Below are 125115 nucleotides of genomic sequence, written 5' to 3'. Positions count from 1 at the left end.
AGTGCTTGTGTATAAATACACAAACAATACACACATGCTTTCAATTGTGTACTTTAAGTGATCTAGGTAGCTGTGTTTTGTAGTTTGTACGTGCTTTGTCTCTAGGGGCCACCGTAAATATTTATATATAAACATATATAAATAAAACCACTTTTTTTTACATTAGTAATTCCTTTTGTGCGTAATTTTATATTATTGTTAATAATAAACTAATTAAAGCAACAAAACAACCTGAAGAGCCGGTTCGGAGCCGAAAGAGCCGGCTCTCTAAAAAGAGCCGGAAATCCCATCACTAGCACGTACAATTGCCCATAGCATGTAAAAACTGTGGAAGCATGGTAAGAGAAATCTTATCTCTGAAGGTGAAAGTAAAAGGCTTAGTAAGACTTAACAGAAACTACATTCTTGCGAAATAAGCTGACATTGATTTAAAAAAAAAAAAAAAAAAAAAAAAAGTCTCTCACATATAAATCTGTTGTTAATATTTTCTCTTCACAGCAGCCAGAATCTGACCTGTGACACACAAAAAAATGGAGAACTGCTATTTTAACCCACTCCCACTCTTTTCTTAAGCTTGAGCTTTAAGTAGTTCTGCGTTGTGAAATAGAAACCACTGATAGATTGGTGAAGTGTCTCAGGCCAGCCAGTATTTTAATCCGCCCAGGCGTTTGGCAGCCTGTGCCCATCATATCCCTCCTGCTGTTAGGTCATTAATTTGGTGGGTCTTCCAAAACACTCTTAATAGAGGCTGTCTGATTCACACACATGCACATATGCAGAAAAGCAAGCACTGCATGACAACTGAAGACAGAAAATGAAAAAGAGTTACAGTCATATCCTAAAAGGTTAAAGCCAATCCTGCAGCTCCTGCAGATTTATTACACCGCAGCATGGATGCCCCGAAGTCATGGAAGAGACTGATTACTCCTGACACATGTAAATATCAAAGTTAATTGTGCATTCCTAGTCTGTGTGCACAGTGTTTAGAAACGGAGCATTCATTTATATTAAAGATCTATATTTTGTCCAAGATAAAGGTTTAAGTACGTGTGAAGTGAGTCACACCGAAACAAAAGGTGCAAGTTTTTTTTCTCCAGCTCTTTCTTTCAGGAGAGCAGACGGCGCACAGTCTGCTCCTCCAGGGCTTCACGCGTGGCACTTCTATTGTCAGGCATGCCAGGTACAGTTTCACAGTTTCCCGACACCTGACTCACCTGTTTAGCTGCTTGTAGCACAGCAACTCCCTTGTCTGTGGCCCCCCTGACGCAAAAAAACATGCATGCAATGAGTGTGTCAGAGGATGTGGTTTAAAACAGAACAACAGCGCCTATTCCAGTCACAGTTGGTTGAGCATACACAACTGTTCAGCACTCCCCTCTTAATCCTGTGTCTTATGTGCTTTAAGTGGAGGAACTCCATGCCTAAATAAGAATTAATTAACAGTGCAATGTACATGCAGCTGCCAAAGAATAACAGTCATATGACTGCAGGCCTTAATGCCATCTCTGCAGAGGAGGTTGCAGAGGTTGGTTGCTTTTTTTTTTCATGGATATTTTAGTAAATTGGAAGCAGTTTTCCAAGTATATCCCCAGTCTCTCTCTCTCTAGCTGTTTACCTCAGCTCCTCTAGGATCAACACTTAAATGGGGAGAGCATTGGCTTTCCCTGGCCCAAACAATGGCTCCTCTGTTCCTCTAGCTGGACCGCCGGCTGAAAGAGACGCCCATTAGTGAAGCGTCTATCTCTAGGGTCAGGCCCAGTGGTCACACACAAGTACGGCTCTTGTTTATGTCTACAAAGCCAATCAAAACACTCCAGCCTCCGCTGTTAACTCCTGCTTGCCCGGCTCTCTGACTCGACAGACCTAAGAGTAATTTTTTATTTGAGCTAAAGCCACAGCGTGCAGTGAATTCAAACACATCTGTTGTGTTTCACTTCAGTGGCCTGTAACAAGGACAGTAAAATACCTGCATAAGGGAGAACAGCAGATTAGCACTAATGGCACGTGCTCTGTATTATGAGCCACAGATTCAACCCTCAGCCTGAAGCCTGCTATAAATATCTCATCACTACATGGGTAATAACTTAATGGTCACATGTGGGCTTCTTTTACATTGAGTTGTAATTGAATGTGCTGTATGAGTGAGCAGAGAAAATGAAAACAATGGCTAAATTCAAATTACATTAATGAGGTTGCGATTAGCTAGCAAGCTTGGTTATGTTTCTTTGCCCAGTTTTTGTGTCCAGTTGGAAGTGATGGGTAACAGTATCATTTGTCAGTTACTTTTATCTAAAAAAAAAAAAAAAAAAAAGTCATTTGGACAAAAAACAACAGCAGCATGAAATTTTTGCCATATCTCCTGCATGGCGTTGTTAGCCTGTTAGCATCCTAATTGCTGGGAGAATGTTAGCACACCATTAGCATTAGCATTTAGTTCTGACTGTAAACACTCGAGCTTTATTGATGACAGGTGTCTTCTTTCCAGTAAAACTTTACTGGGAAAGTTTCTCTGTATCATAAGAACAACAGAGACGTTATCTAGTACGTCACAGAGAGCCAGCAATAACAGAAAAACTACACCTACGCCTCTTCTTTCAGCTTCTTTCAGTAGTGACCAAAACCAAAACACTACAGGCACACATCTCCACTTCAGATTAGTAAGTGATACTAAGTGATTACTAAGTGATAAGCGAGTGTGCTTTTCTTTCCTTTCTGCTGCATAAATTTGCTTGGTGTCAAATGAAAAACAACATTTTGGATGATCAGCTGACTAAATACGTGTAGTTAGCAAACAGTATAAAGATGTGAATGCTTAAAAATACACATGTAAAGATTATAGAAAAAGACACCAACTCCTCTCAGAAGAAGCAGATCTGTGCCACTGTCTCAGTTTTACTTTTATTTAAACTCTTTCCACTCTTCTCCACCACCCTCCCTCCACCCCTCCCCTCTTTACACACATCTGGTGCTCAGGCAGGCAGTTGTCATGGGAATAAGCAGGCAAGCCAACAGTGTTGCATGTCACTGTGCTGAGAGGGGGGGTTGGGCGGGGGATCAGGGTTCAGCTGGGCATGCTGTGGGCGCAGCAACTCAGCAACCATTCCCGGCCATCCCCAACCCCCCTCTGTCAGCTGTGACTGAACACAGCTGACCTCTTCTGAAAAAAAGAAAGAAAAAGAAAAAAAATCTATCCCCCCCCCACACTCCCCCTGCTCCTCGCTCCCTTCTCGGCTGGGCCACCCTATGAAAACTCAGAGGAGAGCGAGTAAAAAATTGATCTATTGACACTTGGTAGCTGAAAATTAAATAAGCAGTCCCGCTTTTTTTGCCATTGCATTTAGCTCATTTTCTCACTTTTTAAAACTCCTGGCTGTTGTGCCGTTTCCAGCTTCCTCCTTAATCCGCCGTGCTCCGCTGGCTCTTTTCTTTCTTTCTCTGTTGAAGGAGAGGTTGGGCAATCGCTATACAAGGCTACGAGTTCCCTTTGTTTACCAAGAGCAACCCAGCAGAGCGCAGTGCTTTGTTGAGCTGCAGTCACTCCCGGCCTCACAGCTGTGACGCACACACGCACACGCACAGAAATCTCTGACTCACAAACACTAGCAGTATCCTGTGGTCAAGGGGAGGGATTAAAATCCTCAGAGCACAGCTTATGAACCTGCTGAACTTGTCCTCTCCATCCCCTGCTGGCTATTGTCCCCCCACCTCCCCACCCCTCCTCCTCTGCACTTCCAACTTTATCACTTTTTCAAAAATCTTTATACTTCATCCACCGTCATTTGGACCCAATTAAAAGATACACCCCGTAAAGCCTGCGCGCAGTAGGCAGCTGTCTTTTTCTCTCCATGTGTAAAAAAGCATCAACCCATGCAGCATACTGGCATGCAACTTAGAAAGACACAAGCCCAGCCTAATTAAGATTGAGGTCGGGGGGTGGGATGTCACTCAAAACACAGCACATAAATAGGCAGGGTCATTGTTGGGAACTAAATGGCAGGAAAAAAGCTTCCTGTAGCAGTAACTGTGGTTTTTTGCGGCCTGTGCAGCGGCAAACCCTAAGGTGCGACTGTAATGAGAGTAGAGCTCGCCTCAAGCCTCGTTTCCACATGCAGTGCAGGCAGCAAGTGCAAGGGGCAGGATAAAGCCTCGGAGCTACAGAACCGGGCCAGTTCAGTGGGTGCGTGTTGTGTGTTTTTTTCCTTTACCCAGCAGGTTGGCGGGAAACCAGAGACGTCAGGCAGCCAGCTTGTCTTGTTAGCACGCCTTACCTTGATAACAGGAGTGTGGAGAGAAGGATGAGGCCGGGGAAGAAAAACAACCAGAGCACCAGGGGTGGGGCTCCGGGACAATTGTGTGTACGAGCGCAAGTGTGTGTTTTGCAGGCTTCGGTGAGTGCGTGCGTCGGCTCACGCAATGGACCTCCTCCAAACAGTAACAACTGGAAAAACATTGGGTAGAGTTTTAAACTCTGAGCAGTTTTTCCGAGCTCGAGTTTCACAACAGAGCGCCGGGTCCTCCCTCCCTCTTCTCTCTCTCTCTCTCTCTCTTACTTCTTCATTTGCACCCCCACCACCCTCCTCCCACCCCGCTACTCTTTCCCTCCTTTTCTCGTGCAAATGTTATGCACTATCTCTATGTCTATCAGAACCACAAGCACACACACACACAAAACTTAACAACCCCACATCCTCCCTCCCTCCGTCCTATCTCGGCCCCCTCCCTCTCTTGCTGGCTGTTGTTGCTGACTGACAGTGCTGATTTACTCCAGGTTTGGCAGCCTTCCAGCTCATGTGGCATGAGCCACAGGGCCGAGTTTGGACGGCAATAAACAAAGTCAGCAACCGGCTCCTTTCCTTTCACAGTCCAACCCTAATCTATCAGTCAAAAGTTCAGAAGAAAGAAATCTAGCAGTCATTCTATCTCTAGCTCTTTTTTTATATTACTCATCACAAATGTTTTGAGACACTGGGAAACCTTAAAGAGATTCAATATAGTGACTTATAATTTATTTAAATAGCCAATACTAGTGAGCATAGCAAGTCTTTTTTCATTATTGCTATGATATTACCTTTTTGGTGTCTTTTTGTTTCTTTGTTTCCTCTCTATCATTAAGACAGTCCAGACACTGATAAATGAGCTCACTTTGTGTCTTCACACAGAGCTGTCACTGCCATGGCCGTGCCACCAGCTAGCTGACTGCTGATATCCCTGCATGGCGATTGGCTAATGCGATTGCCCAGAGGACTGGGGATAAACTCCTGAACCCGTCCTTCTCAAAGAGAGCCTGAGACATCTGGAATTGAGAACCACCTGGGACTAAACATTCCAGTCATCTTATTTCTGGCCGTTCATCATTAACCTGGTGGTCACCTCCACCGTACCACGGGACGACATGAAAACCGTGTTTAAGATAAACAAAACAACAGACGCGTGGAAGCTCGCTAATAAGTTTGGGGAAATGGGACAGTGGGATGTTTTGTAAAGGGATTATTATAATATCTGTAATGAAGCTGTTTTATATTCCCGTCTTGAAAAACAGCTAACTTTTATTTCTGCTGTTTTGGCTCCTTTAGATGAGATGAGAGTCTGACAGGCAGTCCCAAAAGAGCCGCATCAGGGGAGTGTAGCAAAGAAGAAAAAAACAAAACAAGCCATTCCAAATGAACAGATTTGCTCATAAATAATTCTCTTCCAAGACAGCTGAATGAATTTCAAATGCAGACAGACATGAGGGGTGGGCTGGAAAACAAACTAACAGCATAATTTGCAGTTGTGTGCAACATTTGTCTTTGTCCAACCCAACAGTTAGACTGATTTAAAGTACATCCCTGACAATAAAAATAGATTGCCACGCCTGCGTCACGTCTGATGGGCCCCGCAGTAGTTCACCAACAAACAGTATTAAGGCCACAAGCGGTGACCTTCCCTTCCCTGATCTTTCACTTTGGGCTTCACGCAGAGCAGCGAGTCGTCGCGTACCGACTGCACATGATGTGGCTGAGGTGACCCCGTGATGTTTATGTCGACTTCTATTACAGATAACTTCCCAGAAATGACCTTCATGTTCAGAGAAACTAGTGTGTGGTCTGAAGTTAATCCACATGCCTGACACTACACATGCACTAACAATACAGCAACTGCAGGTTGATGTGAAACTGCTGCAAGCTTGTGAAAGCGCCACCGCGGTGTACTTTCGCGGCGTGCACTATGTGCCACTCTGCACAGTGACACCGAGGAGACACAGCCAGCAGCTCTCCAGACTTGTGAGGGTTTCATGTGACTGCGTGCTGTGTTGTGGTGTGGTGAGGTTTGCTGAGGATGGGCTCTGCCTAACAAACGGCTGCGCCGCTGGAGAGAGACAGTGGTGAGCCTTGTGGTCGCAGCAGACGAAGTGCGGTCGCAGAAATTCACCGCACCAGGCAAAAGCAGGCAGGGGCCCTCAACTGTAGCCTGACCTCTCTGAAAGCCACCAGCACACTGTGTTATTACAACTTGCCGAGCACTATAACGCTGCTTATTGCTTGAGTTTAGCATGCATGTAGCTGCCAGCTTATCACATTCGAAGTTTGAGGATGGGGGCGATGTACGAAAATCGCAAGTCTGCTCTTGCTGTTGGCAAATGTTTATGTAAACCTGGGTTATTTTGGCAGTGAGACTGTCTCGATACTGTTTTTAAAACGTCCTAGAGGAAACAGCAAGCAGGTCAAAGAAGATAGCACAGATGTAAATAACTCCTGTGTGAATGACAACAAAGACCTTAACGCCATTGTTTTTGGCAAAGCCTGACCTATGACATTTATCAGCGTTTGACAAGATCACAGTCAGTACAATAAACCCACAGAAGTTGGCTTATACTCAAAACCACAACGTTTTCTGCAAGTATCTTATCTTCAGGATGTCCCCTAATAGGCTTACAGTGAAAATCAAGCAGATTAACAGCATTAGGGCTTAATAAATCCAGTCATGGACACGATAGAGAAGCAGGAGAGGAATCTAAGTTGTAACTCCCTGCTGGGCTTTAATATGGGAACATTCGGATTCCATTTACCTCAGCGCTGAGTCCGCTTCTTTAAAGGGCATTCCGTTGCGGAACCTGCTATATATTTCCTCAGGTAAAGCCACAGTTCTAACACAAGATAATATGGTGCTAAAGAATATGCTCGTTATTTGGCGCAAAGTCAGGCGCCTGGAAGGATATTATAATTGTTTCTCCCTTCTTACTCCTATTCATGAAAACCCTGACTTCTTACCTGGTCTTCAGGCTGGTTTTGCGGACTGGTCTCAAAAAGGGATTAATACAGTGGGTGATCTTGTTCATGAGAACTCTCTTCTTACTTTTAATCAACTGAAAAGCAAGTTTGGTCTGACCAATAAGGATTTTTTGAAGTACTTTCAGGTAAAGCACTATATTACTTCTAAATTGAAGGATTTGAATGGAGGGTTTGGTCTTTCTCCTATAGAATCACTCATGGTAAAAACTACCCAACTAAAATGTATCACTAAAAAGATTTATAACATTCTCTCTGATCTTAGAATGGATAACTCTAACAAAATCAAGGGCCAATGGGAATCAGACGTAGGCGCTATAGATGCTGAAGCTTGGGATGAGTTGTGTTGTCGTCCTTTTAAAGCCTTGGCATCTAATTCTATTTGGGAAAGGCAGTTTAAACTTATAAATAGGCTTTATATTACACCCGAGAAGAGACACATAATGTATCCAGCTTTGCCTAATCTCTGTAACAAATGTCAGTCTGCTGTTGGTTCCTTTTTTCATTGTCTGTGGAGCTGCCCTGTTATTCTACAGTTTTGGAGATCACTTATAGACAAGCTATGTACTATATTTAATTGCCGACTGCATCTGGGTCCAAGGACTTGCCTGTTAGGACTGAACGATGAGCTACCTGCCGGCTTTCGCAGCAAAGATCTCCTTCACATACTGCTGCACTACGCTCGAAAGTGCATTATGGTACTGTGGATTTCTGATAAGGCCCCATCTGTCAACCAGTGGCTACAGTCTGTGATATGTATCATGCCAATGGAAGCCTTCTCTACAGCACTTAAGGACAAACCTTTCCTTTTCTATCGCATATGGGACCCTTTTTTGGCCCACCTGAACACTCCTTCTGCTCAGAGGTTGAAATCGGGCTTACGGGATTTAGCCTGGCAACAAAGGGACGATTGTTAACCTTTTTCATTGTTTATTAATATTGCTGTTGGCTTTCTCTTTCTGCCTCCCACGTCCTGCTATACATGTAGATGCATCTTTGTCCTGTGTATGTATATGCTGGTGACTGCTGTTTTCCTGCTCTGCAATTAAAAGTTCAAAAAAAAAAAAAAAAAAAAAAAAATATGGGAACATTGCTCTAATCTGGTTACCAGCAGAGGGATTTGGGGCAGGGAAAAATGATTTCACCTCCTACCCTCGTACTGATAAAGGTGAAAAATAGTTGCACTAATGGTGAATATTTATAACATTCATAGTATTTGCAGAGAGAGGTGACAGTGAACTCCAAAGATTGGACTATGGCGACTCTGATGTATATATGAGCATAGATTAGCAACCATAATGTTAGTAACTTTATATTTGAAGCATCACTGTTAGCATTTTGGGCTAGGCCAATCCATATTTGGATGAGAAAGGTGGACTGTCAGCTATTGCTAGCAATCTTAGCTGGAAGGTACATCCATAGATCATAAGTGTGTGTCAAACACATCCAACACTTGGAAAGTAATGCTAACAAGTAAACACAAACAAATGATTAAAATTAGCTTCAGTGACAATTGAGCAAAGACTTTTTGGGTGGTCTGTAATTAACCACATGTTTAGTCACATGATTTGTCAGATCATTGTATGAAAAATGCTCCAAAAGGCACCGACACCACAAACACAGTTAAAAGGCCCAGTTCTTGATTAGAAATGGAGCAAATGAACACTGGCAGACAGGTCAGCTACAGCTGAATGTGTAGGTTTGCTCACTTGCAAACAAATGAACAGTCTCTAATTTGTTTATGATCGTTTCATTTTAACGTAGAGAGACAGATTATCAACCAAAAATCCAGGAAAAACAAATTGTATAAAGTTCTGCACATGGATGAGGCCAAAATGCTACCAGTGAGGCTTCACGTATAAAGTTGCTAACGTACTCCTATAGACATCTGAGTTGCTGTAGTGCACAATGTCAACTCTTTATGCAAACACTATGAATGTTATAAATCAATCAATTAAAATACCGATCTCAATTTATTATGTGTATAAATGAGAACCTCCCTCCCTCAACCAGAACACTGAAGATGGGCCTTCCAGTCTTCCAGCATGACAATGACAAAACATGCCACCAATGCAACAAAGGAGTGTCTAAAGAAGAAGCATGTTAAGGTCATAGAGTGACCTGGCCAGTCTCCAGACCTCAATCCTTCAGAAAGTCTGTGTGTGTGTGTTTTGAATTTTGAGTTGCTAAGCGACAGCCAAGAAACCTAGAGGATTTTCTGTGTTTCTGTGAAGAGGAGCGGACCAAAATCCCTCCTGACACATGTGCAAACATGATGACCAACCACAAGAAACATTTTACTGACTTACTCCACCGGACTAAGCCATGTTTTGCTTGGGGATCAAATACTTATGTGACTCAGTGACATGCAAGTCAATTTAAAACATTTATGTAAAGCTTTGTTTTTGCGTAATATTCTATCTTTCTTCATTGAACTGAAAATGCTATAAATATTAGAGACTGTTCATTTCTTTGTGAGCAAACTTGCAAATTCAGCAACAACTATTTCCCCCACTGTATTTGTAAGTGTGCATTCATTTGTCAGTTAGCAGTCATGCTCTAACGGAGAAAGTCCTAATAAATTTTAAATCCGAGTTATTAAAAAATGTCCTCTAAAGTTGCTATCGAAGAGAAAATTTTATATTTTACACTTCCTCTTAGGCTTTAACTGTCAGCCTCAGGGGCTCTCAGTTGGACTAGAGAAGCTACAAAACTAAACATTTATTAAAGCATGATACTGTCACATTAATGCTAAGCTGACTTTTACTTTTAACAACGTTTAGCAACTTTGTAACTACAGCAGTACAGTAACACAGAGCCATTAATCCTTTTCATTTGAGCTGGCTATGCAAAATTGTCACAAGTTATCATTTCATAAACCTTTCTCACTCGCCTCAAAAACAGATTTCTTGCAGAGTCCATTGCACCTCAGTAAATAGAGGGCACCCAGGGATGAATGGTGGCTGGGCTCCCAGACAAAGCTGACTTCGACAATGCCTTTAGCTGGCACACAGATTTCAGTAATTAGACTGTGACTGTTGCTGGCAGGGGGCCATGCAAGGTCAGAGCTGGAGGAAGGGGGTAGATGCAATGTTCCCTTCAGACACATGAATGCATTTTTATACACCCTGTCTACACACATGCACTTTCCAATCTACCAGTGTATCCCCCTCCTACACACACACACATACACACACATTTTCTCATGTATCTATCTTTATGGCCTGCGTTACGGTCCTGGGGTTTGTTTGGTTTCTTTACCGCTTGGTAGTTTGGTGGTGGTGGGGTAGTGGTGGTGAAGTAATTACAATGATAGGGAAAGCAAACAGGATGGAAAAAAAAACTGGGACTTAGCCATTGTCACATGGGAGCTATTTTTTTCAATATTGGTCCAATGGGAATCTTTGTTTTCTTTGCTTTAGGATGTTTAGGTGGGGAGGTGCAGATAGTCAAGTCAAGTCAAGTCAAGTCAACTTTATTTGTCAATTCTGCCACATGTACAGGACATACACAGAATAGAAATTGCGTTACTCTCAAACCCTAGTGATTAGAAAAATGCAAATAAAATAATTAAAAAGTAAAAATTTAAATAAATACAATACAATTTTACGTATAACAAAAAAAAGCTATGCAATATACAATATACAATATTCAAGTAAGGAGGCATAGTGGTGCAAAATAGGCAAATAGTGCAAATGGGGATTTAGTAGTGTACGGTAAGAGATAGTGTAACAACAGAGTCTTATGAGGTCCAATGCTTAAGCAGTCCAATGCTCCACAAAGTGACTGGAGCAGGCCAGTGAGTGCGTCAGAGAGTGAGTGTGTGTGTGTGTGTGACAGAGTTCAGTGAGACCGTGGTGGAGAAGAGGGGAGAGGGGGGCAGAATCGGGAGGGAGTTTAGCTTCCTGACAGCCTGATGGATGAAGCTGTCCTTCAGTCTGCTGGTCCTGGCCTGGAGACTCCGCAGTCTCCTCCCTGACGGCAGCAGCTTGAAGAAGCTTTGCATTGGGTGCTTGGGATCAGCCGCTATGCAAAGGGCTTTTTTAGTGAGACGGGTGCTGTAAATGTCCTGGAGGGAGGGGAGAGAGACACCAATGATCCTCTCTGCAGCTCTCACTATGCGTTGGAGGGATCTATGGCAGGACGCATTGCAGGCTCCAAACCACACAGTGATGCAGCTCGACAGGATGCTCTCGATGGTGCCTCTGTAGAAAGTGTACATGATGGGGGCTGGAGCTCCTGCTCTTCTTAGTTTGCGGAGAAAGAAGAGACGCTGCTGTGATTTCTTGGCCAGTGCTGTGGTGTTGTACGTCCAGGAGAGATCCTCTGTGATGTGCACACCCAAGAACTTGGTGCTGCTCACTCTCTCCACAGACGCTCCGTCAATGGTCAGAGGAGCATGTTGGGTGTGCATTCTCCTGAAGTCCACAACAATCTCCTTCGTCTTCTCCACATTCAGAGAGAGATTGTTGTCAGCACACCACGTGGCCAGGCGTCTCACCTCACTTCTGTAGTCGGTCTCATCCCTGTTGCTAATGAGACCCACCACCGTTGTGTCGTCCGCAAACTTGATGAAGAGGTTGGAGCTGTGTGATGGAGTGCAGTCATGGGTCAGCAGAGTGAAGAGGAGGGGGCTCAGCACACATCCCTGCGGGGCCCCCGTGTTTAAAATGATGGTGCTGGATGTATTACTGCCGACCCGTACTGCTTGAGGTCTTCCGGTGAGGAAATCCAACAGCCAGTTGCACAGTGAGGTGTTGAGCCCCAGCTGGACCAGTTTTTGAGTGAGCTGTTGGGGGATTATAGTGTTGAATGCTGAACTGAAGTCTATGAACAGCATTCGAACATATGAATCTTTTTTGTCCAGGTGTGTGAGTGCTGAGTGGAGTGCAGTGGAGATGGCATCATCGGTTGAGCGATTGGGCCGATACGCAAACTGGAAGGGGTCCAGGGAGGGGGGCAGGACAGTCTTGATGTGCTGCATAGCCCCTTGTTTGTGTTATATAAGGTGCACCAGTAAATCTGCTGATTCATTAGTGGCCAATAAAAACCGTGGAGTCTTCTTGTCTCGTGATCTAGTTACCGTGAAGTAGTACCACACCAACTTAAAGACAGTCCTCCCCAGATTCCACCAACATGTCTCCTGCCACACCAGAGGAGACAAGACTTTAGACCATGTGTATTCCAACCTGGCTGGAGCCTACAAAGCCACACCCCTCCCCCACATTGGACAATCGGACCATCTCTCCCTGTTCCTCACACCTCGGTATTCACCACTCATCCAACTTGTGAAACCTGCTGTGAGGACAATTAAAGTGTGGCCAGAGGGGACAGACGCAGTGCTCCAGGACAGATTTAAAAACACAGACTGGAATATGTTCACCCACACAGACCTGGACCAGTACGCCTCATCTGTACTGGATTACATCTCCAAAACCACAGACAGTGTCACCACCCAGAAACGGATCACCATGTACCCCAACCAGAAACCTTGGATGACCCGGGATGTTCGTCTCCTCCTGAAGGCCCGCAACACTGCCTTTAGGTCAGGAGATGCACACGCCTACAGTACAGCCAGGGCTAATCTAAAGAAGGGCATCAAAAAAGCCAAACACCATTACAAAAAGAAGGTAGAAGAACACTTCTCCAACTCCAACCCCCGACGCATGTGGCAAGGACTCCAGACCATCACAGACTACAGGACCACCAAACCCTCCCCCGCATCCTCTGATGTCTCCTTCCTCAACGAGCTCAACAACTTTTATGCTCGTTTTGAGCGAGGGAACCCCACAACCACAACCAAAGCAGACGTGACGCCAGACCACCAACCTCTGACTCTCTCCCCCACCGATGTAGGAGCAGTGCTGAGCAGGATCAATGTCCACAAGGCTGCAGGCCCTGATGGCATCCCCGGGCGTGTTCTCAGAGCGTGTTCTGGGGAGCTTGCAGGAGTGCTCACAGACATATTCAACCTGTCCTTGGCCCACGCTGTGGTACCGGCCTGCTTCAAATCCACCTCCACCGTCCCGATACCCAAAAACTCCAACCCATCTTGCCTCAATGACTACCGCCCAGTAGCACTCACCCCCATCATCACTAAGTGCTTAGAGCAGCTGGTCCTAGCACACTTCAAATCCTGTCTCCCCCCCACCCTGGACCCCCACCAATTCGCATACCGCCAGAACAGGAGCACAGAGGATGCAGTCTCCATCGCACTGCACTCTGTCCTCTCACACCTGGACAACAACAACACCTATGTCAGAATGCTGTTTATAGACTTCAGTTCAGCGTTCAATACAATCCACCCCTCACAACTCATCAGGAAACTGACAGACCTGGGCATCAGTTCCCTCATCTGCAAATGGTTACTGGACTTCCTGACCAACCGCCCCCAACATGTCCGGCTGGATAACCACTGCTCATCTACAATCACGATGAACACCGGTGTACCACAAGGCTGTGTGATGAGCCCTTTCCTCTACTCCCTCTTCACCCACGACTGCAGACCTGCTGATGGTTCCAACACCATCATTAAGTTTGCAGATGACACCACGGTGATTGGCCTCATCAGTGACAACGATGAGGCCGCCTACAGGGAGGAGGTGGATCGTCTGGCTGAGTGGTGCGACAGAAACAACCTGCTGCTTAACACCGAGAAGACCAAGGAGCTCATCGTGGACTACAGGAGGAATGCTGACCCACATCCACCCATCCACATTAAGGGGACGGCTGTGGAGCGTGTGAGCAGCTTCAAGTTCCTGGGAGTCCACATCTCCGAGGATCTCACCTGGACGACCAACTGCTCCAAGCTGGTCAAGAAGGCTCACCAGCGCCTCTTCTTCTTGAGGACTCTGAGGAAGAACCACCTGTCCTCAGACATCCTGGTGAACTTCTATCGCTGCACCATCGAGAGCATCCTGACCAACTGTATAACAGTCTGGTACGGGAACTGCTCTGCCTCGGACCGGAAGGCGTTGCAGAGGGTCGTGAAAACTGCCCAGCGCATCGCCGGAGCACCACTTCCTGCCATAAAAGACATCTACAGGAAGCGGTGTCTGAAAAGGGCTGGGAAAATCATCAAAGACCCCAGTCACCCATCACATGGACTCTTCACCCTCCTGTCCGGAGGCGCCACAGGAGCCTCCGGACAGGTACCGGAACAGCTTCTTCCCCACAGCTGTCAGACTCCTGAACTCTGCCTTCTGACATCTGACCCACGTTAAAACATGGACTGAACATACACACACCCACAATGGACAACTGTACCCTCAAACACACAATAATAACATGGACTGAACCACCACTCACAACCACTAGCACTTTATATAGCCTCTGTAGAAACTATATCTCACTTATCTTAACTGCACTACTGTATAGCTCTGTGTAAATAATCATTCTGTACATTCGATAATTTTTAACCCTACAACTGTTTACAACTTGCATAGTTCCCATTTCTGTATAGCTGTATATCTCAGATTCTGTAAAGTTATTTATTTCATATTCTGTATAGTTTTTCATATTATATCCTGTTCATATCCTGTACATAGCTTGTACTCACTACAGCCTGTACATACTTATAGTTATAGAATATTCACAACATACTTCATACCGTGTACATTATAACATACCATAATAGACCCATTTCTGTAATATACTCACATATCTATATTATTGCTAATATATATTGTAATAGGCAGCACGGTGGCACGGTGGTTAGCACTGTTGCCGCACAGCAAGAAGGTCCTGAGTTCAATTCCACCATCAGGCCGGGGTCTTTCTGTGTGGAGTTTGCATGTTCTCCCCGTGTTTGCGTGGGTTCTCTCCGGGTACTCCGGCTTCCTCCCACCGTCCAAAGACATGCAGCTTGTGGGGATAGGTTAATTGGATAATCTAAATTGCCACTAGGTGTGAATGTGCGAGTGAATGTGAGTGTGAATGGTTGTCTGTCCCTGTGTGTTGGCCCTGCGACAGACTGGCGACCTGTCCAGGGTGTACCCCGCCTCTCGCCCTATGACAGCTGGGATAGGCTCCAGCGCCCCCCGCGACCCTGAAAAGGATAAGCGGTAGCGAATGGATGGATGGATGGATGGATGGATATATTGTAATATATCTATATCACTAAAGCACCTCTGGATCAATGCAAACTGCATTTCGTTGCCCTGTACCTGTGCATGTGCAATGACAATAAAGTTGAATTCTATTCTACAGTGTATACTATTCGCTAATTATTTCAATTAAAGAAATCAGATCAATGTGCAGCAGTTGAGTTCGGTGCACTGCAGCTGGCCCTACTTTCTGCTCGCTCGCTATTCCTCTCAGACTCCCGCCATGAACTCAGGCTGAACCATCCCATACTGCCGAGGTTTTATGATGTACATATCATGGTCAGTCACCCCAAACCAGCGCTGGTTGGCAGAGTGGCGTCGAGTGGTTAACAGCACAAGACAAACTATCCAGATACAATCTTGAACTCTTGAACTTATCACAAATACAGAGAGAGAGTGAGCGGGCAATCAGTCTCACTCTGTCTCTTTAAATCTGTCTGTGTCTCTTTATCTCTCTTTCTTGTCTTCGGGCTCACAGCAATTAAACTTGGCAGTGAATTTCCTAGCTAAATCACACAGAAACCTGTATGTCTGTGTTGTTCCAGTGATGTTTCGTTGCAAGCCATTGCTTCGCATGATGGCTTTCTTTTTTTTTTATGAGTTTAAGAGAGCGAGAGTCTGGACAGCATCTTACCAGTTCCAGCCTAGCGTAGCTTGGAGTTTTCCCCAGGGGTGCATTTGGACAATGGGGGAAGGGAAGTTGGCAATCCCCTGCTCTCACAAACCCCTTAGATTAGAACATTAGAAATCACAAATAGGGAACAAGACTGAAATACCCTCATAGCCTAAAACCCCTCCTTCACCCTCAGTGACCCCCTCGGGTCATCTGCTTTGTAATAAACTCTGCTCCCACAGCTCGACACATGGATTGGTTTCTCATGTCAGTGGAGTTGTTTGGAAATGAGGGCAACTGGTGCAGCTTTTTAGGAGAAAATATGAGCAAGGGGGAGAAAAAAAGTAGCTATTAATGAGAAGGTAAATTAAGTTAACGGGAAACACTGGAAGCACTGAGCGAGCTCGGGGCTTCTGGCTTTGTGGGGTTTGATCTAATAAAGGAGTTTGAAAGGCAAGATTTTGTTAAGTTATTATCTCAAGCATTCAACGCAGGTTCATGTTTAAACAAGAGCTCCTTAGAACAATACATGTGAAATTAAGATTTAGTTCATTTTTTTAAAGTAACCCAGGTCAGCTGGAAAAACTTAACTGTCTCGTCACATCTTCCAGCGTTTCTTCCCTGTTTTTCTTTCTCAGCAGACTCGTTTTGCTTGCTTATTTGCGTTGGCAGCCTAAGCAGAGGACTGCAATGTTTGTGGCATAGACCGTCGCGCAGCAGTGTTTACCAGCGGCTCTATCAATTCAGAGTCATGCTGCAGTGTCCGAACAATGAAAGCTTGCGGCAGCTGAGGCTCTGAGAGTAAGAGACAAGAGACCTCGTCTCCCTTTTTCTCTGACTCTCTCTTTCTGTTTTTGTCCTCTCAACAGCTTTCCTCACGTGGTTCTCACACCCCGAAACCTCATGCTTTCAATCACGCCCATGAGGTTTAGGCATGTTACAATGGCTTGCACCAATTCCCCACTGTCTACAGAGCCAAGTCATGCTCATGTTGCTGCATGGGACAAGGAGGTTTGTGTCTGAATTAATGCAATAATCACCACAGAGAATCCACATTAGTATTAGCATAGCCTATGGTTTTTAAAAAGGTTTAACACGTCGTTTTTGTATAACTGAAGATTAAAATATTTAATTTGCTATGCTGCTAAACTTTTGGAGTATGGTTCATAAGCACTCATGGATATTTACATGTGACACACGGATGACTTTATCCACTTTATCCACAGCAGTAAGTCTGTTTATCAAAAGTACATTACTGTTTGGCACAGTGTCAATGCCTGAGGGCCAAACTTGTACCAATTATCAATAAAGGGTTAATGACTTGACCTCTGGGTAAACCATGCTTGGAAATCCCCCTCAAAGTGGCACTTCATCTGGACAGCTTAGATAGATGCCCTTCCCCCGGTCACTTTCAGTCAGCCACGACCAATGTCTATCTGACTCCCCGCAGTCAGCTTCGTTATCAGCTGTGGCGCTAGAAACATCCTTATACTAGAAGGTCCATAACTCAACCGCTATCCCAAAACACCCAGAGGCCTTGTTAGGATGTGTCAGCCAGAGTTCAATTACATGCTTAAGCTGTGATGGCTCACTTATCGAAGTAAGAAGCCAACATGTACCTCCTGTACCGTACGTCGCGTTTCAAAACCAGTTTTTCTAAAAACCAATAGCTCCTTCCAAAACAGTCATTTGCGAGGATTGTTTACACCCACAGTGGTGCAGATTGCTAATTTGTCTGTAATTTGAGACGCCAACAGAGATTTTGTGTGCTTATAAATAGGTTGCATTTCTTTTTATTCGTGTAATTCAAGAAATCAGAAGTGGTATTGGAGCCAGTTTGGCCCTGCCAACCAAACAAGACTTTCCAGTGCAACCCTGCTAACTGTCTGCAAGACCCCTAGGTCGATTGTATTGACAGGATGATGCGCAAGAGTGTTATGACAGCCTTTGTAGTTCAAGCCAACGCTCAGTTTAGAAAGTGCACAAGTCATTCATTAGTACTGCAGCTTTGTTAGATAACGTTACATGGTCTTCAGGAGAGAGAAGAATGTACACGTAGGGATTGAGTCCAAGATCAATTTGAGTCAATTAGCAAAAGATGAAAAACAACCAGCTAGTTCTGCTTAGGTCTTTTTGTAATTTTGATTATCGCTGACAAACATGATACAGATTACACAATGCTGTTTATTTGAATTTGGGTCTCCTCAATGCCCACAGCATGCTGTTTGTCCATACTATACCAAACCCCGATCATTTGAGTGTAGATTCGATTCACTCCTGGTTAACAGGTCAATACTCAGATCGGCAGGGTTTGTGGCACAATAACTGCTTTACCATGAACGCTGACCTTTTGCCTACAGCTTTCTCCTCTATATTTAATCAGAGCACTCGCTTAGTGGGATTACAGTCACCCCTTCCCCTTTCTTTCTCCGCCTGCACTTTATTTCTTCTCTTTTTTTCTCATTTTTATCCTCTGGTGTGTCTCAGCCTGATTTGCAGAGTTAAACTAAACAAGCTGATGTCTTCCTGGCCAGCTATTACTGCTAGAGGAAGCAGTGGAGGCTCCGGTCTGAGGTAATCACGCCACCGGGATAATTGCACTCTGTAAAACACTAACTGGATGTTTATGTCCAGGCCCAGGGGGAAGTCATTAATGCCATCTTAATTAAGGGTAATAAAGCTCTTTTTCTGCCTTTTGGGATGAAACGACCTTGACTTGATCTCTGATGCGATGTTTGGGTCAATTAGGAGACTCTGTCACTTGCCAAGCATGTTTTCACAGCTACACACAGCATTCGTTTTCACCCTCACCTCTCTGTCTTGAATCTCGGCGCTGGGGAAAGAAGACTGTAGATTCTATGCATTTGTTCACAAGTCTACCTCTGCACCGGAACATATGCATGGTTGTGTGTTTTCTTCTGCTAGTTAATCTTTTTCTGCCAAACCATAAAGTCCACCCACCTACTCAGAAAACACACGTGCAGTCAGACATACACAACACGAGTTTTCTTGACTTACTAGTTTCATTCTGACAATGTCTGTAAACACCAAAGCAGAAAGCAACGAAGAAGTCGCCAACAGGCCCTCTGTAACTTTTCAGCCTGCGCAGTTAAAGCTGAAATAATCTCAAGAACAACGCTAGTGGAAAATGATTAAGCTAGACACTATTTCAAATTAGCTGCCCCAGCCACTGCAGTAGGAAAAACAGCTATGCCAGGGTTAGGCCAACCCAGTGATACAGTGACTGTAACACCAGCGGCTTACAAAGAATAACATTGGGTCAGAGAGGGAGTGAAGGCGTGCACGCTGATATGAGTAATGGCAAACAGCTGCACAGTCCGGCCGCTAAAAATACACACACATGTGGCGTGTGACAGGTGTGTGTGTATATCTGTGCATGTGCTTGTAGTAAACTGCAATTTGCTGCAAGCTTGATTTCATAAATGAAAAGATTAAAGCAAACAGATGATAACGCTTACTGAATTAGCACCGCAGTGTTACCGTGCACAATTTTGTGGCTCTATTCTCCAGAGGTGGGAGAAGTTCTTAGAAGTAAAACTTGCACAGTCATAATGTAACCCAAAAAAACCAAGCTCCACTATGAGTGAATGTACTGCTTCAAAAATGTGACTCAAAGGTGTACTGCGAATTTATGCTTATTTCAGTCTTGCTATCCAAAACACATTCCCCTTAAGGTCAAATAATGATGACTTCAGTGGAGACTGATTCATTAACCCCTAACCCTATGGAAACCCATGCCATGAAACTCCCAGCGCACACTTGTTGTGCTGATGTCAATGCCAGAGGAGGTCACGAACTCTGCAGTAACTGAGTGTTTTGCATATACTTTACGTGGTTGTAACTTTACATGGTTGCCTACTTGATGTTTGGTGCTGCTGTGGTTCTAAAGATTTAGACTTACAGTTGATCATGGAATAAGTAGGAGGGAAGCAATTTCACAGCCTTGTCCCATTGGTGGCATCCAATTACAGTCCCACGCTCGAAATGAGTTAGCCCTTTAGAATGACCCATTCTTACACAAAGAGAGAGACTTCATTTTATGCAACTGTGGCAATGGGACTGAAAACACCTGATGTCCGATTAAGTTTAAGAGGTGTGGCCCAGCAATTTCGTCCATATCTTTGAGGTCGAAAAAATGAAGACCCTTCTTATTTTAGAGATCACAAGGTTCAGTTTATACATTATGGTCCCCATTAATGTTAAAATGGCAATACAGCAGAGTTTGCTTAAGGGGAGGACCCCCTCATAAGTCACTACCATGAATGCAAGCATGCAGTTACACAGTTTCTCAGCCTTCGCTGGTTACGTGCAGTGTGAAAACAAAGCAGCAAGGTGGGTGTACAGAATACTCAGGTCACATCAGAGCGGCTGCATCATTTAAATATATACTGTCTTTGTTTAATCCCAGCAGCTAAAAGCAAATGAAGAGGTAAACTTTTAGTGTAAAAATATGTCCAATGTGAGCAATGGGAAGCATCTAAACACTTCACGAGTACTATAAACAACTGATAACTGGAGAAAATAATCACCAGATTATTCTATAATCAAACAATCATTAGTTTACAGCTGATTCAAAATAAGCTTCACTTCAACCAACTGCACCAGAAGAACTCTTCCTTATCTTAAAAATGCACAACAATAAACTACTGATGCAATATATGATAAATTTAAAATAGTTAGCTTTGACTTGCAGCACATTTATTTTTGCAGTGGTTGGACTACTTGGTCAGGGATGCAGTTTCTTTCTGATTCCTTGTTCTGTGTTCAGTTACGGGCAGAAACCCTGTGGAAAGGTCCAGAGTCCTAGTAACAGGATCTGAAGAGGCAGGGTCTGGACCCCAGGCAGCAAAAACAATCATCTGGCTTCTACTGGGAGTTAGGAGCAGGCCCTTCGCCAATGATAACAACTCTCTCATCAGGCGAGGCAAGGGAGAATGAGCGAGACAGAGAGAGAGACAAAGAGAGAGCACCGAGGGGGAGTAAAAGTGTTTACCTCTTGTGTGTTGTGTAGGTGGCTATCAGCGTTTTTGGCGATGCCTCACTTGTGGGATTGAAACATTGTAGGGACTCATGTGCAACCACAAAGTCAGCTCGTGACCTTTTGTTCTGTCACTCTCTGAAGCACACATACGCAAACTGTCAAACAATAAAAGCAGCAACAGGAGGTATTTTTCACTGCCAACATCCTCCATCACACACACACAGACACACACACACACACAACCATATCAACGGAAAACAAACACCCTTTATCAAGGACATAGGTTCTTCTCGTAATAGTTAGCTCAGTTTTGATCCTCACAAGCCATCACACAACACTGCACACACCAGACAGCACTGTGCTTATCTGTCTGCTAATACTATAAAAAAAGGATGATAAGGTCAACACATCAAACAGGCTATAAAAAAGCTATAATTTGACAAATGGCTGCAGTGACATTGCAAGATGTTGGACCCCCAACCTGCTCCCGCATTCTGAAATGCAAAAGTGTTTTGGAAATTCTGAAGTGGAACTGAAAAATAAGGATAACAATGCACACGCAGAAAAACAAACACAGATGTAAGCAAGCAAACAAATTTGGTGATATCCTGTTTTCTTTGCCTAAATATAGTGCATGCGCGTGTGTGTGGGTGCGCGCACGCGCATATGTCTGCATGCATGTGTGTGTGATTTCCATCTAACTAAAGGGATTAGGAAGGCCTGTCTTAAATATTCTGTCTGGTTTCCCCTGAGGCCTTCTGTTGAGGACAGATCCCTGCTGGAGACTGACTCTGTTTGCATGAATCACAGCGTGGTTTTGTGTATGTGATCTTGTGTGTTTATATGTACTGGCCCTTGTTTGTATGCCTGCTTGTATGCCTGGCTGTCCAATTTATTCCTATCCCACAGATTACACCCCCTCCCCTCACCCCCACCTTTTCTTGTCTTTCTGTTCCACCAGACAGCTACCCGCCACACAAAACCTCACCTAGTGGCTGTTATTTACATTTATTATCAAACGGCTAGCTCTTGTCTTTACTCCTGATTGTCTGAGTCACAATCAAACCTGCTGCAAAACACCCCATTAGTGCACACCTGTGACCACACAACAGCCACCCCGTAGCAGTACTTATGTGTCATTTGGCTACTGTTCAGGAAGAATTGTATTCAAAGCAGTTTGGCATGATAAATTTCACCAGTGGCACGTTGTTATTCTCCCTAGAAAAGTGGCAAAAAGACAGCTGTTTGGGATTTTAAACACAACATGATTACCCAGAAATCAGCAAAGTCAACACTGCTTGCTCCTAAGTGTCTGAAAGGGGTGGGTGTAGGAAAAGCAGCCGTGTGAACGAGCCCAATATAGCCTGGATGGGGTCCAGTTTTCTGCCCTGACACTACCAAGCTTTGACTGATTGTTGCAAACTCACCACCATTATCAGTACTGTTAAAGGCAATTAGTTCAAAGTGGCACTTGGAAGTTTACAGTAGGCCAAAGAGAGGGGCAAATTTTTAAATAAACACGCAGCGAACATTAGCTTTGAGTCTCGGGCTTGCGTTTCTTAATGCAGTAAGCCTTTCTTCCCTGTGAATTATAGCGATTGCAGAGCAGCCACAAGTGGGTTTTCTTTCACTTTGTGTCACTTAATCGCCCTCCATTGTGTACAGGTGAGTGTAAAATACAACCTCTAATGGTTCAAGAACAGAAAGACTAAAGAAATTCTCATGCTGCTCCCCATATGGAAAAGTGTGATTACTCATGAAAGTGGCCACTTTCTCATTACTTTCATATGTTGTTTTAGTAAGTATCCAAAACATACAAGTTTCATTATATAATTCTTCAAGGGGTCTTATATCTGTTTTCACTCTTGTATGCTTTTCATACAAGTTTCACACAAGACAGATACAAACTTTATAAGATTTATATATATCTTTTTCATATGGGTCTTGTTGAAAGAAAAAAGGAAAGGTTGTTAAAAGTTCAGCAGCCAGACAGATAGCGGTTGAACAAGGTGGTGCTGCAACAAAAAAAAAAACCTCTGTGGCCAAAAAAGTTGTGACAGCGTTCCTGAATATGCGTGTGTGTGTGTGCAAGCTGCACGCAAAGGCAAAGTGCGACCTAGTTAAACTCGCAGCAGACATCTTTCTTGTGGATCTTCAAGAGAGACGTTTCCCCCTCTGTCATGGATTGAAGTTTTGTGGTTGCGTCTCTCTTTTTTTTGACACCACTGAGGCGCTGACCTGAGGTCGGCTTCCAAGTCTCAATTACGAAGATAACTTGTTTGTTGTGACACTTTGCTCTGTGAATCTATAATGTGAGGGGAAATGGCTGGTGGTTTCTAATCAGCAGTGCTTATCCTGATTCAGCCTGCCTTACCCCCCTTACTTCACAGAAACACCACAGACTTACGATCCAGAAGCAATCATCTTTATTTGCAAGTTTAAGAGGTCCTACAGTGAAAATTTTAAAACAGGAAAGTGTGCTGCAAAATGTTTTGTAGTAGGAGTAGCATAGCAGCCTGGCTGAAAACCAGGAGGTTGTAAAGGCATTTTTGGAGCTTGCTCAGATTTGGAGCGATACAGACCTTTCCTGAACAACACCTGCGGTCTGTTTCTGGTTATTTCATGAGTGTCAGGTCACAGTGTTCCACTCAGGGTCACGATTGCTGAAAGGATTTGTCACCACAGCAGGGATACATCCTGCTGACTGACTGACTCAGGGCTCGGGAGGGAAGTGTAGTATTTGAATTTCACTGTGTCTCTCAATGAAATCTGTACTGTGTCACTCTGTGCCTTTTGAAATAATTGCACGGATTTAATCATTTGCGCGTTTTAGTTAAATAATCGCCCAAAGTTTGACTGAAATGTTGTTCGGATACCTTTAATTTAAACATCACAATCAATGAGACTGGGTATTGGTAAGTTTAATGTGTAAGTCATTTGCTGCAGGAGCTTAGACAACATCCATTTTTGTTTAACCTCCTTTCTTTTCATCATTTTCCAGGCAGGAAAAATCCTGTGTGTAAAATCTGTTTAGAAAGTGTTCATCTGGTTGATTTTTTCTCCTTCCCTTCTTCTCTTCTTCCTCCTCTGGAGCCTGCAGGGTCTGCCCAGGCTGTTTTGATTTCACAGCGGGTGAGTGGCAGCCTCGACCCCACCTGACCCCCCAAACTCAGCTTCTGCTGATGTCAGCATCTTGCAGCAGATTGGAGCGTGCAGTTTTTAAACAAAGCTCCAGTCTCTGCCCTCAGGGGGGCTCATCCACTTTATTTCTTAAAGGGGCCGTGCACCAGTTGAGCTGCTGGTTGTTTGGAGTTTTTTAAGTGAGCTTTTTGGATTTTGCTCTCATTTTCTCACAACTTTGAGACTGTTTTCTGATCGATGTCATCAACCCTGCGCGGCTAACAGTTTTAACCGCTGTAAGTTGTGATTAGGATATTCTGCACAGTTTGTGGCAGCGTATTGCTGGATGCCGTGCCTGGTCAGGATATCCTGCCATGCCCTCTTCTTGTCTGAATGAGCTCTCTGTGGAGGAGGAACAGACAGCATTATGAAACCTACTCATAACTTGTCCTCTTATCACCACTGTCTTTCTTCTCTCCCATCTTAGACACACTTACTCACACTCAGTGCATTCATCAGATTTATTGGCTTTTTATACTTCAAAGCCAGAGTTAGTCAACAACTTCTTGGGTTTTTTTTGTTTTTTTTCCTGCTTTCCTGTCTTGGCCCAAATTCTCACAGTCTCACTCAATAAACGTTTAATCGCAGTGAAGCTTTACCAATTAATTTCAGTTTGACAAAGCCTTCTCTGAATTTCGGTTAATTTTCTGGCCTAAACGACAGGCTCCATGAGGCAGGTTGATGGCACGCTGTGACTGAAATGAAAGCAGTTGCGATTTGCGGCCTTGCACGCGTCGTTTGGCGTCTGTGTTCAGCCTCCAGCTGGAAAAGACGCACTGGTGGCGCTGGTAGAACAGATATCAGTGCATCGGATTTTGCAGTAAAAGGCACAAGAAACAGTCTGCACGGGAGCAGGGCAGGATGAGACGGCGCACAATGAAGGGAGTCGGCTTTGTTAACTCAATGTAAACATCCCATGCAAAACGTTCTATACACTCGCGCGTGCACGCACACACACTCGCACACAGACTGAAGCCATAGTGCTCGCACGCTGCCTGCACCTGACCTAACTTTATTGCCCCTGTGTGCCCTCACCAGCCGACTCCGCTGTGCGAGGAGGTTTTGTGTGAACAGCTGGCTTGAAGACTCCAGGCTCCAGACCCAGATCATCTAATATCTCCTGGCTTGCCCTGAGGTCTCAGCTCCTGAGGCAACAACATCTAAAAAGAACTTCTTATCTAGACTAGGCCCCTTTACATTATCCTGCTTATAAAACACTGCAGAGACTCTATGGCTGTATTCTAAATCCCAGCTGTATTTTAGATAACAACGCCACATCAAAGAGTGAATCATCAGGGGGTTTTGCCGTCTTAATTTGAATTTGTTTGGTTCAGGCTAATAAGAAAGAAAGAATAATATAAAGTCAAATTGCACATGATAAATCAGTTCTGTCACCGGCAAACGTCCTCTTCGATTACCCAGGCAAAACAGCAGGGTCTTCATCGCTTTGGTGGCGTTAGAGTTTCAAGCTTTGGTACGTAGAATGAAACACATCGGTCAAATTAACTTTGACGCACTTTACAACCTTTCAAATCCAATTAGTCACACGGGATGATTTAAGGAGTCACCACTTAAGTGTAATGGTAGTAGTACACAGATCTATGTGAATCACATAAGAAGCCATTATCCCACACTGGCGCCACTGTCTGTGAAAACCACACAACTCTGCTGACCATCTTATCATGCGATTCACATTAGGTTTTGATTAGAGCACTTAAGATTAGGGCACATGTATCGTAAATGAGGAGAGTAAGGCAGCAGCAGTGGCAGAGATTTGAGGGAGGAATTTCGTGGTATCAAAACTCTGTTTGACGATATTTATACATGTTTGATATACTTGAATTCCTTCATCCACGGGCTGTCTACGTTTCTGCAAGTTGTGCTCTCATGCACTGAGAAATGATGAAACCACATGACATGATCGTTAGCTGCTGTCCTTCACTTCACTGGAGAACTCCGAACAGATGTTCTTCTTATGAACAAGGGGTTTCAAGCACCGTCCTTCTGACAAGCCATCAAGTCATTATCACAAGCTGCTCAATAAAGCAACGTTTAGATTTGGAAAAAGAGCAGATCTGTCTTCTTTACTGGACCACCCAAGCCAACCAAAGATCGACAGTGTGTCTAGGCAAGATTCTGACACACCAGTCATAATCGCGGGGGTGGCAGTTTCACATCATCGGCTCCTCAGCCGAGCACATACATCAAATGGCTGAACCTGCTGTTCCTCTTGTACTGAGCAGAGTTTCTATTGCAACAGCACATCATCAGTAGGGTAAAACTAACCCGTCTCACAACGGTCTAAACCCAGCTCACGTTCCCTATTAGTGGGTGAACAATCCAACGCTTGACAGGAAGAGCCGACATGGAAGGATCAAAAAGCGACGTTGCTATGAACTTTTGGCCGCCACAAGCCAGTTACCCCTGTGGCAACTTTTTAAACACCTCCAGCTTAAAACCAAAAAAAGTCAGAAGCTATCATTCTGAAAATATCAAAATCCCAACAGACAACAAATGGAGCTCAGACTGCTAACCGTGCAACCTGCAGACAAGCTACTCTACCCCCTCAGCCCCGTTATCTACTCAAGAGCTGCACAATGTATTGAACAAGATATTGAGCTTATACGTACCATTTTGGGTTTGTTTTTTGGGGGTTTTTTTTTTTTATATATGCTTCTGTGTTAGCATGCCTGAAACAGGGAACTTGCTACTAGCAGAAAGAGATAATATGTCATTTTTGTGGTTGCATTTTGTTTCTGCTGCCCCCAAGTGGCAAAACAGTTATTGCAAGTCACAATAGTGAGATAACCCAATCAATGCAGCCACTGTTTTATTGACCACTAACTTTGGGGCTGATGTGCTTTGCTGTAGTTACAGAGCAAGAGAAGTGACACTTGAACTTGTGGTCACAGCCTTGTTTTCCTAGCCTTCAGGCTACTGCTTCCTCATATACAATACATAACTCTTTCATGTCTAGTCTGCCTTTCTTCCTCCTGGCTTCTCTCCAGTCCCTAAAGCTATCTGAATAGTCACAGGAGATGACTCTGTCATCCAGACTAATCTCTAAGGAGGCTGGACGATTGTTTTATATCCTAATGAGCTAGCTTGTAAAACTTACGCTTCCTGTCTTTTCTTGGCGTGTTTTCCCCATCACAACTCTTTTAAAAGTGAATTCCCCCCGACTCCAAAAACATTCTTTGGGAGTGCTGCTGGAGCGTCAGATGAACAAAGAGACGATGACAGAAGAAGTGAGCTGAGGTAAGGGCAAGTCACCGGGAAAGGGTTGCTGCTTGTGTCAAAAGTTAGAGATACTGGCCTAAAATGTCCATAGTTGGGCAATAAGCCATTTTTGAACAAAGGGCCAGTTAAATATCTTCAAGCTGTGAAAATACAAATGGGTAGAGACACTGTTTAGCCCAACACTTGTGAACACAGACAGCCTTTGCATTTGGATTGACTTTAGAGTATTATTTAGCAGTTATATATAACTGCCATATTTAAGCTCTGGACTACTTTCTCATATTTTTGTCCTGGTATTTATATTGCTGCTGTGATGTTTTATTGTCCCTAAAAGCTTGGCTTAAAACAGCTTGTCACCATTTGAGCACAATTAACATAATAAGCATCTAATATTGAGAACCATTACAAAGGGGGCTATTAAATGACAGAGGTGGTAACCACAAAATGACTCAGCAGACACAGATGGAGTATGCACACACACTGGAGTAATTAAATCTTTCAGTACAGTGAGCAGTAATATAGCTAGAATCATGTCCTGACATGTACCCTGACCTCAGCAGGGAGGGAAGCAGCCTGAGGCATTGATCCAGATTTTAATAAGCTGTAACTGTATTGCGCTGCACTGCCTACAACCTGCTTCTGAGAACCATTATTTTAGTTAGCGAGAAAGATACTCGGAAATCCTTCACTTTTCAAAGGTAGCCACCTATAACGAAGGTACAAACACACACACGTCTCCTCACAGATTGGTGTGTGACTAGCACCCGCTGCATTTGAAATAAGCTGTCTTTTGGACTGCCTCCTCCAGCTCCAGCACAATGTGCAACATAAAAGGCAGCCACTTCAGAGAGCGTGTTGAGCTTTCAACTTCGGCATGCGCCTTCTGAGACCTCCACTCACTGTCAGAGCACTCAGAACAAAGCACAGCATCCACACAGCAGCCGCTGGAAACATTAAGTTTCAATGTGAGTGTGTGTGTGTGTGTGCTCGCACGAGTGTGCAAAAAAGGCAGTGGGGTTGGCACACTGCATAAATGCTGAGAGATATTGTTTCATAAGGCTGCTGGCACTGACTTGGCTTACTCGTATTTGTGTCCAAGTGCCATTAGACACATTGTGTTAGAGCAGCCATACAATGATGAATAACTTTGCAACAATCACATACAGATGTGCTATCTCTATGCTGCAGCGATTCTTCAAGCGCGGCAAAACTGATGAAAGACTGTTCTGTAAAAAATAAATAAATAATAGTACAGCCCCCACGCTGAAATGCTCTTTGTTTCCCTATGGTCAGTTGAAGTACAAAATTGCCATGGCAAAGCCTGAAAGCAAAAATGACTAAGAATACTACAAACACACCTAACTAAACTGCAGTCCATGCTCACTCAATCTAATTTGTCTCTTTTGCTTTTATGTCGTCCTTGGACAGAATGCAAACACTTCTTCAAAGCGAGCATTTGACCCATGTTCTAGCTTTCTCTACCACACACACACACACACACACACACACACACGCACACACGCACGCACGCACGCACGCACACACACACACACACACACACACACACGCACGCACGCACGCACACACACACACACACTCTGTACCCTGAGCCAACACACTCTGCTTTTTAAATCTCCTTGAAGATGGACACATCAAAGACATCCGTTGGCAGCAGTGACCTGGTCTGACCACTATGACTGGAACCTAGTTTCTTTAAACAAGCACTTCTCCAAGCTGTGATTCTGCAGGTCACCTGCTTCATCGCAGCCTGGGGGGAAAGAGAGGATGAAGAGAACGAGGGAAAGGGGTGGGGGCGGGTGTGAGTGCGTTTTTTTCCCCTCTTCTCGCACCTGGAGCGATGCAGTTTCCTTTGCGCTGCTCATGTTTCTCTACTCACATCTTTTTTAGACGCCCCTTCTCCTCTGTTCACCCTCTCTTCGCCTCATCTGGGCAGCATTAGCGGGGCGACTGACTCATGTGACGCTGATAGGCGATCAGCATCAGAAGTGTGCCAATGGAAAATTCTACTCTGAACCCCTTAAACAAGGTTACAGCAATACTGCCACCTGGCCTCATAGCAGTTTCTTGGAGACGGAGGTGGTTGAAGGGATGCCTCGAAGGATAGGGGAAGCTAAAGAAGAGTTAAAGATGCAGCACTTTCTCCAAACACAGTGTTCAGAGAGTGGTGGAGTGAGCAGACACGAGGTGCGTCCTAACTTGTCACTCAGGTTGATGCATTAATCTGTTGACAAGCCCAGCTGCTTCCACAGCTCAAGCCTCCCCCCTCCCCAGTGCAAACGAGCCTTCCTGGCTCAGAGCAAATTAGCCGTCCTCTCCAGTCAGAGCTGCTTGACTCAGATCTATGGGCTTAGCTGTTACCTGAGGCAAGTCAGGCCAAGAGGCCGCCTCCCTCCCAGACTGCTCCCCTAAATTACAGCCTTGCTTGGTTCATAGTGCCTGAGGCCATGTTTGTGTGTACAAATGCAGTGGCCAACTTGTTGCTTTACACATCATAACACACACACAGAAAAACACAGGAAGATACACAGGGCAGATTTTTGTCCACTTATCTTCGAGCAGGCTGTTGCAAGATTAACAGTTTCAGTGGCCTTTGACGTCCTCCGCCTGCAGACAAAACTGTATGCTGTAATTATCCTGTAATATGCCTGCAAACATTAAACGAGCTTAGCTCTGATATATGTTCCTAAAGAAGCCTTAGGCCAAAGCTTCCAAGACTAGACGTGTGTAAGTGCATCACATTGTAAACTGTTTATATTTATCCTCAGTTAGGGGCCTGTAATGTTGGAAATCTGCAGCTTCAGTGGAAAAGAAATTTGATTTTGTGCAGATGTTCTGCCAATTCTGTGTTCAAATGTTAGTTTGTTTTAACAGTTTTCTACAGCGAAGACATAGTGGTTAATTTCTGGCACAGCACTTGTGACAGTTGAGCAAATGGCATGTTTAGTTCCTCTTGAGTCATTCGGCCATTCTAGCTATCACTTGGTGATGATAAATGCTGTCACTATTAGTAAGCCACGTATGAAATGTTTGTGTTTCACTTCAGATAATGCTGTTGTAGTTACCACAGGAGCAGGAGCCACATGGATTTCAGTGCATATCGCATGATTTATTATAGATCACTGATAATCACAGCAAATAACACATCAGCAAATATTTAATGACTCCACCTACTTGATATATCATGTTCACTAGTACTTTGCACCATCAGTATGACACATAATGATACATAATGACTCCAGCAGTATTCTTATCTCTCACTGTACACCAGTGATTAGCATGCAATATAAGACAAATTATGTTATGTTAAACAAGAATCAAACCATATATACTGTAAACTTTGCAATTTCTTCTTCTCTGCTTTTTCCTTGCTGCCATAAGTGTAGGTGTGATGGGTTTTTTTGGGGGGGTGGGGGTGGGGGGGGTTATTTCTATGTCTAAACCACAGTAGGAAATGAAACTTGCATATAGTGCATGACAATTGATTGGAAGGAAAACGTCACATTAGACTCAAAATTGTGAAAGATGACTGTGTCTACTGTGATGTCACTCATTTAGTTTTTTGAATTTCATATTATATAGCAGTGGTGGGGGAACTCCAAGCCTCAAAGGCCGGAGGTCTGCAGGTTTTAGATGTGTCCTTGATCCAACACAGCTGATTTAAATGGCTAAATTTGCTCCTCAACATGTCTTGAAGTTCTCCAGAGGCCTGGTAATGAACTAATCATTTGATTCAGGTGTGTTGACCCAGGGTGAGATCTAAAACCTGCAGGACACCAGCACTTGAGGCCTGGAGTTCCCCACCCCTGTGTTATAGATTTGGCATTTTGGTCATCAGTACCATTTATATAGCTTTTTTAAAAAGTCAGATGTGGTTGTATTTAGAAAAGAAAAGTGATGTATCAGCTAATACTAGCACTGGCTAGCTAGCTTGATTAACAAGGTGTCTGATGGTCAGGCTTTTTTCTTTCTTTAGTCATTCATAAATAATTTATAATCATACAGGAATATGTACATGCATACACACAGAAAGGATCTAAAGTGAAATGAAAAGTAACCACCACAGCACAGCTTAACTAAAAAAAAGCTTTTTCATATTTTGCTTGCTAATGCTGTGTTTAATGCATTCGCACACACACGCGTTGTTGTCTTCTTCCTCTATAATTCTCTGTCTCCCTGAAGATTTCCCCCTTTTCCTCCTTTCACCACTTCTTGCCAGTAACTCTACTCTCCCTCTGTTTGTTGCAATTGTTTTAGTCCCACTCCCAGATGAGTGCTGAGAGATTAATTAATGCAAGCAGAGCTCAGAGAGCTTTTCTCAGGAAAGGCACACTTTGGGGATGTATCCGCTTAGAATAAGAACAAACAAATTTGTCTTCCCTTTGTTGAAAAAAATCATAAAAATGCAGGCAAAGCAGAAATAATAACTCGCTTCTTTGGTTGTGGAGGGCAGCGGGCCCTCCACTGATGGGGCCAACTTGGCTGCTTCATTTAGGCCCAACCACAGTTTCACTGAATGTTTTCTTAGCAACTTTAAAGTTAACCTCAATGTTTTCACCTTCAGTTGGGGGAAGTCCCAATTTGAAGCCTTTTAGATTAATTCTTTTTTTTTAGCCTTGCTATCCTGGCTGCAGAAAGCGCATTTGCTGACAAAGGAAGGATCTAACATTAAACCACATGTGAACAGATATCTTCCGTTCTGACACATAACATGACCAAGTTTTACAAAATAGGCTTCATGTTTTATTCAGTGTGACCCAAAGGGAGTGACTGATCGCATAAACTGAGCAGAAAAGTGTTTACAGAGGTCAAAACAGAAAGCAGTGCTGCCATAGACTTATATAGGACTAGAAGTCTTTTTGCAACCATAGCTACTGCCATCCAGTGGCCTTCAGATAGGTTTATGACACTTTTGCATTGGTTTCATTTTCCCAGCCCACAAGCTACTTCCATGTTTTACACTGTCTACGAGACTGACTCCCATTGCCTGCACAGAAAAGGTCATGGAAATACATACCGGATGACTGTGGCTGACGCTTTCAAAACAGCAAGTACTCCCTATTATTAAAGTTAGCCTCTTGAATAGACCAGCTTATAAAGCCACATAACATCAGGTAAAACTCCACCTGCAGTAGCTGCTATAATGCTAGAAAATTGTTTGACTAAGATGATAATAAATATATAAGATAATGAATATATAACAAGGAACCACGCTAAAAACCATTAAGTCTGTATAGGTCACATGTCATCATTATTTATAGCAATAAACAAAAGTATTAGTCAACACATATATAGTCAGAGCTAATTTGTTTCACGATGACAGTGATTAACCATCCACTCAAAAGCGATTGCCCATGACCCTTAACCAAATACAGTATGTTGACAAGTCCAGCATAGATACGACTTGTTGTTATAGCAACACATTTTGCTATCTCGACTGACTGAGTGACTCACAGTGAGGTCAAAGTTGTCTTAAAGCCTATATTCAAAACAAAATGTCATCACTTGACTTAGTAAGAGCCTCTATATGGTTTACAATGACAGGAAAATAAACCTACAAAAGACACAGCTTCAGCAAAAAGAAAGTGAAATGGCAAAAGAAACCTTGACTTGAAAAAAGAAACCCGTACCAATAGTTTCACTACACTGAAACTCATTTCAGTTTATCTCACTTTCTGTCTTATTTTCCATTCCGCACCTTCATTTGCTTATAGAGGCTGCTGTCAGTGCTGGCACAAAAGTGCCAGATCTTGCAATTTAACTGGAAATGTCAGCAAATTGAAAAAGAAAAGGAGGGGGGTAACAACGATATAAGAAAGAGGGAAAAATGAGACAGATACGAGTAGAAAGATGTCACAAAAAGAGACAGACAGAGTGCATCTGTATAGTCAGTGTTCTTGAGCTCTGGTGTCTTTGATGTCGGCCGAGTAGTGCCCACATGTCCAGCCCCTCTTTGCCAGGAAATTACAACTACGTCCCCCCGGAGCCCTGCTGACTGGCGGGAAAAAAACACTCTGTTTGATGTTCTAAAGAGAGATCTCCAATGCAATTTAGCCTTTCATCTCTTCTCGTCTCTTTTGTCTGTGATTCATCCAGACTTTAAAAGATACCAACATTTTCACAAGTCAGAAGTGATGTTATATTGCTTCATAGAAAACACGTATTTGTGATAAAAAGAGGGAACTGCAACAGTAAACAGAAAAACAGAAGACATGTGGAACCCGCCACAATCATCAGACCGTAAGTGATGATAATTTGAAAAATTATTTCATCTCTATTGAATTATAATGTTTTTGCTGATAAAAAAAATCCTATGAAAGTTTATTTAGCAGTAGTTGTGCAGCTTTGAATCTTGATTCAATATTGGTAAGACTATTTATAAGAGAAAGTGATTTGCTGACTGTACTTCCTCTAAACTCAAGAGCAGGGACAGTTGGAAGAAAAAAATGGACGTAGCTGGCTTGTGAAGTCAAGTTTTGAAACCGTGATTGCAAAAATAGCCGAATGTGATGAGAAGAGGCGGGTCTGACTGTTAAATCACTCACCCATTGGCTAACAACTCCTTGATAATACCTTAGTCGATACCTTGTTATTCAATATGACCTAAAACGAGTGACTGAGCTTAGCAGGAAAGTATTTACAGAGGTTACGACTGGAAGTCTTTTTTGTAACCACAGCTATCGCCACCTGGTGGCCTTCACAGAATGTAAATTTAATAAATAATAATAATGGATTGGATTTATATAGCGCTTTTCAAGGCACCCAAAGCGCTTTACGATACCACTATTCATTCACTCTCACATCCACACACTGGTGGAGGCAGCTACGGTTGTAGCCACAGCTGCCCTGGGGCAGACTGACAGAAGCCAGGCTGCCATATCGCGCCATCGGCCCCTCTGGCCAACACCAGTAGGCGATAGGTGAAGTGTCTTGCCCAAGGACACAACGACCAGGACAGAGAGCCCGGGGATCAAACCGGCGACCTTCTGGTTACAGATGCGATTCCCAACCCCCTGAGCCACGGTCGCCTAATTTAAAGCACTTTCGCATTGGCTTCATGTTTACCAGCCATCTCTATATTTTATAACTGTTCAGTCTATCAGTGCTCATTACCCATAGATGGCTCCTTAGGCAATGTAACATCACCCACTGGTTTTTGGACCACAAAAGCCAAAAGCAAGCTGGCCCTGAGAGGTCAAACATACTGCATCTTAAGAAGATGCCAACAAACAGAAAGGACAAAAAATACAACGGAAACAGAAAAAAGCCACAAAATCTCAGAGAAAACCCTCATAAAACACAACAGTAGTGTTTTTGGGGAGAGAATAACGTGCCAGAGCAGCTCTGACGCGACAAGTACACAGTAACAGTATTATATGAAGTGAATCCTCTCCTTCTTTTAAGCACATTTCAATGCAGTGCAGCACAAAATTCATCATCTAGGACAGTTTCTCAGTTCAGCTGAGCTCAGCGAACCATATTATTTGTCACACAGGCCAAAGTTCACCTCCAATCAACTGCCATGAAGGTGGAAAACAGCCCCAGACTTTTTAAGGGAGAATAAAAATAGAAGAAAAGTATTTGACTTAAACCTGAAAACCAATCAGAAACACAGCTCAAGTAAATGATGACGTTGCTTTTATATCTTTATATTAGTCACAGGAGAAATGGATCTTCATCAGCTGGTGTTTCTCAGGTCAAACTCAAACATTGATATTGACACATGGTGCTAGATTTTTTAAGAGCCACTGAAAATCAGCTGAATCCTGCAGATTTATTGTCAAACTTAAGATTGTATATGCGGCTCTAAATGTTCTGCCTTCACTGTAATGAGCTGACCCTGGTAATTGTGAGACAGCCGTTAAGTTAAAAATACAGCTCTCCTTTTCCCTTCCACCCTTTCAACATGTACAGTTGTTTTTTTCCACAGAGCCTATGTTTGGACCATCACTCAGCTGATCTGCCAGGATACTCAGTATCCAACATCTGTCTTATTTCTGTTGGCACTGGGACTCTGGACAGGGCTTCATTTCAGATTTTATACCCAAACCAAAAACAGAAACTGGCTCCTTGAGATTCATAAGCCATCAAGGATGGATTCAGGCAGGCACAAACAGCTGTTTTGCGTTGCCCTTCATTTGCTCTGACTTTTATTAATCAGCTCTTGGTGATTTATGATACAGTATCAGTCCTGAATGAGAAAGGAATACTTATAGACGGCAGACGCAACCTGATCACTTGGTATTACCACCACATCCCACTGCTCTTTCTCTGCAAATAAAGACTGCTACATTCATTGCAAGACAAGCCAACGTGATAAAAGCAACAGTGAACTTTCATTTATATAGCAACAAGCACTGTTTAACCCTCTTTTCTTTCAGTTTGGTTTGGTTTGGTTTATTTCTTTTTGCAGTCAAGTAAAATAAATAAATGTGACCAAAGCAGATGATCTGATTCTTTTGAAGAAAAGGGAACTTTTCATGACATGACCACAATGTCACCACCACAGCTAACAATGCTTTATTCTGAGACCCAAGTTTTTCTTTTCCCACTGGACCCTGAGCTGGCCTCACAAGAGTTAAGTGAATGTGAGCCAGGCTCTGGTTGACCCTGGAAGGCATTAAACCCATCCCCTCTGACTTTCCAAAGAGGAGCCTAAACAAACCCTAACCATAAAGCAGAATCCATCAACTAATAGTGGCCTTAGAGGTGAGACAGCTGCCTTTGACCTCAGCTGCTAAGAAGTCTCAAAACCCATGCACATATGAAAACAAACAGTACCTGCAAGCCCAAAAAAACCACCTCGAGAGCATAAGCCATGCTGTCACACCAGCATGGGGCTTTTGATGACTGTAAGCTTGACCCACAACACTGCACTCTGAAATTTTAGAGACAGCGACAGTGGTGTCTCAGCCCCTTTGATTTGTGACTTTGACGCCCACGAGCTTACCTAGCATGTTTTGAGAGGGGGTTAGACTAATTAAAATGATGAATTACTTGTCATAAGATGCATTACAGTTGGATAAAGATACAGCTTGTACAACCTGAAAATCTGGGTGGTTTGTTACTCAGAACCTAAGTCATCCTTGGAAACTCTTTGGAAAACCACATCAATGAACCACAGGACAGGCGAAGTGCAGAAGAGCAAAGGCTGAGGAGCCTTAGAAGGAGTTAGTGTAGCTAGCAACTGTAACAGAAGGAATATTTTAATATTGCACTGTTGATCACCAGTTAGTGGCCAATCTGATTATATTGGGCTACTAGAAATAGTAGCTGCCATCTGAGCCTCACTCCTTCACCTGTTGCCGCACGAATCCGGGCCTTTGGTCACCTGACTTCCCTAGCTGTTACAGAGATCACCTATAGATCATTTCCTCTGAAGTCTTCCATCGATTAGCTGCAGAAGCCTCCTATAGAGAATCACATGACGGCGTTTCATCAGAAATCCCGGGCCTGGGTGAGCAGCTGATACCTTTATAGTGTTTTTACGGGCTACATTTACATTTTACTTTGTTTTCTCTGCTTTGTTGTTTTTGCTTTGCTTTACCTGCTGCCCTCTTTGGTTCATTCTTTGGTTTCATTTCACCCATTTCATTTCAGCCGGCTGGGCAGTAATATTAGTTTGAGAGTCGGCACAGCCGTCTTGGATTTTTGCAGTGACCCAGAACGTTTGATCTTTGTGCATTGCTCTGGCTTTTTAAGTTTCCTGTTAATGTTCATTTGATGTATTAAATTATTTTATTAGAGCAGTTTGTGTGTCTGACAACCTCACAGAGCTTTTAGTTATCTGCTCTAAGCTGGAGATTTAATTTGTTTTGTGTTTGTACATTTGGTTTCTGAATGATTGTTTCATCTGTAAATTTTCGTTTTTGCGTTACACCACTGGAAGCTGCAGAACCCCACTGTGTTTCTGCAGCATGGTTAACCACAGAGGGTGTATTTGATATTTGTTTTGCATACATTAATAACTTGTGTTCCTTTGTATTCTAAAGCTGAAAGCCTAAAGTGGAGGTGACTGTGTGCCTTGGTAGTGGGACCTTCCCTGTGCCGTGATTATTTATGCACCCCTGGTTTGAGTGAGTGAGTGTGTAAAGGTGAGTTGCATGTGTGTACAGCAACAGGTGAGCGAGTCAGGGATGGCAGCTACTGTTTATAGCAGCCCAACATAATGTGATCAGTGATTAACAATGCAATATTAAAATATTTTTTATGCTATACTACGCTAACTTGTCAGACAAGACGAAGCATGTGTGAGACACCCATAGCTTCAGCCATTTAGGCCAGGAGTTTATTGAGGAGCTAGATTTAGTGTAAACCAACTGCAGACTGCTTGAAGGTGGACTGAAGATAAAAGTGGATTCCCTTGTAATCTCACAAGAATCCTGTGCCTTGCAAATTTAGCTTGTGTGAGATTTCACAACAAACAAAGTAAATAGCAGGTCTTTGAGAGTACTGATGACTGATGATCAAGCTTACAATATTTGACAAAGTGCATGTATATCATTATTACCTAAGCGGAAAAAACACCAGTCCATCCATAAATGAGTTGTATTTCTTCTAATTGTATATGATAGCACTGTGCGGTCAGGGGATTTGTTTTGACTTAGGCTCAACCTGAAACATATGGAACGCCATAATTTCTTGGCAGGCATAAGCCTGCCAAGAAATTATGCCTGACCTCTTCCTGTGGTTCTTTTGTTCAGAGAGGGCCTGAGAGGTATCAGGGGATTGCTTATCACTCTGACACAGGATGCCAGCAGGGGTTCATGGTTCAAGAGGGGAAGTGACAGTGTGGCACTTGTTTGTTTTCACATGGAATGAGGCGATATTGTGACACTCGGCTGTGCACTTCAGTGAAAACAGGAACAGCAGTGCTGTCCCCAAAGATTGTCAACTGTAATAAGTGGTACAATTGTCTTCTGCATATTTGTTAAGCTAGAACGTTTAGTTAAAGTTAGAGCTTTTTTGTTTCTGCCTTGTCTGCTAAGTACTTAACAGTGGGGAATGGGGGAGACAGGGTGATGTGTTGGTTTTGGGTGTACGAATGTGTATGGTGAGGGGATGTGGTTCTCGGGTCAGGCTTAGACACTTGCACAGGGGGGTTGATAATCTTACTCAGTCACAGGTGCATTTCCCTCGAGTATCTGTGGTTTTACACACAACTCTCACAGCTGTGCATGTTTGCGTTCACTCTGTACGACAAATACGGCAGCTGGCGGGGTTTCAGTAAGAGCAGTTGTGCAGTTATCGTGACCAAACTGATTTCTAGAGTTTGCGTTGAGATGCACAACTGGCTGCACAGAGCTGCTACTGTGCACTGGAGATATGGCCTTGAGTCGAATATTGTTATTCGGTTCTGAATGACCAGAATCAAAAATCTTCTTAACAAAATGTTTAGTGTCAGCATAATGTATCAAACACACTACAAGAAGCTGAAAAGAAGCTAAAAAAATCTATTTGATTTCATTTAGTAATGATTATTAAACTTTACTTATCCATAAAATAATGCAAAATGGATTCATTTAAAAAGCCTTTCAGACTGTCAGCCATTTAAGTGATTCAGTATAGTAGCAGGCACTGCAGGGGTGAGAGTCAACAATAAATACATAACCTACCAATAGCATGAAATGACAATAATCATTGTCATAAATATAAGAGTAAACGAATTAGTCATCCTTGAGGTAGTTTCAGTTCACATGCAGAAAATAAAAAAGGTGGAAGTCAGATCAAAAGCTAACCAAAACTGTCACATTATCTGTAGTAAAAAATTAAAATTAAAAAAGGCCCTTAGCTCATAAATCATAGTTGACTATGTTTGTCTTGTGACTGGTCTATGCAGAAACGAGAACAGAGTTTAAAATCTGGTCAAATGCCTCCACCCCTGTGAACTCTTGACTCTTGCAATCCATGTCCCCTCCAGACGTCAAGACTTGGAGGTCAGCTGTTTGACCTCACCCGCTTTAGGCTCAACGGGTTGATGGCCTGCCAGTGTCTCTGCCTGCTGCAAACTGACAGCTCTATCACGCCGAAGCTCACGAGCCAACAAGCAAGCAGAGGGGTTTCTCTCTGCGTTTCACAAGTCTGGATGAATTCGTGTCACAAAACGCTGACTGCTGTTGTGCCAGAAACATACATGCACACAGAAGCTCATAGTTGAAGACACGTTCACAGAGGGTTTGTGTGTTTGTGTGTGTCAGTGGAAGCATGTAACCCACAGAATATTAAAACAAGGCTGACTCTGGTGGTTCCACGAAAGGCTGTGCAGAAGGAGAATTGTGTGTGTCTGTGTCAAGAGGTCCTGTGATGCTGAACAATGGTTCCTCTTCATCTGGTCATGTGGTGTTTGTGTGCGTGTATGTGTGTGTCTGTGTGTGCACGTGGGATTTTGTATGCAACTGTCTGAAAGTGTGTGTGGTGTATGTGTGTGGAGTGGGACGGGGGGGTGGGTGTTGGGTGGGGGGAGGGGGGGTGTGGTCCTTGCGGTACAGCTTAGTCACATGAAAATAGTGCTAATGAGCAAGTACTGTTCACAGTTGGCACGAGTGGTCAAACCTCTGCACACACACACACACACATTAGAAACTGGCATAAATAATGACAGTGTGCAAGATTTAAATCAGGCCTCATGGAGTAGGTTCATCCTGTTAACGTGACAGAGATTACAACTTTCGTGAAGTTTTCTGCACACAGAGAAATTGAATGTGCAGCAAGTATCTGATCATTTAAAGGTGTAATTAGCAATTATTGTGGAGAACTAGGGCGGTACAGTGGCTAGCACTGTCACCTCTGTGCAAGAAAGGTCCGAGCCTGACGGGCAGCTGGGGCACGTCTAGTGGAGTCTGCATGGTCTGCTTGTGGCAGCGTGGGTACTCTGGCTTCCTCCCACAGTCCAAAAATATGCAACGTCCATACGGCTTTCGCTTTCCCACCCCCCCTGAATGCCTTGGCTCCAATACTGCCTGCCTAATCCTAACCCAAATTTAACAGGAATCTGTAAATCAACTCTATCTCAAGAATTGAGGAAAGTATCATGAGTTATTGACATATATTCATGAGCACACCAACTTAGTGTGGCGCAAGAGGGGGACAAAGTCAACTTAACACCAGTGTTGGGGAATAACTGAATACATGTACCGGCGTTATGTATTTAAAATACAAAATATGAGTAACTGTATTCTGTTACAGTTACCATTTAAAAAGGGGATAATTAGAATACAGTTACTTTGTTGAAATAAACAGATTACACAGCGGTCTTTTCCAGTTTCATATGTTAAGCTATCCCCTCTCTAATTTTGGTAATTCCACACATTGCTGGAAACCCAAACAAAACACGAAATTAGAGGCTCTAATGTAAGCGTCATGTTAATGTTAGTGGCGTCAGTTACACAAAGGACCTGAAGCCATCACAACAGAGCCAGCAGTGCACGAGCAGGAGTGCATTTCTTACTTGGAAATTCCAATACCACTTCACATTCAAAGAAGAAAGGGATGGGAGAAATCTGACCGTCCAATGCAAACTCTGTTTACCAGCAAACAAGCTGCTCTCAGCGTCAAAAGACTCCACCTCCAACCTAAACAAACATCTGGAAGTGAGTTCTTTTTTTAAAACTAACATTAGCCTACTGCTACTACCTTGTTTTAGTTTGGGTAGCTACCTAGGTTATGTGCCACTTAAGTATTTTCAGTATTTAGTGATTTATTACTATTACTGAAGGCTACTTGCCACCGAGCTAACATTGTTAGCTAGTGTTAGCTGAGGTTGGTAAATAGATTGCAGACTGTTAGGCTACGTTGACACTGCAGGCAAAAGCGCATCAAGTCCAACTTTTCTGTCCCTATGCGACTCATATCCGATCATGGTATGACAGTGAGAACAGCACAAATCCGATACATATGAAGCGACCTGGGTCACTTTATCAGCGCCGGAGAAGCGCCTGAGAAGACATCGCGAACGCTTCCTGGCCATCCAGTGTGGATGTTGGGAAGACAACGTTGGAGAAACTTTAACATTTTATTTGTACTGTATAATCTGCAGATTCTGACAGAAATCGGCAACTATCCTTTGAAGCGCCGCTCCTCTAAAACAGCAATAAGGATCATTATTAGGCCATATGTAAATAACTAAATAACTTAAAGCAAAATTGGAAAACGTAAAGTTTGAAACAAGTCTTTATATTAAGGACCATCAGTCAAACAATACTGTTGTTCTGGGTCTAAACAGAGCGCGTTGTGTGTGACGTCTTCTTTTGTGCATGCGGCCACTTTGAGGGTTCACGCTAGAGCGCGTTTGCTGTCGCATTTTATTTGTAGTGTGAACAAGCAGACAAAAAAAATCGGATTTGATCAAAAAATCAGAATTGAGCATTAAGACCTGCAGTGTGAACGTAGCCTTAGACTTGATGGATAGCATTAACAACCTGCTAGCTGCAAATAATGAACTATGAACTAACCTCAGCTAACGCTAGCTAACAATGTTAGCTCGGTGGCAAGTGGCCTTCAGTAATTGTAATAAATGACGTAGCAATAGTACATTCATGAAGTTGCAAAAAGCATGACAATATATTCAGTAATCCAAAGTATTCAGAATACGTTACTCACATTGAGTAACTTAACAGAATATGTTACAAGCCACATTTTGGGCCCTGTATTCTGCAAACTGTAGTCGAATACTTTTTTTAAATAACCTTTGCAACACTGCATAACACACAATGGTGGTGGTGGTGACCAAGAACTTGAAAGCTTTAATGTTAAAAAGGAAAACCCAACAACGGAAAACTGGGAATTGTACTCAGGGAATATTTACTTCAAAACTGTACCAATCACCAAGAAGGCATTCAAGTCTTACTGCTTCACAGAGATGCGGTTCAGATCATTAAGGAGTTGTTTTATTGAAAATGATTAAAAACACCAAATAAAAGAGCTGTTAGTCCATTCACACATATGCTTTTAAACATCAGCTCAGAGCTGTGGCCTACCAGTGAGCGTAGGGGTTGCCAAGAGAAGAGCAGTCCAAAGAACCACCCGATTCACACTTGCATTTCACCTCCTACACACATTCACATTTAGGTGCAGCTCAGACAAGAGTGAATAAATAACCACAGCACACAGAAGTGCAGTGCTGTGAGAAGTATTTTTTCCATCTTGATTTCTTAGTTTTTTTATATTTTTGTTACAGATCAAGGTTTCAGATCATCAAACATGTTTTAATCTTAGTCAATGACAAACAAAGTAAATATAAAATGCAGTTTTTCAATGATTTTGATATTTATTTACTGCCAGACGTGTTGAATCAAGATATCACTTAAAAAGCCTGTCTGACAAAGTGAAGTAGGCTGAATGATCTCAACACATCAGACCACGATCTTAAAAAAAACAGCTGAGAAACAAAATCATTGACATTTAGTCAGTCTGCAAAGGGTTACAACGTCAATTTTAAGACTCTGGGACTCTAGTGAACCCCGCTGAGACCTATTAACCACAAATGGAGAGAACTTGGAACAGTGGCGAACACTTACTCCTTCATAACTCCAAGAGCGTATCAACAACCCACCCAGGAGGTCCCAAAAAACACCAGAACAACATCTAACAAAAACTGAAGGCCTCACTTGCCTCAGTTAAGTTCAGTGTTCATGATTCAAAAATAAGAAAGAGATGGGGCATAAATGGCATCCATGGTTAAGTTACAAGGAGAAAACCACTGCTGACCAAAAAGGCTTGTCTCAAGTTACTCTTACTCAGGTTATCTTTGTCAAACTTTAAAGTTATTTAATGATCTGAAGCATGTAAGTGTGACAAATATGCACCTAAAACCCCAGAAATCAGGAACGGGAACCCACCACCAAAGGTACCCAACCACTTTAGCGTCTCGGCTTCTGAATGAGATAAGACACAAGTTATTAATATGTCCCGAACAAAAGGAAACTCATCAAATACACTTTTTCTGTTGTTAACCCTACTGCTGAAACACACTGGTGATCTGCAGCTGTAAAAAGGAGCCTCCTGTCATGGTCCTGGGTCGTGCGACCCAGTGTTTTGTGTTTTAGCCTATTTTGATGTTTATTCTTTGTTTAGGGTCACTAAGGCAGTCCAGCCATTTGTACATATTACCCGTGTATTAAGTCTCCCTTGCCCTTCGTGTGTTTATGTCTGCGTGTCTTATATTGTCAAGTCCATGCTGTCGGTTATGTCATCTCCCCTGTACTACGTCTCCCCGGTTCATGTGTCTTGTCTAATCTCCATGTTTCCTGTTTTACTTTGAAAGTCTGTATTCACGGTCAGTGTATTCAGTTTCACTCCTTCTGTCCTGTCGTTAAGTTCATGTGTGTCAGCTGTGTTCCCATGTGTGGCCACTTCCCCTGATCATCCCTCATGTGTATTTAGTCTCTGTGTTTCTTACAGTCTGTCTCGCGTCGTCTGTGTTACCACCTCCTGTGTTCTGTACCTCCAGCCATAGTCTTTCCTTAGTTTTGTCCAGTTTAGGTTTTCTGTTGAGTACTACACGTATGCTGCCCTCATTCTGTTTTTGTTCTTTTCATCAGCCATAATAAAAGGCTCGTTTTGGTTGGAATCCACTCCTGCATCCTCGTTTGTGTTCGCACCTGGGTCCACCACACACCTTTCCGCACGGTCTGCCTCCGCAGACCTTGACACCTCCTTCCAGTGGTGTAGGACAAATTAAAAGGCAGTTGCATAAGTCAAAACAACCACTCAAAAACAAAGTACAGGAACTAAATTTGAACTAAATTGGCTTCAGTTTAGAGCAAAACAAACCAAATATTAGCAGTGCGAGATGATTAACCATACACCATTTACTCTAAAGTCAACAACAGTTTAATATGTTGAAATTGAAGCAAACTTTCATGTACAATATGCATACATATGGCCCATATGTAATTCTAAAAGAGGACTCAAAGACCCGACAAATTACACCAAGTCTAAGAAAACATTTAGGGTCACCAATTAAATGGAAGCCCGCTGTGACTGAAGCAAAAAGCTGACTATAAAGCTAGCTGGTGCCCAGACCGTTAGGAAAATGGTAAAGGATTGTTTTCAAGGACACAAACCAAATGATGGGAGATGAACAATAAAATTAACCAACAGCGCAAAAGAACCAGTATGCCAACAATATGTGAATCTGTGGCTTCCAAGAGTATAAAAATCCACAGTGAACTTCTACAAGACCATGAGCAGCAACAATGTAACCACTGTAACCAGCGGATGCATAAACGAGACTCTTACCTGCAACAGCTATGCAAATCAGGTGAGTAGACACCTCAGCATCAGGAGAGCTAGAGAGAGCTAGAAGCTCTAATGGCAGCTGCCATTTATAATGTGACCACACTGGCAACCCATCAAGCAAATCAGCAGTGTAACACTAAACTAAATATTCATTCTTCTCACATTAACAACTTGTTTGCTCATGTAGACCACAGTGTCCTAAGAGTAAGGCTTCAGGCACATAGGCCTTAGAGACCTGCTGACAACCAGCTGAGGGAAAAATGTGTATCCCCCAATCAGCTGCAAGTGGTTGCTGCCAGTTCCTGTGGAGTTGATTGCTAAAGACCCATTCATGCAAGCCAGAGACTGGTCAGTGAACCCCTAGTAATCACTTGCCGACTGGTCATAGTGTATTCTATGACCAGTCAGCAAGATTTTGCTGTCAGTCGGTAGGTGAAATCGGTCACAAAGATGTATAAGGTTGTGCTCCAGAAACCCTGCAATTGCTTTGGTCACTAGCAGATTGAGACACTCATTTGTGGTTTGCATGGAAGATGCAAACTTGTCTGCAAACACTTGCAAATTACTTTCCAAGTTATAATGAAATGTGTGTGTGAAATATGCACAAACAGAAACAGTTTACCTTCAAAGTTAAAATTAAGCCTTTTTTAAATGTGTTGGTTGCAGGATGCTAACAACCAAAGCAATCCCAAGGTTCAGCATCCTCTTTGCACCCGATTTTACCTGTTGGTAGCCAGCAAACTCATGCTGTCACTTGTGAACTGGTTGGGAATACACACAAGTGGAGGTCACCAAGGGTCACCAGTGGGCTTCTAGTGCAGTTTGACCAAGACCTAAAGATAGAACTACCACACCTGACTTGTTCATCATGTTTGTTTTTAGTGACTGGATCATACTGGTTCCAGGTTTTGCGAGATATTTTAATATTCCACAATACATGGATTTCTACAGAAAGCATTTGGGTTTTTATTCATGCATTGGAAGAAATGGCAAACTAATTTCCAACAGGTCTTCAGTAATAAATTTAAATGATTTACTGCTTTTGTAGACATAAGGTCCAAGAAGATTACACAGCTAGAACAAAGTTAGTACTCGAACACTGCAGATAAATCTCTTGACTTGCCTTCTTCCACTGCTTTAAAAACTTTCCTTTCTCATAGGCTTTTTATTGTCTTTTTATTGTTTTTCTGGTGCCATTTTTATTGTTTGACCTTTCTTAGGAAGGTTGCAGATGCATTAAAAAAAACAGAAACAGTCACACACATGCACTTACACAACCACTAATTTGGACATAAAGGTGTTGAGATATATTCACATGTGAATCGCAGTACACTTACACACATACAGAGAGTTGAGGGCCTTTAGTGCCAGCCAGTAATCACAGTCTCATTAGGACTTTTGACAATAAGGAGGTGGTTTAAACTCTTAATCCTCTGTCACAGAGGGGAGCTTTTGCTGGCCACTGCCCAGCATCCAGGTGATGCATTATGAGAGTGCACTGGATGCTATGTGCTGTGCTGTATGACTGTATCTGGCATACAGAGTTTCTCATTGGAAACTAGCCAGCTGAGAGCATTTGGCAGAGCCCGCTGAGTCTTTGTGTGAAAACTTTCCTCAGCTAGAGAACTAAACACACTGTGTAATTGTTGTTCATGTCAGACACAATCTACTACGCTGTACGTTTATTGCAACCAGATGAAGATGGATATCCATGTCTGAGTTTTTTGTTTTTTGGAAAACAAAGCATTTTATTTTGGCTCTTTTTTTTTTCTTTCTTCATTTGCTCTTCTTCTGCCTAATTAGAGAGTTAGATAAAAGCAGCCAGCATGACTCAAGGACCGCCATCTCATCCTGGCTTCTTTTGGTGGAGGGGATCCGCTTCTTTAATTACCGGTCTTCATCCATTCGTGTTTCACTCAAACTGCTCCATGGTCACATGATGGGGATTAGCCGCAACTTGTGGTCACGGTTGGTTGTTTGAAGATTACACAGCTTCTGAAGCACTGATCACACAAACACACCAACTAAAAAAACACTCCCCCCCCCCATCAGCTCTCATCAGCGCGTTCTGTCTGATGCAACACCGTTACATTTAAGAAATCAAGTTCATCAAAGTCTCGCTTTGTTTATGTTATCTATGTTTCAGTTATCAAAGATCATATTTAGGAATCTCACGCTGGTGCAAGATTAAAGAGTGGAAACTGTACCTAAAGCATCTTCCTATCAATATATGTTTCTGATTTTATGTATGCAAACTTAAATGCAGCACTCTGGTCACTACTATAAGAATGATTGGTCTTTGGCAACATTTTTTTGATAATGAAAACCATGCAAATTTCCTACTGCCAGAGGGAGGACGTGCAGTGGAAACAGTAGATGAGCCCGAGGCAGCGAGTGATACATTACTGCCTGACCTTGAAGGACTGCTTCGTTGATATTGGGATAAAAAATAGTGCAATCAGTGCCACATGCTGCGAGGAGGGGAATGCATGCGGAGTGCAAATACATCACATTTCTGTGACACGATTGCCTAGAAGTTATGTTTCCGTTAAGAAATGGCGTGGTGTGGAGTTACTGCGTGTGAACGTACACATGTGCACTGAAACAGAAATGCAAAACAAGTGGATCAAAAACAAGAGTGAGTGAGGAAGGGGTATTAAAACCATATGTTTGGGGCAGTGCCATGTAGCTATTGGTGCCTCGAAGAGAAGGCAGAGTGTTTTTTTTGGGGGGGGGGGGGGTTTGCAAGCCTGTGCGTTGGCTCAAGGTTTCAATTGGGCAGAGCAGTGACAAAGACTTAAAGGAGCAGAGATGCATGGGGGAGGATGGAGGCTTCGCAATCTGTGGGCATGGGGATGTGGAAATAAAAGTTTTACATCCCCAGCTATGTTTATAGCGGCATTTACTAGAGAGCAGGTGCGAGGCTTTTAAAATCTCCCTTCACTAGTAAAGTCGCATCAAAATGAATTGCAAAGTCAGTCTGGAGTTGAAGCGAGGGCAGTAGCAAGGGAAGACGAGGAGCGGGGAGCGGATGAGTAGTCGAGGAAGGGTAAGAGGCGATTGGAAGTAGAGCTGAGTTCACAAACCTGGCTGTTATTCTACAAAAACTCTGGTTGTTTCTTTTTCTTTTTTTTTAATCTGACTTTACTGCACGGAGAACACATGCATGTGTATCTCTTCGCACACAAATCACTGAGGCGCGGAGAGAAAGGCACTCCCTCTCACGCAAAGAGCTGTGATTGTGTCAGTGCATCAGGCATTCTGCCAAAGGGAGGGGAGCCGGGGGTGGGGTGAAAAAAAAGTTTAGTGTGGAGGGGGAGGGGCACACAGGTGCTGAGCCTTAAGCCTGGGGGAGGAGTGGGGAGGGGGAAATTAGGGAGAGGCAAGTGGATGCATTAGGAAAGAGAATAAAAGAAGGAACCTTGTCCTTTGGGCTGTTATTGTCCTCCAAGGACGAGTAAGTTAGGGCAAGCGCACATTTTAACGACCCTATGCCAGACAGTGGCTTCAAACAGGACAAGAAGGAAAAAGAGCATGCAGAGGCCAGTGGCAGAAAAAGCTCAACGAGAATAGCGTGCCATCCGAATGTGTCAACAAAAGGAGCCTAAAAATGGTTTCTAAAGATATCCGAGCCATGCCATGACATATATTGGCTTCCATGAGCTGTTTCATAAAGTGAATCTGAGAGAGAAGCAGGGCTAACTTTTTTTTTCACACTGGTGCTCTCCTTCTTCTCTGTCTCCCACTCAAGAGCGCACAAACTAAATGAGCTTCTTTCAAAAGAGAGAGAAAAAAGAGTGTGTGTGTGGGGGGGGGCATGCTGGTAGGTTGTATTTGCTCAGCAGAATTTAATATGAGCGAGTTGGAGGCGCTTTTCTTCGGGGGCCAATTCCCTGAAGACACATCCATCTCTGGGAGATGGTTGGGAGGACAAAGGAGGGCTGCCCCCAAGGCTCTCTCCCACTCACTCACACACACTCACACACGTACAGAGCGCTGCCACGCACACAGATATCAACAGTTGCAAACGCACACATAGACACGCACATATTCACACAAGTGCAGTCAGACAGAGTCCGCCTTGTCTGACAACAACAGAAGAAGGAGGAGGGAGCTGGGCTGAGGAAGAGTTGAAAGGGACTGAGAGGTATAAGTAAATGGATGGACTAAAAGAGACGGCATTTATCAAAAAAAAAGGTAACATGCTAGATGCTGGAACCTGAAAGCAAAAAAAGAGTTGATTTGGTGCAAATGGGTGAAGCAAAGAATGGAAGAAACCGAGCAGGAGAAAAAACAAAGCCAGGGTGTAGTGTAATGCCCCGTGACAGCCCTGTCAGACTGAGGAAACAGCATGGAGACATGTTTATAAGTTAGAGTTGTGGCAGGCTCTCCAGGCACCTTCTGCTGAATCGGCTTATCCTCAGTAGCTGTCAGTCATCTCTGGCTTATGTCTGACAGCCCAGTTAACATGGTTACGTATTCCCTAAATTAACAGCAAACCTGCTATTTTTAAAAGCAGACTTTGATAATGAGTAAGCGAAAAAGTCCAAACACACGCTCCATCAAATGGACCCGAGAAACCTACCTCGCTCTGCGTCTTAAAGCCAACTGCAACCTATTATATAAATGTAATATGTAGTTTAGGGAATTGGATAATTGTGTTTTGGTTAGTTGGTATAAAAAGTCGCTTAATCACTCTAGTGTGAACCCCCCCCCCCCCCCAGCCCTGTTTAGTTCATTTCCTGTTCCTGGCGAAGGCAATGAGGGATAATAAGCTCTACGCTACGTTGACTGCTCTCGATGATGTTGTCATGCAGTTTCTCTAATTCGCCAAACAGAGGAGAGCCATAGAGAAATGACAAGATACATGGCTGTCTCATGTAATCCCTCCAAGTTGTATGATGGATGAGATGGATGCATAGTTCCTCCAGAGAAAACTAGGAAGAATGTGTTGAAAACATGTCATCAAAACCACAATGTGTGATGCAACCGAAAGGAGATTGCTCATCTTCTTGTCTGAAGTGATGGGTAGAGTGAAACACTAATCTGATGTGGTGTAGTGTAGTAAAAGCAGCAGTCCCCTTGAGGGATACTGGCAAGACAGGCTGTTCTCAGCGGAAACTTAAAAGAATCATATTCCCGGCCAGCGGGGTTTTACGACGGTGTCAGACAATTGGGACTGGTTGTGAAGGGAGATGAGTAGGAGTAAGTGCTGTCAGTCAATAAACCCTATATCCTACCAAGTCACATGTTCTCATTTTTGGTTCTTCATAAACAATGACAACAACCCGTAGCACACAAAGTGCTGCTGAGGTTGTTAAATGTAAAAAAGAAAAACTCCAACAAAGCGTGATTACACAGAAACCAATAAAATGGTGGATGTGAGTGATTCATATTACAGTCGCGCTGCTTGAACCAAACTAAATGCGATTGCTACCGCAACTCTGCTGCGTCCCTCTGCCCTCCCCCCGCACCGCTCCCCTGAAATCATAAACAGATCCTCGGTTATTTCCCAAACTGTGCCGCTGCCTGGGTCACATTTACCCGGTCGCAGATAGCCATGACCAACCATATTACACACTTACCCAATTACCTAGTGAAACTGAGCAGGTGGTGGAGAAGGTGCACAATTCACATATACACATATATGTGACTCTACATGGGGTTAACATGAGGGTACAGGGGTCGTCAAGTGCGCAGAGAGTGCGAATGGATAGCGCACGGATAGCTGTGGCCTCTTCCCAGCTGGCTTTCAGCCATAGTACAGGTGCCTCACTGGATCACTACCCAGTCCTCTTTTACCCTACACACACATTACATATAGCTCTCCAGCTAGTGTAAGCTTCCACAACAGGTGCACTAAGTTAGCCTGCAGGCCCCAACACGCAAGGAAACAGATTGTTATTGTGGACCTTCTTTCCATCAGCTCCACTTTTTTTTTTTTTTGGCTTTGCTTTTTCTCCCTTCTACCTCTTCCCAACATCCCCAGGGAGCAATCGAGAGGTCCAACCTGAATGTGTAACCTAATCCCAACTCTTATGTATTGTGCAAGGATGTTGAAAAGAAGAGTGGCAGGGGAGGAGGGAGGGGGGGGAGAGATGGAGTATATGTTGCACATGCAGAGGATTTGAACAGTGTGTGTGTGTGTGTGTGTGTGTGTGTGTGTGTGTGTGTGTGTGTGTGTGTGTGTGTGTGTGTGTGTGTGTGTGTGTGTGTGTGGTGTATTTTGGAAGCAGTTGACACATAATAAGTCCATGAAATGATTTGTTCCTAACCTGGGGCAGGCCCTGGCACAATCTGTCACAGGATTGGAAACCGTTCTTTCACTCAATAAGGTTGCAAGGTTGCAGTTCCTTCAAATGCCAGAAAAATGCCAATAAATGCCGTCTGTGCATACAGTTTGTATGCATACGCATGTGCGTGGAGTTAAAGCTCTAGTGCCAAGTTTTTAAAAAAAGACCCACACACACTTAACACTGACATTCGCTGACTGCTCTCTCTACTGTTTTGCACAGGAAAACTTTGCAGCCTACTGCATTTCATTATGAGAAACCCAGATGTGCGTTTTGGCTGCCAGTGAATGTCTTCAGCTGTGTATGACACTGTTGTTGGCCTCCCTACACTGAGTGCAGACAGAGAAATTATGCCTCAGGGCAATACTTTCTGCTCTCTCCCTCTCACTCTCTGTGGCTCTCTTTCTCTGCCATTGCTGCCTCTTTAGCTGATCTCTCTCTCCTTTGTCTCCTTCTGTCACCGCTGTCTACTGACTCACATCGTTACCACCCTCTCACCTGGTTCATTTCTTATCTTTTTTTTTTTGTCCTCACCCTTTATCCTCATCTCATTTTTTCCTTCTTCCTTTTTTTGTTGCTCTGTCTCTCTCTGCCACTCTTATCATCATCGCCTGCTTGGAGAGATGAGGTTGGTCTGACCACTGATAGGTAGTCAGAGGGCATGTGGGAGCTGGCTCCAGAAAGTCTGCCCCTATACCTACTTTGACACTGTCTCTCTCTCTCTCTTCCCGTCATTCACACACACACACATATGCACAAACACACACGCTCATTTACAGCTTGCATGGTGAACCATGAAGCATGTCAAATGTCATCTTACAAATTACTCAAAGGAATAACGAGGCTTCAAAGACAGCGAGGTACTGCTAGCATCTGTCAAGTCAAAAGCTTTATCAACTTAGTCACTGTTTTGCATGAGTAACACTTTACAAGCTCTCCAGTGTTGACACACGCAGTTAGAACATGACATGAGTAAGATCAGTACTTCTTGGTGTTTGTGCTGAGACATCACTAAACTGCCCAAAGCATACTCACACAGTTCGATTCGTGGCTGGTGGAGGTGATGGGGGGCAGCTGTTGTAAGCCATTCACTCTCTTTCTCTTAGCCAATGTTTAATGTATCTCAGTGGGTAAGATGCAAAATTAAAAATGACTTCTGTTTTCTTTCTAATGCTCTTACTGATAATGGTAGTTATCAAGTAGTGCCATGAAATGCTCTGCTTGCTTCTTATAGTTCATTGTGACCTTAAAAACCCCTTAAAGTTGGATAGTTGTGTCACTCTGCCCTCTATCGATCAAAGTAAATCATTACGTAATGATTTTAACTTTAAACTTTCACTGATGTATTCTAAGCAAGACTTAAAATACACGGTTTTTGCAGAATAAAACACTCCTGGGCTGCAGCCAAAGGTTGTTTGCCTTTTACATTTATAAATGCTCACATTCACATATCCTCAACAGGTAGGATCATTTTGCACAAGCGCAACATGCAAAGGGTGAAATGCACCCGAATTCACCTAAGCCAAGCAGTGCTCTAGTAGTCTAATTGACCTCACTCAGACAGGTCACTTGTCATAGATCCTTTCGGGCTGCACACTGAATCGGTTTATACGCAGCTGACAGACCATCGTCTAGACAAAGAGCAGAACCCCTTCCTAGTATTGTTTGTTGGTTGTTAGCGGTGGGAGAAAAACAGGAAGAGAGCGTGACTAAGCCAGTGAAAGCCTCTGCCCAGGAGGGATAGAGGCTTCCTGCCTTTAGATGTTTCTTTTCACATGAGCTGACTGGCAGCCAGAGTGATTGTCTTACAGGTTGATGGTTTGTGTGATAAAACTGTGTGAGCTCAGAGCGCTCTCCACATTGTACTGCCGCTATTCAACCACATGGTGGCAGCACTGCTTTAAGAAACTTATATTTTTGCATTCAAGTACTATTTTTCAGTCCTTTCTCTCAAAAATGGTAAATAAATGGTAAATGACCTGTATTTATATAGCGCTTTACTAGTCCCTAAGGACCCCAAAGCGCTTTACATATCCAGTCATCCAGCCATTCACGCACACATTCACACACTGGTGATGGCAGCTACATGTAGCCACAGCTGCCCTGGGGCGCACTGACAGAATGACAGACAAAAATGTTTAATTCCAATAATCACTTCTATACTGTGCACACTGTGGCTGCCCCACCCAGAGCCTGATTCTGCTGGAGGTTTCTTCCTGTTAAAAGGGAGTTTTTCCTCCACACTGTCACCAAGTGCTTGGTCATAAGGGGGTCATGAGAAAGTTTAGGTTTTCTGTCTACTATTGTAGGGTTTTTACCTTATTTTGCACTGTTGTTGTGATTTGGTGCTGTATAAATACAACTGAATTGAACTAAAACTAAACTTAACAAGGAAAAACAATGGCGAGAGCTTTGAAATGATGAGCCACAAGTCTGAAAGTTAGCAACATTTGTACTGACAAAGGAGTCAGTACACTTATTTGTGTTCTTTATGGGAGTTATTATATAGATGCACAGACTGATATGTCCCTGCCTCTTCAGAGTAAAAGGCTTTTGCCTTTCTTTAGCCTGGAAACATGGAAAACCAATTAGCTCCTGACAATCTGCTAACCGGTACCTCTAAAGGTCATTAATTAGCATGCAATAAACTCAATCCAGAAAGGAGTAAGCTTCGGTTTTACCCCATACCTAATGTTCCATCCTGCTTCATATTAGCCTGGTTCATGATGATGAACTGCAGGTAGTCAGCTAGTGAGTTTTCCAGGTGTGCGTGGGTGGATTTTACTGCCTGTGGACAGAGCCAAGGTAGTTGTTTCCCCTTCCTGTGTCATGTTAATTCAAACCATCTGAATGCTGTAGCATCATACTAAAAAAAGCACATGAGAGCAGTTTAGTTTGTTGATTTAAAGTGAGTGAACATATCCAAATGGAATTTCAATGTCCCCAGTCCCAGGATGTTACAGTTAAAACAATTTATACTGCTCACTCATGTTATATTTGTCAAGTATACAAAAAAGTTTATGAATTAACATAAGTATTTATACAGCACATACCTTTCACTCTCCCCTTCATCTGACCTGTGTCTATACTGTTCTTTGGCCCGTGTTGCTTCAGGTTTGCACATGTTGGCTGTGGTAATGATGTCAGTTTGTTGCCTCACCTTCATAAAGGTCAGAGAACTCACATATTTCTCACATTCCTGCTCCTGCTGCCCGTCCTTCCCCTGACAAAGACGGGAGTAAATCTGTGTCCCAGACACGACATTAAGCAGTGATCATCCCCCTCCCCCCCGCAAGGCGGTTGTTTTGCCCCAGTGTTTGAGTTATTGGCACTGTAATTATGATCATTTACAGCTGAAACACAGGTTGTGACATTCCTCTGCCAGCTGGAGGTCTGCCTGTGAAACTGGCACCTTTAGCTGAGGATCCTCCCCCACAGATCGCACAGGAACTGCGCCATGTATAGTAGCAGGTGTATATTTTTTATGTTAGAATGCTTTTAATCAAGCATATGACTCTGTTTTACTTGATGAAACTGTAGATTTATTGTGGATAGTGTGTTAAGATTTAATTGCTGTAGAATACTCATTTCCTTTCATTTATTTATTTTGTGTTTCATATTTATAGTTATCATCACCAGCTAGGTAAAACACTACATGAGGTTTGAAGTTTTAGGAATCTAAAAACAATGTTAATATATTCTCATTCCCGTTCACAGAGTTAAGATTGCCCATTATATGTATAGAAACAGCAGACAAATGTGTAGTCGCTGATATGTACTGAAAACCTGCAAATTACAATGTAATATTCTAACAAGCCAAGCACTCTAAGGTGACTTAGAGTGCTTGGCAGATATGATACATCAGATTTTTAGGGTTTTGGTAGTACCCAAGTTAAATATGGGGGGGAGAAAGAATATTGAGGCTTTCAGGACACACAGCCATTAAAATGTGACCACTAACACAAGTATGACATTATATGGCCAAGTGTTTTGAATGTGGGATAATCATGGTGATAGTGTGGGTTCAAGTGAGTACGACCCCAGTCACACAGGCCTAGAAATTGGTCAGCAACCAACAGGCAACAACTGGTTCTGAGGTCAAAATGTGTGCTCCCTGCACTCCTGGCAAGTGGTTGCTGGAGGTTGGTTGCAGTTGTTGAGAAATCGGTTTCTGGAGCATCAGTTGCACAAAGTTAGAGCCCAGTCAGCAAACTCCTGGCAACCACTGGTCACTAGCAAAATAATGTGTCTTGCCAACCAATCAGGGAATGCATATTTTCCCCTCATAAACAATGGATGTATCATTTTCAATATGGTGGGCACTATTAAGAAATGAGTGACTGATGCCATGTGAGAAACGTCTAGCATCATGTGACCAGAAACCATTGATTCTGCATGTATATAAAGATAGATGTAGCTACCAGGACATCACCCTTTGGTTTCTGAACGCATTTTGTTTTCTATCTGTACACATTTTACAAGAATTGCAACTCCCCCTCGATTATTTGAAAGATTTTAATCATTATTGCGCACAATGTCCTCAAAAAGGTCCTCACCCAAACTGTGCTCTGTGTCGAGGTCACATTTGTCAAGCTAGGTGCCGCTAGGTGAAATCAGTCGTAGGCTTTAAAATGTATTAATAGGTTTTACAGGCAGTCCCCTATGAATTGTTAAGGTTTGTCAGGTGGATAAGGTACTACTGCTCACTGATGTTCGGGTTTAGAGTTCCAACCATCTTTCAATGACAGGATGAAGTGCTCAGTTATCAGCTAACACTAGCACACTTGGTTAGCACACTTGGTTAGCACAGTTGGTTAGCCAGCTGTACCAGTAAACTGTATGGATGAAACACAAAGATGCCAATATCTGTCGATTTCAAAATGCCCTCTCCTTTTTTTTTTTGCTTCACATCTGCTGAATATTTGAATAAGAAACTTTTTGCCAACATTTTTCTTGCAACAACTTTATCATCTAATAATATATTGGTGTCTGTGTACATTTTTTGCTGTGCTTCTGCAGGTGGAGGTGCAATAATGCAACAAAACACAGCAAGACAACTTAAATGGTCTGTAAGAAGCATTTTTACATGCACGTGTACAAGAATACAATCATGCAGCATCAAAGTAGTATATGACTTTGCTTTGCCTTCTACTCATTTGCTGTAACCATAGACCTCTCGAGGCATGCTAGTTCAATTGTCTCAATGATCTCATGTGTAAAAGGGAAGATTACACTGGGCAGGTGTCATGGGTTCTGGACACAAGGGTTCTTTCAGGCTTCAATCCACTGAGGAATTCACCATCATCGCATAGATTTGAAGATTAAAACTTCTGAGAGGTCCACTTAACGTTCCACTGGAGCACAACGGGGGTGAGCAAGTATGCCACTTGTAATTGTCAAACAAGCAAGTGGCCGTCTGCTCTGCAAGGTCACAGGATCTCCTGGTAAAAGGGTTGAAGGGAAAGTGAGAGGCCCAGAGCTGGGCACAGTCTGGAGCCAAAGGATTTGAGCCATGAATGTAGGAAGGGTCTGGGGCTGAGTCATAATGACTCCTGATGCCAATCGAACCCAAAAACCTTATGTGTCATTGCAGCTCTTGCAGAAAGTGTTGATCTAGCTGGTAACAGAAAGGGGCTTTTCAGACTGTGTGTATGTTGTTGGGTTTAGAGATAATCTGTTAGCAATTTAGCAATTATTCTTTGTTATTTAGTCCACAGCTGATATGTGCATTTCTGTGAAACTAAACTTTAGCTTAGAGATGCTTTGAGTTAAGGATCAGTGTGCTAACAGACTAGTGTTTAGCTTTACCATTAAACATGCTTGTTTAGAATATAAGCATGATAAGGCTGGTGGGAATGCCGTCACTGTCATGAATAAAAGTACTGGTTGTAGCAAGGCTTTATAAAAACTTTAACTATATGGAAAAGAGGATCACAAGTTATTAATGTATATTATCTGAGAAAAAAAAGAATTAGTATTGGTAATAGTAAGCTGTCTATTGTAAAGCATAAGATGTAGCGTTTTCTTTGCCGGGAGAGAAAAGGTCAGAGGAAGTCTACTATCCGTAGACCCATCCCAGTAGAAGGGCTGAAAAAGGTTGATTTATCCCAATGATTTAAGTCGGGTAAAGGTTTCATGTCTTTCATTTGTATCTCCTCATGAAAATATGCAAAAATAAGTGAGAAGAAGCTTTTGTCAGTTTACACAACAGTGATTTACATGTCAGTATTTATGATGTACCAGTCATTAGATGATCAAGCATCGGCTAAAATTTATTTCCTCTTAACAGAAAACAGCCATTTCACAGACTACAAACCAAAGTGGCATACCTGAAGCCTCAACTATCCTCGAGGCTATTTGAACCCACTGAACCTTTAAAAAGTTCAAGCAGGACTTTTTAGAGCCAGAAGAAGAAGAAAGAGGAGGAGGAGGGGACTTGCAGTTTTGTGTATCACTATGTTGCCACTCTGCTGGTGGTGTGATGACTCTAGGGGTTTTTTTGCAAGACAGAGACAAGAGGACTGCAGGAGACCCGACAGTGTCAAAACACATTATTGTAGTCCCCACAAGAAAAACAGCAACTGGACCAGACCTCACAGGGAGGGAAAACGGACAGAGGGAGCAGAGAGGTGAAAGAGTAAGAGAAAGCAAGAGAGGAAAATAGAGCACATAGATACTATGGATGAGAGAATATGTTAAATGATGTTAAACTGTTCAGTGTTTTCCTGAACTTGATCTACCACAAGAAAAAGAGCTTCTCTTTTTTTGTGGGACTGGCTGTTTCCAAACTCTGCCTGTCTGGTCCAAGCAAATTAGGAGCCCAAAACAAGAAACAAAAGCACTTGTGAGTCCTTCTGGATGGCAGTAATGGAAAAGAGATGCAATCATAATTGCTGAATATTACCTCAATATGTTGTTTCTTTCTTTTTCCCTTTTTTTCACTTTTGTTTTGGATATGTTAACCTTGTTTCGGTTCATTTTCTAAAAGGTTTTTGTTTGTTAACGCCTCTTTCTCATGTATTGCAAGGTTTTTCTTCCTGCTTGTTTAAAGAAGCAGATGACCTCATCTGTCCTGAGTTGAAAACAGGCCATTCATTGGAATATATGCTGCTTAGCCTCCAGACTAAATGCTCCATTTTTCTGTTATTAGTCGCAGAAATATGGCGCAATGAATTGCTTCAAAACTGTTTAAGCGGTGAGTACACATTGCTATTATGCTCCACATGCCCCACTCCACCCCCACCCAAAGGATGCATGGTCCAGTCTATCACTCTGAGCTCAGAGATAAGTCAAATGAGAGTGATACTCAGCAATGAACAGTGACACTTGGGTAAAAATCTCCCAGCGCTTCCTGGGGACTTGTAATCAGGTGTGCCGCATGCTGTCCACTCGACGTGCATTCAACACTCCATGTCATGCGCTACGTTTAGCCCGGTGTCACCACCAGCCTTTTACTGCTGCCAGCAGTTCACTTCCAAAGCATCATTCACACCCATCTCCTGAAACACCTCCTCACCACCAGCCTGACGCCTCCACAGCAGCAGTATGTAATTCAGTCGTCTGAGCAAGCAAGAAGAGACAGGGGCACTGGAGGCTGGTAGTCATCTAAATCTGTTAAGCCCTCCCCAAGGATGATTAAGTCTCCAGAAAAGGTGCATCGCAGCCTTGTCTTCGAATGAGCGAGGGAATCTTTTTGAACCTCTGTTGTGTTTTCTTGGAGATCCGTGACTCAGAGCATTATTAGTACACACACGCTACAGTTATTCAGCCCCTGCAGCCGCCCTTCACTGCCCCACCTTTTCCTCCCATTTGCTCCATGCAGAGACTCACATACAAAGCTACCAACACTGAGAGTCCTGGAACTACAGAATGAGCTCTGGTTTTAGAGAACACGCTGCTCAACAGAATCTGTATTTACACCAAATCGTGGCTCAGTGGATACAATAGCCAAAGAGATGGATAATCTGAACATGGTGCTCGAGTCCAGACTTAATCATGGGAACATTTTCAATTCAACACATTTATGCAGCATTTAAACCAGGGCACATGCTCACAGTGAGTTTAAATGGGGAGTATTCTAGTTTGGTGCAGTCATTGTACTGTTGATTTTTACCCTTCTTTGATTGCTAAGAGTATGTGGAAATGTAATACAGGAAGTAAAAGAACCTGGAGGCAAAGCTGTGACCATATGAAAACCCCTTACTTGTCCATTATAAGAGAATGAGGGTCCTGTGAGATCTTAAAGGCTGTCACCCAGGCAAATAGGTCAGTGCAACTGGGCCAAAATCTGTGTAAGTGCATGGAAACTGAAGCTCAGTGTGATGGTCTGTGTCATCAGACAGCATGGGTGTCCGGCCAGCGGTCAGTGGGTCTCATTTGAAGAGAGCTCTAAGTGTGGGTGAGGGAGGGTGGAGGGAGAGGCAGAGGACAAGAGCTGAGTTGTGTTGCAAGAGCTGATTATGCGTGCCGCAGGGCTGGTTTCCTGGATGTTGTGTTTGTGTTGGAGTGGGTGGCTCCAGGCAGATGTTGCAAATGAAGGAGGCGCTGTTGTGTGTTGACGTTATGGAGGGAGATCATACCGGAACACACCTGATTGATGTTTTTAGAGGTAAATATTTCCAATGAGAGCAACAAAATCCACTTGCCGCTGAGGCAGTAATATTCACAAGTTGTTACATGATCTGATGACCCCAGTGTGTTTCACCTTTTGGAAAAAATGACTACTTTGTGCCTGCAGCAGATAATAGGAGGGCAACAGATTTGGTTTTCTCTCACAATCATCCTTCCAGCTGTGCTCACTGCCCACACACAAACACACATCCATCTGGCCATGAGCGCAGAAACACTGCTTCAGCAGACATCAAATTACTTTTTTACCTTCCCAAAGCCATCTGCATACACAATCAGACACCTACAGACACAGGTAAGCTTCACACAAACACACAAAGCAAAGCATGGGAATGAAAATGAAAAGATGAAGACAGCTTATTATGAGATAAGAGCCGGCCATCGCCCCCAGCTAGGTTTCAAATATAAATTTAATAAGACTGCCTCATATTATGAAAATGCTCACTCGCTTTTTTTACCCATATAACTTAATATCTTAATTCTTATATTATGATGTAAGATCCAAATGCAAAAAAGCCGCTACCGTTATTTTATATGACAGGACCATTTATTATAACGCTGCTTCCATATGAGAACGCCTGGTTTGTTTGACGATGAGGCTCTAACAGACTTCGGATGTATCATTAAACAGAACCGATAATGCTGCGCTTTATAATAATTAGAAATTCATAAACATTTAGATACTGATTATTAGTTATTAATGACTAGACTCATAGCGCATTACAGAATTAACTACAGCAGGGAGACTGACTCCTTCATGCTGATCTCACTTTGAACACAGACGACTGTTGCTCAGCTAAAGTGTTTTAAGAACCGCTTTTTTAAAAGTAGAAAATGGTACATGAATTCTTTAGATGCGACCACAGTGAAGCAGAAAAAGAAACTCGCACTGAAGACATTCAAACTTGTGTCATTGCGCAACACACAGAGTCGGGTTGTCGAGCAAGCGTAAATCAGTTCAAATCCTCCCTCCTTTCGTTCCTTGTGACTGGTCGCTGCCTGTGTCAGTCAGGGGGAGGGGTACACCGCTAATTTCTATATGCTTGTATGTCAATTTAGGACTCAGACTGCCCTTTTTTCTGTGTGGCTGACAGCAGCAGGAAACCTCAGTGGACCTCCACTACCTCGGTTCTTGGATTTCTGCGTGTGTTTAACCAGATGAGACGCTTGGGACGCGCAACTGCTTGCTTAGATTGAATCATTGTCTCTGGATACTGGTGCCCCTTAAGACGCGTCCGCACACTTCTGTCTCGTGGTGTGTGTGTGTGTGTGTGTGCTTTTGAAGAGAGCTGCTGGGTAATAAATCGCACGCCCGAGGGAAAGCTCGTCACAAAACTTTTAAAGAGGGCTTGACAACTTTGGAGATACGAGTTCATGTGGCTGATCGCCTGACAGAAGCGGACAGTTTCTCTGGAAAACTTATAAACGGGGGGGTTTCTCTTAAAACATGTTCTACAAATGCTCCGTGGTGTTACTGAATGTCCTCTTTCTCGTGCGTGCGCTCTCGGCTCACGAATGCACGGCGTGTAACCTCCGGACTTGTCCCTTTAAACCCCCGCTTGTCTGCGAAGGTGGTCGGACAGTGGCCAAGGATCCGTGCGGATGCTGTGATCAATGCACCCGGCTGGAGTGGGAGCCCTGCGGCAGCCAGGACTGGGCGCACGGCTACTGCGCCCTGGGACTGACCTGCGCCTCTGTAAACAAAACGGGAGCCGCCACTATCCCCGAAACTGGAGTATGTAAAGGTAAGTGGGACTCGGTCGTGTGAAGTCAGTTTAAACAAATGGCATTTTATTCAAGAAGTAACTTAATAGGAAAAGAGAGAAAATCTATTAGTGAGTGTGCAACCTTTCCCTTTTTTTAGGCACTTGAAGCCATCACTTAAAAAAAACGTCATTGAGGGCCCGACTGCAGTGACAGTGTCACTGTTTACTTACTTCTGGCTGCCTGGAGCGCACATGGTGGCTGTTGCCAGACATTCGTGGTTAACGTCACTGAATGTTTTGTTTAGGCGTTTAAAACAAACTATGATCTTTTCCCGAACCTGATTTTTTTTTTTTGTTGCCTAAATTTAACCAAACCCTAACAAAAAACGTCATGTAATAAGAATAAAGCTTTCAGACAGAGAGCTTGAAGGCAACATTCTCCCACCAACACCTGGAGAAACCCCCCAGGTCAGAGTCGCTGTTGATTACATGTAGAGTAGTCCTGTTCAGCTGCTTTTTCTTCCCCCCCAGAGCTTCATTTCACTCTCATCTAAGAACCAACAGTGATTTGGCACTACAATAGAAGAAGGTCCTGCTCGCTTTAGATTGATGAAAGGTGCATTTAGAAGTGATTTAATATACAATAAGAGATGTGACTATGTCCATGTGTGTGAGGGCAAAATTGAGGTTTACTAATGTCTTGACAAGAAATTGATTGTGTTTTAAAACCTGGAGTACATTTGAATGCAATAAATAAGCTGCCATTTTCCTGTCTCTTCTGTTTACACCACTGGCTTCATTGTGTTCCTCAGAGGTTTAATAGATTGACAGCGTGATTGCAAAAGTCCCCAGAAGATTTTCATTTGCAATTCTGTGAATTTCACAGTGCAGCACCGTACTATTCTTTCCAGGCAGAGCTGGACCTGGGTAACAGTGCATGTGCTCGTTTTGCGCACAGTTTGAGCAACAGTCTGAACTTCAAACATATGTATAGGGTATCAAGTTCCCCAGTAAGAACTGAGTTGGTAGCAGTGGCTTTATCCTGAGAAACAAATAACCAGTGGATGGGACCCCCTTTTACCTGCACTGTGTCTAGGATGATTGAAAAGGACTGAAAGGATTGTAGGAGAGAGCAAGCAGCTCTCAGTGGGGGTCTGGATGTCCTGACCCTGCTCTTCCATCATCCCTCTGTGGGGTGGTCCAAGTCAGAGCTCCACAAGAGTTTTAGAGGGGTCTCCCGCCTTACCATTGGGCCTCATGTACAGGTTAGACTGGTGTCTGGAGGGCATTTCCTCTTAAGCTTTGGAATGAGCTGGAGACCTAGTGGCTCCTTCATTTGAGTCATGCCTCAGCTCCAGGGACCTCAGAGCATGCTGCTGACTCCAAATACAGACACATGTACACAGCCTAAATATCCCAAAGGATCTTGGCTGGGCTAAAGCAACACCTCCCAGTGTGTTTTCAGGGGCCACAGTAGGCAGGCTGCTGGAGGCTGATCCCAGATTTCCTTCAACCTGCAGCACTCTTAAAGTGATTAGACCTGCAATCAGGAGTTGGGGGTAAAATGTTTCCGCTTTTCTGATCCCCTGCTTGTCTACTGATAGTCTGGATTTTCTGGGTGGTCAAAATCTGTTGGTGTGGAGACTCAGCAGCATTATATCACAGGTGACATGTTGCATGTTGTGACAGATGGTTACCATGGTTATCAATCAGTTGTTAATGTGTTATATTTGGTGTCCGGTTCCTAAACGAAAGCTGACACAGGCGCTGCACTACTGCTTTCCAGAAGTGGTATTGTTACAGAGACACTGAGATCCAAAAAGAAGTGGAATTTGCTGGTATTACAAATTTAATTTTCTTCAAAGCAGGGGACGTGTTTCATATCATTCTTTGTTGCCAACAAATTTAACAGTTTTTTAAGGTACAATAACCAAAAGTAATTGCATGAACCCAGAAAAGTGTGAAGCTTGCCAAAAACAATAGTAGTTATTACAATAAATTATTCTCATGACAGATTTTGGTATTTAAGCATTGAACCTGGCAGTTAGCACATAAAAGGTTGAACGCTTTGTGGATATACAGGTTCCATTTCTGACAAAACAAAACAACAATCCTCTTGGCCATTCGCCTTGTCCTATCTGCTTCGGTGGTCAGCCAGGTGAAATCAGCCATTCCTACCTAAATGAATTCTGTCAATGTTCTCATTTTATTCCCGTGTCTGTTCTTCCACACCGAGCTTCCTCATCCTTCAGAGACACTTAACATACCATGTAACGGAATGCCGGTCTTACAAGGACGCTATGTCCACTGCACCGCTTCACATACCTTCTACTTCTCCCTTTCTCTGGTATTATCTAACGTTTCAAAGACTTCCTTTATAGCTCGCTATCAGCCACAGGGCCTCTAGATGTCAGCTTTTCTATCCTGGCTCTGGACGCCAAGCCAAGCAGTCTCAGTGACCAAGTCAGGAATCCCCCTGGGATGAAGCCATAGGCTTTGGTTAGAGTCACGCCAGGCCAGATAACAGATGACCAGAACACATTAGTGTTAGGCTAAAGGAAACTGAGGCAGCCTTGCATTAATTGTTTTGAGTAGCTCCTTTTCCACATTTCAGATCTACCATTGCATGCAGACAGGAGCTACTACCATCTTAAATGAAAATACACTTGCAGGTACAGGAAAGCCTCAGGATGGAAAAAATTCTTCGACTCAGGATCGTTTTAGGGTGAAAGGAAGTCAGAGAACGTTTGCTGTATTGAAAAGGCCATTTGTGCTCTGCCAGTTCAGTGGGCATGTGAGAGAGCTATTAACAGTGCTGGCTGGCTCAGGTTGAAGGTGCCTTCACTGCTTCCACTGGCCGAGGTTTACCCTAGCGCTCGAGAGCATCAGCCATTGCCAAGCAGTGATCGGCATAGCCCGCTCTAACACGGGGAAAGCATTTACTAGGATGCTTTCTTCTGCAGCCACATTGATTCACTTCAGCGGTAAATTGTTTTATCACAGTAAGAGATTTTTCTTTTTCCCATTGTGGGATATCTGTTTCACATTAATATGGATCAGCACATGTGTGCTATTATCATCTGCGGCATCTAAAAGCACAGTCGCGGAGTTCGGTTTCTTTCTAGTCACTTTGAGTCATCCTGTTATTGTTTCTCCTACCCCCAACTGAGCGTTACCACGACTCTCATTTACAGGCTTGATTTCAGGTAGGATCACTGCAGTAGTCAGGTAAACTATGAAGTGCTTATGTTTATGTTGGATAGTTGAACCTTTAACACCTTTTCCTCTGGCGCATTGTTCTGGTATGTAGCTGTTTGGAGAAGAAAGCCAGAGTATTTTGATAAGCTCCAGTCACACATCCACACTGCTAATTTGAGGTCTTTCAGTGCAATCTTGGGAAGGGGCCACTCTGTGTTGGAGTTTATCTCTTCCTGTCTTCTGAGCAACCAATTCCTACTGCTTTTAAACTACTATGAGGGGAAGGTATTTTGAGATGTAGATGTGGGTTTTCTGAAAGGAACGCTATGTGTAATGTGTAGATTGGCACTCACTCTCAGTTATAAGTCGCTTTTATAATGGGAGGGCCCCATGCTGTGGAACAAAAGCAAACAAATGGGCTCAGTAGCTGAAGCAGCGTGGCACAATGAGGAGGGAGGAGGGATGGCAGCCCAGCAAACACACTGGTCAGTTCAGTATCTGTGGTGCCCACATAATGTGTCGCAACAGATGCTGCAAGCTGGCTAACCCTTAAGCAGTTCTGGGAAATATGGCTTGGTTTCTGGCACATTTTGGCCTGATAAAGTTTCACCTATAAATCTGTCCAGTATTTATTTATCCATTTTATATGGGACTAAATGGAGTCATAAGCTGATTACCACATGAACTACAGACTTCATCTTGGGAGAATACAAATTTAAGATCGGATATGAGACCTGTATTAATTCTGTGTGAGGGGCCGTTGTGTTGATTTGAGCCAATGTGAAAATAGCCGAGGTAATGGTCTAGCAGATTCATGCATAGTGGGTAGTCACACTTGTACACTCTGGTTAAGCAGCTTCCTAAACCATGCAAAGTATTTCCAGGAGTAAGAAAGCAGCCGAGGCAGACATCTGCTGTAATGACATTTTTCAGAGTTGTGTGAAAACAGCTAATTCAAGTTTTTTCCCTTTGTCTTACTTATATTTTTTTACTGTCACTGTTATTTCCCACAGTACTGCCTGACAATCCAGATGCAGGTCTTGAGGATGAGCGCTGCCCACTGATGACAGGCTGCGACAGAGCAGGAGGTCAATGTGTCTGTGATGCCCGTCACTCCTGCTTGGGCTCTTTTACCTACCCAGACCAAGAAACCTGCATGAAGGCCAGTAAGTCAGGTAAGCCCTCTCTCTTCATCCCTTTCCATGTTAAAAGGCAGATGTGTGTTGCACACGCACGAGCACAGAAACCCTTCAGAGGGGATAATGCTATCTATTGAGAGGAGTTAATCCATAACAGATGTGGCTCTGAGGTGGCTAATGCTACTTGGATGTCATAGTGATGACACACATGCTAAGGCTTTGTGTTGCGGTTCCCCACTCACCCTTGAGTGGTGCCATTGTCTGTGACTCATTGATGAATGCGGTTTATGCGTGTTCACGGCCGGATTTCAGATGGTCGGAGGCACGAGCACCGGGAAAAGCACAGAGAGAAGTATGTGGGACCATCCAACCCAGCCTGTATGTTCTCTGGCTGTAACCTGACCGCCGAGGGCTGCGTGTGTGAGTCTCAGAGCTGCCACCACCACTTCGCCTACGTCAACCGCAGCCAGTGCCAGGAAGCTGCAGGTAACCTTCAGATGACCTGCAAACAGAACCCACAATCACACAGTAGCACTGCTCAGCTCGGGTTACTTGGGGTTTTTTAAATAGCGTCTAAAACAGTCGAGTTACATTTGGATTGCAGTATTTAATAATTATCTATTTTTAATGAACATATTTATAAACTATAGGCTTATTCTGGGTGAAACACAACCGCATCATTCTTCATGTTCCGGCTCGTTATTATGGCTAAAATAATGAACTGTAAACATTCAAAATTCTGTCTTCCAAAGATTAAATGCACTTTCTGTTACAGTATTTGCATATTAGTTACATATTTGGTGTCAGCTTTCATTTCACAGTCTTCTTGTGCAGTTTCAATAGGCACAGCAAAACTCCACTGATTATGAGAGCAGGAAAAGTAGAGGAGGGATGAGGGAATGTATCAGATTAGCCTCAGATGCCGTGGAAAATGATGTGGAGAGTGAAACAAAGAAGGTGCAAATCTGAGAGAAGGAAATACAGGGACTGTTAATAGAAATGTGGTGTGCAGGAGATCCTCAGGTGCAAGGCAGAGTGCATAAAGTGTAAGTGAACTGAGTATGATTGGTTCCCCAGTGCTCTGAGGTGAAGAAAGGGGATCCTAAGAATATACAAAAACGTGCCTCTCTCTGTGATTGACACTTTACTAAGTGGAAAACGTTCTTGGCAGAGTGAGTGCAGTTTTCTCGTTTGGATTGTAAGGTGTGCGGCAGATAGGCAGGCGCTAAGTGTCGGCTGCCTCCTGAGTGACATTTGCAAAACAGGATGAGATCGGCACTCGGGGAACTGTTTGTGTTGGGTAGAACGTGTCCTCCGTAATCTGCTTTTCAAAGACAGAAAGCAAGAAAACATGAATGACACCTGAAGAAAAATAGTCTTGATGGTTAATGGACTGGTACTTTTCTACTCAAAGCACTTTGTTACCGCAATCCTTACTCGCCCATTCATACAAGTGCTTTATTTTCTATGCTGAAGCACTTTTAACTGAACATGTACACAATCAAATTCACATGGATTGATCAGGGGGCAACTTAAGGGTCAGTATATTCCCCAAGAATATTTCAGGGTTGAATCACCAACCTCCCAGTAAGTCAGGGGTGGGGGACCTCCAGGCCTCAAAGGCCGGAGTCCTGCAGGTTTTAGATGTTTTCTTGATCCAACACAGCCGATTTAAATGGCTAAATTACCTCCTCAACATGTCTGTAAGTTCTCCAGAGGCCTGGTAATGAACTAATCATTTGACCCAGGGTGATACCTAAAACCTGCAGGACACCGGCCCTTAAGGCCTGGAGTTCCCTACCACTGCAATAAGTAGACAACTTGCTCTAACAGTTATGGCCTGTGACTGTGTTACGAGTGACTGTGCTTTTTTTATGTTGCTCTGCTCTGGTTCTCACTCAATCTCTTTGCAACTTGCTGATATTTTTGGTGAGGAATGGCTCTTAGGATAGACAGTACCGTGGTTGGCAACACGCCATGCAGACATATTTAAGTTTATTTAGTCTCCGGATAACATTAAGGTTACTGCCGAGCATCTACAGTACAGCTGCGTGGATGTTTGTCTTGAGCTATTTATGCAGCAGATTCCACAGGAAGTGTGTTCACCAAATATCAGATTGTTTAGACGTATCATCAAGTCTAGTGTTTCAATGAAAGACTGGCTGCTGCGCTCCTATGTTTGCAACTCGCTCATCAAAGTATGAGCCCAGCGGATGACGGTTTAAACTCGCACTAGTGAAAACTGTAAACAACATTTTTCAGCAGCTTATGACTTCAGCACCGCAACACACACCCACCCGTCTAATGGCCCCTCATTAAGTAAGCGAGCAGAATACGTGCTTCTACTATGACTTAAAGAATACATGTGCATGTAGAGCGATGCACACACGTCGACGTGTCCTTCAAGCGCACAGTGAGCCTTCGAATGGGAGCAAGTAAGCCTGCGTGCTTGCATCTGTGTTTGCGCATGTGTCTGTGTGTGATAATTATCTTGTTTGTCTAGATGTCGCGGCAGAGATTTTCCTGTGTCTGTCATCAGCAGGAGCTTCCTCTACGACCAGACCGGGACTCTGTGGTTAAGATCCTGTTTGCTTTGTCCCGTTGGGCTCCATGGAGACTGTGTCTATCAACCCCTCGTTGCTTTAGACACAAGCAGCTATTAAGATCTGTGTAAGCATGCCCCTCTGGAGTGTGACAAAAACTGTATTCTGTAAACTTAATCTCAGGGTACAAGAGCACCACTGATCGCTCCAGTCGCCACAGCGCCAACAATAATACTTATGATGGTGCTAAACATAGAATATCCACCTCTAGGGGTCACTGTTGCTATGCAGTAGCAACGCAATGGCCATTCCGAATCCCAAAGTAGTTGCACTTTTGTTTCTGCGTCCGACTTTCTTTCATTTCCGCCACATGTGGAGCGACAGGTGCTCATGTCTGCCTTCGGGATGATCTGCTGGAGAAACTGCATGATCTCGATCCCCGGACCTCCAGTTCTGGGTGCGACTTGATGCCAGGAGTCAGAGGAGAGGACGTCAAAGCAAATGTGCAAAGCGGTGTTTGGTTGAAAACAAACCGCAGCTGCTTGACTTGCATGTTAATCTTGCTCTTCAGTGGTCAAATGCCCAGAGTTTCACTTCTTGTTTTTAATCCTTCAACACAAATGACAAGAAAGAATCACAGATCGTACGGAAGAATAATAAGATCTCTGGGCAGCTCTGCCTTCGCTTCTAGTCACATTGAACGGAGGACAGACTTGATGCTAGAGTACCTCTCTGTCCTATCCTGAGCTGCAAAGTGTTATTGTGTGAGGTTAAAAGGATACATAAATGTCAGGGTTTTTTTAATGTTAACTGTTTTTAAAAGAATATTCTCACACATTCCATCTTTAAAGCAGACCTCATGTCTCAGCACTTAAAGAAACACTCTTTGCCTTTCCTCAGAATTTATGTTCTCGTCTCAGGACCTGTACACTCACACATGGTAATAGTTTGTCCCGTCCTTCTTTTGCTTTCTGCTGCTCTCTGACTCATACTGTGGTCTTGTCTGTGACTCATCATGATCTGTTGAAATTCAACATCTTTCTTGTTGATATTCCATTTCCTAATCGCACCTCTTGTAGATTTGCTCTCCTGCTGGACTACAAAACACTGATGTAATTTGGCTGAATATGATCAATTAGAAGCAACGCGGTGTGTCAGACTTATTTCCCCACGTGGGAGGAAAGACGATGCGACGTGTGATAGAGAGGAAATGCAGACGCAGAATAGGAAGTCACAACTTAGTCCAACTGCTTTTCTGAGATATTTGTGTCCCTGCCCCAAGGATCTTGGTCATGTGATGTTTAGCAAATTTAAACTTTAGGATGGTTTACATAGTTCTTTCACGATAAGGTTCCTGAGTGGTTTTTTTAGAAGAAGAAGCAAGATTCCTCTGCACTTGTTTACTGATAGAAACTAGCACCAGCAATCTCTGCATTCTGTAAGTCAAAAGCCAAAACCAGTCTGTGCTGTAGCAGTCAAGCCATCTAGAGCTGCTTTCACCGACGAATTCCCAACAATTTTTGGAGAACTGTGCAGGGACAGCGACCTTGTCCTTTCTGACAAGCAGCGCTCACTGGAGATAGTTTATATCAGCTGCATTCTTTCTACTGAAAATAGTTTGGCTAAGTTGAGAATACTGCCTGGGAATGGTGCAGAGATGGCGTGACATAGGATGACCACTTGTGAATCACACATGGACTTTGTAGTAGGGAGCTGGCTGCTAAATGATGTCCGATCCAGCTACACTGGGCATTAGTTTTCTCACACAGGCGTTTGTGGGATTGTGAGGAAAAACGAGAATGTGTGTAGTAGTTCACAAGCGGTTAACCAAATTGGCAGCATCCAATCTAATGCCATGGCACAAACTGGCCTCACTCTCGCAAATATGCTTGTCCACCTGTGCCACCTCCATCCTGCCTCTCTCTACACTTGTAGAAAGAATGGTGGTTCTGCTTGGCTGCAGCTTCTTTGTGGCAGGGCTATTACTGGCTGAGCCAGACCGCCATCGGCTGGCAGGGGCCACGAGACGTCTCAGTGCTGAGTGTTTGTGCACCGTCTGCAGAAGCTGTGGCCCGGTTGTACCCTGCAAGCTGCTAGTTTCCCAGCGAGTGCTTATTTCTGTGTGCGGAGACTGATTTCAGAGAGGAAATAAAACTCCTGTGTAGCTGGAGAGACAAAGAACTTCCCTTAAAGGCATGTTGGGATTGCTGTCAACCCACTCACTATTCTTGGTCAGCCACTAACCAAACCAGGCACATTAAGCCAGCATGAAAGCCAAAGCCAAAATACATGCACGCACACAAAGAGCCTTTCTGCATGTCCAGCTCTAAACCTCAACCCATTAATGAAATCAAGGCCTAAAACCTCAGCTTATTGACTCAACCATAACTATTAACAAATCAAACACGCCCCGACCCAAGCCTCAGTCAAATCCTGATGTTCCCAGGCCCGTTTCTTTCATCAACACTATTTTGCTTTTTTCCCCTGAAAGAGAAGATCTCTAAGGCAATAGTCCATAAGTAACCCTCATGTCTCTGTCACAGTTTATTTAACAAATGTGTACAACCCAGATCTCCCACAGACTTCTTTTCAACAAGACTAAGACTGACGGCTAGAACACATAACATGATAACATGATCCTTTCCACTGCTTTATGTTCAGTACCCAGCATAGGCTTTGTACGTACAAACATGCAGTATATGAAAATACAGATGTGCAAACGTTGGACACAGGTGGACATTCTCTTTACCTCACCCAAGCACACTCATTTGAGGTTTTTCATCTGCAAATATTTAGCCAATGATTGAGAGAACAAAGCAAGCAGGCAGCACATGGCGGCTGCGTGCCTATACCCAGCCACCTCAAGCCTCTGATCATGGTGTCAATTTCCTGACCCCGTCTATGTCTTTTGGCTTGGACATCCTCCTAGAGCTGCTCCTCGATCCTTACACATGCACTGACACACACAGCGAACAATGCCGACTTTCTCAGTAACTGCTGGTGGGCACCGGGCCAGGCCCCCACAACTTTACGTGAGAGACGGCCCTGATGTGTCCCTTTGCGGAGCAACTTTATAAAACCTGAGGACAGACCAGAAACCCACGGAGGGCAGCTGGACTGAGACAGCTTTGTTCTCAGCTGACTTGTTTCCAAAGTCAGTCAGCGAACAGAACTCACATTGTGTGCTTTTTTCCATGAGTAAACTCAGGCTGTCAACACAGCCTCCTCTGCCTGCTCGAGCCACTCGGGTTTGGGTAAAGACTGCGCTCCTTGTACCCCGCACTTGAAAGGAAGAGAAAAAAAACAACATTTAGAATGAAAGATTTTTCTTTCTTCAATGAGCTGCACCAGAATGCATTGTTTACAAAAGGCACCCTTCAGTAGTAATGAGGTAATTTCCGCATTTTCTTTTCTAGATCAACATCAGGTGTGGTGTGAGCCTGCATGAAGGTGTGTGTGTGTGCATGAGAGAGTGAGAAAAATCGCATATTGTTGCAGGCTGTTCATATGGGTCAGACATTGTCCAATCTTTGTTATCTTACAGTTGTAAAAGAGCATATGTTACCTAATCTGCAGAGAGAATTTATCAAGCCTACCAAATCAGTGCTTTTGTGTATGTGCAAGCTGGAGTATAGCCACCATTATGATACAAATACTGGTTTTGCGGTCGCTGACTCGCTAATTACAGCCATTTATGCAAAGAGATAGAACACAAACAACGCTGGATAAAATCCATTTACTGCTGACTTTTTCCATCCGCCCTGTCTGTCTATTGTGTTTATAATTGTGCCAGCTAAAAATTGTATTAATTGGACCTGCAAGAGTTGGACCATTTCCACTGATGGATACAATTCCATTCATTTAAATTACAATGGTATGTCTGCCAGCTGCTTTTCCCAGCGCACTCTAACCCCAGCCATTATCACGACCGAAAGAGTAATCACCCTTCTCTGGGGCACATACAATGCATAGAAAGTGTTTTTCAGTGCAGAACTATGTGCAAAATTGTCCCAGTGCATTTTTTTTTTACAGCTTTAAAAAGCTTGAGGCTTTCATATGCAAAACTGGTCTTTAACTGAGCAGCCTGCGTTAGACTTTATTGTAAGTAAAACATTTGCCAATCAGCACTTCCAACTGAAGTTTATTTAACTCCAGTATAGGAATTAAGCCAAAAAACCGTTAAATGGGTTGTAGCCTCCCTTAATTCAGGGGTTTTCCCTCATTTTCTATGACACTATTCAGCTACAAAGTTTATCAATGAGAGCTTTGTGGCACTCCTCACTGTTCCCAGGTTGCTTGAGTAAACACTACAGTACAGATACCTAACACTCCTGCTCTATTTATCCGGAGCCAGAAAAATTCAATGTTCCCCTTATCCTCAATTTCATGTGTCAGTTATGTTACCCCCACACACCAAAATAGAGCTCTCACAGTCTTAGAGGGCCTCTCCTCCATGTTTATTCTTGGTCAGGCAGACATCAAACAGTTACTTAACGGCACTGCTGTCAGAGCATCATGCACGCTTGTTTTCTTGATTTGAGGACCGGCAAAGTCAAACCACTATCAGAGCATGAGCAGACTGGAAAGTAACCAATCAGTTTCCCCATCTGGTGGCAAAACTCAGAGGGAGTTTTCAAATGTCAGTGATGAAGCACATCCTCTCAGAGACTCGTGTTGCGCTTTGGAGTCAGCACCCGTCTGGGAAGACCATCAACAGAACTGTCTCTCTGGAAACATTACCAAACCCCAAGCATTGTTATGCAACCTCAGCCAGTATCATTCCCTCTCCTCAAAAACCAGATGTATGCAAAGATTGCAAAGCATTTCTCATAAATAAATCATAGTCCTTCATTTTAACGTTCTTATAAGGCACTTATTTATTTACACGTTTTCTCCTGCACTTGTTAATACTGCGTTTACACACTTTTCCCCAGGAGATCTGGGAAAATAACTTCTGGGACCCAACATGAGTCTGCTTTTCACAAAATATCTCTTCCACCCTATGTGTAAACATTACAGGGACACTGAGGACCAAAATAAACATATCCATTTGGCCTCAGTCATCCACGTCTTGAAAGGTAGATACTGTTCTCCTAAAATGCAGTATCTGTTAAGAGGGGCACTTTTCTTTTCCTGAACAGGTTCCAGAATACACTCCTCCCCCAGTTTACCAGTAACCCTGCACCTCTTTCCCCTCTAACAAGGGGTATCAAATCTATTACACTGACTCTGGCTGATGAGTTAAAAACTGCATCCTGGTATTCTAAATGAAGGAGAGATTCAAAACTGGAAAAAAAAATCTCTGGTAAAGATTGGCTGCTATTAATAACTGGTTTTAGAATGCAAGGTTCTGTTTGGATTGTAAGCCATTTAAACCAGGCAAGGTGGAATCTGAAGCCCATAGGCAAGATGTGCAGACCCACCAAACATATCCATGTGGGCCCTCCGGAGGTAGTTGTGGGACTGTGTGAACAGGACAAACCCACACATGGTCCATATGGGCCCCAAGTGGGTGGGCTCGTGTAGACTAGTACATGTGAGTAGCCCACTGTCAGCTGCCTGTACAATTCAATTTCAATTCAATTTTATTTATACAGCGCCAAATCACAAAAACAGTCCCCTCAAGGTGCTTTATATTGTAAGGTAGACCCTACAATAATACATACAGAGAAAGATCCAACAACAGTGGATTGGCGACAGTGGGAAGGAAAAACTCCCTTTTAAGAGGAAGAAACCTCCAGCAGAACCAAGCTCAGGGAGGGGCCATCTGCTGTGATTGGTTGGGGTGAGAGAAGGCAGACAGGATAAAAGACATGCTGTGGAAGCATACAAACCAATGTGGTGCCCATAGCAGTTTTGCAGGTAGGTCACTGTAGGTGAGGAAATTCTGTTGGTAGCCCACTGTGGGCTGCCCGTAGCATACCCATGTGGGGGCCACAGCAGTTTTGCCTTTTACCCATTGCTTTGTGGTGTAGTAGTTATAAATTTCCCTGGAAAGAAGATTCCCAGCTCAAACTTGAGTAGGTTATGTCAGGAATGGGGTAAAAATCTAGTGTGAAAATCAGCAAAAGTCAAATATGTGACAGTAACTGCTTTGGCTACTCCTTGTTATTAATGGACGTTTTAGTCCACAACTAAGACCAATTGGTGGCAGCAACGTAGCAAGGGGGACATGTGGGCAGTGCACCCCATGATCACAGAGGACAGCCAACAACTACTGTATGTGCATACTGTGGGTACATTACAAGCCTACACTGTGGGCCTTGTGGATTTGCCTAAAGTGGCGTCAAATGTACCCCAAGGTGGCATGTTTTGGGGAGAGCCTTGTCATGTGTAGAGAGGGGCCTTTGCTTCTCTGACAGGATGCTATAGAGCTGTCGTGGACTAAAGTGGGGCTCTGACTGCACAGTTTATGTTGGATGGCTATGTGAGCTCAGCCATTAGTCTGCCACACTAGCATAGTGGCTCATGTTGGTAGCAATCACACATAATTGCAGCTAAACCTTCCACCTTAGCCTAGCAAAAAAGTGCTGACAGAGTCAAATGGTTGAAGGTGCTAACAATGTTAAACCTGTGTCCATTTCACTGTGTTAACTCATATGCAATAGAGTCACCAGTGTCTAAACATGAATGCGAGTCCATGTTTGTGTGTGTGTTTTTGTTTTTTACAGAAGAGCTGAGGTGTGCTGGGGTGACGTGCCCCAATCTGCAGGTGCCTTCCTGCCCCGAGGGTTCAGTCCTCACCAAGAGCTACAAGCCTCCTGCTGAATGCTGCCCCTCCGTACCACCCCAGTGCACTTGCGACTTCAGTGCCTGCCACAAGCCCCAGTGCCCGAGCGAACAGCACCCCGTTTCACTTGGTCAAGCCAGCGGTCAGCCAGGAGACTGCTGTGATGTCTACGAGTGTCAGAAAGGTAATTTCACTGATGAGCAAGCTACACACTGCTCTTGCTCCAACAATAGCAATTTCACAGTTGATGTGCAAATTATTTTGTTCAATATTTTGCTTTCTTTTTGTTTTTTTGTTGGGTTTTTTTGTAGACGCAGTCATTTCCTCCTCCTCTGTGAGCTAATTTTTTAAGGGAAAATGAAAACTCTTAATTGGATAACTGCTGTCGGGCTGTTTATCAGGCTGGAGCAATGCTTCCAACTGGTTTTCCAAGACATTTTTAGGGGTGTACATACAAAAACGTTTAGTTTAATTCCTAAAGGGTTATTAGATATAACGGCTTCTTCGTCCATTTCCTCACTTGGGTATTAAAAAGAGAGAGTGACGTGGTAGCAGGCGAGCAGATGCTGAATGTGCGTGAGAGTATAACACGTCTCTGTCGTGAGGCAGAGGCAGCCAGGAGCGCTAGGAAGGCAGGGAGGGGACCTGCAGTATTGGTCTGTTTACTCTGCACGCCCAACAAATATTCACTGTTTTACCAACAGAACAAATTCACATTCTGGCCCCTGCACATGTATAAATGAGTGCTGTGTCCCAGAATTAATGGTCTTAACAAGCCCGGTGACCAGAAAAGTGCTTAGGCTATGAATTTGCTCAACAGAAGTGCAGTGTCAAAGGGTTCCTGTCTGGTCACACGTCCAAAGGGAAAAGGTTCATAAGTTCATTGATGGGAATGCTTTTTATGTGCTCCAGTCTGCCAGTGGGGAGGGTAATCGAGTCCGGCAGGCCAGCGGGGGCTGAATGGCAGCCTTGGGGGCCATGGGATCAGTGTTTTGATAACAAGTGTCTGCTGTTCTTTGGGTCAGGGGCTTGATGCCTTTTGTGCTGCTCCTACTGTCCGTTAGGCTTGCATGACTGCATGCCGTGTCAGAAAGCTCCACCGGCAGGGACAAGGACACGCACCAGAGCCCTCGTCAGTTCCACAGTCCTGCATAGGCCTCCGTAGCACTCACTACAAATGCAGAATCTTAAAAAAGTCTTAGGTAATGTCAAGTACAAAGCCTATCGTCTAATGGAACACATTTCAGCATGCCCTTGCAGTGTCTCTGTGTGAGGCTTGGACTGATTATCTTGTTTCCATTGCCCACTTGGCTGAGGACTGATGTTTAGTCAGGGTTAGTGTGTGCAGTGACAATAAGCTCCACCTGTGTGTTTTGGCCTCGTCAGCAACGGACTCTGCTTCTTCATTGGCTACAAAACAGCAAACCTGGCAGTAACATCCTGACCTGATGTCATCTGATATTATAGAGGACCCTGTTTGATCCTGTTTGGCTGTGGTCTGCTGTTTATCAACACTTTGCCTGGCACATATTTTGCATATGTCCCCAGCGGTGGATCCGGAGTAGGTTTAGTGCTGTTGAGATTTCTGGAGATGTTGAGCAATAAGGCTGAGATCACCGCACTAATCGTTCTTTGGAAACTTAGCTTGACTTTGTTGTAAACACACAGCCAAAAGCATCCGTGTCCTCACAGCTTGACAACTGTTTGTGTTGGTGACATGAGATATACTCATATTTCTGCTTTGCAATTTGAGTTTTCAAAGCTGATGACTGTAAAGTTGATTTTAATAACTCCCATAATTGTTTGTTTCTTGGAAGTTGAGTTTTTGCCTTCATATGCCTGTAAACCACAAGAGAATGACAGTCCATTATGAATGATTTAGAAAGGCTTACTAGCCAATGGATTCATCTCTGCATCCAGTCCTCACCTCAATTTAGAAAAGACTGAACATCACCAAGCATGACTGGAATTTAGACTCTCTGTGCCCCAAGTTGTTTTAGGGATTACCATTAACAAACATTGCGGAAATCACATGTGAGCATCTCCTCATGTGACTTCCTATTGCTTCTGTGAGCGTTAAAAACTCGTTGCCTGCCTTTTGATTTTGGGCAGCTAAAAGCCCTTAGTGCATTTTCTTCACTTAGTTCTGCTGCACGCAAAGGAGGACAGCGGGAATACTGAGCGATAGGGGAAGGGGGGCTGAAAAATGGCAAGGAAGAGAATAAAAGTTCACCAAATCCCTGCTCCACTTTCAACTCAGCTGGCACACCTGATTTGTATTAGAGTGCAGTGCTGGTTGTCAGGAGGCATGGGGTCATTGGCACAGACACTTTGACTCAAAGGTATGGCGTACAGATGCTGCCGTAACCTCTGCTCTCATTTATAGAAACCACTGCCCCCACATCTGCTTGCATTTGTCCAATACATTTATTCACATAACTAATCCACCTACTCCTCTATACAGACTTTCTTACATAACCACATTGTTTCACTTCCCTCATGTTGGCTTGTGTTAGATTAAAAGCTTGTGGCTAGATGAGATCTTTGAATGTTGAGTGACCCAAGCGACTGTGATACATATAAATGTGTAATATTACCATTGAGATGTCATACCTCAAAAATTCTTAAATTGAGTATTATTATCTATATTTGCTATTTCTTCAGAATTGTGGTTATTTTTCAGCATTTCTTGTTACATGTTATTTCATAGCAAAAATTGCAGAGATTCCCAGCCATGTTCTGGGTGTACTTCCGCAGTAGCTCAGGTTTATGTCGAACTCTGTTTGGGTAGAAAAGTTAAAATTACTAAAATAATAGCTAAGCAGTTGGAAACACCCAAAAGTGATACAAAATTTTAAACAAAAATGGATAATTAATGGGGGAAATGTTTAAAAAAGTTAGCTAAACCTATGGTTAATAGCTAGCCACTAGCCAGGCTAGTGGCTAAATTTTAAGCTAATATATATAATATTATGAGTCAAAATAGCTAGGTAAAATTATAAACAGCACAAATTCACCTTAACCTAAACATAACAGATGAGCAGTTAAACTGGTCAGTAAGGGTCATGATATAATTAGCTGTTAAATACTAGAGTAGTAGGCTAAAAATATATGCTAAATAGCTGACATATATGGGTCATTGATAATTGTGGGATGAAAGGAGTCTGGATTCAATTTAAAATTACTTCAGTTCAACACATTTGAAGATTAGACATGTTGGTAATGAGAACGTTGCTCTTTCAGGGGAAAAAACACTGAAGACCACTGACCAGTTAGCATGTGAACAGTATTCAGAGCTAGTTGACTGTGCACAGGATCAGAGTGCAGTTTTCCAATGTTGCTGCAACTAAGCTAATTCTTTTCAAGGTTTGGCTAAATCCAGCCAACAGAGTCTAAATGCTTGGATGCTTTGTGGGAATGGCAGGCCAAATCATTGATTCACTCCACCTGCCACCAGCACGCTGCGCCCAGCTTCTGCCAAAACGTCAGACCCACCACTGCTTTCTTTTAGTGTGCATGGCAAGAGTCCAGAGCCATCTCAAGACTGGATAGGTCCCTGTGAAATTCCTCCTCCAGTTTCATTGTCTGATAAATACCATTTTTGCCCCATGGGGCTTATCTCACCCATCAGTCTACCGCAGCACCATTTGGTTCAGATAAATATTACTATCAGTAGTAGACAATGAACAAATGTTTACGAATTTGTAATTAATTGTATAAACTTGTGATAACCTCTCACTAATCAAGCTTGACGTGTCTATTTTTTTTAAAGGCATTGTTCTCTGGTGGATCTGATGAAATTATTCTGGTGTTAATCTTAGCCAAATGTAGGACAGCTGACACAGCGTAGTGCACTCGTTTATTAGAGTGTATTGTCTTACTCAGATGGAGTCCAGCTTAAGGTTGACAGCCTGTGTCTGATTTTTCTTTCCCTTAGTCACTCCCAAGTGTGTCCACAGTGGGAAAGAGTACTCTGAGGGAGAGGTGTACCGCATGGACCCGTGCTGGCTGTGTCAGTGCCGGGGAGGAATCTCCTTCTGCTCCAAGGCAGAGTGTGCTGAGCTTAACTGTGAAAACTTCTACATTCCTGAGGGAGAATGTTGCCCCGTCTGCATAGGTACACACATTTGCTTTATTATTCAGTTAAACTGTGTCACCTTTCGCTGATTATTACACTGTTAAAACTGGTAGCCGTAGACATGGTTGTGCCAGAGGTTTCTTCCTGTTAAGAGGGAGTTTTTCCTTCCCACTGTTGCCAAAGTGCTTGCTCATAGGGGGGTCATATGATTGTTGGGTTTTTCTCTGTATGTATTATTGTAGGATCTACCTTACAATATAAAGCACCTTGAGGCAACTGTTGTGATGATTTGGCGTTGTATAAATAAAATGGAACTGAATTGAATGGTGGCATCGACTAAAACGCCTATATGCCCAAATGATGGGAAGAAAAGATGATTCAGCAGCAGTGAAGGCGATATTAAGACCTACTTTAATGTCTTTCTCACATAACCAGCTTTCAGAGTCGTTAACATACCTGACGAAAAGCGGTGCAACAAAGAGTCATCCCCCAGTCTTTTCCGCTGGGGAGATTTAAAAACACAAAAACCTTTTTTCACTGTGTGCGCCGCAGCCCTGTGAGATCTGGATCGTGGTTAATGTTTAAAAGAAAAATGGCCTCGTATGGCAACCACATTAGTCTGCCAGAAGCCTGTGGATGGAGACGGTAGCCTTTGGCCTCTGACTGCGTGGCTACAGTCGATCAGATGCATAAAAGGAGGAGTGGGGGGGAAGACGAAGAGAACGAGTGCAGAGGAGAAATCATGTTAGGTCAGTGTTAGAGGTACAGCTGGAATGTGCAAGCATTTAGATGGCATGGAATGCTTTCATCTTTTGTTTATGGAAATCTGTACTTTCTTACTGCACTGGATGCAATACTTAATCTAGGTGAAAAGGTAAGATTTTCTGTGTGTGATGATTCTCAATCAATGTTTCTTTATAAACAAAGGATAAAAGGACCCATTTGAAATGGAAAGCTATGCTACATAATGTTTGGTTCTCAAATCTGTTGATATTTAAAGGGAACCGTGACAAAATTATAAAATTGGCTGTGGCGCGAGCACAGGGACTATGTCAGTGGAAAAGGAAAGAAAAAGTCCTGTTCAGGGTAATTACATCCGACCTCAAACACTCAACCTCTCAAACTCAACTGGGACAACAACATTAACGTTTTCATACTTTCACCCCGTTTTAAGGCTAATGGGAATGGATCCCAAATTTCCAAAAGTGCTTTCTTTGCTTTGGAGTGAAATTTACATGATGAAATGATTTCTCAGCTATTGAACGAAGGAATGCTTTTACCCCATTATAATGCACAATCTGGACACTGTGGACTGTCTCTCTGATGTGAACCTAAACCCCTACGCAACGCTTGTCACAACGCCAGGAGCCTTTCTCCATTTATAAATGTAAACGAGTCATTGACATTCATCAGTGTTTTCTTCATATCTCTTGTTTAACTCCTTCATTAAGTATCCAATTTACCACAGTTAGGCTCTCACTTGTTGTTAATACAAACCCAGTACAGGATCTGAGAACCTGAGCTAAAAATGATGTCAGCCTTTCTTTCCTTCGTACCTAAACCCACACTGTAAACATCTCTTTCTTTCCTCTCAGATGTGTCAATGGCTAGCACCGAGGCCAGCTGCTGGGTGAATAATAAGCTGCGAGCCCACGAGGAGCAGTGGAAAGAGGATGACTGCACCTTCTGCCAGTGTGTGGATGGCGAGCCGCACTGCACAGCCATGGCCTGCAAACAGAGTTGCCACAACCCGGTGAAGATCCCCGGAGAGTGCTGTCCCTTCTGTGAAGGTACGGTATGCAGAGTTGTGTTGTCCTTCAAATGAGTTACGCATTAGCACACATACCAAATGCAGGGCACTCCTGCGTCCCTGCAGCTTTTCTACAGAGCCCACTCAACATGGGCTCATTAAAGGGGGAGGCCACAGTTGTCCTGGTTCAATCTCTGTCTGCCTCTGGCTCCTGGGGGGCATTATTGTGGCTTCCCACCCTCATTATCAAGAACATTTGTGACACACGCTCTCTCGCTCTCTCTCACACTCACACTACAAAAACATTTGTTGATTTATGTATCTGTGCATTGTCTAATTTATGTGTTCCTGGGGCTGTATGTTTGTTTTTTTCTTACAGGAGCAACAATGTGCATTTTAAATTTGTAGTCTGTCCTTTTATTTTGTTTCCCACCACCCTCTTGTCCTGAATTTGACATCCTCATAATAAACCACATATAACTGTAATAATAACTGAAACAAACAGAAATAGAACAAATTTTAATTGCAAAAGGTGCCAGAAAGGGCAGGATTTAAAAAAAAAAAAAAGTTCAGCAGCACAGAGCATTTTTCTAGCCATGGGGTTCTTTCTGTTCTTTTTATTACCTTTGCCCACCAAAATGAGACCCACCTGTCTGTGTGTGTGTTTGTGTGTATGACATTACAGCATCCTTTTAACACAGGAGGCTGTATAATTGAGGTAGAGGCTTTTTTTTTTACTTTAAGCATACTTAGTTACAGCTCATTGGGTGCTGTTCCTCCCACCGAACGTGGCAAAAAGCGTGCAATGGGAACAGTGGTGTTACGGGTCCGTGCTCGTCTTGTTCCATCCTCATTTATTGTGGCACCACAGTGGAGTTGGCTCAAAATCAAGGGGCAAAGGATGCTTTTTAGACCCATTCAGCTTATTAATAGGAGACAGTTCAGCACAATAAGACAGAGAGGTACAATCCCCCTTAAGGTGCAACCCACCCTGGTGTAATTGCTCTGCATTTATCCGTAATTACTGTTTATAAGTAGGGCAGCGTAAATAGGTAGCTATTAGACTTGGCACAAAAAGCTCACATGGAGTAGAACAACTAAAGGGATTCAAGCACACAAACATAAAAAAACAGGAATACATTCATAACAGTACCTTAAAAGTTCTCACTCTCTATTATCTCACTTTTTTTTAACAGAGCCTTCTTATGAAACTGTAAGCCCTTTGCTATGTCCTCCCCTGGACAACTGCTCCCTGTCAGTGAATGACTGCCCCTATGGTTTCCAACAAGACAAAAATGGATGTCTTCTTTGCCAATGTCTCAACAGTAAGTCTTGATTTTTTTTTAGCTCACCGTAGAGGGTTAAAGTTACTGGGAATGACTTTTAAACGCGTGACGAGATGATACATTTCTTCTCACGTGCCGCGTCTTGCAGTCCCACATTAAAGCTGTGGACAGTGCTGTGTTTACCCGTTGCAGCCACTTGGTTTTGACAGCAGCGTAGACATGTTGATGTTCATCACAGCTTATTGGTGTTTTACTTTGTGAGCAGGAATGTTGCTGCGAGCGGCTCCATGGCAACTCGTGCCTTTTGCCTTTAATGGATTGCTGTGGTCATGATCAGATGACCTCCTTCTCAACTCTTTCAGATGACTCCTGCCCTGACCTGGGAACGTACTGTTCCCTGCAATGCCCAATGGGTTACGAGAGGGATGATTTTGGATGCGAGGTGTGCGAGTGCAGCGTGCCCGTGCCAAAGTGCCGACCTTTGAGCTGCACTAAGACCTGCCCCTACGGATATGTGTGAGTACACCCACTGATCCGCTGAGTCCAGCTGTATGTTAATTTTTTCATTCGTGTTTTTGAGTCTGATTTAAACACATGTGTCTGTCAGTGCTGCGCTTAAAGTTTCAATGGCTTTGAATCTTTCAAATATTTTAAAATTACGTCAGCGTCTTAATGATCACTTCACAGTCCGTAGCTGCGTTTACTCCAGGAAAAATGGCTTTTAAAGAGTTTTAGTTTTCATAAAAACTACAAATCATTTTCTCCCAGCCATCCCTCCACTGCATATTTGTATGGTTAAATAAGATTTTCAGTACTTAATAATATTAAGTGATGCCCTTCCAAAGAAAGTATACCAGGCAATTGCAACAGTAGTCATCAAAGTGCCTACTTTGGTGGCCAATCCCGGGTCTCTGTGTTAGCTTGTGTGTATATTTGTGTGTGAGTCATTTGCTGTGGGGTCCGCACTAGCCGCTCGGCCCTCTACAACTCCTCTCCTCCTAATCCCATTTAACCCAATCAAACATCTGGAAGTGCTCTGTACTGGGACGCTTGGTCCCCAGGCACCATTCTCATTTCATTAATCATCATCCTGTCTCAAAACAACGATCAAAAACACATCAGGACAAAAGCAGACTTTAGGAAATATATACAGTTGGGATCCTTCTGATATCGCCACCGTTCTTTCTGGAGCCACAGCTCAAGAGGGGCACAACAGGAGAGGAGGATGAGTTGGATCCTGCAGGGAGGAGAAGAGCAGGAGGTCCTGGCTTTATCCTTCATAAGCAGCTGTTTTGGTCTAGCCTTAGAAGTCTGAAATCCTCTGAGAGCTTGCCAGTCTTACAATGCAAATCTTTCTTCTCACACACAACCCTGAATGCAGCCACCGCAGAGAGATGAAAAAGCACAAAGGATCTCTGTGTTTATACTGGGTGTATTGATGACATCCTGTGAGCATTGTAATGTACAGTACGTGTTCAAAAACAAATGGCGCTGGCCTGTGAAGCGAGAGGAATGTAAACCGTGTGTTAAACATTCCTAAATGAAGGACTCTGCGGATACTTCTCATATCTGAAGTTTTTGCTTGTGCCGTCAGGATTGGGTTTTTTTTCCACCTTTCATAGCTCAAACTCACAACTGGGACCACACAGGTTATGAATGGCATTCTTCTGGCCATTAAGGTTGCGGCCTGCTGGAAATGATCCCCCCTGGAGCCCAAAGTGCTGCTTGGCATTCAGCATACTATCTTTAAACAAAGCCTTACTCTAAGAGTGCAGCGCTCTCTGCCTCTGTGTTTGTACAGTGAGGCTGTAGCCAACCCTTCACAGTGTTGTTTCAATAGCTGTTATTGCTGTTTCAGCATAGATGGGGTCCCCTGTTTGCTGAGCCTGAAATCCTGTGTCCTCTTTATGGGACACGGCTCTGCATCACAGGGTCGAAGGCTTCTTTAATTTTTCACCCTGGCAGACGAAGATTAATAGAGTAATTATCCGGGTATAATGAGGCCACCGTGTGAGGTAGGAATCATCACGCACCTGGAGGGTAAGACAGAGAGGAAGTGGCTGGGCGAAGATGGATGAGACAAGGTTAAACAGGACTAGTGTCTAGAAGGAGACAAGTGCAGACACACAGGTTGTACTTTCACTTGGGTTTTTGCCAGTTTATCAGCGTGCAGCTCATTCGTGTTTTATTAGGTGGAATAATTGGATCCAAGTGGTCTATTTCCAGACACTGGAAGCAGATCAGATCAACAAAATGTATGTTTGTGAAGAAGTCCCTGTCTCTTCCTCTAATTATTGGACCATAATGTCCTGGTGGGAGCAGTAATTTGTAAATCAACCAGAAGTTTACAGTGACAAGGACCCAGTTCTTATTTTTTTCCATCTTTTTCGATGAGATCGATAAGATTTTATTATTCACAGTAATGCTAATCTAGCCACTCTTCTTATATGTCTTATACGAGGCTTTCAGAGCAATAAGAAAGGCAGGAAAGTGAATTGTGCTCTTTTTTTCCAGAGGCTTCGGGCTGGTATGATGTGCAAACCACAGGGATCTCACATGTTGGCCCTTTATTTGCTCTTCTTCAAAGCCAGCTAATATAGAGAGGGGAAAAGCAAGTCCAGATGTTGATTATTCATGACTGAAACATCTGCGTTTCGCTCTATCACAACACCATGTTTTCCTCTATGTGAAGCAATTTGAAACCACGTTTGAGCTACACAGGAGTGGCATTGTTTAGTCCTGACACTTTGTTTACTTCCTCACACACTCTTGCAGTAATTAAGGCTTTTTCGTGTGCACTTCATCACGCGTATGTTTGTTCCCCTGCAGCAGGAACAAGCATGGCTGCGAGATGTGTCGCTGCGTCAAGTGTCCTCCCTTCACCTGTGACAAGCACTGCGTCAATGGCTACCGACAGAACAGGAAGGGCTGCTCCATCTGCATGTGTAAAGGTAACCGAGCTCTCTTATTAATCAGGTGTGCGTCGTGATTAAAGGGATGCTTCGCTGGCTGTGTTACTTAAGCAAAAGACACAAAAGAGTCTGTCGTTTCATGCAGAAGTTTGTAACTTTATTTGTCTAAACATTTAGCCAGAAATGAGATGAGACACTAAAAAGCACTAACTGGAAATTCATGTAAAAAATTTTTGAAATGACCTGATGAAGCTTAATCATCCAGGTAAGGTAAGCAAACACTACGTCCAGGTGAACAGGATCAACTGTCTGTGATTTTGTAATGACCTTTAAACAATCGAAGAGCTTTATGAGCCAATATTTATTACTGAATAAACATTTGAAATTAATGATATGATGATAGATTCAAGATGGATACAAGTGGTGACACAAAACTGTGAGATATTACTAATAATTGTACTGTGAAAAAGTCTTGAACCACTCTTTATTTCTTTATATTTTGCTTCTAAGGAGCAAGCCTTCATTGTAATTAAAGTGGTCTTTGGTCAGAGTTTTTCTTTTGGCACTTTCTGCTTTTTCAAACTGGAAGAATTAAGCTAGAGATGCTAGAAGACACAGAGGGAAGATGACTTGATGATCTGACAAGAGACAGGGGAAGACCGAGACAGTATATACACATGAGGGTGATTAGAAGTGGAGACACTTGGGAACACAGTTGGAGCAAACTAGACATAACGAGAGAGGGGAAGGAAAACTAAACGTAACACGCATGGGACAAGAGACTATCACAATAAAACAGGAAACAGACAGACACCAGCCGCAGGAAAACATGGGGAACACAATGAGACTCAGACTGACTACATACAGAAACACAGAACAAGAGAGTGCGAGCGGGGAACAGATAGAGAGAGGGCGAGAAAGAAAGAGTTACACCGGATTTGACATTCATAAGCAGACATGGTAGACTAGCGGTCCCCAACCCCCCGGCCTACCGGTCCGTGAGTCATTCGACGCTCAAGTGTGAAATTTATGGTTTTCGGGTTTTTACCGTTAACTCGGTTTCCCTGGGTCTTTTCCCGTGTTGTAGTTGTGTGTTTGAAAGAAATATTTACACGTTACCATAGCGACCAGAGAGCATTGAGGGGCAGAGAGGAGGATGTTACTCTCAGTGTTGTTGCTGCATTAGTTTCTGATTTTAACCTGAGCTTTGATTTCCTGTGACCTTTTGCTTTACTGCCGTGAGACTGATGCTTTTATGCGTGCTTCTTGTTGATGTTAGCTTTATCCTGGGGATGTGTATGCAACTCTAATTAGATTCCCTCAAATTCCTGCTTTAAAAGTTAGTATGCAGAAGCCACTTTTATGCCTGCAGCTGTGTTTACTTTGCCATTTTAGAACTAGTATAAATATCTCATCCTCAAATATACTTAACCTTTTCTTTGGTTTACGAGGTAATCTGTGCACCTACTGCACAAACACAGTAACACACACACAGAGATGTTCCTACTGCAAATAATCCACTGTTTGCCTGATTTGAAAGTCCTGAAAGACTCTCTTTGTAGACTAATAAAATATTTAGTGGTAAAAACACTTTTTTGGGAAGTCAGTAAAAAAGAAAAGAGATTTGGAAATTTCCTATAGCTCTTAGGCATCCCAGTAATGCCTGCACCTTGTGTCTCCAGAAAGTGGTCACGTCCCGAGCACCACTGCCCCGGCCCCAGTGTCCAGCTATTGCCTCACATCCAATGGACAGAAATATGAGGAAGGTGAGGGCTGGCATGATGGCTGTCGCGACTGCTACTGCCATTCCGGACGGGAGATGTGCGTGCTCATATCCTGCTCAGTGCCCAGCTGTCTTCATCCTGTTGTCAAGCCTGACCAGTGTTGCCCTACCTGTGAGGGTATGTTTCTGTGCTGTTTATAGCAAGTGTTTTCTTATTTTCATAGTTTGGGCTCATCAGTAATAATCTATGACATCAGTGACATTGCTCAGAGGAAGTCTGGTGAGTCAAGAAAAAACAAGCAGACAGATTTAAAACATCCCTTCCACCCACCCTCCTTATTAGTTGCACATATTTGCAAAGCCAAACAAGGGAGAATAGTGCAGTTATTCCCAAAGCTATTCATATAAAACAATTATCCCTATTTACACAAAGACTTTCAAGTCTCTCAATCATGCTGTAGTTGCCCGCATCTAGTTTTCCAGTCCAATAACAGTTTATTACCATCATTATGGGTGCAGCCACGTTCAAGTCTTTTGCTGTCTTGCTAGATCTCAGCATTTACTCCTGGTGTTGTTGTGATCACTAAAATTAATGTACAAAACTAAGAAAATAAGACTAAAGATTGGTTTAAATGAAACACTTTAGAGATCAGAAATAGTTCCAGTGACGTTATATAGTCACACACAGCAGGCAGAGAGCTTTGACTCAGAATCTAGCTCTTAAATCTCGCACTTTCTGGCCCCTTAAACATGCAAACACCGTCTCTGTTTCTCTAAAAATGGAAAGGATGTGTTTTTTTCTTTTTTTGGCCTCGAATCTCCAAGTGTAGGGATATTTATGGAGGAGTGATTCAGTTTGCTCTTCAAATATTTAAAGGGGAATGTCTACAACTTTCAGAAGCTATGCACACTTTAAAGTCAGGGGGACAAAAAGTGTAATATCTTGCAGATGTCTGCTGCTCTGTTGGACAGGAAGATGTTTTCATTAGATCAGTTAGTTGACAGTGGTTAATAGACAACGGTCTCCATAGCATCTTTGTTTTTGCAACTTCTGTTATATATATATATATATATATATATATATATATATATATATATATATATATATATATATATATATATATGGGAACCATGAAGAGGCCGCTAGAAAAGCTGCAACCACCAAGTACCTGCAGAGGGTCAGGCAAGTCCTGAGGAGTCAGCTGAATGGTAAGAACAAGATCCGGGCCATCAACACGTACGCCCTGCCCGTGATCAGGTAGCCTGCTGGGGTAATAGGCTGGCAAAGGAGGAGATAGAAGCCACTGACATAAAGACAAGAAAGCTCCTTACCATGCATGGAGGGTTTCACCCCAAGTCCAGCACCCTGAGGCTGTACGCTAAGCGGAAGGAAGGGGGCCGGGGACTGGTGAGTGTCAGCACCACAGTCCAGGATGAGACAAGGAACATCCAAGAATACATTAGGAAGATGGCCCCAACTGACCGAGTGCTCAGTGAATACCTCAGGCAGCAGAAACCCAAGAAAGAGGAGGGAGACGAGGAACCATCATGGAAGGACAGGCCCCTGCATGGTATGTACCACCGGCAGATAGAGGAGGTGGCTGATATCCAGAAATCCTACCAGTGGCTGGACAAAGCTGGACTGAAAGACAGCACAGAGGCACTAATCATGGCAGCACAAGAACAAGCTCTGAGCACAAGATCCATAGAGGCTGGGGTCTATCACACCAGGCAAGACCCCAGGTGCAGGCTGTGTAAAGATGCCCCAGAGACAATCCAGCACATAACAGCAGGGTGCAAGATGCTAGCAGGCAAGGCATACATGGAACGCCATAACCAAGTGGCCGGCATAGTGTACAGGAACATCTGTGCCGAGTATAACCTGGAAGTCCCGAGGTCAAAATGGGAGATGCCCCCAAGGGTGGTGGAGAATGACCGAGCTAAGATCCTGTGGGACTTCCAGATACAGACGGACAAAATGGTGGTGGCTAACCAACCGGACATAGTGGTGGTAGACAAACAGAAGAAGACGGCCGTAGTGATCGATGTAGCGGTTCCGAATGACAGCAATATCAGGAAGAAGGAACACGAGAAGCTGGAGAAATACCAAGGGCTCAGAGAAGAGCTCGAGAGGATGTGGAGGGTGAAGGTAACGGTGGTCCCCGTGGTAATCGGAGCACTAGGTGCGGTGACTCCCAAGCTAGGCGAGTGGCTCCAGCAGATCCCGGGAACAACATCGGAGATCTCTGTCCAGAAGAGCGCAGTCCTGGGAACAGCTAAGATACTGCGCAGGACCCTCAAGCTCTCAGGCCTCTGGTAGAGGACCCGAGCTTGAAGGATAAACCGCCCGCAGGGGTGTGCTGGGTGTTTTTAAAAAAAAAAAAAAAAAAAAAAAAAAAAAAAAAAAAAAAATATATATATATATATATATATATATATATATATATATATATATATATATATATATATAAATATATATATATATATATATATATATATATATATATATATATATATATATATATATATATATATATATATATATATATATATATATATATATATATATATAAATATATATATATATATATATATATATATATATATACATATATATATATATATATAAGATAATTGTTTCACTGTGTCATGTAGCAGCTGTTGTTGTTGTTAAAGGCCGAATGAATGAATGTTTCGTCTTCTCCTGCTGTAGACGACTCTGGCAGTGGTCAGCCTGAGGGGATGGACATGGTGGTGTGCAGAGCACCTGGGGGAGAGTTTTATGTGGAGGGGGAGACCTGGAACCTGGACGAATGCACGCGCTGCACCTGCAGGAAGGGACGCGTCCTGTGTGACACCGAACTGTGTCCCCCAGCTCTTTGCCAAGCGCCGATCAGGAACAAGGACACCTGCTGCCATGTATGCGCAGGTAATTCAAATTAAATAAGTTCTATATAATTAAAATATTTTAGAATATTTTCAAATGTGTCATCACAGGTTTGGATGGTAGGCAGGGAGCTGTAAAGCTGTTTTCAGTGTTCTACCAGCATGTGGTTTTGGAAGGTCTTGCACGTTGCACTCTGTTGGGCAGTTTTATGTCAGGCACACAGGCTCATAAAGAAACCAGCCAAGACCGGTAGGGTTTACGCAGAGATCCTCGAGGCCAGCGGCAGCACATGTGTTCTGCTTTTTACCCTTCGGCCCACACTGGAGGCGCTTCTAACTCTATTATTGGACGGGCAAGAATGCAACTGATCTCGCCAAATCTATGCTAGCTCTCCGGTCACGAGAACGTCTACAAAATGCATAACCGCACGCATATTTTATTTACAAGTGCACCCAAACAATTCCCTCACAAACTCATAAACAATGTGTCCCGAGCACTCCCCAGCATGAGGCTCACAAATCAGCAATGCATGACTGCAGCCTGAGAGCTGCTCCTTGAGAATGCCGGTCTGCCTTATCACTGCATCTGCCTGCAACAAAAGCAGATTGTCAAGGCCAGGCTTTGATATATGTATGGGTCTGGTCACCAGGAATGTGGGAATAATACAAATCTCACAACAAGCCCTGTGATGTATGTGTACATTAGAGTAGCGCTGTGTGGACAAGCTAACTCAGGATCATGAAAAAGCCATAGATCTCTTTTTCAGCAGGGTTTAGGTTGAACATCTGTTATAGATATTCATATGCACACGTTCTACATCTGAACACAACTCTGAAGACCTAACAACTTGTTGACTGATCTGTTCAATAGCAGGGTTAAATACAGTCGTCATTTAGGAGCAGAGCATATTAGAAACGTGTAGAAGCACGCTGTAACCCGACATTACCAAGTCCAGTTAAGAGAGGAAAGAGCTGTAATGCAGTGTAACTTTCTGCTTTTTCATTAACTTATTCCCCTGTGTGCAGAAGAGACGCCCCTCCTGCCAGTGAACAACAGCCAGCAGGAGTACTGCATAACCAGCGATGGAGACGTGCTGCTAGCTGGAGACTCCTGGAAGGCCAACGTCTGCACCAGCTGCACCTGCAACAACGGCACTATTCAGTGTTTCTCTCAGCACTGTCCAGCTGCCAAATGCAGGGTGCCTGTTTTACGCAAGGGCCAGTGCTGCCCACACTGTCTCGGTGAGTGGTTAGAGCGGTTAGAGTTTTAAAACGTTGGTGCCAAATTTGTCTTTAGACCCAGCTTTGATTGTTTTTTATTATACTACCTAAAACATGAGCTTATATTCTATTCTAAAATTAAAGTTTACATAACACTTCTAGTCAAAGTGAAAAGCTTGTTGATGGGGGAAAAGAGTAATTCATAACCCTGCACGTCAAAAAGGAGGGAGGAACTGAGGGAATGCCAGCGTCTGGACCGTTTGTGTGTTTGTTCATTAGTCGTAGCCACTCTGGCGCTACATAGGCAAACACCGTCACTTGCAAAATATTCCATGTGACACATGCGCACACACACATACTCTGCCTGCTCCGAGCATAAACATTCCTCGAGCATCTGCACATTCACGTTTCCTCTGCAGTGGCACAGGAAGGCAAAGTTCCATGTCAGCTTTTCCTATAGAGGAAACCCTCAGCATAGGCTTCCATTGTTCACCTCCATATTTTACCAGGGCCTTTGTTTTCGTGATATGCCCAGAGGAAAAATGCTCTGTCTTTTTTTTAAAGCAGACACAGCGTATAAACACAGCTGAAACACAAGGGAGTCTATACACTTACTCATGGTTAGACATATTTATGCCTTTTTTATTGCGTTACACCATTCATATTTGTAATGGATCTCATTTCTTGTTCCTGTCTGAAAAGAAATGACGACATCAGTGCCGGTGATAGTGTCGACAAGCCGCCCCAAGGCGAGAGTTACCACGACAGCGGAGAGTGCGGTGTGGCTCACCACTGTCACTGTGCCGCCCATCATTGCTGTTACAGGTACCTGCTTTTACAGACTTCTCCCCCCCACAGCTGTCTCCACTGACGTCCACTCCCCAGTTCCTTTAGTGCACTACAGTAGTAACCATACATGAGTAATTTGGCATATTTGCTATACTCTGCTGCCAATCCCAGTGAGTGTTTATACTAATAGAGTGTGTTAGGAACAACTTGATAAATGAATGAAATATATACTAACTCATGTTGAAGTAAACAGTAATGATGAATGGGCATAAGCAGAACATGATCTCCATGGAACAGGAGTTAATTCTTCAGCGTTAGCGTTTGAGGGGCGATACAATGAAGTCAACAACAACAGAAAAAAAAAGACCTGTTTTCAATTTAGAGTTGGTACATAGTGCTGGCTCCATAACGAGCACGCTGTCATTGGGATAAATATTCAAAATAAATGTTGTCTTTGTTCCACAGATGAGCCACGTTCAGGTGAGAATTACCCCAGCCAAACAGAGATGGCTCTCATCTACCAATCAGCCGCCTGGATCCTGGCAGGTCTCCTCTTAGCCATCGTGATCTTTCTCATCGTGGCGCTACTCATCAATAAGAAGAAGAAGTGGGTGCAGATGTCTTGCTACAGTGCGCCAAAGAAGGTGAGAAGTCTCTTGCTGAGGTCGACACGACTTTAGGATTCTTTCAAATGAAACACGATCAGGTCGTTCATAAAGTCGCTACCATGAAATGTGACTGTGGTAGCTGATTCTACACTGCAAGAAATGAAAACATCAGAACTCAATGGTAAAAAAAAATCATGTTGATATTTGCACTAATATGGACTGGCTAACGTGTTGGGAACAAAAGGATGCCACATTGTTTGGTGGAAATGAAAATTAACAATCTACACTGAGATGAATTCAAAGACACCCAGAAGAAATGATTCACCAGGCTAGTCCACTTTGATGAAATCTCACTGCAGCAACTCCACCAGTTGTGGGACTTGCCAATTCTGGTATTCTATGGCAAGTGCCAGTCAGGGCCGACGCTGTTGGGCAGTGATCCTACTAGAGGATGTCAGACCTGCAAGCCACTCTCATGAAGTCTGTTTCTGATTGTTTAGCCAGAGACCTTCACACCAGTGGTCTGCTGGAGGTCATTTTGTAGCTCTGGCAGTGCTCGTCCCGTTCCTCCTTGCACAAAGGAGCAGATACCGGTCGTGCTAGTGGGTTGAAGGCCTTCTATGGCCTTATCCAGCTCTCCTAGAGTAACTGTCTGTCTCTGAAGCTCTTCCATGTTCATGAGACTGTGCTGGGAGACACAGCAAACCTTCTGGCAATGGCAAGTACTGCTGTCCCATCCTGGAGGAGTTGGAGTACCTGTGCAACCTCTGTAGGGTTCAGGTATCTCCTGCCAGCAGAGACACTGACTCAGCCAAAGTGCAAAACAGGCGAAAAAAGAAAACCGTAGGAAAAGTTGAGGAGGGAAAATGTCGGTGGCATCCAGCCTGTTTGGGGACACTACAGTGCACCTGTTGTGAATTTCATTAACACCAAAGCAGCTGGAAGCAATTAACAACCCCCTCTGCTACATAACTGACCAGATCAATGTCACAGAAGTGGAACTGAGTGTTCCTTTCATTTTTTTCTTTTTAGCAGTGTATTATTTTTAGTGCAAACAGGTGCAACATGGCAACCTGTCACTGCTTATTAGCTATGATCTGAACTACAGCAGTAATCTACCAACCAATGATTTTGGTCCTTTTGCACCACAGACAGTGATCCTGAAGAAGCACGTCAACAAGAATTCAGTGGTCTACATGGAGCCTTCGAAAGACAACAAATTTCACAACGTGAAGAACGACTGCGGCATCATTCACTTCTCTCCAGAAATGAGCTCCCCCTGTACGGAAAAGTTGACCATCCCCAGGGCCAAACTGAGCATGGGCAATGACTGGACGCCATGCTAAAAAACGAACAAAAAAACACCCCTCAGACTCTGCAGATCAGAGCTGTCTGGCACATCCCTCTCGTTTCTGTTGCATCCAAGGTGGTTAATGTAACAGCACACACACCTTGGGCGCTGCCTTCTTCCCACCATTCTCTGTGTGACAGTAAAAACAAGGATGCTCTTCAAGACTAAGCAAGTTACCACTGACTCTTACATTTTATGCCCTCATTCTTCTGTATTTGAACGCTCGGGCGAAGGGACTTTCTGTGAGGTAGATGGACGGGTGGACATATAAAAGCACGGAAGAATGCGGCAACCAGACAGATTTCTCTGTGAAAACCAGACTTTGACTGTGAACACTGTAATATACCTGCTTATTATTGCCTCCTTTGGAACTGGAACTTTGGGGCAATAAGAGGAGCATAAAAAGCTTTAGGACAGGGGTTTGGGCAGTAGTTTAAAGGGAGCATAGGTGCTGCCCTCTTAAGCAGTGCTTCATTGTGGTTGTAATCATTGTCATTAGCAGGGAGGCCAAAGGAACTTTTAATCCAGCTGGATCGAAATTGGTTTCTGCATCCAAATCAAAACAAGTCCGTAGGCTTCATATTGACCTCCAGATCCAAACCCCTGCTTTTCAATGTGTGATTTCCATGTTTTTTTTTTAACTTCTAAAGCCTTTTTACTAGATATTGTGTTTTCCTTGCCCACTCTTTGCTTTTAGAGTGGGTGTCTATGTGTGGCCAGAGTGGAACATTTTAAAAATAGTAGTCTAAACACCCACCTGCCAAAATCAATGACAGGAAGGACACATATCCCAGCATTATTTCTTTCATTCCAGTCAAGTCTGATAACAAACTGCTTTTATGCAAAAAAAAAAAACACCCGGTTTGGGAATTGTGTGAAATGTGTCTAGACTTGTCTTCGTTATATTAGCCAAGAGTCATAATCTTCGGACCCAGCCTCATCTGATTTTGGCTCTTTCCACGGGAATCTGCCACTCCAACTCCCAAATCTCAGAGTGATCTTCATCCAGCTAGAATGTTATTTTATTGATAGCAGGTGAGACAAAAGGGTGCCAGACACTTCATCTGGGCCTGTAAGGAATGTCTTTGATACCATGCCTCACTTCACATCTTCATTCACAGCTGTGTGTGTTTGTGTGTGTGTGTAGGGAGCTACTGTTCTTACTTGCAAGTGATTGTTAGTAGTAATTCTTTTAAAAGCCTTAATTTTATAGCCTTAACTAATTTCTCTGTTGATGTCTTGCAGTTGGTTAACAACCATAAGCCCGTATCAGGAAAAAAAGAAAAATCCCTCATTGTTACTGAGATCGTGTTGTGCCGTTCTCATTAGCTCTTCAAATAAGAGAAAATTACGTGATTTGTAAGAGTAGCTTGCTAGTATCTGTACACAGTGGTACATGTTGCAACATCAGAGCATATTAGAAACGTAGCACTTTCTTTAGAGCCAGTGTTTTAGAAAGCCCACTGCGGGATTCTTGGTGGGATAAAGGCCCTAATCAGGGATTTGATAGGCGTATTAAGGACACAGAGATGTTAAACCACTCAAGCGAACATGCTGTTGCAGCTAGATTCTCCATATCAGTCTGATCGGTATGTGGTCGGACAGTATCTGAGAAGCGTTATGAAATATGTTGGGGTTTCAAAGCAACGTGTTTCGGATCAGAGTCCATTGCCAATATCTCGATACAAAGATATATTTGATGCCAAAATTGGTCGGAGACCAATTCATAATGTGTTTTAGCAACTGAGTAGATCTGTGTATCTGTTTTAATCAAGAGTATGTGCTTTAAAATGAAGCGGTGACTGTAAAAGCTTACGCAATTCTTTGTTCTTCTACGTGTAAAAAAAAAACAAAGTAGCTTAAAAAAAGTAGAGAAGAGTACCTTATTTATTTTTTCACATAGCTTTATTTATTAATACTTAACTCTAGTTTGAGATTTTTTTGGAAAATGAATTTTTAGTAGCCAAAGCTGCTGTACATTGTAGACCATTTACCGTTTCTTTCTACTATATTCTGTACAAGCTTATTTATTTCTGTGTTCAAAATCCTGTAAATATGTTTCTTAGGTGATGAACTGTAACATTTACACTTATTTTGAAAAATAAATGTGTGAACCAAAGTGGCACTGAGAAAAAATTCAACTGCGCTGGAGGAACAATTCTCCAAGGTGCAGTGATGTCATCCGTTAAGTGGTTTCTGCTTCTCTTGCAGGCACGTTTACATCCGCTCCTGGACTTTAAATTGAGTCTTTGGTACGGGTCACAAGCACAAAGCAAAAAGACCCGGGATAATAAAACACCAGAAGACATGCAGGCCAGACCAGAAACTCTGGGACTGTGCTGTTGTTTTGACTCGTCTGATAGAGCTTGCTGATAAACTGCAAGGTGCTGAAGCTTCTCCAGAAAGATTACTTGGAGGAAAAGTCAGAGTCCCATGCCAAAAATATGTCAAACAATGCATCTAACAAGTTGTGTTACTTCACTTAATGTTTTGAGCATTACAAAAATATCTAATCTCTTAGGCATTTTAGTGAGGGTTAGAAATGCAGTCCTGTGCAAAAGCCTTGTGCTATGTGGAAAGGGTTTGATTGGCAATGTATTCTTTTGGCAAAAAAATCAAAATCCTAAAAAGTGCCAGTGCAGGAAAACCATACGTGGGTAGGCCTCCCCAGAGCCTGGACCTCAACGTTATTGAAGCAGTGTGGGATCATCTTGATAAAAAGAGAAGGTAGTCAACATTTAAAGAAGAGCTTTGAATGTCCTTCAAGAAGCCTGGAGAACTATTCCTGTAGACTACTTACAATTACAAGAAAGCTGTGTAAGAGTTCAGGCTGTGCTGAAGAAAAAAAGGCGTCACGTCAAATATCGTCTTTCAACCTTATTGTGTTTTTGCCTTGGATACTGCATTGCCTTGCATATTTCCCTCCATTTTTAAATGAAGCCACATAACTGGGATGTGGCTCAAGAGTTTTGCACAGTATTATACATTTCAAATAATTATTCATCAGCATCCTTTGGCGTTAGATTCCCATCGGGTTGAAATAAACACACACAGGTCACAGCATGTGGGGAAAAATATTTATTCACACTTTGCATCCTGTACCTAAGAAGAAATGTATCTGTACTCGTGACACATTCAGTAAAAAGCCCTTCCTCTTAAATTCTATAGTTCTATTAAGGCAATAAAGTCCAGTGAACCTCTTGTCAACCTTTGTTGAGGACCACGAAACACTGAAGGGTTTTGGGAACGTTGGGAGAGATTGGATCAGATAGCTGGTTTACCATTCACCACAGTAAAGAAGTTCATTTGTATCTTTGGGACTCACACCTTCCAAATGGAAAGCCTCAATGTTCTAAGCAGATTTTGTTGGTCCAAGGATAAAAACTGTCTCTGGGAGTCTGCTGCCGGAAGCAAAGTGGAATATCTCCCAGGCAATCCCTTGGCTTTCACAGAAGAATCTTGTAGTAGTCGTATTTATAGCTGTACAAGATCACCATAGCCACCCTGTAACAGAAGATTTGTTTGCAGATTTCAAAAAACATTAACAGAAGTATGCTTCAGCTAAGTATCCAACCAACCAAACATGAAATATGCTCCCAGGCTTCCATCCCTTCTGGTCCCAGGTTATGGTGTTCAATAACGGCCTTTGACCTTTTCTGGATGAAATCCCATAAACATTTTGTGAAATGTCAGAATTGGCATCTGAATTCGACAGTTATGGTCAAAAACAGTCCTCGACCATCGAATCAGGTCACCTGTTAGTCACTGTGAATGTTTGTACCAAATTTAAAGCAATGCCCATAAGGACATAAGGTCACTGGAAACTTGACCTTTGACCATTAAATTCTAATCAGCACATCCTTTAACGTACATGTTAGTATGTAATTTTAAGTAATTCCCTTAAGGCCTACAGGTAGCATGGACATCGTCACTCTTGACCACGGCTGTTTTGGGTTTGGAAGAAATTTGAACTGGAATGTCTCCAAATCCAGACAACGTGATTCACCCAGGATGTTTTCTAGAAACGTCCAAATTTATCCCACTCCTTTGAATTCATCAGTGCACTCCATACAGACTCAAATTACCTGTACTGTAAAGCCACTAGAGGGCGACTGTGATGTTTTAGGCTTCATATTTGTAAGGCTGTCAAGCTATCCATGCAGTAGTGTTGAAGTGTATGGAGTCCATGGCAGGAGAAATGTTTCTGAATATATTTCAAACATGAAAAAGTTCCAGTCTCGAAGAGCCTTAAGCGGAGAGTTGAGGCAGAAAACCGCAGCTTTAATGAACAGTAGACAGGTATGTATTAAGTGGCTCATTTGCAACAATTCATTTGCTCTGAAAGCTCAACACTCCCAGGCTATTCCTGAATTCAGTAATATTCTGGAGGCCAAATGGAAACCTCTGGCAGGCCGGATGTGGCCCTCGGGTTGACATCCACTGATGTGCATGCTTCCTCTATGTCAAATCTTTCATTGATACAAGGCTTATCAGACCAGGAACAAGACTGAGACTGTCCTATTAGGAAACGAAGACACGCAGTGTTAAGGTGAGAGGGCTACATCACTAATTCTCAGTTCCCCGACTGGCTTCCAGTAAAATCTAGAATTGAACTGAAAGTATTACTTATAGTTTTCAAGTTAATAAATGGTTTGGGGCTATAACATATGTAAGAGAAGCCTGATAAAGTCTTCTTCTAGATCTAGAACTCCAGATCCTCCAGAAGTATTTAGAGTGACTGTGGCTTTAAAAGAAATGAAGCTGCCATTCAGCTCGCTCTTGGGATAACACTACCAAAAGATCGACTCGGCTTTGAGATGAGGGAATGGCCTCAAAAACCTGAGTCGAACTTGACACAAGCTATCACAAGGACTAAAGACAGACCCATAATGATGAAGTTCAGTGCATCTATTTGGTTTATTGAAATATACCTGAAGCAGACTCAGCTGCGCTTTGTGTTTAACAATAATTAGCCGATGTTGGCATTTTAAAAGCCTCAGATGGGGAACAGGGTAAAAATACACAGTGGTGGGAAAAAGCTTTGTTTGATCTCCATCTAACTCACAAATATATACAAACACAACGAGACTAAACTAGTAAACTGTAAGTAGATGAATGTCTCATGTTGCTTAAAGTGCTGATTAAAAAAAAGTAAGTGAGCGTCTAACCTCAAGATTTCTCTGGATTCAGTTGAATAAAGAAGGAATAACTAATAATAAGGTGTAACTTCAGGTCCTGCTACAGCTACGTAGCTGCTGCATGAGCCCTTCATCCTACTCATCTTGACTTGGTTGCATGTGCCCCACATTCAATGAAAACCACTAGACAAAAGAATAAAAACACATGCCGACTCCATCCATTGCTGCCTCTGCGACGCTCATTTATCAGGAAAGCCTTTTCCCCCCCTTAATGGCAACTCACACAGCACAGACAGGAAATTAAAACCAACTGTTCTGGAGAGATGAAGAGGAAGCCAGAATGAGAGGTTTTGATTTTTCTTGCTGCCATCTCATTCATGAAAGAGAAAATCTGCTGGATCCCATCACAGGCTTTGGGCACTCACAACACTAGAAGCTCAAACACAGGATTTACCCTGGAACTTGGGCGGGACATTACGTTTGGGAGTATGGGAATTTAAACTTTTCCATCTACACTAGAGAAATGGATGGAGCTGACTCGCCCCTTGTCAGTCTATTGGGGTGCCAAGAGCCAGACGTAAGACCAAATATAGCAAATCCTTCTCCAAATTCTATGTCAGGAAATGGGATCAGCTGAGGATTTAACGTTCTTCTAGGCGGTAGTTATCTGTCTGAAGACTCCTTTTGTTGTACTGGCAGGCACTGATACACCTGGAGTGTGTGGGCTTGGTTGAACTATTGCAAAGCAGCTTCCCGAAAACGTGTTTCACTGTCTGCATCAGGTTTCAGTTAAGAAAAATGGCTGGACTAAAAATAACTAGCAAGAGGTTTTAGTTAGGAGAGACTTTAAAAAACTCAGAGAGCTACTGAGTAAAGCCTGGATTATGCTCCTGTGAGGGCACGGACACATGGAGACCTGACGGCAGAAAACTTATTCAGGTTATACTTCTTTGAAGTTCGCTGCCTGGGGCACATACGCAGGATGGTGCATTGTACTATAAATTTTCAACAGACAAAAGAAGGGAAAGCACGCTCATGCTAACCGTGCGATGATAAAAATTTAAGTCACTCGCACCATGGCGGACTAGAAGAGGCGCAAATACAGTGCCGACTTAAGGAAGTGAAACAAATGTCTATTATTCATGAATTATATCAACAAAACCAGAGAAGCGATGTCGATGACTGCCAACCTTTGAGGCTACAATGTATGGGCATCCAGTACTGCCACCAGAGTGGATGCAGCTTAATGTCAAAAGGTTTTAAATCCCAGTTTATATCACATGTGATATAAACTGGGATTTGTTAACACGATATGGCATGGAAAAAAGTGATCTGTGAACTGGCCTCTGTATGTCTACATAGACTGTATATGAAGGATGGACATGGCCAAAGAGACTTCACTCCGACTGTCAAGTCTTGAGCTGAGTCACATCTCGGCGTTTTAAAACCAGACGTAACAAGTAATGGGCTGGATCTGGCAAACCAGGGAACACTGCGTGCTCATATGGTAGCAATAAAACTAAATACAGCATTCGATAAAACCTAAAACATGAGAACGTAACCTCATGAGGAAAGTGTGTTAACTCAGGCCACACAGGAGGAACTGAAGGATCATTTCCCTACAATGAACAAACACAGGAGCCAAACCCTGTCAGCAGGGCTGCTTCCATCTTTTATATACAGTCTAGACTTAAGAATCACAAATAAAGGATTTTGTCGTGTTTCTGATCAATTCAATGTTACATTATATTGATCAAATGTGCTTTTCTTTAAACAACAAGCACATTTCAAAGTGAGCCCAAATGTCTGAGCAAGAGTTTAGCAAGCTGTGAATGCTAACACACTCAACCAATATGATGCACAATTTAACACCACTGCACCTTTTTGTAATCTTGAAGTGGTGGATCTCATCACAGATGGCCTTCAGGTAGCGCTGCTTGGGCAGACGAGACAGCAACGTCTTCACGCTGTTGTTGAACTGCTCTTCGCTATCAAACTGGACGGAAAGGAAAAAAAATGTTTCATTCAAGCAAACAAAACCATCAACAGATGAGATTTAATATCCGAAGCTTTAAACAAAGACCAGCCAAATGGCTCACAGGCCTCATGTCTGTTAACAGACTTCCGAGTCAAAAAACAGACAGCATATCAGAGGAATCAAAGGCTTTATTTTTCCTCTTTCCCCATCTTCAGTGTTGAAGAACATACCTGCTTGTCAAGTGTTTGGTTTCTTGTGTGCCTTGAGGCAATTTCACCTGTTTAAAACAGGCCCTTTCTGCCAGCGTGGCTGTTACATACTATGCATTGTTTTATAAGTTTTATAAACTCAATGCGCTGTCAGTGACACATGTGTGCTGCAAAAGGACAACTACATAGGTGGCCCGTTCATTTATGGAGTGGAGGCTTTAGCATTTTCCAGCTTTCTTCACAATATAATTAGTCTTTTTTTCACTTTCCTTAAAGGGAAGCTGGGATTTTATAGCAAGGTCTTGGTAAGAAGTTTGGAATGTGAATATTAACACCACCTCAGAGTGCGTTTTGGTACGTCTGTCACATGTGTGAGCCTCGTAAAAGGCCTGCCAAGTTCGAGTCTCACAGGTCTCCCCTGCTTTGGAAAACTGTAGCGTTCCTCATCAGACTGTAAGGAAGGCAACGGGATCCTGTCTTCCTGTCTAGGAACTTGACCTTTATTGGCCGTTCTTTCCACTCCCCCCACCCTTTCAGTGCGATGTTGCCTTTTATTAACTCGGCCGTGCTCTTGATGAAGCTATAGTAGGGAACCAACCTCCAGAGACAGGAAGTTGATCAGCGTTTCCTTCTGAAGGTCCACCTGCGGGATACAAAAACAAGTACGGTTACACAATAAAGCCTTGCCTCACAGTCGAAAAATTCTACACCACAGCTTTTTACACATTTTTAAGCAATTTTGTAGCAAAACACAGAACTGTTGCACATTTCGTCCAGAACGTTATGTAATTCCCTTCCCCCAACATCAGCAGTCCAGTCAGCACTAACATCATAAAATTACATTTTCACAGTGATATCAGCAGAAATGAAAGCACCACAGTTTCTAGTTTACAGCAGGAGGCTAATCACTCTCCAGGTTCATCTGTAGCATCAGCTTTGCATATCAGTCTGAGTGACAGAAAAGCAGGCTGCTGACACGCAACACCCGAGACTCACAGGCCTGTGTAACTGCTTACTGGCATCGAGATGATTGTTGTTACGTTTCAGTGACACTGCAGTGTTTATAGAGTCCAGATTCCAACAAGGATGATAAATACATTTGGACCATGCAGCGAGATGGTAAATAAGACAAGAGGGGTGAGTGCACTTTGAGAACGTGGCCACAAATGGACAGCGCAACTGGAAACAAACACCAGCGACCATTTATGTCCCCTAGAAATGCCACGTTAGCTGCTTTCTGTTTAGCGTTTGTTGTTCGATAGGCAACTGGAATTTATTCGCAGTGATCTTACTTCCAGCAGGGGATCTAAAAAGCAGCTATAAAAGGGCAGATCCTTAGATGTTTGTTGTTTTAGCTATCAAAACTATTTCCTTCCCCTACGATTTCACACATGAATTCAACAGATAAGGTGGGACGGGGGGGCAAGTAGGTTAGAAATAGGGGATGGAGGGACATAAACACACAAATGACTTACAGCAAGAACCTCAATGTCATTGCTCTTGTTCTGCAAATTGCTACCCAGGTTCTGTAATCTGGTTTGGATCTGAAATGAGAGGAGACGGAGAGAGACCCGTTTAAAAATGACATGGTTACAAATATAAATCATCTTCACAAGCGAAAACTTGTCTTGGTGTCACGTTACAAACAGCATATTCTTCAGGATAACCACAGGAACGTTTAAGGCAGATGGATACAAGAAAAATAGGAAACAGAAACAGCAGCAAATTTCCTGGAAACCCATTTTAGAGGTTTGAAGTTACTAATACTGAGAAACGCAGCTCTGGAGAAAAGCCGGAGACGCGGTTACAAAGATCGCAAACCTGAGTCTCGTAGCGTCGTCTGGCGCTGGCAGAAACTTTCTCCGGGCTGATGAGGCTCACATTCATGTTTATGGAGGTGCTGCTTCCATGCTGCTCTGAAGACCCTGGAATCAGAGGACAGTAAACGGGACAAATGAATCGTTTTATCCGACTGTAAATGTTTTTAAATGTCCAAAATCGAGTGTTTAATCGCACACATACAAAAAAAGCTCTGGTTTCAACTGCTGCTCAGTTTAATTAGAGCGTGTTTGTGCCAGAAGGGTGTGAATCTTAATAACTGAGCTCTGATGCACAATTTCACACTTTGTGTAAATCAGGGAAATAGCAAAAAGGAAATCCAACATCATAAGAAATACTTTGAAATTATGTCTAAATTACACGTTTTTACCACAGGAAAGCGATTTGTTAGAGTCAAATCAGTGTGTGAAACACGAGTGTGATGCTTTCATGCCGTGTGATGTTACAGCCTATGAGAGGATCATCAGAATAAGCTGAGCGTGGTACCTGTGCTGGTGAGCAGTGATCCTTTGGGGTTCTGTAGAGTCGTGCTTTCAGAGATTTCTCTGCTGAGGAACAAGGAAGACATTTTTTAACCCCTTCTGCATCCTTCACACACATCTGAGCGACTCGTTAAACCAAAACCTTTTTTTTTTTTTACCTGATGTTTCTCTCATCGAGGAATTTGTACCGACATTTCTGAATGACGTGATCCACCAAGTCAGACTCAAGAATCCGTTTCTCCAACTGTCTGTCTTTCTCAAAGCATTTTACCTGGAGGACAGAAAAAGCGACAATCTGCAATGCTACCGGCAGGTTTCTACAGCATTTCATTTCACTCAAATCCTGAGTGTGTTGCTGGGAAGTGGATGTGCTTGGATGGTGCACAGATGGTGCTTACCTTCACATAGGATCCCTCTTTGTCAGAGACGAGGGCCATGCATGTGATGCCGCCTAGCTTGCAGTGTTCCAGCAGTGTGTCCTGAGACTACAAACACACAGAGAGGCAATAATCATCATTCTCAACACACAAGCTGAAATTTAAATGCATAGCTAAGCTATACTCCATTAAACCTTTATGATGATAATGGTCAAACATAATCAAACACATATGTTGACCAATGAAGTAGCATGCTGAAGATGTTGGCTTGTTTGAGGCCAAATTCTCTGAGAACAAGCTTTTCTTTCATTAATTACTTAAGAATCACAAATTAGGCTTGGAAACATACAGTAATTACATAATTACAGCGTCACGGTTGCCAATTTCAACCCTGACTGATCTAGTTTCTGAAACAAAGGGAGAAAAGCATGCTTGAGTTACCGCTGAACACCAAGCTGAGGCTTTAAAATTCTCCTATTGTGGCACTGGTTCATTTGAGTTTCACTTAGAACTAGAAGAGTGGCCATGAGCTTTGATGTACATCCAGGTAATCCATTCAACCGTAACAGTGAACATGTATGTTTGCGATTCGTGTCGGCCTAATTCATTCTGATTAACTTTAGTTTTGGCTAAACGAACTGTTGGCGGTGCGGAACAAAGCCCCAGCACAGCAAGTGTATGTTTATGCGCGTCACTTTTCCTTGTCATCACACGAGCGTTTACACTTCCATTTTTCTTACAACTTTCACACCGACAGATCAAATCATGTCAAAGGTAAGTTATTGGCTGGAGCCAGATGGGCAGCTCCACTACTTGGCTGCCTGCCTGCGGAAGGGGTTTGCCATATTTGTCTAATAAAAACTAAAAGAGTTGAACCGTCTCCAGGGGATGAATTAAGGGCTGTTAAGAGGCCGGCATGGGAACAGTGCTAACAAAAGCCTAGTGAGCGGCAATGACAGCCGAGCGGGTTTGGACGAGGTCTCCTCTGGTAAAAACCTGCGTGCTGTGCTCAAGTCTAAGCCACGTCTAACTCTTTATACTGGTGCAGTGATTAATTAAAGCATACATGGAAATACGACATATAAAAAGGTAAAAACAGAGTTTGTACAATTCTGATGAGCTAGAAAGTTATAATATTTGGTGTGAGCACCTTTATTCATCGACACAGCCTGAACTCTCTTAGAAAAGTTTCTCATCATTTCTTTAAGTAGTCTTCAAAAATACTTCTCCAGGCTTCTTGAAGGACATTCAAAGCTCTTCTTTGAAAGTCGGCTGCCTTTTACAGTGGGGCAAAAAAGTATTTAGTCAGCCACCGATTGTGCAAGTTCCCCCACCTAAAATGATGACAGAGGTCAGTAATTTCCACCAGAGGTACACTTCAACTGTGAGAGACAGAATGTGGAAAAAAAAAATCCATGAATCCACATGGTAGGATTTGTAAAGAATTTATTCGTAAATCAGGGTGGAAAATAAGTATTTGGTCACCTCAAACAAGGAAAATCTCTGGCTCTCACAGACCTGTAACGTCTTGTGTAAGAAGCTTTTCTGTCCCCCACTCGTTACCTGTATGAATGGCACCTGTTTGAACTCATCATCTGTATAAAAGACACCTGTCCACAGCCTCAAACAGTCAGACTCCAAACTCCGCCATGGCCAAGACCAAAGAGCTTTCGAAGGACACCAGGAAAAGTATTGTAGACCTGCACCAGACTGGGAAGAGTGAATCTACAATAGGCAAGCAGCTTGGTGTGAAAAAATCAACTGTGGGAGCAATCATCAGAAAATGGAAGACATACAAGACCACTGATAATCTCCCTCGGTCTGGGGCTCCACGCAAGATCTCATCCCGTGGGGTCAAAATGATCATGAGAACGGTGAGCAAAGATCCCAGAACCACACGGGGGGACCTGGTGAATGACCTGCAGAGAGCTGGGACCAAAGTAACAAAGGTCACCATCAGTAACACACTACAACGGCAGGGAATCAAATCCCGCAGTGCCAGACGTGTTCCGCTGCTGAAGCCAGTGCATGTCCAGGCCCGTCTGAAGTTTGCCAGAGAGCACATGGATGATACAGCAGAGGATTGGGAGAATGTCATGTGGTCAGATGAAACCAAAGTAGAACTTTTTGGTATAAACTCAACTCGTCGTGTTTGGAGGAAGAAGAATACTGAGTTGCATCCCAAGAACACCATACCTACTGTGAAGCATGGGGGTGGAAACATCATGCTATGGGGCTGTTTTTCTGCCAAGGGGACAGGACGACTGATCCGTGTTAAGGACAGAATGAATGGGGCCATGTATCGTGAGATTTTGAGCCAAAACCTCCTTCCATCAGTGAGAACTTTGAAGGTGAAACGAGGCTGGGTCTTCCAACATGACAATGATCCAAAACACACCGCCCGGGCAACAAAGGAGTGGCTCCGTAAGAAGCATTTGAAAGTCCTGGAGTGGCCTAGCCAGTCTCCAGACCTCAACCCCATAGAAAATCTGTGGCGGGAGTTGAAAGTCCGTGTTGCTCGGCGACAGCCCCAAAACATCACTGCTCTCGAGAAGATCTGCATGGAGGAATGGGCCAAAATACCAGCTACTGTGTGTGCAAACCTGGTAAAGACCTATAGTAAACGTTTGACCTCTGTTATTGCCAACAAAGGTTATGTTACAAAGTATTGAGTTGTATTTTTGTTATTGACCAAATACTTATTTTCCACCCTGATTTACCAATAAATTCTTTACAAATCCTACCATGTGGATTCATGGATTTTTTTTTTCACATTCTGTCTCTCACAGTTGAAGTGTACCTCTGGTGCAAATTACTGACCTCTGTCATCATTTTAGGTGGGGGAACTTGCACAATCGGTGGCTGACTAAATACTTTTTTGCCCCACTGTATTTCATTCTCTTTTAAGATGATCACACACTGCTTCAGTAATGTTGAGGTCCGGGTTCTGGGGAAGCCAATCCATGACTCCGTGTTCCTTGGTGTGTTTTTCTCTCCATGTATGCTTTTACTGCAGTGGGTTTGGGATAACTGTCATTATTGAAAAACTGAAGCTGTTACCAATTAGATGCTTTCCAGATGGAAGTGCAATAGTGGATCAAAATGTGACAGTACTGCAAAATCCCCAAAATTCAGCCGCGAGCCATGACAGAGCCTCTGCTGTGCTTGCTGTTGTACCGCTCTCCTGATCTCCTCCATACAAGCACATGGCTTTGAGATACTGTTCATCTGCTGCAGAGAGATGCGGGGGCCCTAAAAACTATTGTCCCCCACTTGGTGAGTTTCCTCAAATCTGTGTTAAAGACACACTCGCACATGTCATGTTTTCAGCTAACAGCTCTGAATGATTCACCTTTTTGGTAAAAAATGACTATTTAATGCCGGTTTTTCATAGATTTAGCTACAGAAAACAAAGAAATGATGTGTTTCGTCTAAAGATACAATTTCAAATTGGTTCTTTGCTAAATTACATGTTATGTGTGTAGACAACACCGGTTCATCCCTTTAGTTAGGCGTCTTTTTCTGCTTGAACGATTCATAGATCACTGCGAACACAGAAACGGGTAACACAGATCGACGTGGCTCGAAACTTTTGCTCAAACTTTTACATAATCTACAAAAACACACTTGATAATTTGGCTTTCATCCAAACTCAACTTTTCCTAATTGCTTGTAAGAAAACAGAGGGGCCAATCGCTCGTGTCCTGTGCCGGTACATAAGACAATGAAAGCCGCTATAAAGCAAACACTCACCACAGCAGTGGAAAGTTAAGACAACAATAGGTTATAAAGAGCAGAGCAGGAAAAAACAGGAGGGGCATTAAAATGTGGGCACACAGCTATGCCGGAGAGGCCGTTCATGCAAACGTGCACAAAGGGGACTGAGATCAGTTGGTCACATTATCGTGAAGAATGTGACGGAGCCGTGGCATCGCGAAGTTTTGGACGGCTTCACTTCGAGGGGGTTGATGTCAGCTCGGCTATCATCCAATCACAGCTCTCAAACTGCTAACAAGATCTCATCAAAAGACTTTATAAGAAGTGTGTTTAACATATGTTGTCTTTGTTTGTAGAAATTGCCCCATCATATTGCCCCAGTATGGCCAGTAATGCTCTTTGAAAAGCAGCCACAGAGCTCATTCTGTGGCGCATTTACCATTTTTACTACTTGCTGTCACACTAAGGCTGCTGGCAACAAGTGAGGGTTTTTCCTTTAAAATAGAAGTCAAGTGTTGCCCTCTATAGGAGGGATGAGATTACTACACTCCATGAGGGGGTCTCAGGGTTCACCTTTAAATCAAAACTGGTTTGTTCTGGTTTTATGAGTGGAACCAGTTAAAGACGACTAACCTGTGAAACATCGTAGTTGATGTCTGCAGCGATGCCGGTGCTCCACAATTTCTGAACAACCCTGATGGCTTTGGACATCGAAGAATGGCCCACAGGGACCACCAGCACATCATAGGAGCTCACTGTTGGCTGATACGAACACAAACAAATACGGTCGCGCAAAGCAACTACGTGCAAATGCATTTAGTCTAATATTATAGAAGCAGGGAGCTGCAGTTAAAGCATTATGTGTTCAGCAAAGGAGTCATTCCAGGTATTTATATGTGCACGAAGCTTTCAGGGCACATCATTTCACAATCTCCATCTAAAATATAGAAAATGATGCACCTCCAAAAATAACTCCGTGGAGTCGGGCGCAGCGGTGATCATAGTTATTAACAGGTTTCTAAAAGTAGCTGTGTGGCAGCCCGACTGCTCTATGAAGCCATCATTAAATATGAAACCATCTGCTGCTCCTTCATTATAATAATTAGCAACGTCAGATTCAAGCGTGTGTCTGTGTCTCTCACTGGCTCCTCCATGCTGACTATAGCAGCGCAGACTTTGTCCACGGCGACACTGGCCCCCACTGCGCTGGGGACGGGTCCTGTGGAAACCGGTCCACGAAACTCCAGGATCTAGAAAGGCAGGGAGCAAACTGCATGATATAGGCCCATGTTTTTCAAATAAACAGCTACAGGTGATTAGTATTAGTGGTGGCCTGGCTTTACTTTGTGGAATGACTGTAAAGCCTACCAAGTGGTCGTAGCGTCCTCCGGCTGCCAGAATATCTGGTACGGTTCGTCTGCGCTTCCTGATGAAAGCCACAAACTGGAAGATGACTCCTGAGTGGTGTTGCACTTTGTACACTAAGCCTAAGTTGATCACCACCTATAAAGGAGATACAGCTTTATTTAAAAAAAAAAGCTAAACAAAGTAAAGCAGATACAGCAGGTGTTTCCTTATCCTCCAGAATCTGTATCACCATCAGTTTAACTCCAAGTTTGGGCAGAAGCACAGTCAGCTCCTCCAGGTCCTTGAGACCCTGCTTGGCCAGCTGGGTAACGGCAGTTTTTTGCTTGGTAAGTGATGACAGCAGCGGCACCAGGTCCTGCAGATTCCCCTTCTGTTCTATGTACTTGTACAGAGTCTGCAACTGAAAGCGAGAGGTGAGGAGAGATGTCAGTGCGACTGAGCATGAGCTTCCCTCCATGACTTTCTGCCAGAAAGCTCTCTTTTCAGTTTTCAGTAGCAGTTTTGTAGACAGCAAAACTACAAGCTCAGGTTCAGGACAGGATCACCGTGTGAGTTCAAATACAGCTGCTGAAAGGCTGCAACCATACCTTAGAGAGCCAGTCTGGCACAAAGCCTTGAATGCAAACTTCTCACATGTGCTACAAGTGTGCTGAATATTTTTTACAGAAGGTTCATACACCAGGTGGACACTCACACAGTTGGCTGACAATGAAAAGTTGCAGAACTTTGCCTCCGCTTCACGTTTGCTGAGTTTCTCACTCTGGAGCAGATGCAGACAAAAAGGAAAACAAAAGAAAAAAGGTGATAAAAATGTCACGACTGCATCTGCTGAAAGAAGCATATCAATAACAGACGTGCAATGTGTAACCCGGACTGACCATAAGGTCACACAGTATGTTAGAGGCCTGGCTCAGTTTGTCCTCCGGGACGCCGCTGTGCAGCAGGACGGCCTTAAACAAGCTGGTGTGGTTTAGGTAGATGTTGTAGTTCCTTTCCTGCAGTCACAAACACACCTTCAACATTCTCAGACACAATTACAGTCAAAATTTAAAAGCACTGCTTCACAATGAGCACTGCGATGAATAATGACCCGCTCGTCCGGCTGCCCTTTCATTCTTTCTGACTCACAGATTCCTAAAAGCTTTTACACAAAGAGCCGAGCGATGGAGAGGATCAGAAACAAGACCTACGAGGCCAGACACAAAGTTGGACTGGCTTCATGAAGCATGCGAAGAGTAGCGCCACTGACGGGGCAATGGAATGAATCGGGACAGGAAATGGACTGTACTGGAAGGGAGGGAAGGAAGTTGACAGAGCGGTGCATAACAGATTTACTAGATAAACAATAAATAGAGTGTAAATCTGTCAGGCTTACACATACTTTGGAACGTTAGGAATGTGAGTGGGAAGTAAGGGGGGACCAAAAAAAATCCCCAACGGCATCTGTCAGAAAAATAATTAAGAATCGTGGATCTGACCCAACAGTCTGATTAAAAACATAAAAATATAACAACAACACGAGCAGCTTGTGTGTAACCTGCAGCACGGGGAACTCCTGGATTATTTCAGAGATGGTGTAAATGATCTCGGCCTCAGGGAGCAGGCTGTTGCTAACAGGAGTGATGATGTCAAAGGCGCACTCGAGGAGCTCCCTCGGGTGTGCGCGGTCCAGCTTCTTGGGCCGGAACACTCGTTCAATGCTGTACCTTAAGAGAGATGAAGAGAAACACACGTCCAGCATGAAAACAGGCTTTTTCAACAGATACACAAAAACCTACTTGGTACACGCTTCAGGTGTTAGCACGACCCGTGAGCACAGCACTTTCAGCTATAAAGTGGAGAGGTTAAAGGTTTACCGAGGTAATGAAAAATAACATAACTCGACAAATAAAAAGGAACACTGTGCGTTCTTGTACCTGACTGTTTTCAGAGGAATATTTTGTTTAACCCTAAGATACAATTTCTTCCCATTTCTTTAGCTGAATCTATCAAAAATACTAAAGATAACAGTTTGACGGGCATAAAACATTTTTTGCACCAATAATAGCTCTTTGAAAATCACCTGATACCAAAACTCGCCATGTCTGCATGATGTACAGTGTGTCCTTAAAACGATGAGGAACAAAAAGCCAAAAAAAGAAAAATCTACAGCAGATGAACTGTATCTTAGAATCATGTCAAATAAAATATAATAAAGACTCGACACAGGACTTGGTAGAAATGCTCATTCTTAAAGAAGGGAAACATGGAGAGATGCCTGAGGTAAACCAAATGACACGAACAGAACTGAAAATCTTTGGCAGGTTTTATAGAGTTATGGATACAAAATGAGAAACTTTTAGTTCAAATCAAAGCCAATATGTACAGAGGAGGTTAAGACAAATGTGAGTGTCTACAGCCATCTGTAAAACCAACAAGAAGAGGTTTGAATGTCCTTAGAAATGAATGGAGAACTATTCCTGACGACTATGTAAAGAAAGAATAAGAAAGCTTACCTACGAGAGTTCAGGCTGTGTTCAACAATAACTTTCTAGCTCATTGGAAGTGAACAAATTGAGTCTTTTCATAAACATGTTGCCATGTTTCAATAAACCGCTGCACCCATTTCTCATTTTCCAAGCAAAACATAAAGAGTAAGGGGCGGCGCAAGACTTTTGCACAGTCCGGTATGTTTAAAGAAGGGGGGGGGACTTGATAAAGTATTGATTGCAGACACAAAAGCATATAACTTTCTTTAAACACATTAAAACACAAATTACGTTTGTTTTTTCTTTCACATTTTCTATTAAATATTTTTAAGAACATTTTAAATGAAAAGATTTACCTCATAAACGAGCATCATTATAATTACTTGTGTGCACACAAATGGTCAAAATGACTTCTCAATATAAACTTTACCGTTTCAGATGTGTTACATTGTTGCGAGCGACGAATCTTGCAAACGCGATCTAAAGCGGAAGAAGGAAAAAAAACAAGAGTTGAGACATTGGGTGCACTTGTATAAAGACAGTGAAGTCTGTGCATACCAGGCTGTAATCAATCAATGTGTGGAAACAAGCATTTGGTCCTCGGGGTTCCTGAGGCAGCGGGATCTTAAGGCGGCTGCTGATTGCAGCCTCACACTGTGTGTGTGTTTGCATGTTCCTATGTAAATAGTTTTATGATTGGCGCTCTGTGTGCATGTGTGGACACGTAAACCAGACTCCGTGTGTGTGTTAAACTCACGCGAAGGTCATAGGGCAGCGTAACCAGCATTCCACTATGGTCCATGAAGCAGGCCAGCTCAATGCCATCGTACAACTTCCTGTTCCTGGGGAGGAACAGCGGGGTCTGGACACGCACGGCACCTGAAATCAACACACATTGCTGCTCCATCTTCATAAACCACAATGACCCTGTGATAACTGGTGCATGTGAACAGACAAACTGCGCATAAACAAACAAGTACAGCTGGACATCATCAGCAACGTGCCCAAAAACAACACTCGCACATGCACAGAATCTGTGCTGCCCAACAGTACGCTTATTGTTTAGCTGCCTCTCACTGCTGCAGATGTTGGGGTCTTTAAAAAGGAGTCCACGTAGTGTCAACAAAGGTCGCGTTCACATGCACGCACTCGACAGACACGTGCACTCACCGTGCTTCTTGAAGATCCTGGTGATGCTTTCGTACACATGCTGCTGCAATTTGGCATTGTTGAAGCTGAAGCTGCCCTGAAGGGAGAGCAAACAAACAGCCTCTGTCAGGGATCAGGAGACATCGACTAAGCACTAACAGGCCTTGTGCTCATCTGTGATAGACCAGATGAGAGAGCCAGCTTAGAAAGAAAGAGTGCAGCTATTCCTTTGCCTACAGTGCCATCTAGAGGTAGAGAAGGGAAGAAGTGGATTTTCTTCCACGTAACCCTCCTGTTATGTCCGATTGACCCAGAACAGAAGAGATGTCACATGTCATCTGCATCACTACAGAAAACGAAAAAAATCACAATTATAAAAGAAAATTGTAAAATAATCAATGCCAGTGTTTCTGACACTTTTGGATGAGTAAATTTGCCCGGGTCAAATTAACCCAGGAGCATAATTGGTGTTCCTGGAAACCAACATAACAGGAGGGTTAAGCATTCCTTACAACAGATAGTATGAATTGTGACCTGAAAAAGCACAGGTTTGCAATCATGTTATTTAATCCATACTCTTGGACTTGTATGTATATATATATCTTATAAACACGAATCCAAAAATTAAAGGAACACTTTAAAAACACAACAAATCTCAATGGGAAAAACATGCTAGCTGTGTACACTGATACGGACCGGGTAAGAAATAAATATGATCAACTTGCAGTGGGCTGAATTCAACGACACGCCTAAAATCAAAGTGAAAAGTGATGCAGCAGGCTAGCCCATTTTTGCTGAAATTTAACTGCAGCAATTCAAAATGGCACTTAGCATGCATGGACCATGTGTGCTTATGCCTGACAACACTGGGGCGTGCTCCTAATGAGATGACATATGGGCATAACTGAGCTCTAGGCCTGAGGTCCAACTTGGTGGCGCTGGTTGGACTGAAACCAACGTCCCAGGGATGCGTTATTGCATTTAGATTATATGAGCATGTTATCAATTCCTTCATCCGCTGGGAAATGCCTGCATCCTCTCGACATATGATGCTGGGTATTGTTGTGTACTAGGAAGAACCCAGGAGCCACTGCACCAGCGCAGGATCTGACAATGGTCCATCGACTTCATCCAGATAACATTTTTATGGTGATGAGTTAAGGACCTTCTACGGCCCTGTCCTGCTCTCCTAGAGTAACTGTCCGTCTCCTGGAACCTCCTCCATGCTCTTGAGACTGTGCTGAGAGACACACCAAACCTGGCAACGCCACATATTGATGTGCCGTTCTGGACGAGTTGGAGCACCTGTACAACCTCTGTAGGGTCCAGACATCACCTCATGCTACTAGTGACACTGATCCTACCCTAGGCATCGGCAACCTTCAACATGAAAAGAGTCACTTTAGCACCTCCTACCTTCTGGTGGACAGAAGGGCAGATGACTGGGAGAGGATAAGTTATTGCAGGGGACACAGTATATGTAATAAAAGGGTAAGGGCTAACCACAGGTTTGCTGACCTTGCCCTAGCTAAATGCAAAACTAGTCAAAAAAAAGTCAGTGGCCTCTGCCTGTAAAACCATTCCTGTTTTGGGGTTTGTCTCACTGCTGTCCCTGTAGTGCACCTGCTGTTAATAAACACTGAAGCAGCTGAAAGTGATTAACAACCCCTCTGCTAATACTGCTTACTCTACTAAAAAAAAAAAGTTTACTTTACCTTCCCACTCCCTTTAATCCATCTTTCTGATTGGGCACTCTTTACCAATAGAGCACTTGAACAGCAGGTGAGTGACCTCCGATTTGCCAAATATCAACTTTCAACTCAGCTGGGCTTTGAATAGGAATTATCTGTTACACCATCTGAGCACATTATTTGAAAATCTCACATGAATCACAGCTGTTAAAAACAGTATATTAAAAAAATCTTCCAGCATAGTTTTAATCTGACATCCAGCAAAGATGAAGAACGGCTACAGTAAAATAAAATCCACTGGCAAACGCTTGGTCAGCTCAATCAGCTCCTCACCTTGTAGAGGTCTATATCATAAGCGTAATCCATGACTGGTGAGGTGTTCTGGGCGAACAGCTGGGCCACCATGGTGCGGTAGGATTTGCCGTTGATATTGGCCATGGTATGCTGCAGCACTTCGTGCAACTCCGACTCCTCCATCTGGGGAGGAGGCAGAAGTTCGCTCTTTAGCAGCTCCAGGGCAGTCGGCCGAAGAGCCGGGTCGTGCTTCAGCAGCCACTCGATCACCCTCTTCTGGTAGACATAAAGAAAAAGGCAGAGAGAGAAACAGACCGCTGTTAGACTGAGATTTATACAAGGAGAAGAAAGCGCTGTGCAACAGTCATCCTCACCTGTGTTCCTTGCTCACGTAAAGTAAAGTCCTCTGGGAAGATGATGGGTTCCTGTAAATATGAAGGGAAAAAAGAAAATCGTGTAAGTAAGGCACCAGGTGCAAAACCCCCCCACCCAGCTTGTTCTCAGTCTCTGTCACAAACACACCCCACGCAGCTGACTCAGGACAGCGATGCGCTCGGCCCCCGTGGTCATCGGCCGGTAGGACATCTCAAAGAGGATTATGCCCAAGCTAAACAGGTCAACCTTCTGCAGACAAGAACATGAATAAAAAGTTCTTTAAAACTCGAGACGTTCTCAAATATCAAGTTTTAGCAACTTCTAATTCTCATGCATCCAGACAAATAAGTGAATCTTTAAATTCCTACTTGGTTGTATGTGGCTTTTGTATTTCCCTGAACCTCCGGACTGACATACAGGGCAGTACCGACCATCCCTGTCATGTTACCTGGAGACAGTGATGCAAAATCAATATAGAGCGCCAGTTCAACAGGAATATTATTGCACGGCTATCAAAGGTGTTATGAGTGTTTTCAAACTCTCTTGCACCTGTTGGGTCCGGTTTGGCCATCACCGCAGAGCCGCTCTCCTCCACCTCAAATTTCCCAGCAGCCTTTGAGAGATAAACAGTTGCTTTAACAAGTTATAAGAGCTTCACGAGGAGTTTTACACGTTAATCAAAACAATGAGGCAAAAATCAGTGCCGCCTGTCAGCAGAGCGAAACTGAAAGCTGCACGCCACACTGTAATAATGCGTACCACGTTAGCGGGATGATCTGTAGCCAGGCCGAAGTCGCCAATTTTCACGTGGTCCAGTGAGTCGAGGAAGATGTTGACAGGCTTCAGGTCCCTGTGAATCATGCCCTAGAACGAAGGGGGAACATAAGATATTCAAATCTTGGCTTTAGTCACAGTTATACTCCGTCCAATCAGTGCAGCCGCTCCATACCTGCTCGTGGATGTAAGCAAGGCCGTCCAGTATCTCCCTGAAAAGCCTCCATAACCGATTCTGATCCTGATGCAGGCCTTGATCTATTGTGTCTCGTAAAGTGCTCTTTTCACAGTATTCCATCTGTCAGGAACGGAAACCTCGGATTAGACGTAAAACAGGTCTTTGTTGGTAAAAGTGAAGCACGTGGGGGAAGCTTACTTGTATGTACAGGTAATGTGCCGTAATGAGGTGTCGATCTGACTCTGTGCTCTCCGTTGTGTCGGACGCTGGCCTTTTGCTTGGCTCTACCTGTGGGAGGAAACACCAGCTGGTTGGTGCACCACGCCAAACGCTAACAGACATAACAAAACTAATAAATGAAGTGAAAATATTGGAACCTTTGACATCTCGTCCATGCTTTCATCTCCATTATCAAAAATGATGTCACTCCTTGAGTCATTGTTTGATGGCCTGAGTGGGAAAAAAAGAAAAAGAATGTGATGCATGAGCAGTTGGAGGAGTAAGTCGTCCTTTGGAGGAAAAATAAAAAACGTACAAAAAAGAGGCACCAAAGACATCTTCTTCATCATCGTCGTCATCATCCTCATCATCACTGGACTGGCGTCCGCTGCACCTTGCGCTGGAGGACCTCTCAATGGAGGTGGACCACTCGACTGAGCTGGACAGGGCGGGAGGCGGAGCGATGTCCTCCACGTCGTCAGGCAGGCCGAGCTCGTTGAGGCGCTCCGGTGCATTTTTGCGCTGTGGCGCCTTGTCGGCTGAGCTCAGCGGCTCGGAGCTGTCGGTGTTGCTCAGCACACCTGTGGCAGGCAATTCGTGCCTCTCGATCCACGCGTTGTAATAACGGACGATATTCTCGTGGTTCAGCCGCGACAGCAGCGTCACCTCGCCTTTGATCCGTCGGAACTGCTTACTGGCTGGGTTCACCTGGATGCGTTTCACCGCGTAGTAACAACCGTCTAGTTTGTTCTGAACCTGGATGCGGGCAAAACACAAAAGACAAAAACTTTACTGCCAGATAAAACGAGCGAGAAAGTTCACACAGGGTAAGTAAACTATTTCAACCCACTTTAATTACAGCACCGAAAGCTCCTTTTCCCAGAAGCTGCAGCTCCTCAAACTCGGAGACAAACCGAGAAATCTGCCTGTGCTGCAAGACCGAACTGAAAGGAGCATTGAGGATGTGACTCCGGGGGATGACTGATGATGCAAAGTCCACAGCTAGATCTGAGAGGCAAACAAATCAACATCTTGAGCAATTTTAAGAAGAGAAATATAAAACTGTTAACGGCTCCTTAAATGCAAGCACTCCCTCAGTATAAAAAATAAAAAAATAATCCAAAAAAGGAAAAAAAGAGTTAAAATTAAACGTTGTTAATTTTTATTTATCTTTATTATTCGAACATTTTCGACCCCAACTTTTATACTGTAACCAATTTAAATAACGATTTCACTGCATTTTTTGTCATCTGTGTTTCCATTTGTGTCACTGTCACCTTCTGGGCTGTTGTCCTGGTACTGTGAAAGGTGCTTAGGCGAGGAAGGCTTGAGGAAAGAATGGTCCAAGAGCTGCTGAGCTGTCCAGCGCTCAGTATCATTCAGACATAAACACCTACAACGCAAAGACACATAAAACCCACTATTAAGCAATATCTGGCACATGCAAAAGAACAGGAACACAAATATACTGCACTGTGTAAAAGTGGGCCACCCCTCATTTCTTCAGAATTTATTCCAAGGAGCCAGACTTTTTTTTCTTTTTTAAATGGTCTTGAGAAATAGTTCTCTTGATTTTCTGATGATCTTTAAAAGTTTTAGAAGTCCAGTCCATGTGCCTCCCTTTTCCTAAAGCATTTTTTTGTTAAGTTGCTCAACACTGACCTATGAATCACTCAAGCATAAGGCATCTAAGTCGAGCGACGGCCCAGTGTTAACACCATAAGAAAACTGTATCTTTAGCCACTTTGTTACTTCCAAATCTTCCCATTTCTCTGGCAAAGAAAAAAAAGGAAACTTTTTCCAGGCATAAAATATAAAATAAATATAAAACTGTATTTTTGCATCAACAAGTTGATTCTCAAAGATCAATTAGTTAAAAAAAACAACAACTTTGTATCTCAGCATCGGTCCTTAAAAAACTAATGTTAGGAAACAAGTGGAGGGGAAAAGAAAAAGAATTGGCATGCCTAAAAACCCCAACATTATTGCAGCAGTGTGGGATCATGTTGACAGAGAATGGGGGGAAAAGCAGATAATATTCAAAGAAGAGCGCTGAACGTCCTTGAAGCCTGGAGAATAGAGCTGGGCGATATGAGATTTTTTCATATCACGATATGTTCTTTTCATTTCAGGCGATAACGATATCTATCACGATATCAGCCAAATAACTATATTTGTAAGATTTAAATGTGCCGTTGCTCACAAGTAAAATGTGAAATAATCAGCAGCTTGTTTTTAAATATTTATTTCCCATAATAAGTTCAACAGGGTAGATGTACTTAAGGAACATGAGACTTTTTCAGATAAATAAAGGCAAATATTGCAAACTACACAAAAGGCAGCCGCTAAAGCGTTTAAGTTTCAAAATAGAACAAACGAAACAGACTAAACTGTCAATTCCACTTAGAAACAAAATATAAATTCTAAAAATAAATCTTAGTTTGTTTTACAGAAGAACAGACAAAACTGACTAACTTTTGTCAATATCAAATAAACTGAGAACTAAAAGGAAATTCTCAATCTCTCCTTGTTGTATAGCTTAGCTTTTCAAACAGTTTTAACAGTTACTTTAGTCTGACAAAAGCCGAATGACGAATCAGCGCTTCCAGTCAGAGACTGAGGCTACGTCCACACGTACACGGGTATTTTTGAAAACGGAGATTTTCCGTTTTCGTTTTAAAAAATAATCCCGTCCACACATAAAGGCAGAAATGAAGGAAAACGCTGCTATGAACATGCCAAAGCAGCAGGTGGCGCTAGATTCCTAACCGTGCAGAAATGTTGGCCAATCAGAAGTCTAGAAGCCTCGGTGGGAAAAAGTAAACAAAGCTGGGGCATAGAAGCAGAACCGAGTCGTATGTGTGGAGGGACAGTAACTGTGTGTATATGTAAGCATTTAAACACTGCAGAGAGTAGAATTAACAGTATTGTAGAAATTCATTTCACCGAAACAATAACGTGGCGCACTGTGTGACGCATGCACCAGTTTATTGTATTTCCAGTCTTGCTTTCGGCACAATTTACAGTGCACGCTACTCTGTTTTTTGTCAGACTTGAAATAGCCGAAATACCTTCACACTACGGAACTTCTATGGCTCTTCCGTTCGACAATCTCTCCGGCGTTGGAACCATCATCTGTTTTCTCTTCGGTCACGCTCGGTTGATTTTTCTAGTCGGCACACTCATTTCCTCCATTACGCGCTGGCTGCTTCCCAAACAAACACACGTGCGGCTTGGCACTTGTGCTGTACGTAACAAGTCACGCGACGTGACGCTGCGGCTGTGATTGGTTCGGCTCTGCGCTGCTTAATTTGGATTGGCTGACCTTTTTTTTTTTTTTTTTTTTTTTTTTAAAGAGGACAAGAGCGGCGAGGTCTATCGCGATAGCTTAATTTTTCTATCGAGTAAAAGTTATATCGCGATACATATCGTTATCGTTCTATCGCCCAGCTCTACTGGAGAACTATTCCTGAAGGCTAGAAACAACAAGAAAGCTGCCTAAGAGAGTTCAGACTGTGTTGAAGAATAAACGTGGTCACACCAAATATTGATTTTCCAGCTCATTAGAATTGGAAACTGCATTTCCATGTACGTTTCCTTGCAAAATATAAAGCAATGACAGGTGAGCTCAAGACTTTTGCACAGCAATGCATCTTACTCTACAGGCTGCAATGCAAGCAGACAGCAAAACACCAAGACCCAAAGGAACAAATCAGGGTCTCTGCATGTTTGAGCCCATTTACAACAAATCACATCTGTTTATCATTACTGAAAATCAGACCACAGCGTGGAAGAGCCCGTCCTCCGCCTCTCCTTGCAGGCAGTCGCTGTTTTTTGTTCATTTTGTTTTTTAGCAACACAAGATTTGAGCTCCCATGATTTAAACAGTTGATTGATTAGTCAGTCAAAGCATCTGGTAACCATTTTTATGATCGAAAAATTTAATTAAGCAATCTTTCGTGCCAAACATCTGATTGCCCCGAGATATTAAATCCAAGAACTGTTCAACTTTTCTACTCGTTTTATATTCTAACAAATTAGAGGCTTGTCGCAGCAAAACAAGACATTTTAGTGTAGTCACATTGTATTCTGGGATATTATAAGAGACCGATTTATACGCTTTTATTAAGTTAATACTTTCAAATCAACACACACTCACCGATTACCTTTTAGGTATACCGCATGTTAACTGCATGTTAGCTCAAATATACAACCCTATGACAGTAACATAATGCATTTCAGCATGCAAATGTGGTCAAAATAACACGCTTAAGTTTAAACTGAACAGCAGATTTGTGATTTAAGTGACTCTGAATTGGCTTCTTGTGCCAGAAGTGCTGATTATTCTGAATATTTCAGAATCTGCTGTTCTACTGGGAACTCTAGGTTTTACAGAAAATGGTCCAAAAGGCAGAAAATTTCCAAAGAGCAGCTGTTCTCTGTGTGAAAATGCCTCGATGACGTCAGTGCAGAATGATCAGACTGTTTCGAGCTGACAGGAAGGCAAAAGTGATTCAAATAACCACAGATTACAACCAACTTATGCAGAAGAGCAGCTCTGAAAGGGGTCACAGCAGCAGAAGACCACACTGGGTGTCACACCTGTCAGCTAAGACAGGTTGTTCATTTGCATTATAAGTTGGTGACAACAATATAAATAGAAATTGTTTGTTATGTAGTGAGATTAACAGTAAAACTACAAAAATATACAACATTATGAGGAATTATTCATCGATACATACTTCTGAAGGAAATCCTGAAAATCAGCAGGCAGGCTACTCGGCACTGTCACCGGATACTCCTTCACTTCCTTGCCTTGACTCAGAGCCAGCAGCATCAGTCCCAGGTTCCACACGTCGCCTTTCTTGCCCGTTCTCGTTGGCATCGCCGTTTCCTCGGAGAAACGCACGCGAGCTTGTTCGAAAATGTCTTCTTTGCAGATGTCAGCAAACCTCTTTGATAAACTGTAATCGGTCACTCGAATGTTCCCCTCGGAGTCCACCAGCACGCTGGAGGGCCCCAGCTGTTTGTGGACCACGGAGTTGGAGTGCAGATAGTCGAGAGCGGTCAGCAGCTGGGCCGTGTAGTGGCAGAGCTTATCCAGAGGGACCGAGCCGTGGGCGGTCAGGCTTTGGTTCAAGCTGTTCCCGGCCACGTGCTCCACCAGCATGTAAACCACGATGCATTCCTCCTTCTCGACCACGCTCAGCCCCAAGTATTGCACCAAGTTTGGGTGCTCCAGCCGCAGCAGGGAGTTAAACTCATTTTCTGCTGCATGGATCTGCACAACGCAAGTTGAAATGTGCCAAGCTTTAAGCATGCATGTTCGTAAAGGCTTTATAAGTTAAAATGCAAGATTTAATCAGCAAATTCTTAATAAAAAGCCCCCCTTCCTCTCTACTTGCCTGTTTTTTACAGTTTTCAATCCTTCCTCTCTCCTGGGTGGTGAAGAACTTGCTCATCTTTTTGTTCCACTGCAACGACCACTCATAGATCACAGCAAAATCGCCAGAGTTCACCTCAAACCCGCAATAAATGTTACGACCGAACCGTTCACTTACACCTGTCGGAAACGCACCAAAAAAGAAATACATTTAAAGAGACATATTACGTTTTTCGCCACGTGGCTGGCAGCGCCAGTCTGATGGCCCTCACCTAAGCTTTTCCCTTGGTGCACAGCAAGCTCTCCAAAAACATTGCTGCTGAAGTGAAGAACCTCCTGCGGGCGACTGTTGTCCTCATTAACCGTGTCCCGTCTGGTGAAGGAGACATATCGAAGCATTATTACTGCACTTTGTTAAACATGAGAAGCTTTTTCTGTATGTAGGACGTGTACCTGTGGCGGGAATTTGAGGTAGTCCGACGGCGATTGCCAGCTGCTTTCTTGGCTTCAAACACTTCGGGAGCTGCGCCTCCTGGGCTGGGTGGACTCTTCCCCATCACAGACATCGAATGCTCCATGCTCCCGAGTCGCTCCTGCAAATAGAAAGCCATTTAAAGAGTCACTTACAATACTGATGGCTTAGTTATACGGGTTGCTCTGACTGCGATCTATAACATCCCTGTGATTTTACTGATGATTAACGAAATCAAGTGAATCAAATCAAATAGAAATCAAACAGCGAGAACACCTGTTTAGCCATTTCCTTTCTTCTCTTTTCCTCTCGCTTTTCCTCTTCTCTCCTTTGGATTTCAGCCATGATTTCTTTTTCCTAAAGGAATAAGAAAATTCCATCACAATACACCTTTTGCAGCTTACTTAAACTGTCAGTGTTAAAGATTTTGCTCCAATTAAGAATTTAATTTAAGATACTTTGCATTTTTTGTGGTAAAACTCCCATGACAGGAACCTAAAAATGATGTTTTCCACATCAGCTGATAAATGCTATATTCCTATTATAGTCCTAAAGTCATAATAGCCGATATCTGGCCTAAAAAAATTGAAGGACACAGCATGAATAGTACCCCTATCATCATCACAAAAATATTTATTCATAACCAACTAACAACAGTAGAAAGCTGGAATTTGCCAGTTTTCCTAGTAAAAGAGTGAATCATCAGCCTGAACTGTTTCTAGAAATCACAGACGGTCAGGCTGTGAATGAATAACATGAAATGATCCTGTTTGTGACCGGACCACACAAATCACTTGGGCATTACACTGCAACCTAATCAGCGTTTCTTCCTCCTGTCCTAACCATCTCCTCCTCCTGCTTGCGTCGTTGGTCCAGTCTCTGCTGCTCCTCCAGCGCTAGTTTCTCCTGCTGCCTCCGCTGGTTCTTCAGCATCTCCTCGTGGAAGGAGCGCGACGGAGGCTTGTTGTGTTCGCTCAGGAAACCCTGAATGTGATCCGCTAGCTGGTAAATCATCACCTAAGTTCACAGGTAAATAAGTTAATGAAAATCTCAACACACATGGGACTGCACGTGCGTCTGCGAGTGTATGCTCACCTCTCCGCATCGTTCCGCCGCCAGCTTGTTGAGTTCAGCTTGGAGACTTTTGAGGTTGTCGTTTGAAAGGCCTTTGGCATTCTTCAGCTCCAGTTCTGGAGGCCTGTTAGTGCCCAATAATGTCAAGTTAGTCAGACATAATAATTAAAAATACATCCCTGCTTGCCTGTGGTAGTCATGGCATTAAGGTGACCTACTCGTTGTATTTTTACTCAGTTGTATATAGTATTTGTATTTGTATTCTATTTTTATCTTATTGTATATTTATTTTATTTTATTCTACTGTATATAGTATATTATTTTATTCTATTCTGTACAGTTGTGTACTGTATTTATTCTTATTGTATTCTAATTTTTGCCTCATAACTTTTGCACTGTCCACTTCCTGCTGTGACAAAACAAATTTCCCACGTGTGGGACTAATAAAGGTTATCTTATCTTATCTTATCTTATCTTACTCATGAGATGAACTACTGTTATGTTTTTCATAACTCTCAGCTGTTCCGCTATATTTATATTCGTGTACGATTTCTTTTAAACAGATACTTGTGCTTTTTAATGCCTCTTAATGCATTTTAAATGCAACCTGACCCATAAGGCTCTCCCAGGATAATGTGCAATAATGTTAAAAAGTACTGCACGTGTTTTATTTAGCATTATTTGGACTTTCAAAGATTGTCACTAGTCTTTTGCAATGTGATAATTATTTTTATTAGTGTGTGCTAAAATATGTGACTTTACAGGACTGCTTGAATGGTATTTAATTTCGATATTTTATCTATTTAGTCACTATTCTAGCCATTTTTGATCCATACGTCCCAAATTACAGATCCTGAGTCCCTTTTATGGAAAGAAAGACTTTTATCTTTCATAGTTTTGGGGATATTCATGTTCAAGTATTGTCTGAGATTTTAAATTGTGAAAAAAAAAAATACTCGAAGTGGGAAAGTGTACAATAAATAATCCAATAAAGAGGGCAAGTGTAAGTTCAAGTATATAAATAAGGGTGAGCATGGTGGCAACAATAGCGTTGCCTTGTAAACACGTGTTACTCAGTGGGAGTTGCACAGAGACCGTTAAAATAAAAGCGAGCTGTCTTCAAAGCTTTGCCAGCTTCATTCTTTCGTCTGCAAACTTTATCAAATAATATTCCAAAATCTGTGCATTCCTTCACATTTTCCAAAGCTGCCCAGTGGGCCAGACTGGAGTCTTTGCCAGGCCCAACTCTGGCCCGTGCACCTTATGTTTGAGCTGCCCTGTAGTAGATGGTCAGTATGTGAATGGACACCTTGCAGTGCAGCGACAATGATGGAGAATTGGCAAAGAAAGGGAGCCAGTACTCACACGTCCGGATACGTGGGAGGACATTTGACATGCAGGTCCACGGTCACGTAACACTCCTGTCCGTTGTTTAGCCCATTGGGCCGCAGACAGAGGTACACCTCTGGTGGCCTTTTAACCTGAAAACCAAATCAAAAGGAGCCTCGTTGATTTGCACTGCAGTTTACTCCAGTTAACACTCGTATATGCAAACACTTGGCAGTCCTCTGCATTCCGCTAACATGAAGATTGCACACAGATAGAAGGTGGATCTACCTTCCAGGGGTCGTTGCTCCGCAGATCCTTGAAATCATCTTCAAAAATAGACGCGAGGGCTTCTAGTTCGTTTTCCTGCTGAACCGCGCAGTCGTCTGTCCCGTCCGCTGAAGTGCGCTGACTGCTCATTCTTCTGCCTCAGCTACATGGCAGTCTCCCCGTCCGCACGCCCACAGCCGTCAAACAGAAGGAGGAAGCGGATCCGCTCAGCGCGCAGCTCCAGCCCCGGACTCACCGCACTCAGCTCCCCCGACTCTGTAAGCTCGAAACTCCGCAGATACTCAGCTTGCCTGACATGAAGTACCGTCACATAGTGAACGCCAACTTACCACGCAGTCGACGGACGACCACAACAACGTTGTATCTGGCGCATGCCTGTTGTAAGTTGCGCGTCGCATGTGAAACGTCATCACGTAGCCGTGTCGAAGAGGGCCTCCAGAGAGCAGTAATCATCACGGTCTCTGTGTGAAGCCTGTTGAGAGTGGAATTTCCCCTTGTGGGACGATAAAGAATTTGAATTGAATTGGTGGAAAATGTTGGTTAGTTTTAATAAACATTTTTTTAAATATGTAGTTTAATATGTGATTTATCAGTTTAAGTTACAGTCTTCAAAAAAAGGAAATACACCATATTTCAATGCTAAGGTTTAATGAGGACGTATCAGTCATCAGTAGGTCTTAAAATGAGGGGAATGCAGTGAAATGAACGGTTCATGCCGGAATGCATAAGAAGTGTGGAAAACTGAGTACAGCCCACGAGTCATAACAAATGCAGAGGGTAAACTGTAGCTATGTGCTGCTAATCAAAT

General features: G+C 43.3%; 2 protein-coding genes across 4 annotated transcripts; one reads left to right on the top strand and one right to left on the bottom strand.

Moving 5' to 3' along the window:
- The first annotated feature begins 60569 nt into the window (after positions 1-60569).
- Positions 60570-95650, top strand: LOC308390080 (cysteine-rich motor neuron 1 protein). 2 transcript variants are annotated; one of them, XM_080871786.1, is made up of 15 exons: positions 60570-61330; positions 65503-65664; positions 65941-66114; positions 74843-75085; positions 78839-79018; positions 80575-80769; positions 81926-82054; positions 82378-82531; positions 84848-84966; positions 86610-86828; positions 89364-89579; positions 90563-90778; positions 91460-91582; positions 92012-92190; positions 93306-95650. In XM_080871786.1, exons 1-15 carry the CDS (start codon positions 61033-61035, stop codon positions 93498-93500), a joined length of 2802 nt encoding a protein of 933 aa, XP_080727912.1. In that variant the 5' UTR covers positions 60570-61032; the 3' UTR covers positions 93501-95650. The 2 variants fall into 2 exon arrangements, with proteins under 2 accessions (XP_080727912.1, XP_080727911.1); XM_080871785.1 differs by having other exon boundaries at positions 60571-61330; positions 84845-84966.
- A 903-nt stretch (positions 95651-96553) lies between these two features.
- eif2ak4 (eukaryotic translation initiation factor 2 alpha kinase 4) lies at positions 96554-124691 on the bottom strand. Of its 2 annotated transcripts, none has more exons than XM_080871703.1 (39): positions 124308-124691; positions 124056-124171; positions 122712-122814; positions 122460-122633; positions 121893-121973; positions 121598-121737; positions 121417-121517; positions 121167-121324; positions 120504-121042; positions 117039-117154; positions 116612-116769; positions 116078-116517; positions 115920-115992; positions 115741-115830; positions 115540-115662; positions 115350-115454; positions 115140-115203; positions 114959-115038; positions 114738-114839; positions 114590-114640; positions 114255-114491; positions 112252-112327; positions 111839-111960; positions 111512-111561; positions 110151-110319; positions 109492-109608; positions 109308-109373; positions 108843-109013; positions 108614-108748; positions 108388-108495; positions 107879-108007; positions 103550-103636; positions 103310-103422; positions 103156-103217; positions 102652-102755; positions 102306-102374; positions 101429-101473; positions 100524-100639; positions 96554-97009 (listed from the first exon to the last, which is right to left on the bottom strand). In XM_080871703.1, the coding sequence occupies exons 1-39, from the start codon at positions 124434-124436 to the stop codon at positions 96952-96954; spliced, it is 4977 nt and encodes a 1658-aa protein (XP_080727829.1). In that variant the 5' UTR covers positions 124437-124691; the 3' UTR covers positions 96554-96951. The 2 variants fall into 2 exon arrangements, with proteins under 2 accessions (XP_080727829.1, XP_080727830.1); XM_080871704.1 differs by having other exon boundaries at positions 103156-103214.
- Between the last annotated feature and the right edge of the window lie 424 nt (positions 124692-125115).

Source organism: Rhamphochromis sp. 'chilingali' (genome assembly GCF_963969265.1).
Source record: "Rhamphochromis sp. 'chilingali' genome assembly, chromosome: 21".
In the NCBI taxonomy this organism is placed as follows: domain Eukaryota; kingdom Metazoa; phylum Chordata; class Actinopteri; order Cichliformes; family Cichlidae; genus Rhamphochromis; species Rhamphochromis sp. 'chilingali'.
Note: the sequence above shows the minus strand (reverse complement) of the source record. Positions and strands in the feature narration are given on the sequence as shown.

Excerpts from the sequence above, each read along its gene's own strand:
- LOC308390080 (XM_080871785.1), top strand. The coding sequence starts at position 61,033 with ATGTTCTACAAATGCTCCGTGGTGTTACTGAATGTCCTCTTTCTCGTG. Across the intron at positions 75,086-78,838 it reads TGTCTACGAGTGTCAGAAAG|TCACTCCCAAGTGTGTCCAC; the intron begins GTAATTTCACTG and ends TCTTTCCCTTAG. Across the intron at positions 82,055-82,377 it reads TCTTTGCCAATGTCTCAACA|ATGACTCCTGCCCTGACCTG; the intron begins GTAAGTCTTGAT and ends CAACTCTTTCAG.
- eif2ak4 (XM_080871703.1), bottom strand. The coding sequence starts at position 124,436 with ATGAGCAGTCAGCGCACTTCAGCGGACGGGACAGACGACTGCGCGGTT. Across the intron at positions 124,172-124,307 it reads GGAGCAACGACCCCTGGAAG|GTTAAAAGGCCACCAGAGGT; the intron begins GTAGATCCACCT and ends TTTGGTTTTCAG. Across the intron at positions 116,518-116,611 it reads CTTTCGGTGCTGTAATTAAA|GTTCAGAACAAACTAGACGG; the intron begins GTGGGTTGAAAT and ends GCCCGCATCCAG.